General features: G+C 38.8%; 1 protein-coding gene across 1 annotated transcript; it reads right to left on the bottom strand.

The window, feature by feature from the left end:
* Positions 1-62,707: 62,707 nt before the first annotated feature.
* Positions 62,708-117,843, bottom strand: ALKAL1 (ALK and LTK ligand 1). Its single transcript, XM_064505504.1, has 6 exons — positions 117,649-117,843; positions 116,412-116,499; positions 73,302-73,355; positions 68,513-68,593; positions 66,431-66,507; positions 62,708-63,364 (listed from the first exon to the last, which is right to left on the bottom strand). The coding sequence occupies exons 1-5, from the start codon at positions 117,841-117,843 to the stop codon at positions 66,443-66,445; spliced, it is 483 nt and encodes a 160-aa protein (XP_064361574.1). The 3' UTR covers positions 62,708-63,364; positions 66,431-66,442.
* Positions 117,844-144,179: the final 26,336 nt, after the last annotated feature.

Below are 144,179 nucleotides of genomic sequence, written 5' to 3'. Positions count from 1 at the left end.
GAATATAAAACCAGAGTTCAATACAGAGACTTAAAGCCAATATAGAAATAGAATCACTTGCATTCTTCTGCTGAATTCAGTAAACAATTTTTTAAATCATTCGTAAGTAAACACACAGGAAAATCAGATAAGTATTTATACATAGGGCTTTTCTTTTTGACACACATTTTTAAAAAGGACATAGGAAGAAGCCAAAATATTTAATTGATGAGTTTTAATCTGCTGTCTCACTCCCACAGACAGTTGTCTCGAAACAAGTTCTCCCTTCTACAATCTGATGACTGACTGGCTTGGTGAATGAGGAGAGAACTGTTGATGTCATTTACCCTGACTTTAGAAAGGCTTTCAAGACTGTCTTCCCTCTAACATCCTCATACACAAACTGAGGAAGTATGGACTAGATAAACAGACTGTGAGGTGGACTAAAAACTGGCTGAACTGCCAGACTCAAAGGATTGTGATCACTAGAACTAAGTCCAGCAAGAGGACAGTCACTAGTGGTATGCCCTGGGGTTGATACTGGGTCCAATACTGTTAAACATCTTCATTAATGGCCTGGACAGAGTGCACCCTCAGTACATTTGCAGATGGTACAAAACTGAGAGGAGTGGTTGATACATCAGATGGTTGCACAGCCAGAGAAATGGTCCAACAGGAATCTCATGAATTTCAACAAAGGGAACTGCAAAGTCCCCCATGGGGAGGAAAAAGCCCAATGCACCAGTAGAGTCTGCGGGGCTGACAAGCTGGAAAACAGCCCTGCAGAAAGCAGCTTTGCAGAAAAAGAGCTGTAGGTCCTGCTGGGCAACAAGCTGAACATGAGCCAGCAATGCTTCCTTGCAGCAAAGAAGGACAACAACATCCTGGGCTGCATTAGGAAGAGCATCACCAGCAGTTCCACAGCATGGCCAGAACTGATTATTCCCCACTGCTCAGCACTGGTGAGACTGCATCTGAAGTACTGTGTCTGGTTCTGGGTTCCACTGTACAAGAGAGACACGGAAATACTGAAGCAAGTCCAGTGAAGAGCCATGAAGATTATTAAGGGACTGGAGCATCTGTCATATGACAAGAGACTTGAGACTGCTTGGACTGTTTAGTCTTAAGAGAAAGCTGAGGGATGTTTTATCAATGTGTATAAATATCTGATGGGAGGGTGTAAAGAAGATGGAACCAGACTCTTCTCAGTAGTGCCCAGTGAAAGGACAAAAGGCAATGGGAATAAATTGAAATACAGGAAATTCAATATAAGTGTAAGAAAATTTTTTTTTACTGTGACAGTGGTCAAGCACTGGAAAAGGCTGCCAACAGAGGTTGTGGAGTTTCCATTTTTGGAGATATTCAAAACCCAAGTGGACACAGTGCTGGGTAACCTTCTCTAGCTGTCCAGGCTCTGAGTAAGGAGCTGGACTACACAATCTCCAGAGGTCCCTACCAACCTCAACCATTCTATGATTCAGCATTCTGCCACAGGTTTCTGTGATACAGAACTGCTGATTTAACACACGGATCCTTATGTTTAGAGTCTGTCAGCAGGAGGAACTGCTCCAGCCACTGCAAAAGAGAAGAGTGTTTCAACCCACAGAGTGAGATGTTAATAGGGAACTTGATGGCACTTGGTCTGTTGCTTAGTGATCCTGCTGGACGCCTCAGGTAAGAATTATGTTTTCCGTAACTATAGCAAGGACCTAACACAGAAATACGTCAAACAGATACATTTCAGAGAGCTGTCTTCTGAAAGCTGAGACAAGAATACTGCCCCTACCTGGGGCCCATACATATACGGCTGCTAACAAGGGAGAAGTATTGCAGTTCTTTTGCTCTTCTATACAGATAATGTACATTTTATTTAGATGTAAACATACATATATATATATATATATATATATCTTTAAAACAAAACAAAAACAGACTTGTAAAAAAGGAGAATGGAACAAATACTACCTTAATTGAAAATAAGGTACTTCATACTGGCTTTTGTAAGTGTGTTTCTTAAGTTTTGTGTTTAGACTGTTAAATATGACTCAGTGTTAACCATAGCAAACTTAAAAACAAGATCATTAGATCAGCAAGTAGACAGCTAAAGAGAATCAGACCTCACATGTACCATGCAGTGAAACTACACGTAACAAAGCCCAGGCTAAGTTTTTTCTATTTGCCTGAACTGCAGCAAAAGCCTTCAGGAAAGATACCCTGTGATCCCCAGTCACCTGAGAACTAGCTGGCCAACTGACCTGTAAAATTGTTGATCAGCATTGATCAATGGAGGTGATATAAATCAATAAATATGTTTAAGTATATGTGCTTTTTGTTGCCCAGGTCTCTAGCATACTTGCTAAATAAACAAGGCAACTTGGTCCCTCTTGAAACAAAAACTCTTAACTGGGGGTAAAACTAGTGCGTATGACTATCACTCGCATCATCAAAAAAAAAACCCTGTGAATAAATCACAAAATGAAACTGTTTTGAAGTGAAAGCTTTTTTTGAAATCAACCTTATTGCCTAAAGTGTTCTGTTACAAACAACTTGGCTGTATCACTTGAAATGAAATGTTTTAATTAGTTGGCTTCATTTCTTCCGGAACTTTTTAAGAAGCGATGCTGTAGTTCATTTGAATACATGAAGATCAAATAATGAAGTTAATATCTGCAGACATTATCTTCTCTGCTAGCTTCTTAATAAAAAGAGGCTAAAGAACATTATAATTTTTAGACTGAAAATCTCCCTGCAAATGAATTAGTGAAGAAAGGCTTAGCTGGTTTATACTTTTTTCTATTTTTCTAGTTGTTTCTCAATATTGGTTACAATAAATTGGTCTACCACCAATAAAAAAATTATGGAGAAGATACAGACAAATAGACACAAAGGATCTACTAATGGGTACCGACACCATCTCTTGTCAGGATTTGGCTTAATATTTTGTGATGTGAGAGTCTGTTAACTAAGACTGTGGATTTTCCCCAAGAACACATTCTTAAAGTGATGATGAAGAGTGCAAGCCAACAGCAGGTTTCATCCCAAAATAAAGCATTTCTAAGGAAACACAGTAGTAATGAGCCATGTTTCAAGGGGGACAGATGAGCTAGATTTTAAAAAATGTTTGCCTTGCAACATGCTCATGGAAGCACTCATCTTAATTTGAAGACATGAAAAAGATCTGTATTGCACACAAGAAAATTTATTAAATAATACTAAACATACTAACAGATTTTTTTATTCTACTTCCAAGACTGATTTGTAATAGCAGTGTTGTATACAGACAGATTTATATACTATATGGACTGACATGGAGTCCCGAAAAGCTTTCAAACACGATTTAGGGTAATGAATAACCTTTTCATTTTATAACAGAAATAGAGCAATTGTCTGAGAATTTGACAGACATTAATTTTGTTGACAAAAATTAAGTAGTATTTCACCCAATAATGACATATTAATCAACAATCTTCTGCAAGGTTTGCAGAGCAAAACATGCATAGCAAACACAACCCTGCTCAGTAATATATTAGTTAACAAGATTTTTTTTATTTTTAGATATATATATATATATATATATATATATAAGCAACCACCATGTATAGATTCTTCTCTCAAAATGAAAACTTCAGAAATTTTTGAGGGTGGAGAGTACATAAAACAAGATGAAAATAACAGTATCAGAACACTTATTTTATCACTTGCACACCCACAGGCAACCATATCAGGTTGGTTTCTGATGCCATTCAATGGGCTCACACACAGAGCAGAACAGCTTCAACAAGAGATCCTCATCCTAGCCTAACTGGCTGAGACACTCAAGTTTGGGGAACCAGGTATTACAGTAAGGAAGAAAAAAAAAAAACCCACATACAACAACTCAACAAGCTATTAAGTATGGGAATCACTATGCTGTTATCTAGACTGTGAGAGATACCTGCTGGAGGTATTCTGCTACATTTTCCAAAGAACTCCTGATCAAGTCTCCAGGAGCAAATCTCTGTGACTTGAATTCATGTAGAGGTACACTTTGAACAGTGAAAAGGAGGAAACAAAGTCATTTTCAGACTGTTTACCCAATAATTCTATGTGGTATAAATAAGTTATGAGATATTAACAAGTCTGAACTACTTACATGATCTTTAGATCATGTAGAGAGTGATCAGTGTTGTCCCATCAGAGCAGACTTTTAAAGTTTTCAAAGGAAAAGAAAAAAAATAATTTTATAAGCTCTGCCATTTGAGGAGAGAGGTAGCTTTCTTTGCTTGCTCCATTAATGTGGCAGATTCAAAGAAACAAAGAGAATATTGGCACTGCCAACTGGAAAGTGTCTTAGTGATTTTTTTTAATATACATCCCTTTCTCCCTTGCAACTGTCTCTGTCTGAATGGCCATGAAATCTTCCCATGTATGACAGAAAGACTAGTAGGTGAGCCAACCACACTATTGCCACTTGAATGTTTAGCTTTAAATTGTACCTTGCCATGTTGTCACAAGAAGCAATGTTGTAGTTCCAAATTCTAGGCCAAAGCTGCCTGCTTGGCCTGTTCCTAAAACTGGTCCTGATCTTACATATCGCAAGATCTCTTTAGCATGCATCTCTGCTAGAGCAGCCATTTCACTTTCAGCCCTCAGTCTGACAAGAGTTCTATGGGGGAAACAAGGCTTACCATTTGCTCCTCAGCTCTAAACCATTCTCTCATTAACTGGAAGTAGCATAAGCTCACATGAAGGTAAAGACTTTGCATCTGATGACTTCAAGTTCTATGTCAGTGTACCGTTCTAACCAAGTACTTTCTAAGTAAGCCAAGAGATGGAGGAAGAAGTGAGGGTGCATATGAAAAGTTTGGTAGTAAGCTTGATCTTCAAGGATGGTTCACCTTTGTCTTAGCTTCATGATAGATAGCCTTCGTTCCCTAACTCCCAAACTAACTCATTCCACTGGAAATATTTAACTGGACTGAACTAGGTATTTTTAATGAGGTCTTCTTTGCATGCTTAACTGTTATTTAATCCTTCTCTTTTCTCCCAGTTAATTTCAAATACCAGAATTAACTTCTTCAGCAAACCAGAAAGCTCAGAATGATTCATCAGGACTCCCTCCCCTCTTATTATAATTATTTTATTTTTCTGGATATTGAGACATGAACAATATGAACAAAGAGAAGAGAAATCAGAGAAGAAAACAGAAGCAAAGGAAGGACAATATTTCAAGAGTAACTTCAAAAGGACAAAAAGTCAAGTGGTAGTGATGAAGGAGCCCTGGGTCTATCATTTAGTTAGAATGAAGGCACCAGTTAAGAGTGGGATCAGGAGACTGCAGAGAGTTTGGAAGATTTAGAATGCAATTTGTGGTGAGTACTCTACGCAACATTTTTTGATGTGCTTAGAAGAGAGAGATGAACGGGTAGATGGATCTGACCTAGGGCAGCTTCTTAATACAAGAACATCAAAGAGATTAAACATGCTTTTATTCTGAGGCAGAAGAAAGTGAGAAAGACTTAGAAAGAAGTAGGAGAAATAATGGCCATGGAAGAGATTGGAAGGAGGGATTAGATCAGTGGGGCATGAAAATGGATTAGGAGGATATCAGATTAGCATCTGCGATGAGGAGAGGGAGGGTAAACCAAAGGGAAGAGAAAAGTTACTTAACATTTGGTCAATTTTCTCTTGGAAGAAGTTGGTTAGGTCTTGTGCAAAGAGATTCAGTCTCCAAATATTCCTTTTCTCCTGCCTCTACGTCATGAAAGAGCAAAGTATTGATGAGAAATAGGAGTTCTGGCTTGGAATTTGGCATTACATGTAAGAACAGAAGGAAGGAGGCCAACCAACTGCAGTTTTCCGCAAAGTCATTCTGCAGTTTGAGAACAACAGGGAGAGAAAACAGTTACAAGGGGCAAATTTGTAATGATTTCGGCCAGTTGCGCTTGTAATGAAGAGAGACATTAAAAAAAATTCTGCAGATGTAGTGATTAACTGTAGAGGAAAACAACTATCCTATTAATGATGGAAGAAAATGAAAAGTAGGCTGGTAAAAAAAGTCAGAGCAAAAAAAGAAGTCACTAACAATAATGAGCTACTAGTGGCAGGAGCTCAAATAAAAGGATTTGAGAAGGCTTGATAGACACTATTGAAAGAGTTGGAAAGGAAAAATGAAGTTACTGAGAGGAGAGAAAAAAGTACTGGGTGAGGACAATTTTAGTAAAAGGTCCTTTCAGTAGGCAGAGCAAATTCTCAACTATAAGCAAAGAGATAAAAGAGGAAACAGGGCAGCTATAGGATGAAGGGTCATCACCCTGGAAGCTGGAAGCTGAAATTTCTAAACACTGAATCTGGGAAATGATGAAGGAAGAAAAAGATGACAAAAGCTAACCAGTAACAAAAATAAAAGAGGATTTCTACAGTTTGTGCTGCTGCTAGTGTCTAAAATAGTTTTGAAGTTGCTGATACATACTTTCACAAAACTAGAGAGCAAGAAGAGACTTAACAAGATCACTGTGACACATGGGTATGTCAACACAGATGACACAATGCCAGAAAAGAATGTAAAACAAACTAGAGAGAACACTTCAGATTAAAATTAATGTCACCAACCGAACAGTAAGACTTGACTGAAGGAGAATTTTGCAGCAGATGACAACTTAATCACTGCAGACAACTTGAAGTGCCACTGTATTATAAATGATGATTTTGCTTGCTTAGCATGAATTTTAGTAGTTTGTATCTATAAGGAGTGAATATTATTTTCTTTTCTATTGATATCTCTAAATTTCTACTATCTTTTCTAAAATCTACAACTGCTGCCTCTCAGAGAAGCTTGTATCTTCAATTTGCAGGATTTTTCAGAAACACAAGGGATCGCTCTCTGGCTGCCTTAGATTGTGAATGGAATATGAAGGATGGAGTAAATAATTTACACAAAATAATGACTTTTGCACTAAAAATGAACTGTGCAGTGACCAAACGAGGAAACTGACTGAAACTGATGAAAAAGTTCAAAAGTTGTTAAGTGGCAAGCAGACCAAACCCCTACAAACACTGTAATCACATGAACTTTTTTCCTTAAAAAATCAGCTCCCACCCCATGAATATCTGCCCTGTTCTTTAGAAACTGAAAAAATAAGTTGGTCATGTATATTTAAAGATTCTTTGCCAGATCACAGAAAAAATGATGTATAGTATTTATTTCTGAAACAAATACAGAACTATATTTAAATTCTAAAAAATACTAGCATTTACTTGTAGTAATACATTCCATATTACAGTATAGCCTTTCTTTTTACTTCTTTATCCCACCTTATAAACATGTGATGTCCCCATAACAAATATTGAAGAACATTTTTGGTCTTCTTAGAAATGTTTCCAAAGTACAAAACCTGTTACCTGAACATCCCACCTAATCACTTCTCTACAAAATGATCCAAAATGTTGCTCTTTTATGATCTATGTATCCCATCTCTACAGTGGTTTATTTAGACCATACTAACCATTGAAACTGCTGTTCCTGGATCACACTGCCATGTCTATACAGTTACAGATATTTACTGCGTAAGCTGGAAGCATAAGCTTCTGCAGATCCAGCCCTTGATGCTTAATGCCTTGGAAGCCTAAGCCTTGTACTCATTTAGGGAGGTGGTCACAAGGGCAAGCTGTGACTTAAATAGACTTTTTTTGTTGGGCTTCTCTCTGGTGAATGGAGAGAGGGATGCTCATTCAGAACCTTGTTCAAAAGACTGTACTGTAGAGTTCCTAATTGTTCTTTTACTAGCTGAGGTGCCAGCCAAATCTCTTCTGAAAAAAGGATGCAAGTTTTGCTCTTTCACTGCTTGTTTTCTACATTTCAGTGCTTTAAACTTCTGTGACAATTCACAAGGTTAGTTTGACCTACTGTTCCTAAGTGTCTGAAAAAAAAAAAAAATGACACAGTATCCTACCTGGCATGCTGATATTGAAAAGAGAAACTAAAGAACAAATGTAAAACCTGCTATAGGTTTTATTCAGTGTTCTGTCCCATATAAGTAGTTATATGTGGAGATGTGCAAGATTTTTTGTTGTGGTCAGTTTCTTGATTGCAAACTAATTGTGATTTCTGCAAATGTGCATGCTTTCTAATTACTCTAAATGATTTGTAGTTGCTTGGAGGTCATCTTATTTTTCAGCTCACACTTGTGATCTTCATGGACTCTGGCTGATTATGCATCACATCTTATCTGCTCTATCTTCCAATCTGGAAAGGAAGGAAATTCCTTAAGTATGGAAAGAAAGCACAGTGAGTAATCTTTTCTATCAAGAATTATCTTTGCTTGTGTGTAAGAAAAGCCATTCTTGAAAACCTGTACAAAATCCTGCGCACATCAGCTTTTGAAGATGGTCTGTAGTAAGAAAATATGAATGGAAGAGACAAGAATGCTGACCTACCCTCCCAGTCATCAGACATCCCAATAAACCAGACAGAAACGTCAGGCTAGCTTATAAAGAAATCCTGTGACAAGTCTGTTCTGATATTTCCAACAGCCCCAGATTCTGCCCTATGTGTTTGTCACCTAGGCTATAGAGCATACTTAATTCAGAACACAGAGCAGTACTAAAACTATGAGTCCTCCTGGTGAAGTAGATCATTTGATTGAACATTTGCTTCTGCGAAGAAACACCAAAAAAGTGATTAAAATTATGAAGGGCTTAATTCTTCTTTGGTATGATTCAAATATGAGACATCATATCATAGTTAAAGTCTCAATCCTGAATCTTGATTTGCATGGGCAAATAATTTCAGAATAGTAAGTTTTTGTTCAATTTCAGGAGCTTTATTAAGAAAATAGATATAAGAATCGAAACATAAATACATCCAAGAGTTACAAGGCAGTTTGTGTCTCAAAGTTATTGTGTGTGACAATTCTGAAAAGAGTAAATGGCTGAAAGAGGATAACATTAGGTCTCACTAATTCTTTTACAGTTTACTTCATCTAATAATCAGTAACAAAACAAAAGAAAAATCATGAATTCCTGAGACACAAATGTCCTCAGTCTGCTTTTAAACATTATATAAATCTGAAGATGACATGAACAAATGTTAAATTAAGCCAAGTAGTAAATTTTTCATACTGTATATGCTCTATGTATTCTAAAACAAGTATTTTTCTATAATTAGGAGAAAAATATGTCAGAATTGTGAGGAAATAGTCTGGTAAGTTTTTTGATAGATTTCCTACCAATGAAAGCTAGTACGACATTATTAACAAGCCATGCTTCACAATCAGATATGGTAGTTCAGTGGAATCCACTCTTCTCTAATATGGTATGTTCAGTTTGAGCTACTAAAACACCAGTGCATGGTTTTGCAAGTGGTATTTGTTTGCAGAGCATCTCACAATTTCCAATTAAAATATTAGCAGTGAATTTGCTGTTCATTTGCCCTATAAGCATCTTTACTCTTTCTTCCATTCTTTACTCACACTAGAACAAAATCATTTAAGAAAGCCATAAGACTATTTCATGTAAATTGTCTGTTATGCATTTGTGGGATTCAGCTTATTTTCCTGAGGTATTATGTCCACATTTGAAAAAAAACAGAAACAGGCAGAGAGGCTTGCCTTCTATCATGCCTTCCTCTAGCCAAAAGGGATTGGTGCCAGAGCAGCAGGCCCACGGTTGTGTTTACTGTGGAAAAATTACTGTGCTTTTATGTACATTTCCCCTGCCTTATTTTCTGTAAATAAAGGTACCATCATAAGAAGATCAGGACTTCAGACCTACAATTAGACCTATGTAAAAGCGAAAAATTTCTGTGAAAAATCCTGTGATTTTCTGGAAACTTAACTTTTCTGGAAAGTGAAGTCAGTGAATTTCCGGTTAAGAAACAAAGATCTATGATTATACGTACATACATTTCCTTCCATGTATTCACACACACACATGCAAATAATATCTGACTGTTCTGGAGATGCTAGTGGAAGACTGCTTGTATTCGCATATTGTTACCGGCAATTAAGAAGGGGACATACCAAAGGAATGGTTGTAAATTAGCCCAAGCACGTACCTGCAACTGAAGAAAGACTTGCAGGAATACAGTACAGATTCAATTCATTCCCAGAGATGGAGTACGGAGACTTTGCATGTGGAAGATCTGGAGAAGTATACAAGCCAAGGACACTGATAACATGAAGCCCTGGCATATACAATGTGTGCAGGCCTGTGGCCTAACAATAAAATTTAGCAAATGAATGGAACAAGTGAAGATAGAGAAAGTACAGTAATACTATGATTAAGGAGAAATAAAGTAATCATAAGTTGTTTTAGCTACATGAACTGTATACAAATCATGCTTAATTACTAGCTGTAGTCATAACTTGCCAACTGCACAAACATTTTGAGATGACAGCTTTTATGTATCAAGCTAGACATGAATTTCATTATGGGAACTAGGAGAAGAAAAAGGTTAATGTGACCTCATAAATGATTCTCACCCCTGTCCCCTTCCCCAACTACCCTGCAAAGGAGAGAATGGTGTTTATAGGTCACATGAAAGAAAAAATAGTATTCTACTCAGAGTCAATCAGTGCTTTTTTTTTAACGTGACAGCAAATACCTTTTAACTTGTGTCAATAGTGAAATTCACTTATGATAGGAAGATTACACACAGAAAAAATGAAAAGACAATGATGTCTTGAAGTGCACAGATTATCTCCTATTTTTATGGGCAATCATTTTGATTTAATTATGTGTCCTCAGAGGAATAGTTTAGCTTCAGTGAAACACGCTGCAGCTGCTATATTCTTATGTTGTGTAACCTGCTTTAGAAAGATAAACTTCCATGGTTAAATTTTTGATCTTGAGTAATTAATTTTCTTTAGCTAGGCTTAATTAAATTGAATATACTTTCTTTTCCTTATATTATATGTATCTGAATAACCTGTCCTCCTTTTGGTCATGACTCATTTTGCATATTACTGTCATTGCATGAAAAAAGAAAGAAGAGATCCCACAGCTGGAAAAAGAATGCCAAAACCAAATCAGTGTGCGTATCAGTGCCACCTTCTTAATGATACATAACATACAATGCTCGGACACTTGCAACATCATCATCTATCTCCTGCAGACCGAAAAACTTCATAGTCACAATAGGAAATAAATTTTATTTGCCAGGTTTACTGAGAAACTAAACAATATCCTAACTGTTAAATCAGGGTTGTGGGGGTTTTCCTCCCAAAATAAAACTCAAATAACAATACGGTATTTGGACGGCCAACTCTTTTTGCAATTACTCAAGACAATGTAAGCGTGGTGTGGTGGTCCCTCCTCCAGCAATGAAGGGATTTAGGGAGAAAAGATGGGTGGGATGGCCTCCTCCTGTGGTGCCTCCTGTCCACAAATTGAGGCTTGCCTACCTCACTTTTCTATTTATTTCACCTGCTGACCACGCTCCACGCTGTCCCTGTAAAACAGTAGTGATTTTTCTACATCATATCATATCAGTGATGTTACTACCTCATGATAACACATCCATGTTTCCCTACAGACTCATAGACAGAGACAAACTTAACATTGTTGACTTACTGCAGTGTTTTAGCTTTGCTGAAAGGGAAAGCAAGAGAACTGTTGGTAAAATTTACATTTTATTTGAATTACATAAAAAAGGAAATGCCTGTCCAGGAGTTGTACTGACCAGTACTAAATGCTTATACTTTATAGAGGTCTGCCATGGTGTTGCAGAAGCTTAATGATTACAAAGTTATCTTGTAATGCAATCACAAAATTCTATTGTTGTTTGTTCTCATTCTAATTAATAGTGATATTAGTTCAGGGTTTTAAAAGAATTTTTAGGCTGGATTCAAGAGACTATAACAGCAGATACAAGGATCAAAAGATGTATCTCCCCTAGATATTATCTAAGCAGTTATGATCAAAAGGCAGCTGGAGGACTTCTGTAGAGAACCCAGAAAGTGTTTTACTTTCTTCATGGGTTAGTATGCCTAGTAATATTTTTGCCAAATAATAATAATAAATCTGTAGATTTCAGGTTTTACAAATAATGCCCCAAAAGAGAAGAACGCTTATTGTGCAAAGGCTCTGTCTGCAACATACACACAACAGGGTTTGGAACCAAGATCCAGGTTAAGTGAAGTAACATAGGCACCATCACTGAACAATCTTTGTAAACTGGATAAAGACAGTTCCCTTTTTCTATGATTTGCCACATGGAGAGAAAAAACAGAGAATGCATTCTCTGCAGAATTTCTTACAGCATTTGGGTGAACAAAGATGAAATTTACAGTTAGATGTATATCTCCTAGATAAAAGAAAATCAAGTTGGGTAAAGTGGATTAGCTGCAAACAAAGAGAAATTCATAGTCTGATGGGCATGTATTAGAACATCTGAATGAAATTTTTAAAATTTCATGAATTATCTGTAAGGCTAAAGCAAAATGTAATTTACATACTGAAATAAACTATTAGGATATAGTGCTTATGGACTCAGATTTTAAATTTACATATACGATTAACAATATTAATGTATACAATACTTTTAATGCTTGCAAGTTTGAAAGCATGGCAATATATGCAAACGTGTAATTATTATTAGAATAACTTCTCTGTAAATTGTTACATAGTGATAACCAGGGTCCCTCCTATCTTATCAAGAAGACAATAAATTTACTCTTCATAGTAATTTTTCCTTGTGTTTGGCCTATGTACAGTTATATATGTTTTAAATAGCTGTCATTTATCTACTGTGGTTCATTCTGAAGACCATACTTGTAAGACATGTATTCAAATGCAATGTTTCCTTTGCTGCATATATGCAGTATGCGAAGAGAAACTTTTATGTATGTTATTTCTTGCATCTTAAAAAAAAAATCAGTTTGTGTCTGGATGTTCTGTGTTCAAGTGTCAACTATAAGCTGTGGTGTAAAAAACAATGACCAAAATAAACAAAATGAAGATATCCTGGATGATTGCCTATGGTATCAAATTTGAAATTGAACCAAAAGGACATACTAGCATGGAAGATAATCTGCATTACTATTGCCAGTGGTTAAGTACTGACACATTAAAGTGTCCCATTAATACTTTACATCTTTTAATTTTAAAATACCATATAATAGCTATACATTGTATTATTACATTTGTAATTTGGTTAAATAGTTTGAATGAAAAGCCTCAATATTACACAAGCATATACATTCATTAAAGGTGTATTTTTATTTCACCTTTGAAAACAATAGTTACCCAGAAAAGTGGATCAAAAACCATTTCTTACAAGACTGTGCCACAAAACTTTCAAATGTTTGTCAACCACTTTTGTGACAAAGCATTCACAATTTGAAATCTTGCAGGCCAGGCTTAGTGTTTCACTAGGTAGCTTCTGAAGACTGGTCCTGTGAGAATGGCTTATGTTCTCGCTGCAGGCCTCTGGAATGTGCTTCAGTAAGGTCCACTCCATACTGTGCACTTTCAGAAGTGGTATCTAGCCAACATAACTCACTACAGATGATCCCTGTATACCAGCACAAGCCACACTCATGTTACTCCTGTATTTTCTTCCTATAACAGACCCCTGGTGTTTTCCTCCTAAGACAAGTGGGTAATTTCTTCCTATTATCTCCACAAACATGATCCATGGCATGAGGAAGCTTGCACAGGTCAGCAGATCTTACCTACTGTTGTTATCATGTATGCCACCATATCCTGTTGTGCAGAGGGTCTATCAGCCACAACTTCAACATCTCCCATGTACCTGCCACGATAATTTGGGGCAAGTCAGTATCTGTTGGCATTGCCTATGGAATAAGCTCAGTGTTCACAGAACCACAAAATATTTGAGGTCAGAAGGGATCTTTAGAGATTGTCTAGTCCAACCCCCTCGCTCAAACAGGGTCAGCTAGAGCAGGCTGTCCAGAACTATGTCCAGACAGCTTTTGAATATCTCCAAAGATGAAGGCTCCTCAGCCTCTTGGACAACCTGTTCCAGTGCTCTGTCACCTTCACAGTAAAAAAGTTTTTCCTTAGATTCAGATAGAATATCCTGTCTTTTAGTTTGTGCCTATTGCCTCTTGCCCTTTCACTGGGCACCACTGAAGAGAGTCTGGCCTCATCCTCTTTACACTCTCCCTTCAGATGCTATACACATTGATAAGATCTGCACCCCAGTCTTCTCTTTCCAGGCTGAACAGTCTCAGCTCTCTCAGGCTTTCCTCATATGAGAGATGCTCTAGTCCCTTAATCATCTTTGTGGCCCTTTGCTGGACTTGCTCCAGTAGCTCCACCTCTCTCTTGTACTGGGAGCCCAGAACTGGACCCAGCACTCCACATGTGGCCTCACCAGTGGGGAATAATCACCCCCTTTGACCTGCTGGCAATGCCCTTCCTAATGCAGCCCACAATACCATTGGCCTTCTTTGCCATGATAGTGCAGTGCTGGCTCATGGCCAATTTGTCCACCGGGACCTCCAGGTCCTTCTCTGCAGAGCTGCTATCCAGCAGGTCAGCCCCCAGCGTGTACTGGTGCATCTTGGTTGAACATTAAACTGTCTGTTTAGTGAGAGGAAAAAGAACAGGGAATCTGACCTGTGAGGCTGGAAAAGGGCTGAATGTTTCAGAATCTGGTTGCCCAGACTAACTATGAGCATGAGCATATCCTCAGCAGGCCTGTCACTTGCATGGAAAATGCCTTTTTCAAAGCCACTTGCAACGTAATGCACACTCCACCCTTGTGGCTGGATGACCTACTCTAACTGCAAATAGAGAAATATCATATTGCCAAACACATGACACTTCGCTTTACCTTAATCAGGATTTCTTTGCATGAAGCGATTCTTCCACATCCCCACAATGCTTACACACTCTGTGTTACATTTTAGTACATGTCATATGGTAGCCTGGAATTTTGTTGTCTTTAGCTAGCAAACAGGCTAATGCAAAGCAGAAACCCACCACATCTCTCGGCTGGCTGGAGGATGCCTTTCTCACACACTTCCCATCCACTATTCATTCCCTCCTCACTCAACTCTTCTGCTCCTAGATCTAAAGCTCACTCCTTGATCATGTTCTCCCACCACTTTCCCATTTATGAGCATCTCACACTACCACTCTGCCTCAGGATGAGCAAAGAAGTCACTCCCAGCAGCAGAAATATCAGCATCTACACTCTATAGAAGCTGAAAGTAGGAAAGAACCTCAGAGTGCACCTTTAGGGCACTGAGTCAAGAGGAAAGTCATGCTAATGAATTTCAAACATATGTCACTGTTGTCAAGTGTAAAAATCTTCTTCTGTTCTAATGGTACAAGTGAATATTATTAGCCTCACATTGAGAAGTTGCAGGAAAAGAGTGAGTCTTGAAAGCCATGCTGCATTTGGTAACTAGCCAGGGACTGCCTGCAAACAAAGAAAAAAAATACGTACATATCAATCCAACCCTTCTCATTCCAGCTAACTGTTCTTAAAGTTAAGCAAAGGCCTGTCACATAACACAGCTAGGACAGCAAACAGAACTACAGGTGTACTTTTTTTGTAATCTGAAATGTATTTTTTCAGATCATTTTTTAGTGAATAGCATAGCAAAAATCAAAACCCAAGACTATTTCTATCAGGACAAGCAGAGTTTCTGTAACCGTATTGCTGCATATAACATGGATTAATATTTTAAAGTATTATGTAAAAATAAAGGCCTTAAATAACAACTACATTACTTATATGCTATATATAAATTATAACATATATTATAGCTACAATATAATAATTTTGCTAATTATAATTATCAAAACAGGTCACCTCTCCCATTCCATAATTTTTTAATTTTTTAATTTTCGAAAAAACAGCATCTTAAGAATCTAATACTTGCATGCCTAATAAGGGCTGGGAGAAGAACAGAATCTCATAAAAAGACACAGGTCAGAAAGAACACGAGGTTTAATCCTTTCTGCTCTAATAATACACTGTGAAGCTCCATACCCAAAAGGTCTTCAGAAGCCCTATTCTTAAACTCAAGTAGAAGCCAAACAAACACGCAGTCTGCGCCCCGCATTTCTGAAAACACTTCATTTTTCCTATCTAAACAAAGTAAAATTACAGATCTAATCAGCTGTATTGGTTACCAACGCCATTACGATCTAGCAACAATCCAGGGTGTCTTACAGTGACTGTTTCCAGATGGAGTCCTGACTACATTTCCTGCTTTTGGTACCGAGATTAAGAGGAATGAACGCATAGATATGTCACGGGGATCCCACCACTAGGCTCAAGAGAAACACTAAATACATTATGGGGAATGGAACCAAGAGTCTGAATTCTCAATTTTTTTTTTTTTTTTTTTTTTAAGTGCAAGGCTCCAGTGACTCAAGGCGGCTCCCCAGCACGACGCACTCTAAATGGCGGGGGGGGGGGCACCGTCCCGCAGGCAACGAGGCGCTTTGCCGTGCTCCTCGTCTCGCGAGATCGGGCTGGGAGGCGGGAGGGAAAAGTTGGGGGGAGGCCTCGCCCCGCCAGCGGCCGTTCCCGGGGCGGGTCAAACCGGGGCCGGCCGTTAGCAGGAGCTCGGCCGTGGGCGGGGCAGGGCGGCAGGCAGCTGCTGGCGGCCGACGCTGGCAGTGTGTGCGGCAGCTCCGGGGTCAGCTCCCGATTCTGAGCTGCTTCTGGCATCGTGGGATCCAGCTGCTGAACTGAGGGAGGTTCAGGCTCGCAGGGAGCAGCAGACAGGGGCAGCTCTCTGGCACTGGTGCTAGTGCCCTTGGCACAGCAGATGTGTCAGCCCAGATGGAGCTCCAGGGGGAGGATGCTGCTGCCCGGGCCTGGAAGTGAGAAGGAGGCCTGGGTTGTCTCCGCAGGTCCTGCATAGGTGATGTCGTAGGGCTCTGCTACAGACCTCCTGGTCAAGAAGAGGAGGCAGATGAAGTCTTTTTTAGGTAGCTAGAGCAAGCCTCACAGTCACAGGCCCTGATACTCATGACTGATTTCTATCTAGCCCTATATCTGTTGGAAGAGAATTGCAGGAGATTTCTGGAATGTACTGAAGACAATTTCTTGATGCAGGTGACTAATGAATTGACTAGTGGAGATGCTCTGTTGGACCTGCCATTCAAAAACAAGGAAGAGCTCAAGGCAGCCTTGGCTACAGTGACCATGAGACTGTGGTTTTAAGTTCCTGACAGCGGTAAGCAAGACAGCAGAATCAAAACCCTATACTTCAGAAGAACAGATTTTAGCCTCTTAAGGCACTTGGCAGGATCCCATGGTGGGCAAAGGAGTCCAGGAGAGCTGGCAAAACTTCAAGGACAGCCTCCTCAGAGCACAGTTACAGTCCATTCCAATGTGCACAGACTCGAGCAAGTGTGGCAGAAGGCCATCATGGATGAACATGGATCTCCACACTGAGCTCAAATGTGAAAAGGAAATACACAGCAGGTGGAAGCAGGGACAGGCTGCTTGGCCGGAATACAAGGATGTGGCCTGCACATATAGGAATGGAGTCAGGAAAGCTAAAGCTCAGCTGAAGTTGAAATTAGCAAGAGAGGTGAAGGGCATCAAGAACATTTTCTGTAAATACTTTGGTAGTAAAAGGAAGGCTAACAAGTATACAGTAGGCCCTTTGCTCAGTAGGGCAGGGGACCTGTTGACAAGCAATAGGGAAAAGGCTTCAGCCTTTACTGTTCCCAGTGCCTTCTTTACCTCAGATTTTGCTGGTAAGGCTTGTGCTGAGGCCTCCCAGGTCCCTGAGACTCCTAGCAGAGTGTGTGGGACTGAAGCAGTACCCACAGCAACAGAAGAAAGAGATCACTTAACCCATTTGGGCATACACAAGTGCATGGGACCAGATGTGATGCCTGTAGAAATGTTAAAGGAGTTGACAAAGTCATTGCTAGGCCGTTCTCTATCATCTTTGAGAGGTCATGGCAATCAGGAGAGGTTTCTGATGACTGGAAAAGGCAGACAGCACACCCATCCTCAAGAAGGGCAAGAAAGAGGATCTGAGGAACTACAGGCCTCGCGTGTGTTCAGCCTCACCTCAGTCCCTTGGGATGGTTACAGAGCATATATTCTTAGAAGCCATTTCTAAGTTTTGTGATATTCAATTACATTTAAAGATTCTAGAAAAATTCTGAAAAATTATGGAAACATATTTTGAATTTTAACCAGAATTTTAGAAAGTGAACATTACTTGTGTCTTTCAAAAGACAAACTACTATATTAAAACTGCAAAATGGAAATTAAAGAGTTAAAGAGTTAGGTTTGTTACAGCAAAGAAAAAGAAAGACAGTTTTCTGGAAGAATAATGGATAAGAGCTTAGGAGATAAAGTGAGATGGCAATTAAGGAGTACAGTAAGCAGTAATGAAAGAGTATCTCTTTTGGATTTTCCAATACAATACATTACCAAAGCTTTTTAAAATATTTTACTCCTTTCTACTAATACTGGTAAAGATAATTTATTGTGGAACTTAAAGAAAGAGAGATCATGAATAACATTATAACACATAAGCATGCACATTTCACAAATAAAGAAAAAATACTGTTATATACAGTAAATGTGTTATCTAGTTAGCATTATCATTCAGTTATTGCTGTTTTACTGTGGCTAAACTTCCAAATTGAAAAAAAATAAAGTTTCTCTAACATACCATTTTTAAATTGTCATATTTGCTTATCTAAACAGAAAAAGCAAAAATAATTTGCAGTTGAAATTGAGTTAATGTATGTTTTATCCATGTTGCACATGCATGTGCGTACACATATATTAGAGCTACCAAAATGCACTTGCTTTGAAAATTAAAATGAATGTAAAAAATGTGTTTTCTTGTAAGTTCTTATGCTAGCAACTAGCTGAATTTTCCATTCCTTAGCCAATGAATATCACTTACCTATTTCTTAGCAGGATGTGTTTCTTCTACACATAATCTGCCAAATCATCTGGCATACTTCCAGTCGCAAGGAGACCCAAAATCTGCTAGTTAACTTTTGTGGAGTTGGCACCTATGCATATTTGCCTGTAAAAATATGATTGCTTCCTTCCTTCATTTATTTATTTCCTGACTTTAATGGTTTTGGGTTAAAACATCAGTGCAAGAGCCAGAGAAGTTACTGCTTGAAAAGAAAACTCTGTGACCTGGAGATTCAATATATCAAAAGGACGTGTATTTTTATATAATTTGGAGAGAACTTTTCTTTAACTTTTAATTCATGTATTCCTATCATAAGAGCCTGCAATATAATTTGTATTTTTGGAAAACTCAATGCAATACACTTTTAGATTGTATAAGAGCCACCAGTACCAATCACAGTAAAGCCTTTGTCTCATAGAAGACATGAACAAAATTTACCTTCCTCTTTTAATATTCCGAATACATAATTATAGTTTGGCAGCGCATTGCCAAGTTGTTGAAGACTAACAGGACCAGATGTAGGCACAGGTGAAGCGGTCAGCTGCCTTGGCAGCAGAGCATCTACTTTTCCTGGTGATGCCAGGAGGATGATACCTGGGATGTAAGTAGGACAGTTCTGCCAGGCCCAGAGGAGGCTCCTCAGTCTGATACCTGCCAATGCAGAGGAAGAGGGGGAACGCTGTGTTTGCTTCAGGACCAGCAAGTGACTGGAGGATGCCCAGGAAGATCATAATCAGTTGTGGCAGCACGCATCGCCCTAACAGCCCCTTTCTGCCTTCACAGCTGCCTGGTGCTGCCACTTTCAAGAAAGCAGAAGATCCTTGTAGGAAGTAATGGCAGTCCTCAACACACCAGGTAGCAGCAGGAAGAGCAAGCACCTGCTAGATAGCTAAGAATAGCTTGGTTCTGCCTCCTTCCCACCAAGGGTAGGCCAAATATGCATCCTTTCCTTCTCTAGCTCTGTACCTAGGGCCTGGAAGAGTAGGTAGGGCCAGCTGAAGAAGGTGAGTAAAGGGAGATAAAGGTGAGTCAGAGGAGGGAAAAGGGAAGCCCACGGGAGAGGAGAAGGGAAGGCCTGTTGTGGGGGGGGGAGAAAGGGGTGAAAGTCGTGAACTCTACAGGGACAGAGTAATTGATGATAGGGAAGAGGAGAGACCCACCACACACTCAGATCCTCATAAACCCTTCCCTCAGTGAAGTCTACCAGGCCTCCTCCATCCCATGGAAACCAGCCTGCTACTGTTAATGAATAATGAACTCTCCTCCTAGACCAGCTCTCATCCAAAAACACACTGACCTTTTCCAGACCTTCCATCCTTACCACCATGATGGAATTCCAATCAGCCTGTTCACCACATCATTTCATCCATTTCAATACATGAGTGAGGTGGGATTTCCACAGAGGCACTGAAACAAGCATGAAATACATGAGTTTCCTTAATACTTAGGAGCTCTGCAGTCCATCAAGGAAAACAGAAATGCCCTCTGATCTCCACAGAAGTTAGCCCTCCACTTCCTGCCTCTCCCTGCCTCTGCTGAATCTTGGAATGTGGTGCTGCCAATTCTTCTACTGATTGATCGACAAAGTTATAGAATAGGAGTATTAGACTGACATGCTTAAAAGGGAAAAATGATTCAAAAGTGTTAACCTATTTTCTGCCTAAGAGTTTTGCTAGTTTATTTGAAATTCATGCATGATTTTACCTTCTCACTTTTATTTCCTTTTGTTCTGTGCTCATTGCAGCTTTTACACAGGTTTCCTTTTATAGTTGATGTTTGCAAGGAATTTAGATAAGCAGCAAAAGCATAATGGAATTCCTCAATGGAATGAGGCTAACAGACTCTCAGAATGCCGTCTGCCATGCAGAGGATATTTGATGAGGTTTATAAGCTTCTCAAGGCATTGAAACAAACCTTGATGTGGGGAACAAAAGCAGAGAGACTGGGGGAGAACACAAAAAATTTAAAATGGATGTGTAGTAAGGTTGGCAGCAGGCTGAATTGTGAAAGCCGTCTTATACCGCCCAGTTGAGGGAGAGAGCAGGAGAAGGAATGGCATAATTACAGACCTGAAAAATGGGAGGCAAATGGCAGATGAGCTGAACTTATAGGAAGGCCTGATCCACAAGAGTGAAATAAAGACCACTTATCTCCAGAAGTTGAGGGGAAGCTTTGGCAGTCTCAATCTCTTCTGCTCTAATAAGGATCCCCAAAGGAAGAAAGTAAAACTTTGAAAGAAACCTTGGTTTCTTAGGGCAAAAGTATCTGGATAGAAGAGACTAAGCCCCTGAGTCATCCATGGGCCACAGTAATATGATGATGCCTATGGGAGAAACTAGGGGTGAGTTAGTCTAGCCGCTTTATATAGTATCGTTCTTTCTTCCACAGATACTAGTGCTTCCCCCTGAGCTTCTCAGGCACACTTCAGCAGCAACAATTTCACTAGCTCCTTCATGGCTGGATTCGGAGGTCTAGTTGGTTTCCAACCTATAACAGATCCACAGGTACAGCATAAGCCACATTCAGCTCCTATTGTGCAGTGCTGCCCAAACCTCTGTAAAGCACAAAATCATCAGTAGTTAAGGCTAATACATTTTCTCTCCTGGTTTCCAAGACACAATAGACAAGGTTTCAGGCCTACCTCCTCTTTTTTCTTTAGGACCTCAGTATGAGCTCCTTCTTACAGAATGTGTGTTTCTTCAGATAGCCAGGAACATTTGGACCTGATCATTCAGATTGTTCAAGTGAGACTTGTGTAGTATTTCAAGGAGCTGCAACTCCTGTGTCAGTTTAGCCTTTGCAAGTGCTGTGACCTGGATGTCTTTGGCCAGGAGCACATCTTTTCTATAGGTCTCAGAGCAAAGTTCAAAAGAATCTCCGTCTCTGGATGTCCTCTGGCAAAATTTTCTCATGGCCTGTCAAGAAACAACCACACTGCTACAAAACCCTTGTTACAAAATCACACTGGATGACATTCTTGGATGGCATAAAACATGTATTTCATTCAATGAGATCTGTATAACCTGTAGCTCTTTACACTGTCTGTGGGAAGGGAGCTATCATTTTAAGCTTCACAAGGGTGAGAAGTACTGGTAGTTATACTCTAGAGAGCGCCTGCTGCCCTATCATTAAAAATTACTATAAACAATATTTAAAATATTTTTTTAAGTAGCATTAGGCCCTATTCCAGACAGACTCATGTCACTGCCAAAATAAAAGTGACTGATAGGGTCAGTCATGTTGACCTCGGGTTTCCCATGGCTATTTTGTGGAGGTTTGTAAATGACAAAGTAAGGTATATTGTTGGAAAGCAGCAGGCAGTGAGAACAAACTTTGGGGACCTGACCCCACAAAAATGCATGAACTGAATTCCTGTGGCTGTGAAGAGAGATTCTGTATCTTGTTTTATTCATTCAGAGCCTGGAGAACCTAAGAATAGTTGTAAGTGAATTGTTTGTAAATAATCAGTGCTATCTCGAAAACTGCCTGTTCAAGCATCGCTTCCTTCTCCAAGCTGGAAATGTCTATGGCACAAAAATTTTATCTAACTTCTCAAATCAAAAGGAGTATTGCTTATCTTAAAATCCCATTATTTGCAACATGCCAGAATCTTTAAAACATTGTTGTAAGTCTGCTATTCCTTTCCAAATTCCAGGGTGTTCTGATGTTAGCATGTTTTGAATAAGAGATTCAAATTAAATCTTTCCATCTCTTATGCTACTAATGGAACAGGTAAATTCTGCTGTCTGACATGGGTAATCTCATACAGGTGTGAGAAGGTTCCTTTTTTTTAATTTGGATTATGAGATCCAGGTGTCTCTTTGGTACAGAAATTCACATGTTTCCTATCTATGAAAATCTTATATGTATGTTTTCCATTATTTACCAAATGTCCTTTTTTGCAGGATCAAGGTTTTAGATCACACTCCTTGCAGTACTTGTTTTTTTTTCTTTTGCCTCACTTCCATAAGTGCTAACTCTTAAGGACTACATGCATGAAAAGAAACTGACTTCCTCATAGGCTGTGACCTTTCATGCATAATATAAATTCACATATTATGATTATAACATAGTTATAGTCATTCAAAAATACTGCAGAGAGCTATTTGACATTATTGTATATAGAGTGAGGGCAAAGGGAGTTGAGCTACAAAGAGAACCAACTGTTTTTATTAATGCACAATTTCATAACTAATCATTTTGTTGAAGCATAACATACATCTTGGGAACTAATGTATTTGTGTTAGACATTTGTAAATCTAACTAAGCATAAACGCTTGACTTCAAAGCATTCCTACTAGGGAATGATCATATTTTAACAAAATGCTCAAAAAGACTTGCCTTTTTGTTTGAAATAGTTATATCTGAGGTAAGAAGTGTATGATGAGGTATACTCCGGAATATTAGTATATGTGGAAAGATCTCACTTGGCTGGCTAAAAAGTATGAGATCGAGTAAACATAGTCTGTAGGCGAATTAGTACTTTAAGGAATTGATTTTTGTTATTAACTAGTGACAGAAAACTGTTGTTTTGCAAACAAAAAAAAACCTCCAAAGTTTAAGCCTTAGTGTTCTCACTAGATATTTTTAATTGATAACATCAGCTTCAAGACCAAGACACATAATCACGTTTCTGTGCATTGGCCAAGTCACAGGAAATTATGCATACACTCCTAGCCCATGGCCAAAAAAAAAAAATAAAATAAAATAAATAAAAAAAAAAGATAAAGCCATTAGCTTGGAAGCTTTATTGAGTTCATTTTACCTAAATGTTTGGTGAATTATGCACACAGGGTTAGTGAATATGGCTCAGGTGACAGGCAGAAATGTAGTAATCCTCAAACTTCATAGAGCTGCTAATTTGGGCTATTAAATACAGCCTGTATGATGATATTAGCATTCTTAGCTTGGAAGCAGGCCTGACAGTCCTACCAATTTCAGTGACCTTTTGCTAAAATCATTAATCATCTGCTTGGGAAGTCTGCTAGATATCTGGAAATCTGATCTGGAAAGAATAGCCACTGTGATCAGGGCTGCTCAACCACAGTTGTGCTCAGAAGTTTGACAAAAGCTGCATTGGTGCACCACACATTGTAATGACTTGCAAAAAGGAGAGATTGAATTTGTGCAATTGATTTGCACACTGAAATGTGCCTTCGGTTTGCTCTGGAATTTATACATGTTTCAGTGGGTCTGTGGGAGTGCAGGCAAATATGCTTTAGAGGAAGTGACTTACAAGCTTTCATTTCAAGGGGCTGAAAATGACTGTGTAGATGCATTTGAAAAAGGTGATAAAAAAGAGAAAGGGGAAGAAAGTAACATTACAAGCATTTGGTGGAGGCTGGTGAACAGGACGGGAAGGATGAAGCACTGCAGCAAGAATTAATGACTTTGGTGAGTAAAGATATGTCTACATTACTGGCTGGTGCAAATCAAGGAACAAAGAACTGGGGTATGAGCATATCACCATTTGGATATAGTCTGCAAGTGTAGGCGCAAGGCAAATTCACACCAAAAAGAATGCCTCCAGTGTGCTAACTGTTCTTGTTAACTCACTCTGTGCGAAGCTGACTGAGGGGAAAGTGCAGAAAGAAGTCATTAGGTGTTGAGTTTCCATAATCTCTGGTCCCTGATGTTGTCCTTCAGTTACTTTTCAAACTTGGGTTGTTGCTGGAGATATTTGGCTGCAGAATATTGACATTTATACAGGAAGGCTCTGATAGAATATAGGTAATCCACTGCTGTTCTACCTTAAGTCAAACCAAACCTATCCATACTTACTTTGTTAAATGTCTTGATGCAGTCAATCCGGATGGATTTGGATTCCTATGCTGTTATATTTAAGAACTTGTATGGCTCATATCACCATATCATGAGGAATCTTCATTAACAAGATACCAACCAAATAAGAAAACTTATATTTTAATTGTTCAGTAATTAAAATTCCAGCAGTGTATTTTTGTACGTTTCTGCTGATGGAAGCTTAGCATTTCTGTTTGCAAGACACAAGGAGCAAAGGGAATCTTAAAACATTCTTGCTGAAAGACTGAGAAAAATAGCAAAGGAACTGCCCTCTGACTTTATGTAGACATAAGTCTTTGTATTAATCTACATACAAAGATTTAACTATTCTGAGAGAGAAGGTTATGACCATAAAAAAGCAAAATTCTTCGCAGTCTGCCAAGCGTACTGTATGACTAAATTAAAACTGAGAGTATAAAGTTAGGACTAGCTTTATCTGGCTGTGTTATGTGGCTACTATGACTCCTACCTGAAGATCCCCAAAGGTAATAAATTGCAAATGCAGCTGTAACTTCCTTTCTATCCTGAGATGCTCTCTTCATTCCAGTACTTTTTCAGTCATCTGCTACCCACAGGATTTCTAATGTTGCTGTTTGAATATGTTGAACAGGATCTTGCTCTCCTGTTCCTAGTCCTTGACAAGTCATCATCCAAATGTGCAATATTATAAAACCCATAAAATTGATTAAAGTTTGTCTCTGGCTTTTGACATATAAAACTTAAATGTCAAACAGTAAATAGAAAAAAACCCTGTAAAATAGCTATAATGTTACTGTAATAAATCAAAACACAGTACTTATAAAACAGAGAGCAATTGGAGCCACAAGGTGACAGTAATCTCTGCTGGTGTTTCTTCAGATGTGCGTTCTGCTGCATTTACAGTGTTCTTGGCAAGGACATTGGCAGTGTAAAAGAACTGAAAATAAAGATCTGCTTATTCTTAATTCTAACCTATTCCCCTTTAGTCACTCTCGCTTGTTACCCTGGTTCTTGTTTTTCACTAGAGCAGGTCAAAACTTTAAACTGCTGTAAATTTTAACACAAAAACTAAATACACTTATACTGGCAGCTTCCATTTTATGAGTTTTTCTGATTTTGCCTCTCAATTACTTACAGATGGTTCTATACTGTAGGCCAGCTACTACCAAATATGCTTTCTCATCAGACTTTTAGTGGGAAGTGCTAAAATGTCTCCAAGGTTTACCGAAGAACTCCCAGTATAGCTTATCATGTTACTTTAGACTGACCCTCTTGCAAGGCCTGTTAGTGGAAGGATACATGGGTAAGTTTATTATTTTTTGTATGGCTGTTTCATGTAAACATCTTATAGGATCAGAACTGGCACTAACAAATAATCCAGGAACTTACATAGCTGTTTATTAATGATTTCACATTACAATGATTGCTTAGTTTGGAGAACCAGTACTTATTGATAGCTAGTGGTGGGTGTGAAGAGTCAGGCTTTTGATTGCTCCCAGTTCAGCTAGTGGTTAGATGCTAATTGCTTCTCTTATATATAGATTCTTGTGATTGGATGTTAGATTTAATTCAGTTAAGTTATGAAAGGAATGTGCTAAAAACAGGCCTGCCAAGCAACTATCATGTTTTTCCTTTTGACACATGGATTCTTTTTAGTCAGACAGTAAACTGCACATGTGACAATTTCTCATGATCTGATACATAATTTCCCAAGAGCCCCTGGATTCTGCTGCTTGAATCATTCAAAGAACACTCCTGGCTTGAGAAATTAAGTTAGAAACTACATGGTTCTGTTGAAAAAAGTAGAAAAGGCAATTCTTTCCGGGAGTTGGAGTATGTGTATGAGAATGTTTACATTTTTTGATCTAAAGAATTTAATTTATTGCTAACACAACGTAGAGAATACTGTGAAAACAAACTAGCAGCACCTTATGCTCCTAGTCATTAATCAACATATTAAACAACAGCATCCAACAAAAAAGAAATCTTGATCAGTATAGCTCAATTCCAGATTGTATTTTCTCCAGGCTCTGCCTGCTAACATTAAGTCAATACTATCTGCCACCTGAAGGACAACTTGTAACATAGGTTCTCTTACGTACATATTTTTTTCCATAAAAAATAATTTTCTTCACACTTTTTCGGGGAGAAGGGAAAGGGCCTATCTTCATTCAGACCTGCATTGAGAAAGGTCATGTGTTTTAGGTGGACAGTTCAGAAACTCTTTTTTCTCTGTTTGAACTGTTAAGAACTGTTATGTTAGATTTTAAGGGTTTCTTGACTTTTTTTGCAATTACTATACCAGTTGTAAATGGACAGAAAATGTTGCAAACAGAAGATCTCAAATGAAGGCATGGAAGCCAGTCATTCACTGGGACCACTCAGAAATGAGAAGGCTTCTTGTGCTTAAGTCGTCTGCCGCTCCGGGGAATAGTTACCTTGTCTAACTATAAACCAGATTTCAGTCCTAAACCCTATCCCACATCTAAAATCTTGCTTCAGGTACTTTTTCCTGCACTGTTAACTCTTCTCAGTACAGCCGATTGCACATTATAGTTAGATCATTTCCTCACAAAAAAATTCAATTTGGAACTATTTTCTTGTAGAAAAAGAGGTGAATGATGGCATTAAATGAAATTGAGTGTTTGTACAAAATGATCGTTTATGAACTAGACATAATACTCACTGCTAGATCTCAAAGCACTGAGAATCTATTAAGTACATATATTTTTAAAAAATCTTCTTTGTTGCAGCTGATGTTTTCAGCTTCAAATATGAAATCCTGGCCTCATCACAGTCAATGGGAAAATGGTCATATTTTTTCACACAGGTCAGGATTTCATCCATGTGCTTTCCTGTTAATCTCAGGAGGGGATTACTAGATGCAAAGGAAGTACTGAATGCAGACAAGAATTGAATTGCTATTTACCACACTCTCATCGTGGAATGGTTCTTCAGACTCTTATCTCCAGCACTTATAGAAGCTGCAAAACTACTCATGCAAACTAACTACTTGTATACATGCTGGTGTGTAAATCAGCCACTGGTAATCAGGGTTTGGGGTGGCCCATTTAGGCCATCTTTACCTGTCCGGCCTATTCATTATACAGTTGATTTTATAAAAATCTCTCTGGTCAGAAAGTAGAAGCAAGCAGCGGGAAGAGGTGGGAGTGGCACTCAGCCAGGGCATAGTTCTGTCTCCCTCCAAGAATGTATCACAATTAAATAAAATTCTGCAAAAATATTGTGCAGTTGAAGGGTCAATTGTTAGTGGATTAGCACTTAATTCCCTGGAATAGTGACATAGAAATGAGCTCATTAACAACAATATTTATTCCTGGAATAGGGCATAGATGCAGCTCCTTTCCTGCTGCTGAGTTTTGCTTCCCTCCTGCAGCAATTCCCCTACCCCATACACTCAACTTCCTTAGACCATAGTCTCATCTGGCAGTAGTTGTACCTTCAGCAGCTGCCACTGGATGAGCCACACAGACCCAGCCAGCTCGTTGTAGACTCGTATCCTTTCCAGGTCCAGTTGTGTTGCCTGGATACTGCACATTCCCCAGAAGCTCATTCCTGCTTTCTTCATTTCCCATCTCCCAGCCCTCCTCTGCTACCTACAATGTACTGCTTGAGGGCATTGTGTGAGACCTCCATAATCTCCTCAGGCAAAATTATCCAAGTTGATTTATGCATATTTTCCTCATCAGGTTGAGCTGATGTTGGTGATTTTGCCAACTTAATGCCTTAAAAGTTTGCTGCCCCCGAAGAAATAGGAGTATTATTTACTCCAGCTAGCACACTTGTTTGAAAAAAGAACATATTTAAGACTACAGTTTCTGTTCAAACAACTTTATCAATTATTTTTTCTGCTGTTTAAATAACTAACTGGAAATGAGCTAATAAATGAGATATATGGCCAAATGGTAAGTTGTGGACTGAGAAACATTTTTCTCTCAAAAATCTAAATAATTCCTCATCATTGGAGAAAGACTATTAATTTCCATTATTTACACCTTTTCTCTTAGATCTTTTTGTCTTTATTTCCTTGTAAGCTCAGTTATGAAAGAACTTATTTTCTGATGATGACAATGTGTAATTATTTGCCATTTTTTAATTTAAGAACCTCTATAATTCATTTCTTGCAAGTGAAAACCATATTTCAGCAGTTGAGCTACAGGAAGGACTTTTATTCTAGCAGCAATATTTGTGTTTTAGAAAACTGTTCTTAATTATTGACGAATGGGGTTTGGAAGGTGTATTCCCACCAGAAACTCGTAACGCTTATACAACTTACTAACAGCTATGACTAAGTTTCCTGAAGTGTCTATTTGAAGTCTCAGTGTATCTTTGTTTTCTGTCAACTTTTTTTTAACGAAATTCCTGCATCCTTTGTCCTGAAAAAAACAAACTGTGTTGATAACAGTTTCAGAAATGCAAAAAGAAATAAAAAGAGAAATCCTACAGTAACTTTTCCTGTATTCCTTTGCACAATCTGTTCTGCGTGTCTGAACAGGAAATACGGGTTCCCAGGCTCCTCCCTCTGTGCTGGCGCACACACACTCTGCCACCTAAGCAAGGGAGAAAAAGCCCCTGAGATTTACAGTTGCTTTGTATAGGGGCAGGAGGGATGAGGAAGTGACTTATTGAGAAGAGTAGTTTTAAGACTCTCAGAAGAGGCCACATGGAGGCAGTTGACACCAGTACCTTTCAGATGTGTGTGTTGAGCAACTCTCTTTGGGAAATTATTTGATGTACTAATGAAAGGGAAGAATGAGGCAAAAAAAACCCACAAGAGTTGAAGAACTCTGAAAAATGATGAAGACAACTGAATGGAATTCCAAGAGGTAGATATTCAGAAGGTAATTCCATTTTAAATAAGAAGTGGATCTAAAACACTTAAAATTAATAGTGTTCAGATAACTCAGAAAGAGGAGGAGAACTTGGAATTTATTCTACAGAAATTAGAGACACACATAGCCTACATAAAAATGAGAGAATCTCTCATATTTAAGAAATACATGTATTTTTAATAATAACTAATTACATTATCTAGAAAATACAGCAAGATATGAAACTTAAAAGCTTTTAAAACCTTGAACTAAAAAAATCATCCAATTGAGAATGCAACTTAAATTGAATTAAGAGTATTAATGACAGGGTTGGACATGATTTGAGAAACCAGAATGCTTGATAAGGAGATCTGAGAAGTGTAATTGTCTAAATCAAAGCCAAAGAACAGCCCAGGGAAATGCATTCACTAAGAGTCAACAGAAGACAGACATAGAGGTGATGTACCTAAAATATAGGAAATAGGAAATATAGGAAAACTCTAAACAAATGCTATGTATCTTAACACATTGGAAGAATCTTCATATACCAGCAGTGCTTGCATGATTTGAACAAAATTTGACTATCTCAGAGGTATTACTCACAGAAGCAAGGAAAGGCTGCAGCAGGGAATACAGTATCATGAATCTTAAAGCAGAGGGCTCATTGAGAGACAGAAGAAAGTTCGTAAAATTGGTGAGAATTATTTTTCTATTGAGACTGTTAGAAAATTCGGGTTAGCAAAAAAATAGGGTGTATAGAGTCACAGGTTTTGAAATAACATCCCTTTCTCTTTTTCTTCTAAGTAGTTCAGTGTGGGATAACTAAGCTTAAAAATATGCTCCTCTTCCTGAAAAGCAAATGACACACAGCATCTAACTCTGTAGAAAAAGTCTGGAAAGAGACCCCCTGTCCTCTTTGCTTTCTTGGAACTTGTCAGCAAGTCCCTTTGACTAAGGAAGTCTTCTTTCCACAAGCCTGGCACACTTGATTATAAGCCTAAAAGCAGACAATAACAGCTAATTGGAGAAGTGATCCATGGGTTGTTAGGGACTGCTGTATCTGAGTTATTTGACATTCGGTAGTAACCAATGTACCCTAACTATGTTTGCTCTACTACTCTGTGAATGACACTGCATGTTGTCAGGTTACTCCTATGATTTTTATAAAAGAGGATAAAACATTAATTTATTCCTGCTGAGGCTGTGATTTAAATATGTTTGCTGAAATGAAAGCAATTGTTTTCTTACAAAAAGAAAAGCACAAGGCAAAACATAATTTTAGATATGTATATTGATTCATGTCTATTTGAAGTGCTTCATCATCTTGACTAAAAGTGAGGTTGGCCATTTAACCTTTCCCCTCTTCCCCACTTCCTTCATGATATAGAAAGCTCTTAGAGCCACCTATTTACCATTCCTATTCTTAAAAGATGTATTTTCTCCTCTTTCCACAGCAGGTTTGAGGGATAGAGAGCTATGCTTTTCTGTCCTTCGCACTCTGCTTCCCATTTATTTATACCTTAGAGGAAATACAGTGATGATTACAAATTGGTACTTCAAGAGATTAAGTTAATTTCCCACTCCCAGACTTTCTTAATTAATATTTCTCTTGCATTTGCTTAAATTTAGACCATTTCTTCCTGCTTGTCTGTTGTCTCCATAACCAGTTTCTGAAGAATCATAGGTTGGACTAGATGACCTCCAGAGGTCCCTTCCAGCCTCAGCTATTCAACTATTCTGAAAACATTACTGAATTTCACACCTTGAAAAACAATCCCTTGTAATCATCTTATTAGACTCCAAAGTATGGGAAAATGTCGTAATTTAAAAGTCCATGTTACGTAAAACAGAAGTAGTTGAAACTAAAATTCTGAATAAAACAAGTCTGGCAGGCATCTTGTTTGAATGCTTACTGAACCTACCAAGATGTGGCTTACTTCACTTACTGGCATGCTGTTCTTCCTAAATTCACTTGTCCCCATGGACAGTTACATTTCCTCTCTGGTTTCTGTTTCCCTGAGGAAATAGAAAATCAAAGGAAGATTATGAGTGAATCAAACCTTACTGCTGATCTGTCCCTGGGGAAAAACAATTGCACGTTCCTTTATATATGAATTTTGTAGCCAAGTTACACTCGACCCTTTGACAAAAGTTTCAGTATGAAGCACTGTGCTCGTGTCCTCCTAGAGTTTTTGTAATCCTATCTTTCCTGTATAACAATTATGCAGCCAAACTGTATGCTCATAAAAAATTTGTCCAAAAAATACATACAGCTTCACACTTTGTATGAGTAAATAGTAAAAGAATATTTTTTCTGCAGTATGGTACATATTTCAGGGTTTTTTTCTACCAATAAAAATAAATATTAACTCTTTGTTTTAAATATTCTTTCTAAATCTAAATATCCAACTAAGGTTTTACTGTGTATAGATTTAAAATCTGAATGCACTGTTTGTGCAGCAAAGTTTGGGCAGTTATGAAAATGCAGACTACATCAGTTTTCCCTGAGTTACAGCCTTAGCCCTTAACAAAAGTTACCTTAAGTTGCAGCACTGAAACATGTTGTTGATTCATACGTTGCATCAAGAAGACATAGCTAAGGTCTAAGTAAAGAAATAGGTTTCTGTTTCTGCAGGTGAGTTGATTGCTGTTATTGGCGATCACATTTATTGAGGGCTACAGATCTGCAGCTGGAGCTAGGTAGTTTCTAGTTGTTCTCTGGCCACCATCTCTCCAGTTAGACCTGCCAGGCAGACCTCATCTCAACTCTTGTGTGTCTTGAAATGAGAAGTTTAGAGTGCAGTTTTGGGGCATTCCAGGTTTTTTGTTTTTTTCAAAAATCTGTTTTATTAGAACGTGCTGGCCAGATCTACTTGATCCTTCTAGAGCAGGCAACCACAGCACACTAGGAAAAAAAAGGCAAAACTCGAGCTCTTCTCACCAGGACTCATCAAGTTTTTTCTGCACATTTCCTGCTTTAACAGACGCTTAATTCACAATATGTTTTATAAACAATGTATGGTGGTCTCTCAGTGTCATGCCTGCTTAGCATAAATAGGTGACTGTCTTATGTCTAAAAGAAGTTATAAATGCATGTCATAGGAAAAAACAAAAGGACTACATGGATTCATGCCAGTGGAAAAAGAATTTTTAGTTGAGCTGTATAATGTGAACAAATACATGCATCAAAGCTATGCCATTTTTGTTTTAATAACAGTTCCTTGACATTGAGGTGCAAGTGTGCAACTTGGAACAGATAAATCTGTTTGACTGAGATACTTTTACATAACTTTGCAACAGTACCTTGGGTCTGTGACTAAATGGCACCTGACTTCACCTTCCTGTGAAGCTATAGTTCTTTTTTGTCTCCACCCGCCCAACACTAAAACAAAAGGAAATACTTTTTCCTTCAAGTACATTTGATGTTTACTGTTCTATTTAGGTCCAATCTGTTGTGTACTCAACAGTCCCCTTTCAAAGCTGCATTTGAAACTCATGGAATTAGCCACACTCCTGTGTTAAGGACACGGTGGGAAAGAGATTAAAAGAATGACAGCTCTCAAGGTTTAAGTGGTGCTGCAGGCTATTAAGTCTCATAGAAGAGTGTGAACATGTCAGAAGTGTCAGGTACTTTATATTCATCGACAATTTCACAAAGGAGTTGATAGTGCTGTCCGTAAGGTATGAAAGCCAATAGAAATGCTGTGGTTGCCAGTTTAAAGACTTTGCAGAATTGAACCTGTCATGTTGGTTGCTAGAAAGCTCTTTGTATTGGGATGCTTTAAGGCAGACATTCTTGTAGGTATTTGCTATTAAGTTGTTTAATAAAGACCACACTGAGGGCTTAGCCAAGCACTGTAATGTTCTCAAAACACTGAAAATCTGCATGAGAGCCTTGGAGCAAAATTCTAACTCTATTTAAGCTGATATAAGTTAAAACACCTATGGCAAGATTTCACCCTGGGTGTTTAACTAGAGTTGGCATAATGAAAAGAAACAGGTTTGCCACTCAGATATATAAATCTGTGGTAGGCAAATAACTGCTGGATGTTTTTTCTTCTTAATATTTTTCCTAAAATCATGCACACTATTTAGTTTCTCTAAACTAAAAATAAAACTAGGCATTCTGTATATTAACAGAGACAACTTACAGATAGGTTTCTAGCATCTTTTTAACTGCTGTCAGCAAGTCTTACACATGATGTGAAGAAATGTGCAGATTATAAAAAGCAATACTCATGTTAATTACCATTGCAAAATTGTGCTCAAAAAAACCATTTAAGTGACTGAGTAAACTAAGTAAACTCGAGTAATGCAGCTAAAAGTTATATGGATAACCATTTCAAGATTATTGCTACAGTTACAGTAGATAACAGATCCCAGTGCTGGCAAGATGCCATTAGCTGTACCTGCACTAGTGAGTCAAAGAGTACCAGTGAATATTTTCAGACCATGGAACTTGGTTACCTACTTCTCAGTTTTTAGAATGATTCCTGATGTAATTTTGGCCTGAGTTAGCACTTCCCAACCAATTCTGGCTCGAGTTAGCATGGGCCAGAGACCGTGCTCAATAGGCAGTCTGGAATGTGGTCACTCTGTTCTGGAGGACTGGAGTTTAGTAGGGATGTGGGCTGTTCTGTACCAGCTGGCCTCAGCACCAGCAGTTTTATATAGTTTGCTAATACAGACATAGCTATTTTTTAGCATTAAAATACATATTTTATGTACCTTATTTTTCTGCATCTCCATTGATAAGATTAATTAAATATCATTAGTTCAAACTAAATATCCTGCTGTCTGGTACTGAATGCTGGTCTCCCCTTTGGACACTCTGCTACAAATTCTGTCCAGTAACTGTTGTTTAGAAGAACAAAAGCCCTCATTGCCCATCAATGTGCCATATACACAGTGAAGCTATAGGATATTCCCAGTTGTGGCTTAGTTACTATCTCTAAGTGAAGCTGTGCCACTTTGCCTGAAATACCTAACATACCACATCGACAGCTCTTGATGTTACCTGATAGGATGAGTTTGGCTTTTCTCTGTGCAATTTGCCCACCCTAAGTGGGACAGTTTCAAGCAAAAGAACTGAGAGACCCTGTCCACATACTACTTTGCCCTCTAACCTGGCAGACAGGGGCATGAGTCATCCCAAGCAATTGAGGGATTTCAGCCTGGGCCTTAAGGTGATAAGAGCTGACTCTAAGAGGTTATATTTTTCTCCTCTGCTGTGTTTTATTTGGGGTTAAACGTGCTATATGCTCATCTAAAAGAATGTCTCTCTCCTCTGTAGGGTCTGGAAAACATACATAAATCTACCCCACACATTTGCCTAAGACATCTCAGAGTTCCTCTGCCAGCTCTCTGAGCTCACAGACACAAGCCAGCTGTGGTCTGGAAGCTATAGATCCATTTTAGCATGGCCCTGTGCCCAAACAAAAACATCTTGCCTCAGCAGAGCTGTGTTAATGACTAGATGGTTTCTGGACTGCAGCTGGTAAATATGACCAGTTGCAGTATGGGCAGCACAAGGTCACTTGCCTTCTCCCCTCCTTGAGACATATCTCTGCGTGTGAGTCCCACAGCTATTTAGGCCTGTTGAGTTTCTTAGTTCTGACAAGATTTCCACAGCTCTACACATGCTAAGTGATAGACGTGCAAGCACTCATGAGAATTCTCTGCTGAAAACTCTAGCACCTTGAGAAAGTTAGCTTTCTTCAGGCGAAGGAATAGTTTTGGATTCTACATAATTGCTTAGGACAAAAGCAACTTTCCCTCTGGACTTTTAGTCTTTCATCTTGTGAAGCAGCTGAATAACCTTAGGTAAAAGGCACATTAGTGCATTATAATCTTGGGTAGTATTTAGACTAAATATAAACCTGTGTATAAAATAGTGTATAAAACAGTGTATTTTAGTCAATTTAATCAGTGAATTAATGTTGCAAATTTAGAGAAAATATCAGATAGTTAGACAAAACAAAAAACGTTTCATTTCCACCCAGTCTGTGCACAACTACTGCATATACTGCAGAGACTACATATGGCAGAAGTGCACTTGGTTTTCAGAATCTTCCCAGACAAGGCAAGCTTGACATTTCCAAATGGATTCTGAATGCACAGTCAGTGTGTTATGGGGCGGAATTTATTTGCTTTCATTTAAAAAATAAAAAGATCACATGAAGCCAATGCACTATCCTAATCACATGACCAACAAGAACTGCACGTTTAATTGTTCTGGCCGGGACAATTACCCTGAGTATTCCGGGATTTTAATTGCAAAGTTCAGATTCCAGTCTGTCAGTGACCAGATTAGTTCATTTGTTCACAATTAGGCAGATTAATAAAAACAACGTCTACAAACACTTGAATGATAGACTAACTGCTTAGTAGATCATGAGCATTTCATATAGCTCTTAGATTACTGTTGAAACATTCATTTACCTATATGGAGATGCAGCCGCCGATACACCATGAATGTGATCAAAAGCAGTCACTTGCTACATTATATTAATCAGATACTGGCAAAATAAATTCCAGTAGTAGATTATTTAGTAGCCAGACTAAATTAATAAAAATTCACTGGGCATCAGAAAATCCCAGAGATCTGCAATAATAAAGCCAATAGCATTAGTAATGTAAGCAGAGCACACGTCATTCTTAGTGATGTGCCTGAGGGGAAAAACAGACTAATTAGTACTGTACAGTGTACTACACTACTACAAATATATTAGTTATTTTGATATTATCACTTCACTCTTTTGAAGAACCTCTGAAGATGACATTGCAAAGAATCCAGACACTTGTTTATATCTCGAGTACAATGAGGTACGCAGATGATGGGCCAGGATGGTAATCCTAAGCAGGTTAGAATGTCTGTGCACACTCACACGCCACTCAGGGAAAATCATACTTATTTAAAAATTCAATAATTAGATTACTCAGCAGAGTTCACTGATCTTTTTTCCATCATCTGCTATATTTCTGTGTCTGATGAACAGTCACGTGCATATAAGCATCGTATCTGTGCACACTGTCTGAAGTGGAAACAGCATAGGTTGTTAAACAGGTGTTATCTTTGCTTTAGTCTGTTCTCTAATCCAAGATAAATCTTTTTTTTCTAACCCTACTAAGTGAGAAGCAAATACTGCCCTCCACAATCATTTATTCATTCTCTCAGGACAAAATGATTAAAAATACATTTGTCAAATTAAATAAAGATTAATAGTCAGCTGACAACAGACAAACTTTTTACGCAAAATAATTTTGTTAAATTCTCAAAAATATGTTTTCAGTTTGTTGGTACTGAATATCAATTCTTTAATATTAGGCAGGATGATTTAGCTATAGCAGTACACATTGACACCCAAGATTCCAGTTCTAGAAACATGCAAAAACAGTAATAAAAACATAAAACTCATCATTACACTACTAGCAACCTGGTTAAATCTGAAATATCATTTGTGTTTATAAAATAATTTTGTATAACTGGAGAATAAATATAATTTTTTTGGGGTACGCAGCATAATATCTTTAGAACTTGATAAGCTGCAATAGCCATAGTGGCCGAATGCTGACCTTGGCTATGTGAAGATAAATTCAAGTAAAACCACTAAAATTAAATCTGTGTAAGTGAATCAGGTTCTATTCCAAATTTTTTATCACTAACAAGGAAGTGTTTTAACAAAAGAAGGAGTAGTACTATTTTAGACTCACAAGTATTTGATACGCGTTGAGCTAGCAAACATGAAAGAGGACCTATGGGGAAACTTTTTTCCCTGGATGGAGAAACAGGCAGGATAACGAAGGGTATCTAGAATGACATGAGATGCCTATGTCTCAGTCACCCCCTCAGTGATTTTCGTACAACAGAATGTGATCTGGAACAGGAATCATGTTTAAATACATCAGTATGGAAACCATTATATCTCAAAATTGAATAGATTGTTCCAAACAGTTCAATAATATTCATGAAATAAAAATTAAAGAACTAATTAAAATTGCTTAGTTATTTTTAAGTTACAATTGTAGATTTGGTAAAAATATCATTTGAAAAAAAATGCAAGAAATATGAGTGAAATCCATGGGAATCGTTTTTTACTTCAGTAGACTCAAATATTCACCCAATCCCTCCCAGAGTAATATTTAAGAGTTGCTACTTTCTTTGTTCATACATCCAAGTGCAGGGATATTTTTCCGTTCCCAATCATATGCGTGAAACAGTTTAACCGGGAGACTTTAGACCAGATTGTAATTAGCTTAACTTCACTTTGCCACTGCACATGCTTGACTGTCTGCCACAATCTCAATTCAGATATTAATTCTTCATCTTGATTTCAGTAACACTTAATTATGGATGAGCTGCAAGTAACGTAAACACATTATTCTTTAGTGACTTTATTTGTTGCCAGCTTTCTATCCAGCTGGTATACTTCCAGTAACATATACCCAAAGATAGTAATGTACCTGATCAGGTACTTTCCAGTGGCATTTTACCACTGCTGTCCTATTGCCATATTTCTACTATACTAGTGGTCAAGTTTCTGGAGTGTAGTTTTTTAATGCTAGTCAAATAAGCTTAATGCAACATCAACATTTGTGGATACAAATACAATATCAATATTTTTATTATGTTGGCCAAAAGCTACTCACACATTTGATCCCAGGGCTTGGCCTGTCAGCCTCTGAAATATTAAAATGATTAGGCCGATCAGCAGTTTAGGAAGATAAATATGATCGTTTTGTGTCAGTAATAATAAGATACAACTGAAAATAGTCTACTCCGTAGACTCAAGGATATAACCCCAAGTGAGGCAGTGTATAAAAAAGTTATTGAATTAGAGATAAGTACCTACCACACAGATTCCTACTGAACTACACAAAGCATTTTTCTCCTACTATTTCTCAGGTTCCCATGCTATCATGAGCTTAAAAGGATACATTTTAAAAGATACAGATATTGAGATATTTTAAGTATTTGTTCTGCCATTGAGCACAGTAGAGATCATGGTTTCAATAGCATTTTCATGAGGAACTAGGAGACCCTCTCCTAAGGTCATCTTCTGAAAAGAGAAGCAAAGCAAGAAAAATAAAGGGCTGAAGAGTGCCAGACATAGCAAATCCTCTTTACTTCTTTATACCTTCCTCTCAACACTTCTAGGGCCAGGTTTAGTATATATGACTCTTGCTAGAAAGTATACCTCTGATTTGGTAATATTTCCTGTACAGATACATTTGTACAGATACACATGTCTGCAAAAAGCAAGAGAAGCGAAGTAGATATCCTAAAGTAGAAAAAACACAGAACAAGCAGAGCAACTGTGAAACTTTTAAACTTGGTGATTCCCTGGGGGAATGCCCAGTTCCAAGTTTTTGCTTAATTCAAAGCAGTGATCACACTGAGCCCAAGTAGAGCAGAAATCTTTTGTTAATCATACGTGTAATCTCTTCAGTGACTGAAATCTGGTTTAAAAATTATTTCTGATGATGAAACTGTCCTGATGAGCCATTACTTTTATTCTTAACCTCATTTTGCCAAGCCTTTTTTTTTAAAAAAATTGAGGTCTGATGTCTGGTTACTTTCTCAGTTACCCAGGTCCCACCACCTGCCTGCACTCTTCCTGTCCCTTGGAATATCTTCTATGTTGCAAGAATTATTAAAAGTAGCACTGGTAGTCATATTAGGGAGTTAAATTCATTAGACCTTTTGTATAGATTATCAGATGTGTTAATTTTAAAACTCCTTAATATATGTTATCTAACATTCTTCTGTTTTAGCAATACTGAAATTATTTCATCCTTATATAATGCAAACAAGTTGTTCAGGTTTTGATCTGTATTTAGAAAGAAATATGACTTTCCTGAATAACTTCTTTGTACAATTTTACTACTTCTAGCTGTTAATGGTCTTCGGTTTTCAGAAGTTCTTTTATTCCTTAGCTTATTTTGTTTAAGGGACAACTGCAACATAGAAAATTTATGAGATCAGATTTAAAATCTCTGTTTGAAGTGCCAGAAGATGTTAAGAATATGTGTCTGAAGCCATTTTACCAGATTTTGCTGTCTTTTCTAGGCAGGGCACTTACTTGGAAAGGCGAAATTACCCAACATCTATTAGAAGATTCTCCTTTGATACTAAAAATTAAGGATTGTTAGATTGTAACATTTGAACTATTAATGTGAGTGAACAGGAGTTTCACTTTTCGTAGAAGGCACAACCAACTTGCTTCACCTAGGACCCAAATAAAAAAGCATTAGGCTTTGTGGTTATGCTTTATTAACTCTTACTATAGTGGCAGAAAACACATTTCCTCCCAGTTACAGAGTTTCCTAGTAAAGCAGGCAAGAAGTCTTGCTACATTGAGAAGTCATTGCTTTCACTGAGAATGAGGTTACAAGCATAGAAGTTGTGACCTTTGAATAGAAGGTAGCAATTAAACAGTGGGCAAAGCGCTGGCCTTAATAACAGAAACCAAACCAAATGTTCCTAGGACTGCAGCAAGATCCTGGAGGAGCCAGGAGCAGTTTGCCCTTCCTGCCATTACCCACAGAAATGCCTCCAGGGTCTGGGATAGGGAAGAAGGCATGTCCAGGAAATCCTTGCAGTCCTGTGATCCTGTTAGTGTGCCCTTAGGCAAGTGAATGCAAGTGGAAACTGCCTTTAGCTCTATCCTCTGCTGGGGGTTGGGAAGAGGCTGGACCAGGACTTGGGCCAGGGAGAAGGGCATCTCCAGACCTTTCTGTTGAGGAATGAGTCCAGTGTGTGTAAAAGCTTAACCTTATCATTCTTCTTGATTTCTTATGTAATCAAACTGAGCTCTGCAAAAGCATGTGCAATCTTGAAAGTCTTATTAAGCAAAATAGAGATATTGCTTGCCAACTGTGTTTTTCCAATTTCTCACAACTCAACTCTGCACCATCTGTTTTTAAATCATAAATATACTAATAACATTTATCCTTTCAAGTTCTATTTGCCTAGGCTTACTGATCCCTGTGTTATCTTTAATTATTTTTTGACATTTTATGTCACCCACTCATCAGCTGCTGTAGTATTTAAAGTTGGAACATCACACAAATAATAAAGAATTTTAAATAAGTCAAGTTGATGAACAGTTCATTGGCCCGCTTGTAAAATCACATACAGGCTTTTTCTATTTATAATATATTGTAACGATACCCCACAATTATGAACAACCTTCAGGTCATTGACTCAAGTCCAACTCAAGTCCACTGTACAGACGAGATACAGCAAACAGACAAGCTCTGAAGGATTTCATTGGTGATGAGAGCCTATGAGAGCAGAACCTAACTCAAAAGCAATAGTTGTTAGATCACCATTATTCAATAGCAAGAATGTTCTCTATAATATATTCTTCTAAATATTTTTCAATTAATATTTAAATATTCAAGTGCTAAGGCTAATGTAGTGACTGACATTCCTTGGGAGATCATTCCACAGAAGTCTCTACAAAATGCACATTTGAATTCCTTTCCTCATGTCTTAATTTGAAATGAAGGGTGCTCATACAAACGAGTAAAACGTTTCAGCAGCGGCGGTATCACCAAGTGGTTTTAACTTTGCACTGCTTTTAAAGCCCTCTTTTACTGTAGCTCCAAGTCAGCTTTTGAAGACAGAGGCAAAGTAGGAAAGGTAAGTGGATGGAGAGCAAATCCTCTCAACACATCTTGGGCCAGATTTAGTATGCTTGCTAGACTCTTACTAGAAAGTCTACCTCTGATTTGGTAATATTTCTTGCAAAGATACATTTGTAAAGATATACACATCTGCATAAAGCAGGAGAAATGAAGTAGATGTCCTAGAGTAGAAAAGGTAAAGAATAAGCAGAGAAGCTGTGAAGATGAAAAAAAGACTGAAATAAAAGCCTGGAGAAAAGCTGGCCTTAGCAAAATGAAAGTGAAACATTCATTTCATTTAGTAAGGGTGTCATTTCAGCTGTCTTCTCTAGTCCCTTAGCTTGCTTTTGGTGGCCAACCTAGCTTATTCTGCAAAGAAGAGCATTTCCAAAACTGTTGTAATTTTTGCCAGGAAATAAGATGTCTTTAAGATGAGATTCAGTCATTTCTCTCAGTTTCCCCTCTCCAAGAGTAGTGCACTTGTAAGACATATCAGGAGCCCCTTGGACTAGAAAAGTCCTTAACTGCTGTCTGAAGATAGCTCAAATGGGTACACAGTAGAGTTGGCATTGTATTCTTCTACTGTCCTTTATGGTTACTGTTTTCAAAATGTTTTAGAAATATCCATAAGCAAAATCATGCATCAACCTCATACAAGGGAGGCTCTTATTTAGAGCTCTGTTTATTAACTGATGACACTATGTTAAAGATAGCCAAATGAAGAAAAGCACTGATAGGTTTAGCTAGCACTAAACATCCATGATAGAGCTGGAAAATGAACGATACACTGTTGCCCCCTCTGTGTGATTGTGTGCTAAGATTTACTGTATTTGTTTTGGATGATGTTTTATGCATCTTGAAAGTTTTAAAAGGAGTACCTTTTTCCTTGAAAGAAAAATAAAAAGTATGGTTTTATTATATTTTAAAATATTACTGTTCTATTTTCCACTTACTAAATTATTCCATTGCCAGATGTTTATTGTGGTATAATTAATCCCCTGAAAAGTTAGTTAAACCTACAGTACATAGGCAAATTTAGATCATTGCCAAAATAATTATAACAATATTGTTTCAAAGCCTTTTTTTCAGTGCCTGAATTGGAGAAGACAACCCATGTTATATGCAGTATATTGTGCATCAAAGCCAATATTGTTTTCCTCTATGTAAAATTTAAATTGTGTATTCATGTATTATTTTCTTATACTTTACTTTTATTCTTCATGTTATGGAACTGGATTCCAGACCATTTAACGTTAAACTTGCACTTTAAAACAAACTTTTAAACATTCTTTCGGTATTGAAATCTTAAATCAACATGAAAAAAATACTCGTTTTCCAAAAATCAGAAATTTCATTGAACTTCTCTCTGATGCGGTCAAGCAGTTCTCATTTAGTAAGGGATTATTTGAGCCTTAAGTATCCATATACTGAGTGAGTACCTTAGCTATGCTAGTGTTTATGTGCAAAAAAAACGCGAGCCTGACCATTTCCTTTTCTGAGATCTGTGCCACGCCAAGGTGCCATATGGTCCCTTCAGGGAGAAGGCATGCTGCCAGTGGCACTCCCCTTGTGTGTGATTTCCTGTCTCCAAGAAATACATAAGTCCTCTGGCATAGTTTCTAAAGGGAAACCATCTCAAAATCTGTGGCTACTCAGTTTGAGAAAACAGTCATATTTGTTTATTCTCATTAAAGGCTTGGAGATCTTCAGTACGTTGTGTTATCTCACAAACCTAAACTACTTTTCAGTAAGGCTCTTATTCTCAACAGCTAATTAGATCCTGGCTGATCTAGGCGTCCTCACCCTGGCAGGAATGAAGACAGATATTGTTTTGAGGAAAGGTCTAATTTGACATAGTCCTACACAAGACCTGGCATGCACAGGCATGCACATAAAACTTCTTCCTTCACAAGAGACTGTTCGAGACTTAATATTTGAGATTCAAGTCTACACCACTGAAATCTGGCAAAGAACATGGTCCTTCCACCAAATAATAATCTTCTTAAAAAGCTTAATGGAAAATAAGGGGGCTTTACAAACAAAGCTGATATTACCAGCTCTGCAAATCTTTTTCCATTGCATGAAATGATTATGATAGTAGCACAGAAGTATTTTCCTTTTACATAATGTATGTTAAATTGTTGGCCTACACAGTATTCTCTTGATACTTACCATATTATTAACAATACTGAAAACAAATCATTTATCAATTCTAAAATATAATGTAAACTGAAGTTTGAAAAGTTATGTTATTTACTAGGCAGAAGAAGAAATCAGAGAAAGCTCAAAAATACCAGGAGTGGCAAACAAACCTTGTTAGATAGGAACAAGGGACTTCTAGTTCAGTCTAGAGGTAAGAAAATCACATCCAAGGAAAAAAGATGAGAAAAGTCAAAATAACAATGGGTTTTCCTCATGAATTAAAACGTATTACATGTCCAAAACAGAACCTGTCAAAACTCCAAGAAATGTTTTGTGAAGGGAAGTGTTTATCGAGAACAGCTAACTGTATGGTGGCCTCCCTCTTGCTTCCCTTCCCTTCCTTGCACAGTGTGACACAGTGGAGAGCTCACTCATGTGAGAGGAGCAATTGCAAGGCTCCACAGCCACCCATCCATACTACTGCACCCAAATCTGCTGGTAATGACAGTCTCCCTCCTGGGAGCTGGAGTTTCAGTGTTTCGTGTCTCTACCTGAGCTGGGTTCAATCTGTATTTCCTGCGGTACATCATGCTTTTCCTCCTCACTAACCCACTGAAATTCATCATAGAAAGCCATATGTGGGAATTCTAAATAAACAAGTGATTTTTATACCTGGACCATCTAATTTACTTATTTTTAAAAACACATATTTTTAAAATATAAGTTTGTAAACTATCCCCAGTGTATTTTTTTTATTTTAATATTACTATGAATAAAAGTTCAAATACTGTGAGTCATCACTGCTCTGTAGCTGATTTCCTGATACTTCTCAAGTAGGGTCACTGAGATTCACGAGGGATTTACTTACCAACTTTAGGCAGCTAATTTAATAAGCTGGTCTCCTCCTACTTTCTTTACAGTAAATGGGGAGAGACTGTGCTATGAATCAACATTTAGAGGAAACTTTGCCATTGACCACCAAGGTATCAAAGTTCGGAAGCAGGAAAACTCACCACAGATTTCCTGTGCAAAGTGGAGGTAGATCTAAGGGCTGCAGAACTGGAATTCTTTAAAAAAGCAAACAAAACCAAACAATAACCCCCCCCACCCCACCCCCCCACACACAGTTACAATAGCTGATAGAGGAGCGTGACTTTGGCAGTACCCTCCAATTGGAATGATGTCACTCCACTGTAACATGCATTGGTAAGATCCCCCTCAGCCTTCTCTTCACCAGGCAGAAGTGTCCCAGCTCTCTCAGCCTTTCCTCATAAGAGACATGCTCCAGTCCCTTCATCATCTTAGTGTTCCTTTGCTGGGCTCGCTCCAGTCTCTCTTATATTGGGGAGCCCAGAACTGGCTACAGTACTCCAGATGTGGCCTCACCAAGGCTGAGTAGAGGGGGAGGATCACCTCCCTTGACCTGCTGGCAATGTTCTTTCTAATGTAGCCCAGGATACCATTGGCCTTCTTGGCCATGAGGGCACATTGCCCTAGTTGGATTCTGAAGTTAGCCAAAGCAGCAATACACTATTATTTATTTCCATTTTACCAATTGACCTAGCACATATTGGTTGTCTTAGTGCCAACTCTAATCCAACAAAATGTTTTATTTTGGCAATATCTCTATGTGTCAGCAGTAAATTTTTCATTTAGCTGTGAGAGTTTTGCCTTGGCACAGCAAGTCACTGGTTTTCTGAGTTCTTCACCCGAAAGTATGTGTTGGGAGTGCTTCTTTACCATCAACAGAAATGAAATCAACAGTTAGAGACTATTGGTTCTATCTTACAGTCTGGCCTCCATGTGGGCTTATCAAGTCCCATGCCCATGATCTGCTGCTCCTCTTCCTTGCCACCCTGCTTGAACTATCCCCTAGTCTCAGTTCTGTCCAAAGTATTTTCTCCTTGCTCCATCTCCCACCCAATGGCAATATGCTCTCCAGATACATTCTTCACTTCCTGCCTTCTTTGAAAACTTATGTTCCACTCAGCCAAAAAAAAGTGAATAGCTAAACTGAACATGGCTTGCACATACATTAGCTGTATCAAAGGCATCATTAACATAACCTTCTCCTTACAAGTGGAAACAATTTGCTTCCCTTCTCTAAATTTTACAACTTCTGATATTGACCCCTACTTCCTTCACTCAGATAGGAACACTTTCATAGCAACCCATGAAGTCTTCTGTCCTCCTCCCCTCTCCTTTCTGATCTTCCTCATGATACTAGTAATTTCTCATCTCTTTTTACATATCAACCACCAGTCAGGAGTCATCTATCCAACTTTATCAATTTGAGTTAATAGTGTTTTCATTGTAAGCTTTCTATGTAATTAAAGGAAAGAATGAGCTTCTTCAGGGAAAGGTTTAGATTACAGATTTTGGTCCTATGTGGACTCGCTGAGTGTCACCATCTCTCTCCCTCCTTTGACAATGTAGGCATATCAGAAAAATTTATCCTTAATTTAGAAAGGATATCTTTAGTCCCAAACACATGATCAAACCCCAGGACTAAATTCTTAATATTATCTAGCAATGCTGTTACTTGGAGAATATTTATGAGCGTCTTGGTGTATAGAATTTAAAGCATTGCTTATTATGGGTAGAAACATGAACTAAAGAAACACTGTCCAAATTATTTTTCAACCTTGCTTTTGCTGACTGGGGTCAAAGCAGCCAATGACATAAAAATACTAACTGCTGTGCTGTCAGAATTTACAGTTTTCTCAAAACAGGCATCAAATTAGGAGAGGGACATTACTCATAATTATATATAAACCATCTAGGGACTTTGGAAAGAGTAATTTTTCTGTCTCATAAATCATCATCAATTATTCAGCAAGTTATACTTAAGAGAATAAGACAGATTACAGAAGCTTTTCATTTCTTTTGCCCAAAATGCAGAAGAACTGTAACTGAAGTGATTTCAAAGATTGTCTATAGCTAGAGAACTATCAAACAGATAAAATAAAGGATATAGAGTAATAGAAATACAAGAAATGGAAGCGTAGAAGCAGCCACATGTTCTGCACAAGAATACAAGGGATTTCCCAGAAATCGGTTTAAGAAGTTTTGGCTTCCTTTTGAGCACCCACTGAATATACTATACTAGCAATAATTTCTCAGTGCTTTGGAGAGTAAAGAGATTTTCAGACTGTTTTCTGGTACCACTTTTAATCCAGAACAGTAACTCTCCTACACAGATGTAGGACTCAGCTGCCTTATACTTATTTAAAAATAACTGGTGACAGTCTTAGGTTGTTGACTTGCCTAATGCAAAAGTTTATTTCTTACATGTCCTTACCATTTTTAGAAGTAGAATCTCAATTTTCCATCTCTGCTAAGATACAGCAGGAAAATACTTTGAGCTGCTTAAATAAATCCAGACTACTTTGACCAGCAAGTGATGCCTGATGATTTTATTCGGTTCTGAAAGCAGTAAATATGTTTTGCATTGCCTGGTCATGCCTGAACAGGAAGATCTTTCTCTTAAAAGTAAGGGAAAATAATTAAGCAAATACCAAAATGCAATGTATGTACTACGTGTACTTTCTAGCAGCTTACAATTATTTGATTGGTCTCTTCTAAGTAAGTTAACAGTTTGCCTCATGTGAGCTCTCGGTAGCAAAAGGCCACTGGTGGCCTTTACATGAAAGTATCACTGCACAGTGTGCTCAGATACTTTTGATCGACAACAGCACAGAACAAGACACAACTGCAGAAGAAAAATACAAATGCTATGCAGTTTACCATAAATGGTGTACGTGATTACCCACATATTACACACAAGATTGTTTCAGGATATTCTAAAATCCACACTATTGTCCAAGTTGTTTCAGACTACGTGACTGTTCTTGCAGTTTTCTGAGATGTCAGAGTATCCTTCATAAGGCATAGCAGTCTACCTTAGTGAACCAGAGCACTGTGGTAGCTTGTGTGTCTGGAGTAATTGGTTTTCAGATCACATCTGCGCTACAGAATAGAGCATTTTCTTAAGTGATGATCTATATAATCATCCTTAAGATCAAAAAGTGAAGATATATGTGTTACTACTATGGAACAGATTTGGCCCAGCGTACATGGTGGACAAGTGCTGTTGAATGCCAGATGGCATAAATGTAGAGTTAATGTGATATTCTTCTTCTCCTTCTTCTTTACGTAACCGTAACTTCACATTCTTTGAAGACACACACCACTGATGTGAATTAGTGCAAATCTGCCCCCTGCAGTCAGAAGCCTCTTAGGAACATGGCCTTTCTTTATGTCTTCCCTCATGTTTTCTATCAGCTGATCCTTGTCATGATTCAGATATACAAAGGATATATGGAGCAGATTGCTGGCATGCAGGAACTTAAATTTGGCCAAATGGAAACAGGCCATGCAGGACACAGAGAGAAGGTCACTTTCATCACAAGCCAAGGCTGTGGGAACTGTTCTAGACATTGGCAGATCTCTATGTAGAAGGGGTTCAGCATGGAAGAAGATGCATAGCCTATTCCATGACAGCCAAAGTAAACAGTGCAAGCAGGACTCCCTTATTTCTCTATTTGTGTACTAGACACCAGAAATATTTGCCCATGTGATGGTGTAATATATATTCAGGGCATATAATGCCACCTTGCTGTTCATTTGCAACAATTTAATGTTGTCAGTGATTCTTTCCTGTAGTGACCAGTTAGGCCAAAGTGCATTTCTTTTTTTTGGTATGATGTCATTTCAGGCATTGTAAGAATAGGGGGCAGGCAGGGGAAAAAAATCACAAAACCTTTTAAAAATAGTAGAAGTCCTTTCTTGTCTTATATAAAACTATTATGTTGGCATTTTTTCACCATAGCCTGGTTTTCATCCTCAGACAATTCAGTGTTATAGTACAGCAAGAATTCCTGGATGTTTTTGAAGCTTTCTTGGATAACTGCTGAGAGATGTTGTCCTTTCCATTTTTCTCTTTTTAGCAATTGAACAGGCCTCAAATAGCTGCTCACAGTCAGTCGCCAAACACACACATCATATAAAGCATTCAAATAATGTTGGGAAAGCATAGAAGAGTTTTAAATATTTTTAAATCAAAAAAAATCCAGTGTGTTCTGTCAACTTTAGAAAAAGGCAAGTTACATAGAACAGTTGTTCAATCAGTTTGATCTCCTGTCACATATGCAGCCAGTAAGAGATAAAGCCAAAACTGTATGATGTGTCATTACCTATTAAGTCAGTAACACAAAAGAGATATTTGGCTTGTTCTTGTCTACTCTGTGCCTAGAACAAAGTTGTCAAGAAATATTCTTAATTTTTACAGTTTGGGGAATAGGGAAGGAGAAGTGTCAACCAAAATAGCTTTTATTTTTTACCCTGGTATAGGGAAGTGGCTTCAGGTAGAAATGCCCTTCTTGCTTCTGGGATTTCAGATACATCAAGGCTATTTCAGAATACAGCACAGTATTGGTAAACCTACATTTTCTTGCAGAACAGAGCATGACTGCCATTTTTTACAATTATCAGTGATATCTTCAAGTAAGAGTGTACCTAATTACAGAGTGCAACTGTTGCCAATTTCTTTTCAAAGTCTTATTTAGAAAGAAACAGAAAGGCAGAGAGAAAAGCATAGGATGTAAGGCCGGAAAGGATCGCTAGATTATCCAACTTATTATATGTTGCAGGCCAAGACATCTTAATATGTTTAGCTACTTACTAAGACTAATAATGTATGGATTAACCTAGTATATTTTTTAGAAAAACCTTTGTCCTTAATTAGTTCCTGTTGTTTCCATAGAATACACCATATCTCTTGGTAGATTAACTTTTTGAACAGGTTCTTAGTGATTTTAGGCCATTCCAAGCTTGAATCTGCCTAACACCTGCTTCTAGCTTTTGGTCTTTATTATAGCTCTCCTTACGTATTTACAAAGTTCCTTTGTACCTCTCCCTTGGGGAAATAATTAAACATGGAAATCTATTCATTACTGGATAGCCTTTTAAAAATCAACTGAGCAGACTGAGTGCTTTAATTCTCTCATTCTAACATATACTCTCCAACTTCAAGACATTTGTATTCCTTCCATGCACTCTCTCTCCAATTATGCAGCAAATGTATATACCTTAGAGCTGTACTGAATGGATGAGATCAACGCTGCAATGCAATGCATTACAAAGGCAGCTCCACTTTTACCTCTCAGCAAAAAGCTTTTTAGCATGTATCATATGAATCTAAAACTTTTCCCAGAGTCTCTACTTTTCAGGATGTAATATTTCATTCTGTATATATGGTCTGTATTCCATATTACTAGATGTGTGGCCTTGCCTTTGTCAATATTAAAGCAGTATTAAAACAGGCCTATTTATAAACCAGTCTGGTGATCAAGTAATTTATATGACTACCATCTTTTCCTAATTTTTTACCAAGACTTTTACGAGAAGTAACTTTGTATTTCCAAATCATATATCAAAAGTATTTAATAATCTATAAAAGCATTAATTTCTGTGTAGCCCCCTTTCAACAACATTCCAAATTAGCAATGAGTCATGACTGACAATTCCTTTAAGATCAACCTGTTAGCTAGTTGTAATCTGTCTAAATGTACCTTTAGATGCTGCGTAGACAAAATGCAGAATATATAGAACATACCAGACAAAAATAATTGAGATCAAGGAACTGACAGAGTTTACTAAAATGAGAAAAGAGCACATACTGCCTTCTTCAAGCAAAGCTGATTGAATTCACCTGGTCTATCACACAAATCGTAACGGGATAAACATGCCTAGAATTTGGGGCAAAAAAACAGTAAGAATAGATGTGGCACTTCTAATAAAGTCATTGCCAGTTAAGATTTTATGGATCATGAGGCTAGGAGGTGAATAAACAGCATACCCTTCTCCCACTTTAAATCTTCTATTTGTTCAGACTGACTTATTAAAACATATTGCAACCCTCTCGTTGTTCACAAACCTGATTATGCCCCTAGAGGAAAACAGATTTAGCTGGTAGATGGTAGGGAACACATATTTTTCAGCAAAGACTACCACAAGAAAAACAAAGTGCAGGCTGATACCAGAAAACATTTTCAGAGATTCCCTGAAACATGGTGGAAGTGAGATAGATAAGCTTTGTGATGCTGGTTTGGCTGCACTTTGGCAAGACTTATCACAAGGAACCCTTTTTCTCCCCGTGCTTCAGGCCTCTTTCCTATGATTAGAAACCAAAAGGTCAAAATGAATTAATCCCATTCATATCAGAGAAAGAGTGGTAAAGCCTGTAGAGAATCAGCCAAGTCTCAAGGTTACATCCAAGTCTTTTTGTTAGGATTGCATTTTCTCTAGTTAACAAGTTACAGAAATTCTATTTAGGGATGATAGATTTAGAGTATATAGAGATTCTTCAAGTGAAAGTTTTGACTAGAAATCATCTTCCTTGAGATATTTTGTAAATACCATGTTGCAAACTATTATTAGGCCTTCGGTTGATTTAAAAACAAAAATTCTGCATGGCAAGAATATCATCGCACATGTGCTTTCTCTGGCACAAAGCCAGCAATCATCATGATGAAGTAGATATAAGTTATGAGATTTCCATGGAGGAAAGAATACTGGACCAGTGAGAGAATGTTATAGTCCAGCTGTAGCAATAATTCCTAGTAGCTTTCAGACGCTCAAGTCTTAATAAACTTAAACACTTGTGTAAGCCAGATTTATTGAGGCAGCTTCACATATTGTGGTTCTGGTTTAGGATTTTCTATTCTGGGCAGAGCACCAACTGGAAAGATGCCTTGGAATATGCACTCACTAGTCAACCAGACAGTCTACTGAAAACATCACACACCTTTTCCTCTTCTGCTCCCTGTCCCCCAACGCACAGTGTCAGCATTAAATAACAAGGTACTTCACTGTTTTATGCTGGACAAGTTAAAATTAAAACAAAGCATAAGGACTGTGTTTTATTGATTGAAATAGGATGCAAGCTGCAGAGCTTACATGCAAGACAGTAGGTTTCTGACAGCCCACATGTGGACTTGCTTGAATATCTGGAAAAGCTTTTACAGTCCTGTTAGTTCCCATTTTAATTAGGAAAAAAAAAGAGATAAGTACGCCCTAGCTTATGTATCCGCATAGTTCAGGCTGTATTTTTGGCACTCAGTCATACCATCTTGGGTTTCCCTCTTTTTGGATTAATATAACTCACCTGACATTTCTTGGTTCTCCTTCCAGAGTTCTAGGATGGGTTCCATTTGGATTTTATGTTTTATTCATCTCCAGATGCTTCTGTCATTTCTTTAATCACTTGTTATGTCAAGAATATAGGTTTCACTCCTCCTCCCTGACTTATTCAGAGAAATTTTTCCTTTGGCATCTGTATTTCATTTCTGTTCATGAATGTGAAGGCCTATAATTTAATTTTGGGAGTTCTAACCATCAATTCCCCCCTTTCAAATGCAAACCAGTCTGAAACTCATCTCTAATCTTTTGAGTAATAATTTACATGTACATATATAAAAAAACTTTCTTCTCTTTCAAAGACCATTAGTCTTTGCCATATTGTTAGGTGTCCAGGATCTCCTGAATCCAGCAAGACTCTACCTCAGTTCTAGTGTAATAAACCAGAAGTTATGCCTGAAATACACTGTTTTTTCTCATGCTAATATGAATCTAAGTTGCTTGTTTCTTCTTCAAAGATCAGTATAGTGATAGTAAAGTTGAAGAATATGACTCAGTCAGTGCTTCTTGCTACTATTCAATATACATGAGAATCAACGTCTAAAATAAAAGTCTCTATTATTATTAGGAAAGCTTAAGTGATGCCTTCAGGTCTTAATGGTAAATGACTAGAAAAATCTTTCCATCCAAAGCCTTTTCTGAGCAAACCAGTAACAGTGACTGCCAACACAGAAAATTCATACCCTTTTTCCATGGATTATTCCTTGTGTGCTCACAGACAAAGTCCGGAAGATACTGTCAGTTCATTGACTAAAGTTCTACCTAACAAAGAATTAAGGTTTTTCTTCTGTTAACCTTGCATTGGGCCTGAGGATACCAGATGGTGGAAAACAAACTAGTTCCCTCAGCAGTCTGGCACTCAATTTGATGTCACCCTTCAACGATGAGCCTATATATGGATTAACTGCAAGAATTCAAGCAGTACCACTGTTATATATATTTTGCTTGAGAAAACACAGTGTAACCCATAAACTGACAAAATCCATTCTCACCAAGAGGAGTTCAGCCTCAAGTAAAATTAAGAGCACATTTCTGTTATTCAGGTGGCAACTAAATCTAACATGGTAACTTGAGCACTGTGCCATTCTGCTCTCTACCCTGGGTCTGTGTGTGGTTAGGCCTGTCCAAAGCTATAGTGTTCAGAATCAGTGTTTTTTCAGCCAATGTCTGGTTATCGCCTTGATATATGCCATCAGCATGTTTGATGTGCTGTGGCTGCTGCACACTATTCAGTAAGAGCAGTACAGGTTAATCTCAGGATCTGAAAAGATGGAGGAACCCTTCAAGAACAGCTGACATTTAAGACCCCCTCTCTCCCCACCTTGGAAACCTCCATCTCTGATGTCAGTACTTCCATTCATTGCCCTCCTTTGTGGCGCAGGAATGTAAAAGGCCTTTTGAGACACAGAATTTAGCTATTACAGAAAGGCATCGTATAATCCCTTCGATCATAAACATACTAAGTCCCATCATTAAAGCCTTAATCACTGCCATTAGAAGGCTGTTTCAGAATCTGACAGCTTTCAGCCTGCTTTCTAAACATTATCCTAAAGTTTATTCATAGCCAACTCCTATACAGTACATCCACATGTAGTCTTTTGAGACAGTGAATTATGCTAAAGAGTTAGTGATTTACACCATATGGGAACTGCAATAAGGATCTCAAGATCATGTGTGATCTGATGACAACTGTGAGATGTGTTTTCAAAAATGGGAGTCTAATCTACTAAATTCATTGCCCTCTCTTTAAACTGTTTTCACCTGCTGTCGCAGATGAGTGGAGAAATGCACTTCACTCATAGGAGAGAAGCAGCACTATGTTTTATTATGGTAAGATAATGACTTAACAAAGTGCAATCATAAATAAAGCAGTGATTTAATGAGGTTTGATGGCAAGGTTCACTCAGTTATTTACTGCACGGATGACAGGGTCAACTGAAAGTGTCAGGGAGACCCTCCTGTTGAGTCACGAGATTCAGAAAGGATCTAAAAGATTATGTGCACCATCAATCAGAGATATAACTCAGTAGAGTTTCATGAAGTTTTGCGAAGTTTCAGCATGCTATTATTCACTTACTGAGGATCTGTCATGGGTAAGGAATCTCTCGGCCTCAAGGAGTAACCTTGAGAGGCATCCCTGCTCAAGAGGAGCTCCTGCAATGCAGCCTGCTGCTGTGTATGAGAGCTCCACAGGCTTTGGGCTGCCCCCTACTTGGGGGAGGGGGGAGATGATTGACTCATAATCATATTTGCATGCTAGATGGGCCTTTGTTGGCACGTACTCAATTAGTCCCTGTCTACATGCTGTTTATGGGGAGGTCAGGTTGAGGGGGAGAGAGCACATCAAGTGGGGTGGGGGAGAAGGAGCACACCATCACACCTGCTTAGTCCAGAAAATCTTAAGAGTTGATACTACCTGCTTGGACTTGCAGATTCAACCTTATGATAATATCAATAATTTAAATAAACCCTGAAATACTGTAGAATTAAGGTGCGTGGATTTGTTTAGTCATTTTTCATAGCAAATTTTAAAACATCAATTCTAAAATAAACTTCTGTTGTTAATAGAAGAAAAGGTGCTCAGAGGAAAAAGAACTTCTGTATAATAGAAAAAAAGAGGCTGCTTTATAGAACTGTAGCTAAGAAAGGAAAATAGTTTTGAAGTATTAAAGCTGTTTAAAAGCCTGATTACTGAAGAGTTTCCTCATTGTCATAGATCTGATTTAGCTGCTGTTCTACATCTTCCTAAGAAAACAGACAAGTTCAACTCAGAAATTTTCAATACTGTTAAATGGTGAGTACGAATTCAAGTGAAGATTAATTATGAGTGCTGTCCAAAGCATTCTACAGTGGATACATCCATTTTAGTAGAAAAGACTGCTTTTTCATCCCAGTTACATTGAATAGAAAAGGGCAGTTTGGTTCTGATTTTACTTAAAATAAATATAAAAACCTGAGCTTCCAATTAATTTGATGCAATTGATACAAGTTAAGAAGCTTTGTTTCAAATAGACTATTCACGAAGTATTTTGTTATACCTTTCTATGAAGTATCTGTTGGTAGTCACTCTTGATGAAAACGTCAGAAGGCACATTTTGGTTTCCCCTAGCTGTCTACTGTATTGGGCTCCAATTCCAATCTCACATTCCCAGAACCTGGTTAAAGAATAGTTGGGACATACTTGCATATCCTGGCATGTTCAAGCATTTTTTTATTTCACAGACTAGGATACAAAAAGCATGATGACTAGCAATGAGAAAGGACTTGATTGTCTTAATCCAGACTTTTTATCTGAAGAGAGGTGTCTGAACAGGTCACATCTCTCTATGCAGTTTAAAACTGGAGTCTCTGGCACGTTTGAAAATAAATGATGTACTTTATTATAAATAAAGAAAGAAAATAAATGATGTATACTTTACAATATATTTTCAAAATACTTCCTGTTACACACCTGTGTAAGGGGTGTTCAAACATCCCTGGCCACATTTGCAAAGTTTAGTAAACTCAGATGTCACTGTATATGCTCACTTCCACATGAACTCTTATATCAGCTATTTGGACATAAGAAATATCCGCTCCCTCTGCTCTTCTCTATGAGTTAATTTGTCTGGATGTATGACAAATTATCATCTGCATGTAAGGTGCTAAATAGCTCAAGTTCACAGAATTTTGGAGATATAAAAACATTAAGCAGCATTTTCATATAGCACATTAACTTACATCATCTACTAACTTAAGAAGAGACAAAAAAGTCTGCTTGAAGTGCTTTGATGACAGTACAATATCATAAGTTTATTGTGTCCAATGAAAACATAAAGAGACCATGAAAGACAAAGCAATAATGGCTGATGGTTGAAAAACAGTATCTAATAAAACCTTAGAATGAACTTACAAAGTAGAAACAATAATTATATCATCAGTATGACAATTAAGAAGTTAAATGTAAGTTATAGATTGTATAGATCAGCAGAGTAAGATATAAAGTATTCATATATATAAGCTTGTGCGTTGTTTAGTAATAGTTTATATATGTAGCAGATGGGAGGCAGGATGAAGACACTTTGATTTGAAAATTTTCCTAAGTATACATTACCCTCAAGACTGAGTCATCTCATATAACTGTTTGCTCAGTGGGAATTTTACTATGAAGTGAAGAGAAATTCTCTCTCTGTAAAAGCTCTCCTATGCACTTCCGAAAGTATTTCCTCTCAGTATTCGAAAACAACTTGTTCACCTATACTAAACAGAGCTACTTCAGAAAAGCAGACAGTTAACTGATTAAAAAAAAAATCCCAGAAACAATGTGTCTCATTTTTTAATTAAAGCATTATAAAGCAGATATTGCTGATTTTGCTGCTAAAGGACAGTTTAGATGAAAACAATAAGATATAGGAACAGGGACAGATTTTGTTCTATTGTGATTAGAAATATTCTTGACTGTGAAGTAATCCTGATATATCCAGATATCCAGATAGAGAGACAGATATCTGTGTCTATCTTTATATATCAGACATATAGAAGCTCTGAGAGAGGTTGAATCTCCAGAAAATTTTTGCAGCTTTAGGTTTGTGATGGTTGTAGATAACTGACCGAGTCACTAATGGCAGTCTGCCCAAGCTTGTGAGATTCAGTGAAAGTTTTACCCTTACATTTGTCTGCTTCAACTCTTTATTTCAATTTATATCAGAAGTCTTTAATAAAGCTTTTCAATCCTCCTATTAAAAAAAAAAAATCAAAGCCAATATAATCTTTACTGTTAGGCACAACCACAGCAGAAAGTTCCACTGGACATATATATCAGCTTGTTTATGAGTCTTCAGGGCCAGCTATTAAGAATTTGAAGCTTTAAATATTTGAACCTATAGGTGCACAAACTCGTATTGAAATCAGATCTAAACTGATCTAAACTGTAGCTTTTGCTAGTTTGCTGCAAGAGTGAGTTCAAAGGTTCAAGAGTTTAAGGGGCAGAAACAGCTTAAGCTGTGCTAAGTTTTCTATTTACTCAAGGCAGAGATCCCTTAGGTGGCCACAAGCCTGTTAAAGTTCTATCTAAAGGCCTCATCACCCTTAAGTACAGTTTAAATGCAGTAGATACCTCAGCCTGCATTAAAGCAAATGTTACCATAAACCTTTCAGTGGGAAAACAAGCAATCTAACCCAAAGGCTGTGTATTTTTCTTGTAAGATAGGCTCTGCTGTCTGGGAAAGAAAAAAGATCTTTGCAATCTTGGATTTACAAAATCCTTAATTTCGTTGTGCTTTTATTCCAGATGTTTATTCAGGAATGAGGCCTGACACCTCTCTGACAACCTCTTACTTGTGCAATTATCAGTTGATAATTTAAATAAAAAAGATGAGACAGGTGAATACAGGATCACATAATGAGCCCAATAAATCATAATGAATACATACTACCTGCCTGACTAACTATTCTCTTTACGTTATGTGATGCAATGGTAAAACATGAGAGGTTACTGTTAGAATGATATGGCAGAATTACTCATGAAGGATATTTCAAAAGTATCCTTATCACAGTATATTATTCTGATTAGTTCACATACTCTTAGATCCGTAAGGGCCAAGCTGACCTGCTCAGTGACATAAATAAATATATCTTCTTATAACAAAAAGAATATGACAGGCTTTGTCTCAAAAGAATTCACCTAATAACTTAAATAAATGAAAATAATCTAAATTATATATTCATCAGAAAAAGTACCTGTGCTATACTTTGTCTGAATTATTGCAACCCTCAGGCCAAAAATCCAGCATCCCAAAGTGACAAGCTGATTTGCTACCTTCTTTTTTAAGCCTTTTAATATGCTACAAGGATTAAGAAAAAAAAAAGGAAAAAAAAGAGACCTCCATCACTACCATCTGCCAAGATTCTCAATCTGAACCCTTCCCTCTCTAGACAAGAGCTGGCAGAACACCCACAGCTTTATGGGTGTTTTTATCTCCCCCAAAGGCAAAGTTAGTAGGAAAAAAGGCTGAAGAGCAGAACTGAATTGCATACTGCTCCCTGCAGGGTACAAAGGTTATCTCCTGGGTATTTCCCACCATAGTCGGGGGAAGACCCTCTGTGGCTCTGCTTCTGCCCTACACTAGTGTTTCCATATGAGCTAAACAGTTCCTGTCTCTTCCTGCAAAATTCCTCAGCACAGTATCACTGTGATGCTGTAGCTCTCAGGTACCCAGCTGCTCAGTGCCTCTGTCTCTTAAGTAGGTTCTCACCCTGTGCTCCACAGCTAGCCCCTCCCTCCCCCCATGCTATGCCTTAGTGTCATGCCGTTTTTGGTAGCAGCTTTGATTTTCCCATAGGAATACTGCATGAGAGTTGATTTCTCCACCTTCAAAACCAGTATTCATGTTAAACCATGCCGGTTTCTCATTTCCAAGGTTCCTAAAGGATCAGAGAGCCAGCTTCCATCACTGTCCCTTGTTACTTCTGTCCTTGTGCTGCCTCACTGCAGATAGTAGCACCATTACCAAAGAGTGTTGAGAGCCAGCTCTACAGTGTTCTTAGTAAATCAGAACTATAACAAGAAATACTGAGGCCCAGATCACCTGAATTAGAGGGAATACCATAGCACTGAGGCAGATGGCACAGAGGAGCACTAGCAGCAGTGTAAACACAGCTGCTGAATGCTCCATTGAGTTCCCCTTGCAGCCAACTGCAAGCAATTGTCACAGCTTATCTTCATATCCCAGTTTTAGGCACTGACACTGTCCTGTCCTTTTCATACTCACTAATACCACAGAGCACAAGAAGAGTATTCCACGTCTAAATTTTTCTATGTTGAAGCTCTCAGTGCTTGCATGCATGCAGAATGAAGGGGAATGGCAATTGTGGCTAGTTGAATGCTGGACTATTGGTTTGGGAAGCTTACTCTCATGGGGAAACATCAGCTTGTTTGATGTAACAAAACGCAGCCTTTGAAGAAATGAATACTTATGTCCCTATCCCTGTTCATTCTGCACAGGAACTGGGGAGAGTAGGTGCAGCACCCAAATTTAGACCTGAGCAGTCAAACCTCCCCGCAGCAGATGCATGACTTAAAAGCTCTTCATACCTTCCAGCTGGAGCAGAGACAATACTGTAAGGCAGAGCATATTTACTGGGACAAGTAGGTTGCAGAAGGGAGAAGAAAGGAAAGACTACAGTTTCTTCTCCCTCTTAGCACTCTCTTAGCTGAGGAGTATAATATGTTTTTGGTTGTATGAAGCAAGGTCAATAACTGATCAATCATAAGTAATTTTTGTTGCAGGAAAGAAGTCACTCTGGATAACAAAGAAAAAGGTTGACCTGTAAAAAGTTACCAACTGATATTATGATACTGAATGACAGGACAAAAACCAGAAAATGAAATTCAGTATGGATAAATGTAAAGCAATGCACATGAAAAAAGTCATATTACATATATACATGCATATGTATATACACATATAATGTGTATATAATTTTTATATATATAATGTATGTATGTATTTATGTATGTATTTAAAATTATGGGCTTTGAGCCAAAATTTACTACCAAAGGGTGAGATCTGGAGGTTAAATACTTCCATGAAAACATCAGTTCATTTCTCAGTGGTGGTCGAATAGCCAAACTGAATGTTACTAGGAAAGGAATATCATTTGTATAAATTGCAAATATTTAATAGACGTACTATTTAGACAATGTACTCTAAGGGAGGCAAATGGCAGAAATGGAGTTCATATTACAGGGAACAAAAGACTACAGCAAAATATACTTCATAAATAGAAATGGTGATATGACCACCAAAGAATATAGCATATAGAAGACACCAGTTTTGTTTGTAGCAACTGAGGCAGTGATGATTCCCTGAAGTTGTTGCTTCTTATACAAAATGCAAAACCAACCGCATTCTGCATAAAACTGGACAACAGTTTCAATGACAGAAGAGACAAATGGCACTCTGTAGAGATTTTTTTCAGATACTATAAGTAAGCAAATGAATCAGACACTGAAGTAAAGGGCAGAATTATAGCACTTCCACAGAATTATGGAAGTGATATAGACAGACAAACATCAAAGCTAAATTAATCTCATGCAGCCAGGGCAAAATCAGCCTACATGGATGGTAAAGACATGCTGTGTTGGTGTGGACTGCTGAATATAATGTAAGACCACACATCCTTGGGTCAAAGGGAAGCTATCAGGTTTTATAAACTTGTCTGTTGAAATCTAAGTATAATGTTCTTACAGTGAAGCTACATCAAAGCTTCGCAAAGTCTTCATATCCATTTTTCCTCTGGACTTTTCTATCTTTTCACTCTTCCTGTCTGTTTTCTGTCTCAAAAATCCTGACTTACGAGATTTGTAATAATGACAGCTCATATCTGCTTTTTTGAACATCTGACTGGGAGCAAGAGATAAGGCTTCTGTACTGACAGGGACATGAGGAGGTTATGTCTCAGGCTAGGTGGTAAACTCAGCTGTTAAGACTGTTAATGAAGGAAGGAAGAAATGATGTGTAGGGCAGCAGCAAATATTAGCATAGGGAGTTCATTCCCATACACCAATGCAGTAAGTGTTGTCTCCACTTATTCCTTTTATTTGCTCCTCTCCTTTATTTCTCCTCAGTTTAGCAATCTTTTCCAGCTCAGGCCTAGCGCAGGTAGCACCTGGCCATGGGATGACATACAGTAGATGGGTGTCCCTATCCACTTTCCCAGAGTGGCAGCCACTGAGCCTAGCTATTCTGCACTGATCAGATGTCTCAGCTGGCTCTCATGCTAAACCACCCTGTGCTGGGTTGTTCTGACATGTGGGAGCACCATCTTTATTTCTGTCCAGTACAAGCCTCTAATCCCAGTGAGTTAGGGAATCCCGTGAGGGGCAAGAGAATCAGCTGGCATCCACAGGGTTGTTTGAAATGATTAGAGTCTCTGTGCTTAGGGGTCACCTGCACCCCATGTACATCTGGTCACCAAGTCTCAATTTCACCTTTTTTTTTCCTCCTGAAAAAACTATAGCCATTTTTCTAACACATAATCTGAGCATATATTCATGTTGCTGTTTTACATGCCAGTTACTCCACCATCATTTTTACTGGCCTTTACAAAAAGTACCTCCCTGCCCATGTCCAAGATGATTTTGCAAATTTTCTTTTTGTGTATTTTCACTCGTCCTCATTTTCAAGGCCCTCTATGGTTGTTATTTTCTTTTCTTCTCGTTCCATGTTGAAAATTCAGTTCCTGACCCTTACCTTTCCAAGAATCTTCTTTCTGATCAGAGCCCTCATTGTAGGAAAAGTTCCTTACAAAAATCTGTTTATCCTTCTTACTGTCTGCTGTCAAATCTCACTTTGAGTGATGCCTGTAGACAGCTTACAACCAAGCCACCTCACTGATCATCACAAAGCCACAAAGTCACTGCTTCTGTGTATTCTTTTCTAACTGTGTTTCACTCTATGGCTTTAACTTCTTTGAGACGAGAATTTGGCCTTTGTCCTGCATTTGTGTAGCACCGAAAACAACAGCCTGGAATGCCTTCCCTGTGCTATGACTAAATAAATAAATAAATAAAACAGTCTCAGCGATAAAGAGAGAAAACTAAACTTTGTTTTACTGACTCCATTTACCCAGATCCAACTTGAAGAGAGGTGAATCCCTCTGCAGATGTTCCCTGTACAAAGAAAGGTAAAGGTCCTGATGCAGAACATCAGATTTTAGCTCAAAATTATATTAAATAATCAATATTGGGTTTTCTCAAACCAAAAATAAGAAAATTTGAATCATTCAGTAGGCTTGTTATTGTCTTAGATGGAAAGTTTACCCATCCAGCATATTCTGAGTGTTTTTGATGTTCTTTAGCTTTTTTCCTATGTGACTCCCTCTTGCCACCACCAGACTACAAAAACTCATTGCCAGAGAAACCATTTTTTCCGATTCTCCTTTCACTGTTTTCAATCCCTTGATGAGATGGACTTTTATTTAAACTGAGGAAAAAAAAAACCAGAATGGAAATACAAAACCTGGAGTCAAGACAGAGGCTTTTCTCAGAGCCTCTGATCTCACTCTATTCTGGGCCTGCCTGGCCTCATCCTTCTTCTCTGGCTGCAGCACTTCTGAGCCACTCACATATTTGTTTTAGCCAATATTCCTGCTATGAAACACATTACTCACAGAGAAACAGGGTTATCATCTCACTATTCAGCCACTGGGATTTCACATATGCTGCTGTATCTTCAGTAGGGATACTGCCTTCAACTTTGCTTTTATCAGAAGAAAATGATGGCAAAAGGCATGAGAAACAACTGCATGATGAATAAATGCAAACAGCACAGGACAATCTTCTAGCCAGGATTACCGAGGGACTAACTAATTCAACAGCTGTGACGAAAGAGCTGGTTAAAAACAGCTGCTGTAATATATTGTTGCCCAGACAGAATGTGATAGTATGCGGAGAAGCATGGGCTGGATGGAAGTATCAAAGGACACACCACATCTCTGGTGGGGAAAGACACTGAAAAATGTAGAAAGAAATGAATACCTTTGGAACTGTGAGCTAAAAAAGCAGGCGTTAGCTGTTTCACAAGGAATCCTATGGCTGAATTTCTCTGCTGTTCTGTAGATGGCAAAATGCTGGCCTTAGAGGGTAAGGGGCTCATGAAACCCACACAGAGGAAAAGGCTAGAGGCAACTTCTAATCTGAAGAGTTTAGTTTGAATGTTCAGTTAATCACGGAAATTGTGATTCGGGCACAGTTGTCAGTGATGTCCTTACTCTAGGCCTGTCCATAAAAACCTCATTTTATGTCAAGTTTTTTTGTAAAGCAGTCATATAACCTTGCAATAGAAGAGCTGAGAAAAATGGAAAGCAAATATCATCATCATTTGATTTTAAATAAGAAAGATCCAGCAATTGTGCTTTGGTTTCTTCCCAAATATTTAAGCTTGATGTGTTTTCAGCCAAATTTCAGCCAGATCACTCCTTGGTTTTATGACATTATAATTCAAACTATTTTCTCCTCTAGTGGGCTATATTATTATGCTCTCTTCACTCTCACAGACAGTGTCCTGTTGTGCACAGTAGGTGCACATGCATACGCATTCTCCTTTGTGCCCTAATCAGCTGAAGAATATCTGAAGAAAATTTACATTTTGAAAATAAAATGCTGTAAAAAAATACAATCATGAGTTTGAAGTTCTCAGTGGAAAATTATTTCAAGCTCACTAGATAAATTAAATGTGAAATATGAAATACATAATCCCTTAATAAGTTTAAATAACCCTCCCTGAAAAATAGTTTATTTTTATGTTCTTTATTCCATCAAAACTGCATTGCAGTTTTCCAGTCTTTATATTTACATTATTTGCAACTCTTTCCATAAGTGCCAGTACAAATGTAACTGATGATAATCCAGAATAGTCATACAAATGTTCCTGAAAGCAAGGTGCATTTCTGAGCATTTTTTTTGATGCGCAATAATATATATGTATATATTAACAAAGCTTCATAATATAAAATATCTTCCATGGCAAGTAAAACTTCCCCACTTACAGCTTATTCAGATTTCAGTTACATAGACTTCTGCATTTCAAGTTAGTGCAAATAATGAAAGTAAGAGCCTGAGCAAAATGATGTAAATACAATGGAACAAGAGAAACAGCAAAATTTTACCAACTCCCTGCATATGATTATAACATTTAATTAGTATATTATTAGTATTCTTTATATACAATGTATATAAATAATTGGCTTGTCTGAACTATAGGCAACAAATTTACAAATCAAAATAAAATAATGTTTCACACAAATATGGAATGTCCGAAATATATATGAAAATAAAATGCATCTAGTAACAAAATGTTGTAAATCAAAAAGGTACAAGATGTCTTCTCCGTCTTGGAAGATTTCAAGGCACTTTCTTGGCAAATCAGATTTCTCTCCTTAGTAGAAAGTCTGCAAGAAAAAGAGACATGCCATTATACAACTAGTTTCAAAACACAGAGGCAGACTGCTCAGTATAATTCTGTTTATATATCACAGTTTCCTGTGGATTGCATAAATCTTAAGATTAACTCCAGAATGCCAGTGGGTCTTGCTCTCCTGTGAACAGTAATGAATTTTGCATTGAAAAATACTCAGTGTTGATGCTAAGAGGTTTAACATATCATAGTCCATGCTGCACATGCTACAAGAAAATTTCCCATGCATATAGTCATGTGCATTTCTAGATTCGAGATTCCATCAAATGCTTTAGTGCCACTTGCAGATACCTCCTACCACCACACTGTGTGGAATAAAATCCCAAAATCTGAATTAGACAAAACCTACCAAGGCTGTAATGGCAAATAACTGGTACAAAAGTGTGTTAAAAAGCTTCCCACACTGTGGTGGTGGTAAGCAGCCTGTGAGCTCCCCCGCGGAGCCTCCACCCGGGGCGCCTCACCGCGGCCTTCTCCATGGTCCTGAAACTGAGCCCACCAGATGCCCATTCAACTCTTGGCAGACCTTTTGCTACCAATTTCTTTAGGAAGACTGGCTTTTCCACTATAAAACTTCATTTCTAAGATGAACACACGACACCTTTTTTTTGTTCCCAGGCACTGACAGGGGAGGGAAGAAAAAATGTGCATAACAGGACTGCAGTTATTTTTACAGAGAAAATGAGGGCTATTTTAACACATGCCGAAGAAATGTTAAAAAATGGTTGTAGGCCTTTCAAACAGGTAAGCCTCCTTCTTGGAGACAAGAGAGAATCTCCAAGACTCCCCAGATGTTAAAGCAAGGGCAGATTCCCTGGTGGAAAGCAGGACTCTGAGCATGCTCTCTATAAGCTACTGTGAGGATGGTAAGGAACAGATCCTCTGAGCCAAAAGGTGGAGTAGAACCAATTACATAAATCACCCTAGAAATGCAGCGTAATTGAGAGAAGGACTTCTGCACAACCCTGCACAACCCTGTCTATTCAAGTGGCGAGGAGAGGGTCTCCCGTTGCCCTTCATCCTTCTCAGATAAAAATTTCCATTCTAAGAAGAAAATAGGTAAGAGAAAACATGAAGAGAAAAGCTGAGCCTGCCTTAATTCTAATGGAAACTACACACTCAATATCTACCTGGTAGGGGAAGAGAGCAAGAGACCCCACACAGGCAACTGGGATACACTCAGATCATAGCTCTACTTTTTCCTATAATGCTTTGCCTATTTTTAACAGAGTAGAAAGTCAGCCTAGATACAGTTTTTAATGAATACAATGTACACAAGCTGCTAATGTTGCTCACCATTTAAACCTTCCCTTCCCCACACATCAGCTCATTGAATGTATTTTTGACAGGCAAATTAGAACAGCTGCATTTGCAAACCAGGAGCAACTTTTGATCCTTTTCATATTATAAAGCTGGAAATAGACCGGGATGGATGTTTTTGTACTTTGGATACAGAAGCAGATCTTTGACTCATCCTCTTGAAAAAACAGGGAAAAAAGTATTGGAACACTCAGAAATCTGTCTGGAATACCTGAGCCATGAATCTAGGGGATTAAAAGGGATATAGATGACGGGGGAAAAAAGAGACTAAATAGGTGATAGGAAGTGCAGAAAATGAGAGATTGGTGGGAACACTCTAAAGAGAGTTGAGATTTGAAAGAGAAAACTACCAGATAAACAAACAAAAATGTGGGGCACCCAAAGAAAATGAATTAGAGGAGGGCATTCAGAAAAGGCTTCCTGTCCTTAGCCACAAAAAGAAGCAATGGCAAAGCAATTTGCAAGAAGCAAATTGGCAAACCAATGAAATCCCTAGTCAGTCTCTGGTTCAGTGCTATCCAAATACATTCAGATATTCAGATATATTTGAATATATCCAGATATATTCAAAACCACCTGGAAGACCTGGGAGGTAAGATGCCAAGCAGACTGAAAACAGTTAGGAAAATAAAATGAGAAAGAAATTATAGCATTTCTTCACAGCACTGAAATGTTGACATATTCTTCTAAGTTTTTTCCTACAGTCACCAAAATGGATCCCACCTCCACTTGAGAATCAAATCAGCTAACGCTGACTCACACCCTACTCTTCTTATTTTGATTAGTATGAATTGAAGTCTTGATGCAGGAAGAAGTGACATGTGCAACTCCCCCAAGCTCCAGGCTTGCAGTACTTTTCAAGAGGAGGTGGGGAGAGGAAACCATGCTACTTTCCAATGACATCTTTGAAGATAAGTTAAATAGATCTATTTTCCCCAATTTTTATAGTTTATTGCCCAAAAGTAACTAGTGCAGTTTTTGAAATTAGTCTGAGAAGTGTGTACATATTATTGATATTCAAGGTACTGGAGAAAACAACTCTCTCAAAGACATTCCTTTTATCAGTGGCACTGCTGTTTAAGTAACATATTTAATACGCTATCCATAAACAAGAAAGGACTGGTACCTTCCACAGCCTGTTACTTAAAGTCTTTGATTTTGTCATATCTTTATGTTCAGTTTACTCCCATTACCATGAGGTGCCGTTACCTTTAGACTAGTTCTCAGGAGAAGCTTTGGGAAAGAAAAGTGACCTTGGAGCTGAATAAAATGACAGGGTACCTATGAAGACTGCATTGGCTGACCTGAGAACAAGAATTTCTTCTTCTTCCATGGAGTAACAACGCTCTCTTACTAACAAAAAAAAGCTGAAATTAATGTGCTGATGAGGTCCTCATGCATTTTTCCCCATCACCAGCCAGGATACTTCTCAAAAATTCTGTCAATAAGAGGTGACCAAGAGCATAATTACAGTCTACGGTGCTGCAAGTTACTGGTAGGACACTACAGTGGGGTCAAGTCCAGAGGTATGTGCTTCGGCATATTTCTATGAGAAACCAGTCAGTCCTTAAAAGAGCATGGCACTGCCAGAGCTGCATGTTGACATACTCTATTAATACCACATTTCTGTATGCACTCCGGCCAACAAGGTACAAGTATATAGGAAATCAACAGACCATGCGACAAATAAGAAAATAAGGGTGGGGAAGATTATACTTACATAGCAAACATCCTAGGACTGTGTACACAAAGGGCTCATTGCTAATCTTGTTAGCAATCTTGCACACCTTTTATAATCTATAAAACAAAATTATCCACACCAGTAATGAGTATCAGTTGCCAGATAACCTGGAAAAACTGCATAAAATTAAGTGTAAAGCTTGAACTAGAACTTCAGACACTCTACACAATGAAACCATTTTCTGATGAAAATTCATGAAATTATTTGTGCAAGATGCAAAACTATATTGTACCTCATCCCAGTTAAGGCTCTTGGGGAAATGTCAGTGAAGACAGCAGTTCATTTTTTACCAGTTAGCTTTCTCCTAAGAGGTAGAAGACCTAGCTGAATTCTCAACCTTATATGAAGGAACTCATTAACTGGGAAGCTGTTCTAACCAGCAGACTATAAGGTATTTTGAGGTGCAATTTTCTCCTCTTACTTGATAAGCATTTGTATTTAAACTTAATAGAAATTGTGCCAAACTGTAAGAGATTGAATGATAACCTGGGTTCAGGGCTTTAGGGAATGTTTATTTGTACAGAATATAAACGTGTAAGTAGGAGACAAAGTAACCCATCTATGGACATCCTATGGCAGTTAGAGTTTCCCTGAAAGAAAATTTCAAATACCTCTAAAGAGATAGCAAAAGATCCTGGCTATGGTCAGCATTAATCGCTATTCTAAAATTTGAGAGTTTAATGAGATGGAGACAGTTTTGAGGATTTAACCCTTCTTTTTGGATCAACAGAGTACTTCAAGTTGAATGAAACTCTGTCTGCTTTGGGTTTGGTTGAAGAAAAGGAGAAAAGAATCTGCTTTGGTTTTAATCGCAATTTTTATTTTACTTTTCTTTTTTGTTTTGATAGTTGAACTTAAAAGTCAGTTCTTCACACAGCGCTAATTACAATCTTGTTATTAATTTTAACAAAAGCTGTTTAAGTAGAAGAGAAATATTACGACTGTGTTTCTTCATATATAATGTGAAGCAACTAGACAAGAAAGGGGAGTCCAAATAATATCCATGTACCATGTATCCATGCACATAAGGTATGCAATATGCAACCGTAATGGTATTTTTGTTATGCAGTATGCAATAGATATATGTTTACCCTAGTCATTATGCTTGCTTACAAAGCTGTATGTTTATCCCTTGAGGATCAGTCTGCATTCCAAATTCTAGTCAGGGTAAGGGCTGATGGAGTCAAAGGCTGTTCTATTCCCTTCTAAAAGGCAGCAGTGTCATTATTTTTTCATGTTAAGCCCTGAAAAATTTCCAAGCCATACTGCTCCGTGGTGTGTGCTTACACATCACCAACAGATTTACCTGTTCTAATTAAATGGCATTGCTTATTTTCCACTCACTGTCTTTGAATTGTCCCTTCCACTACAGAATGCTGGAATAAATTCTCTTTAAGAAATTTCTGTTTTGTTTTTTTTTTGTTTTTGTTTTTTTTTCATTTAATAACATCTTAGGACAGTTTTCTTTTTCAGTAAAGCTCTCTGGCAAATTTGCATTTAATTCAATTCAATGTTACAGTAAAACTGTTGATCCCATAATGGAATTTTGTCTGTTAAGAATTGCATTTATTAGTATTAGAAATGATGACTTAATAGATTCTTGTTCTTTAACAGTGGGCATAAATTAGAAAATTTTCATCACAAATGGGCATGTACTGAAAAATAATATATAGCCATGTTGATGATGATTAAGAGAACGTTGGGAATTATTCAAATTTTATCTCATTGCATAAATTAAAGAGCTGAAAGGAGAGAGAAAGAGAATATGGCCTCATATCCCCCCTCTGCAAAGGCATGCCTTATTGTTTTACAGAGTCCAGTTTTAATTTCATTTATGCTAGTCACATTTAGAAGGAACTATTTTACATGTAATTGACTGTAATTGCAGTAATAAAAAATCTTTGTAGATTAGAAGACCTTGGGTATATTCTGTAGTGCAGTGCTGAAGTAAAGAACTAAAGTTACAAGAAAAACAGTCCACCAAACAATTAGCAGGAAAATCAAGTTGTTTTTTTTTAAAAAAATGTCACAGAATTAAAATGTACTTTAGTGGCTACTCACAAGCTGGTGTTGAACAATCCCTTGTGTTGTGATACAGTCGATGGAAGTGCTTGCTGCACTCTGATGAAAATGTGACTGGTCCTGTTTGACAGTAAGCAAGAATTAATCACAAGCCATCAGTGAAACTGTTTTGCAGCTTCAAAGACTGACTTCAACACAGGGAATTAACTTTAATATTTTTTGATAAAATTATGCTTAATTCCTTACTACAACTTAAAAAATTACGATGCAACACAAATATAACAATATATGTGACTGAAATAACAGAAAGGAATACTATTACTATGCTACTACGGTCATGATCTGGGTAATACAAATAAGGGCCTTGGAAATGATGAGCTACTTTTGCCTTGAAATCCCAGTAAATCAAAATTAACAGCATAACTTACAATATGGTAAAAAATAGAATGGTATGGCTACAACTGTTCACTTAGTAGTCAGTATTCTCACACAGAAGGAATAATGTAGAAGGAATGTGCATATTATTTCTGAAGTTTATAAAACCAACATTTTAAGCAAATAAAAGTTTCTAAGCCCTGGAAAGATAAAGTATCTTAGACTTACAATTGGCATGTAGATGATTCATGAGGTTCTTAATATACAATGTGGGTGTTAAGGAAAAAAATACAGCTGAATATTATCTAGGAACCTTGGGGGATGAGGGGAGAGCAGTGGCTGTTGTTTACCTTGACTTCAGTAAGACTTTTGCCACTGTCTCCTGTAACATAAATATAACAAGCTCATAACCAAGCTGATAAACTACAGGCCAGGTAAGTGGTCAGTAAATGTGGATTGAAAAGTGTATGAACTGCCAGGCTCAAAGGGCTGTGATCAGAGGTGTGAAGTCCAGCTGGAGACTAGTCACAAGTGGTGTCCCCCAGAGGTCAATGCTGGGGCAAATACTGTTTAGTATCTTCATTAATGATCTGGATGATGTAACCGAATGTACCTTCAGCAGATTTGCAGATGACGCAAAACTGGGAAGAGTGGCTGATACACAAGAGGGAACTGCCATTCAGAGGGACCTTGACAGGCTTGAGAAATGGGTTGACAGAAACCTCACAAAGTTCAAAAAAGGGAAGTGCAAGGTCTTGCACCTGGAGATGAATAACCCAATGCAGCAGTACATGCTGGGCAACAACCTGTTGGAGGGCAGCTGTGCAGGGAAGGACTTTGGAGTCCTGGTGGGCAACAAGCTGAACATGCGCCAGCAGTGTGCCCTCATGACAAAGGCAACCAACAACATCCCGGGCTGCCTCACAAAGAAAGTTGCCAGCAGGTCAAGGGAGGTGATCCTTCTCTGCTACTCAGCACTGGTGAGGCCACATCTGGATTACTGTGTCCAGTTCTGGGCTCCCTAGTACAAGGCAGGCATGGATGGACTGGACCAAGCCCAGCAAAGGGCTACAAAGATGACAGAAGAACTGGAGCATCTCTCACATGAGGAGAGGCTGAGAGAGGTGGGAGTGTTTAGCCTGGAGAAGAGAAGGCTTATGGGGTGATCTTATATGTATAAGTATCTGAAGGGATGGTGTAAAGAGGATGGGATGAGGCTCTCTTCAGTGGTGCCCAGCAACAGGACGAGAGGCAACAGGCACAAACTGAAACACAGGAAATTTCGCTTGAACATAAGAAAACACTTCTTCAGTGTGAAGGTGACAGAGCACTGGAACAGGTTGCCCAGAGAGGCTGTGGAGTCTCCATCCTTGGAGATATTCAAAACCTGACTGGACAGGGTCCTGGGCAACCTGCTCTAGGTGACCCTGTTTGAGCAGGGAGATTGGCCCAGATGGTCTCTTCCAACCCCAACTATTCTGTGATTGTGAACTTGATTTCCTGTTAAAGTAGTCCTAACGGCAGACCTGCAGGGGACAGCATGGCTTTTAACGTTTGGCTGAGGCAAATCCCCACGTGCCCAGGGTGTAGACTGCTGTGTCTCTGCTTTTTCAGGCTGTGCTTCCTTCTCTGGATATATGGTCAGTGTCATCTGTCTACATTAATATTTGATAAGAATGGATAGCTACACAACTCTGCAATTTTGATTCTCCTGTTCCCTCACACCATTGATATCCAAACCATGGCTTATATGTAACAAGTTGCCCAAGAGCCCTTCCATAATCGCTGGTGGTCCCAGGTAAATATTACTGATGGGATCCAAGTTGAAAAGGAGAGGAAAGTGCAATGTCCACATCATGTAACCTGCTTGATAATATTAGTTTTGAGAGCTGGGGACCAGTTTTCTGTGATTTAGACAGAAAACACTGACACTAACTGAGCAAGACTAAATTTACCTTGCATCCTCTAATTTCAGCACATTTAGCAAGCCCAAGTAGGACTTTATAACTTGTTTCAGGCTATACTACAAGATGATCCACACATGAAACATGACTGACATTACAGTCAGATAAATCTGCTAAGCATTTCTGAGCAACAATTATTTATTTCACCACTTGAGAGGTGGTTTACCAGCCTGGTAAAACATAAGCAGCCAGTTCTAGTTAGGCAGTGGATTCAGCCTACACCACAAGCTTGACAGAAGATTCTTTACTATTACAGTGAATGCATTTGAACATTGTTCAGTGTTAATAGTAAGATGTAGATTTTCTGGGATATTTCAGCCACAGATAAGCTTTTGAATAAACAGGTCAAAGCAGCCTTTGCAAGTATGAACTGGAAGACTGTCACTATTTTTTATCTGAGTGAATAACTAGGCTCTACAGAAAGTATATAACTTGAAAATACACACTTGAAAATGTGTATAATTTTCTTGGCATATTAGAAGTATAGAATAATTTTCTTAACTCTGAAACTGTAAAGATAATGGACTGCAAAGGTAATACTGATATCCCCTTCCTCCCCTCTTTTTCTACATCTCCATTAATTTAGGATGTCCTAACACTTGAACTGTAAGGAATATATCTAAACAGTTTATATAACTAAGGCTGATAGAGAAAGGATTATGATTTGAATGGAACCAAGAAAAATAAAGTCAGATTGTATTTTAAGAAAAAGCCTGCAGACTACAGGATCTAACAAAGCATGGAACTGGAAACAAGCAGAAAATCCCATCACCAAAGACCTAAAGGGCATAATTGGGAAAAAAAAAATTTTTTTTGGATGGAATCTGTTTTCCTTGTTCCTTCCTTAGTCTTTCCAGACAGTCTTTGCCAAATAACTTCAGAATTTTAATGGCAACTACTTATGCAGAACAAGACTATTCATTTAATCAATGGTTTCAGAAACAGGCCTTTAAGTATTTCTTGCCATTCCTCATTTCTGTGATTTATTTTGTGACTGTCTCACTATTGTTTTGAGTAATGAAACTTGTCCTGTGTGCATTTTTTAGCCTCAGTTCTTGTATTGTGCTTGTGATGATAGCTGAGCAGTTTCCAAAGTTAAAAATGAAATAAAAAAGGACTGATATCAGATAAGCAAAGCTTTCTTGTCTGTCCTCCTGAGGAAAGTGATTTTTAGTATTTCTGTGCTACATAGAAAAGCACAGTATCTAGGTTCTTTTGGTTTCTTTCTCCTTTGGATTGAAAATGGTGAGGCTTGTAACTATTCTTGTTTACTGTAACAGTGAAGGGCCAACCAGGTGCAGCACATCTCCTGTAGAGGCCGTTAGGCTGCAGTTAACAGTTGGCAGAAAGATCCTTATTTTGTCCTTTTGTAAAAGGTTTGAGGACACCTACCCTTTGCAAATGCTTTCCTTTCTTACTAAGGAATGTCATAATTATCTCCATTTCTCTTTTTCCTGCTCCAACAGCCATCTATTTTTCTAGTTTTTAGTTTCACTAATCCCAATAACATTTAAATACCCCAACAGATTTGCAGTGTCATACTCATCTGAGATCTTCATTTTTCTGAATTCTAGAACATTTGGAGTAGGAAAATAAAGACTCAAAACCTGTGTGCCAAGCAGCTGTTGGTAGTTTTTGTGCTTATAACCAGAAGGTACAATATTTTCCCCAGCAGTTACAAAATAGAGTCCCAAGGAAAGTATGTGACACAACTCCCTTTCAGTTTTCAAGTATTTGATTGTAATTACCTTAAACTTTCATATTTGTAATGGTGAATGATTTTTCTCATTGATTTTTTCTGATTGCTTTGAACTGATTTAACCTTTCTGTGTTTTCTTTATTTGCCTCGTTAAGCGTCCACAAGGATAAACCATGAGATAGAGACAGAAGACAAAAAGTGCTCCCCTACTACCATGAAAACTTACATGGGCACATAGATTTGCTTCTGAGTGATATCTACAGCCCAAAGAGAAGTTTTAAAATCAGTGGACTTAAATATGGTAGGACTGACAAAAATTATGGACAAAATACATATATATTTAAAGATAAAGATATACCGAGGTCTCTTGCTGAAATATTGCTGGCCAGAAATAGCAAGTAGCTGTTCATTATATCACATTTTTTAACATTATATTACAAATTGTTTGCAATTAGATATACAATGGGTATATACATCTATACATTCAGTGTAGCTGCAAATCAACAACCCAAAAATATGGTGATATAAAGGAAACAGTAGATTTGAAATCATGAATGTGTTAGCTTACCATATTTTTAAAGGTATTTTAGGCTAAGTTACACAAAGAGAGAATCAAATCTTCATGTGATTAGAGTTCTTTAAAAATTGCTAGCCCTAAGCAATAAAGATTTAACTTCAAAAATGTTAAATTCAGTGCAGAACCTCAGAAAAGCTAATAGTGTGACTATTTTCTTGTGGCTATTTAGAATATGCATATATAGGTAAATTAAGAGCACACAGCTTGCCTTACCTGTAAAATGCTTTATGAACTTGTCTTTTAGACTGGAATCTCTTGGAAAAATTTCTGAGGAGAGAAGAAAAAAAATTACTTATGTAGTACAGAGATTACAGTAAAAGCCCTGAAGGCATAATATGCTCAGAATTGTGCTGTGAAGACACACAGTAACTTCCCATATTAATCCAGGTACTTTCATACTCTATACTTTGTGTAAACAACATTACAAAATGTTTTAGGTAATTTGCAGATGAATGCCAAATGGTCATCCTTCAATAGGCTATCAAATTTTCTGTCAATCATTTCAGCACATCTTAGGGCTGAGCTGAGCTGTACTTTTAGAAAGACTCTAAATAATATAAACATGTTATCATGTATGACGAGTATTTGGGTATCTATGCAAATTATATAAAATACCTAGATAAATACAAACCAAATACCATACTTTGGGTCTTGAAAAGATAGGTGCCTGAAAAGGAAGGTCTCCCACAGATCATTTTTGATAAATATGAGCCATGTATATTTTCATTGTCACTATTAGCAAAAAATACTACTCCTCTCCTCTGAAAACTGTTGTGAACTTAAAAATGCTCCCTTTCCACAAGTGTGTTTGATATTTTTTTTTTCCCCCGCAAGATACAAAAGAGAATACGTCTCAGAAAACCCAAAGGAATCAGACAGAACAGAAATTTCAGCTCACACAAGTACTCTACACACTAGGGTTTTTGTCATGGGATGCTGCCTCTGGCTTACAACAGAAACTTCTGATGCAAATAAATATTCTCAGAACTAGTACATTTCCCCTAAGTTTCACAGCTTTTCCACTGAAAAACTGTTTTGTTAGAAAAATCTTGGGTAGCTGTAGTCATAACTGCAGACAGTTACCACTGTCTCCCTAAGTATGTAACAGCTGTGTCTTACGTGAAATTCTTTCTTACCACTAATACAAGGAACATGATAAGCTTAGCATTATGGACCCAGATAAATATATTTAGTCACTAAATGCATTTCCTTATTGCTTATGTTATTTTAAATCATTGTATTATCCTACTGTTTTGTACCTGGTTCCCGCAAACAGTAGAAATTTGCTTTACCTGTATTTTATTAGTAGTAATGAATTGAGGTCCAGTCTGAATTAAGATTTAGCTCAGAAATAAGCAAGTTGGTAATCTGCCAAAGTAAATATCACTGGCTTTAGGCAGTTTCTAAGGGGACATATGAGTGTATTTTTAGGCTGGGATTTTAAGCTAAAATGCCCAAGTCTTATTGAAACTCAGCAGGATTAGAGGACCTACTTTACTTAAGATTCATTGAAAATCACAGTCTTAACTGGCATAAATTTAATGTGTTTCCTCATTTCAAGCGCAATATTACCCCTTCCCAATTAAACTTAGAATTTTATGGACATGGAATTTCAGGTGATTTAAAATTATTTAGAGTGAAGCATAGGAAAAGTCCAAACAGTGAAACGGCTGGGTGAGTTGTGAATGGGATGCCTTGAGTGAACACTGGTTATAAGAATAACCAAAGTGGTGAAACTCCACTAAGAATAGGCCATTCTTGCTCTGAAAAAGAACATTTAGATCTGGGTCCATTCAAAGTCTGCAGAATTTGGTATGGAATGGTAACTGCCCTTTACCACATAAAATTGTGCAGGTATAGTCTGTAATATAATTCATATCATCAAAGAGGACAGGAGGCCAAAGCATTATCCTTAAATGCACAGAGGTAAAACAGGATGAAGAATCTGATGCCCACTTTGATGCTTGCTCAGGAAAGAAGCTAAGAATTTCAAGTATAAACTGCAGCTCTAGTTCTGTCCTTAAGCCTCAAAATTTATGCCGCAAGGTCTGCTTCCCACGAATAACCTACATCGTCCCGAGAGTTCACACCAGCCCAGCTATGTGTGTCCCAATAGGGAAAACTAGGTCAGTCATGAGTTGCAAAGTGGCTGAATGATACTGATTGCGTGCTGGTTTCTCCCCTGCTGTGGCTGCCATCCCTCCGGGCAGCAATCATCTTTTCAACATGTGCCCACATTTCAGCTTTTCTGAAGTGTCCATTTTGTCATAATGCAGTACTTTTGCTTGGTAAAATATGTCAGTGAGCTGCTAGCCCTCTACAAAGACAACCTAAGCTAATTTGTATAAAAAGCACGGGCAGGCACAGGTTACTGGAACACTTCTGTCCACTTACTCTAACAGCAGGGGCAACTCGGCCTGAACTATTAATTGCCCTACACAAGCACAGTAATTTTGTTCTGTCTCCCAGCAGCATGGCTGGGCTGTGGTACTATTAATGAGACCAGGCAAGCTGGGGAACCATTGATGCCATAGCTATTTTCTATTTTTTCCCCAAGGACAGGTTTTCAGAATTGTCCACTTTGAAAAGTAGTAAAGTCCTCCTCTCTGTACACGGATGCGAGGCTGAATTCTTAAGGGACTCAGTATTTAATCAAACTAATAAACACCCTTTTGAATAGAATATTTATCACTGGCTCCCAACCAGATCGCACCGCAGCCAGAAGCAGGATCTCAAGTTCATACAGGAAGCTTTTATAAGTCAGTGAAAAATCATCAAGACAAAACCTCTATGCTAGGTTATTCTGGCTTCTAACCAACCCTTAATTGCTCCAGTCATATTTCATGTCGCATCTATCACCTGTTAAGATGGATATCTTAATATTTACTCTCACAATGCAAGTTCCCATCCTCACAATGCAAGTTACATTCCTTTGATGGATATTAATTTCACAAAGAAAAAGCACCTATATATAATATAAATAAAGTGGATTGGCAAAGCATTACTAAAACTAAACCAATATGAAGTGGCACGGGGCAAACAGGAAAATGAAAGAATAAAAAAATATAAGTGCAAAATCTACATGAGCAAGAAGTATTGAGTGAAGACAGTGTTGATTTTTTCCCACAAGACCATGTTACATAGGCTGGTAATACACAGTCAGTACACTGCTTAAACATCGCAGCCCATCACATGGGATGATAACTGTTTTTCATCATGATAAAGAATATTCAGCCTGTTGGGTTCCTGTGCCCAGACAAAGCCTGCCCTGCTCATAAAAGAGATTATAGAGGAGTTAAAAGGGACTTGTGCCATTGATACATCAGATTCATCCTCAGTATAATCCCATTTTATAACTGTAAATAATCTTCTTAATTCAAGGATTTCTCTCCTGTTTACATTAGGACCTCTATATGTGGCTTTAGATAATTATTCTTCTGGGGCAAAATGCCATCCATCCTCTACACCCCTTCCACAAGTAGCAATGGCCATGGAAAACAATTAAAGGTGCTAGGACAGATCCACTACTGGGCTGTTGCCTAAAGAACCAAGAACATTCTAATGGCAAAAATCATGACAAATTTTGACAGTTTTCCAGCTCTGTTCCACAGATAGGATGGTTAAGTTTATACCACATATTTGGTTCTAAACCATCCATACTGTTAATTCTCTTACCCTGTGGTATGATGTATCAGGGAAGGTGTTGGGGATTCAGGTAAGAGGCCTCTGGATCTGCCAGAGTTTTATCCCATATATGGGATAAACAGGGTTATGGAGAGTTAGTCACATAGCCTGCTTGAGAGAGAGGCTGGTCTGAGCTCAGAGGCAGGGAATAACAGCTGCTCCAGCTCTCCCCCCTAACCACTCCTGTTTGCTTTGCTCTATCCAAAGTTGATTTAGGTGACTCTGGTTAAGCTTATCCCCTACAAAATTATTCTGTGCACTTCTCAGTCGTTACTAAACACTTCATAGCTGAGACAAATTTTTCATTTTTCACCAATCTGGACACACTCATAGGCAGTAAGAAGACTAAAGGAGCCCAAGCCCGGGGCTCAGGCACGTGCTTAACCTGCAGCATAGATATAGCTGCGTAACCTGGGATGGGGCATTTCACCTTTCTGTGCCTTTGGTCTCTCTACATTTTGCCTGTTCAGCACATGCTGATTTTTACCGTGTTTGCACTGTGTCCTGCACCATATTGCCACGATCATGCCTAGAAAATTCATGTCCTGATGCAGCACAAATAACAAGAGATGTGCTCGCAGCACTGAAACAGGGCCATGTCCACACAACATGGCTTGTTGGCTTGGGGTGCGAAAACTCCACATCCTCAGGTGATATCCTCTAGGCAGAAAAATCAAGATCTTAACTTCGGTTACTCCTACAACAAGCATCCCTTGCTTATTAGAGTTCACTGAGGGGAGCAGTTTAAATCAGCTAGCAAAAAACGCTCCTTCTGTTGGCACAGCCTGGGTCCACACCAAGAGGCTCTAGAACATCCCCAGAGGCACTGAACTAGTAGGCAAGTGTATAAAATGCGAAATATCAGAGCTCAGGCTCTGCTTCATTGGCTGAGCCCCTTTATCTTTTCACATAGGAAAAAAAATCATTAAGAATCTTAATCTTTTGTTTTTGTAAGAATATTCATGCATCTAAACAAGAAAAAAAATCCCCAAACCCAAAGTATTTTTCCTCAACTACTAAAAAAAAGTAAAAAATCAACTCTAAAGGTATGTAGTGGCATTCAGGGAAAACTCCATGGCAGATGAATGTTTCGGGAAAAGGTTAGGATATCCAACAGAAGATAAAAATGGAAATGACATTCACACTATGACTTTGTCTTCCACCTAAATAGTATTTGTCAAACTTACAAGCAGATGCTAAAGTGTCCCCCACAACACATTTCATTTTCAATTCCAATATTTAAAGTTTGGCAGCCTTAGCCAGGTTTACTAACTGTCATTTTTTCAGAATATCCACTGTTAATATTCAGGATATCCATGGTTATTTTGTGTAACATTCTTCAAAATGACAGGTCCCATAATGGAATAATAGACTTTTTTGCTTTTATGTTGTTCTACATAAGTATTTAAGCAGTTATTTAACAGAGTTAGGCAGTTAAAATGATAACCATTTTACAGAAATGTGTTTAAAAATATATTGCATATAGTCCAAGATATATTATCAGTGTCAATGATAATATATTTTATTACATCTTAAAGTGATCCTGTAAGTAAACTGTAAGTGTAAGTTACCTGTAAGTAATCCTGTAAGTGACCCTGACCTGTTTTTTATTTATTTTGGAACAGCCATTTTGGGTTAACATAATTGTCTGTTTTCAGATAGGGCAATGCTTTAGAATTATCCTTAATTCTTTCTTTTTTTGTTTTGTTCTTTCCCAGTCTTGTTGTCTCTTAGTTATAATCCTGTCCAACGCAAATTAATTTTATTACAAAGCAACACATTTCAATAGGTCTTGCATTACCAATCTTACAATCTGTTTTTCTGAGTCTCATTTAGATTTATCTAGATTTTGCGCAGCTGCTACACGTATGATCTGAAGAAAATCTTAGGTTTCTACATATTTTGCTTAAAATTATTTTAGAACTGCAGCATTTAGAAAACATAAATGTTTTATTGTGAGCAAGAGGGCAGAAGAAAACTGTCAGAATGAGATGCTGCTGACTCTTCCATTTTAAACTGAGATGCTCAGGCTTCTAAAAAGGTCATTTTGGCATGAAAATAGCATGTGATTCTTTTTTTTTTTTCTTCCCCAGAGGACCACTTCATGTCATGAAATGGCTTACAACACAGTATGTGTTAGTAAAGTTTTAATTAAAAGTGACAGTTTGAAGGACAAGACTCTGCAAAGCTTCCACTTAAACACAGTCTATATTTGTTTGTGGTATAGGAATGAACCTTGCAGTGATAGAAATATCACGCTTCTATAAATATTGGAACATTGTCAGTAAAACTGCCAGGAGTACTTTTTAAAACAGAAATAGTCCATTTACTTGAATGAGTCTTTTCTTTACTAGAACGTCCCCACAGTGCCTAAAGATGGCAACCCTTGCCTACTGTGACATTATTACAAGGTAAAACACTAGTAATAAGTTTGCATTCATGAAGTAATGCCAACATGGAATTTGTTTATGTAAAAATAAAATGTGTGGGGATAAATGTGATAATAAAATCTTTCAAATGCAAATTCATAAAGAAACTAGTAAGGTGTCAAAAGGACTTAAGCAGTAGAGATGAAAATTGACAGAAACCAGAGAAAAATATCCAGTGAAGTCATATACTCCAAAGACAAGTGAATGGAATGACATCATGATGCCAGGATAAAAGCATCATCAGCATGATTGTACTTTTTCTTAAAAATAAATGAAATTTTTAAGAAAACAAGGCTTTTAAAGAAACCACAAAAGACATTCAAAAACCATAATGACTGGAATCATCCCTTCATTGCCTGATTTTAAATATAGGATAATTTCTACAAATGTTAGGAAGGGATGAAAAGCTTCTATAGCAATGTTTCACTCAAAATCAACGAGTGAAATAGAAAACAGTACAAAGATAAGGCATCCTAGTGGAAAAAAATTAACATCCATTTTGATAAGAGTAAGGTGTGATGTTGAGTAAACCACAGGCATTTAACTACTGTCAGTGTCACACATTTCCTTAGAATGGGGTTTGGTGAAAAGCCCAGTCCTGCTTTGTACCTCTTCAGACCACAGAGGGGGAATAGACCTAAGCCCCAAATGGTCAGGAATAGAGGCATGTCATTCTGGTACACTAATTCCTTCCCAACACTCTTGACTTCTTCACAGATATTTGCTAGCTGGGGTGGCATAGGCTGGTGGTTTATTTCTAAGAGATTAAGTGTATGTAGCAAGTGCATTGTGTTCTCCTAGCATGATATCTGATTTGTTTACTGGTCGTGCCTGGATCTAGGCTACTCTGAGGAATCATGTGGCAAAAGATCCTTTGCATAAATGGAGAAAGAAGGATGGACGTAGAGATCCGATCCAGGTAGTTCTGCTAGATGGAGATGGTAATATGTGGTCACCACTGTGGATAGCTATTACAGGGGGTCGATCCCATTCCTTGGCAAAGGAATTTGCCACCCCACTGGTTCCTGGTGCTCTGGAGAATGGTTGCTAGAGCAGCCTTCAACAGCAGCTGATATTAAGTAGAGCTGGATTAATGAATGGCATATATTTCTGTCTTCAGTACTATGATGAATTTAAATAACTTAATTTCCTACTTTCATCATCATACTTTGGCTGGGATCACATTTCTTAAAATTATTACTCCTGGACCCACAGCTGGACAAAGGTCTTGTCTGCAAATCTGAGGATTTCCAGCAGCTTTGGTGGTATTTCACGTTTCACACTTCTAGTTGCTTCTATCTCATTGCAACCAAAATGGTATTATTTTTTCTTCTGTAAACAATAGCCATATTAATATAGATTTAAATGTTTCTCTGGATCCTCATGTGATGTCTAATACAGCAGAGAAACAGAGTACACAGCTCTTTGTTCAAAATGTGTGACATTGGTATTCTCTACTCAGGGTCCAACAATTGATTCTGGGATCTATCCAAGCGTGCTCCGTATCCTCAGGACAAATTTGTGGTTGTGTTACAACTCAGTTCACAGTCTGACATATTTAATGTATTTTCTATTGCAGTTTTCCATAGGGAGGCAAGAAAACCACCGCTTTGCGCAACAGAGAGCAATTCCTTTCATCATTAAAAATGATAAATCATTAAACGTTTTCTATTATTTTTGTTAGAAATAGCTGCCACGTGAGAAAATGCCTGCTTAAATGATGTAATTTAATTCTTGTCAGTCTCCTCATTTGTGGTTTCTACCACATACACTATTTCTGCTTTTGTTTTGTTCTTTTTCTTCCAGTTTTCCGCAATTAAAAGCTTTATAATAATTTAATTGCCTCAGTAATTTGTTTACACACAAACACACACACACACACCCTTTTCCCCCAGCAGACTTGCAATTGATTCCTTTAGAAAAGATAAACTATCTATTTCTGTGCACTGCATTCTGAGAATTCATTGTATCACTGCTTCTGTTAAGTAACACACACCATTCCCACTTACTGAATACATTTAGTTTGAGACTTTGATGAGTACATATTAATTTCAATTGGACAGGGATAGAAAATGATTTAATGCTCCAGACAGATGTATTCCTTTCTCTGTGTAATAGTATTGTCTGAAATTCAAAGTTTACCAGCTGCTTACAAGTGGTGTGTAATGAAGATTTCAATAAATTAACAAAGATTTTTAGCATTTCCTATCACTGTCTGTTCCAATATGTGAAAAATTATCTGGTGTCTTAGTATTTTTTCAAAAAAACCCATGAACAAACCCCAAAACAACATTGCTTGGTTTCAGAGAGATCACACTGTCTGCTCAAGAGAAAATCCTAAATTAATCTACAACTGCATACCACTGCCATCTACTGAATGTAGAATATGCTGAATGTACTCACGCCTATCTTTTCTGCTCTGAGAGCTGCATTTACTAGGCTTCCCATTTACTCCACCCAACAAGAGCCATTCTTTTACTTCTCACAATACAAAGTGTAGTCTAGAGCTTAACGGTTACAAATAGAGTGCAATTAAGAATTTACAATAAATGATTTGGTCAGTTTATCTTCTATTTCCCTAAGAGTAGATATAAATAGTTTTTTAAACTCTTTGGATTTGTTTGCTGTCCATAAAATCTTTATTCAGTATTTTGACTTTATTTATGAAGCATATTTGGAATGCAAACTATGATATTTGATTGTACTTCATTCGTCAGTCCTAAAATGCTGCTTCTGCTAATCCACATCAAAGATATGCTTCCACGCTTATTTACTTGTCCAAGTTTGAAACCATGTTTCTAAGGATACTTAAATTAGTGACTGACTTACTTTCCCTGATATCCATTCCAATAATACTTTTCTCATGTGAGCAATTGCAAATAGTATCCCATTTAAAAAAGTTGAGTAATTGGTATCTTTTAAAATTCTCACAACTTTAGTTATGAATAGAGTATCTGGTGTTACAAATACAAAATTAGGAATTTATTTCTGTAAAATTTATTCTGTAACAAACGGGTATTAGGAGCTTGAACAATAAAGTGGGATCTGACATCGGTTATGGCATGACCTCAAAGAGAAAACCTAACAGTGCCTGCTTTCACTATGGTTGATACAAGTTTACCATTTCAGTCACCACTGGCATTACATTTAGAAAAAACAGTGTAGTTCTTAAATGTGCTAAAGATGGGCATAAAATGAAGCACCAGCTTTGTAAAACCCAGTCTTGCCTGTAGTCACCATTTCTACTTTTCTCCTCTCTTCCCTCTGCCAGCCCACCACGTGTAGTGCCAACCATTCACTCTTATCCCAGTCTTTACTGGGCTACACTCCTCAGCTCTCACTTGTCGTGCTAAGGCTCATCTACACCAGTCGCTCCCTCAAAGCCGGGGGATTAATATTCAGGGGGAATTCTTGGGGGGGAACTGCACTCTATCTGATTCTACCAAAATTACAATATTGCAAATACTAAACATTTTACAAAATACAAAAAGTACTGTAAGAAGGGATTCCTAAAACAGATCACAAAAACAGATAAGGACACCTTCTACAGGCAGTAGCAAAATGAGAAAAGAAACACATTAAAAATATATATAAACAGCAAAGGCATGCTGCTTTCCTAAATCAGCCTGCCTTGTTTTTGTCTAGAACTGTTTACACATCCTGGAAACATTTGTTTCAGGGATTGACATTTGTGCACTACAATTTGGCATAGATTTGAAATACCCCATTTCTAGTGCATCCCCCTTTGTTTGGAATGCATTCTTTTTAAGATTTCTAAAAATAGTCTTGAAACAGTTTGAAGAGTTACATTTTTATAGTGACTGGGGTCACATTCCACTCTCACTCGCAGTTGCATAGTCCCCCTCACTCATCAACACCCCATGAATGGAATTGCCAGGGTATTAAGGAAGGTTTTCTGGACCCAAATATTTTTCAATTGACTATCTGTATTATTACTACAGAGTCCTTGAGATGGGTACCAAGACAAGGCACTAGATGACTAACTTTAGAAATTTGATTTCACTTGGTTGGATGTATAACCTTTATTTTAGCAAGGGGACAATAAGTCTTAGCAACACTCTTATAAATAGTATGGAAGACTGTACATACTAGAATACAATATAAATAGTAACACAAAAAAGCAAGGCTAACGTGACTTGGAACTTTCTTCAAGAAGAAAGGGATATTTATTTATCTCTGCTAAGTGATAAACAGGCAAGACAAGTCTTACATTAGCTAGGAACATTCCAGTTCTTAGAAAAGTTTATGAACAAGCTTCTAGGACACGTTGCCTGAAATAGCAGATGGCTGGAGTTAATAAACCCAGTAGGTTCCAGTCATATGATTCTAAGTGTCAGATACTAGGTTTAATTCAATGAATAACTTTCTCATATACATCCTGTGTACTATTATCCTCATTAGGTCACAGCCTACAGGCGCCTAAGAGAGAGGAATTTCTCCTGGAATCCTCACTACTCTCACCCCCCGGTGTCCTTTTGATTAAATGCTATGTACTACATAAAGACTATGTAAGGTTGTAAAGATACCGCATGAGGATACACTCTTTTATTCTGAGCAGGAGATACATTTGTTTGTTACAGTGTGTTATTACCAACTCCTTCATTCTTTGTTTATGTCAGTTTATTAAACGGTGTTAGTTTCTTAATTAATTGTATTTATTTATTACTACAATACAAAGGAATACATGGAATTAGAAATGAAATGTCTCAAGCTCCTTGTCACATTTCAAGCACAGGAAAAAGCCGTAACTACCATCCTACAAATTCATCTGTTTTTCTATGAAACGAATACCCATTTTTTAGCTTCTTTTCAGATGTTCCAGGTCTTAAAACACTGCTATTTTCATGAAAAATCATTAATTAACCTGAGGTGTATGTCATGAAGTAGTTTAAAAAACCACTTTAAGTTTCTCTTTCCAAAATGTCAGGAGCACAGTTGTGATGCTTTCTCAGAAGGCACATGTGCTCATTCACATGAGAAACTGAGCTTCTTGTTCCACTCTACACAAGAAAACAAAAATTCCAAACTTTCTTCACTGGTGAAGTTTCCTCTCTGTTCATCTGTGGTAGAAAGTGAACGGAAGTGAAGTTTGTCCTCTTCCTTAGAAAGCTAGTATTTCAGCCCCATAATCCATGTAACTCCTTACTGGATCTCACAGGACACAATGAAAGCAAGTGCTCAGGTCAAAGCTCCTGTGCTATTACCACTAGCTTCCTGTCACTCTTGCTAATACAGACCCTCCCAAGCCCAAGCTGTGTTAAAGCTGCCTTGTTTCCTGCAAGGAAAGCGAAGGTGAAGGTGATACAAAGTCCTCAGAAGCAAAGTTTTATCTCAAGTTTTTTACATTTCAGATGAAATTAGTCCTTCAACAGAACCTTTCACAAGATCTAAACAGTAAGAGCAAACAAAGCAAACACATAATAACTTTGCCTGAGTTTGCTCTTTTTCATGCTATTATGCTGCTGGTGGTTTGGAGGGATAGAAGTTTTTTTCTTTTATAATCCAACTTTTAGCTGTCTATGAGGGAACTTATGAGACCACCCTTGAGACAAAACAAGCACTAGTGTTGTCTCAGTTTCTCATTCTCTGTTATCTACATTAGTGTACCATACTATAATGAAAGCACCCGTGGCAGTACAAGGGTAGAGGCTGGAACACATCCAAAAGGAAGAGAAAAAAAAAATAAGAGAAATAGCCACGGTAACATTTGGCATTCATCTTCTACCCTTGACAGCACCCAGGCAGGATAGAAAGCACAGGAGATGGACAACTACTTATTGTTCCTGTCCTCAGTCATAATCTAGGTCGATTCTTCCAAACTTATGGGGGAAAACTATTTTTAAATAAGTCCCTCCAGTAATCTGAGTAGTAGAGAAGGCTGACAGGCTCAAAAGCCAGTGGCTTGAGTGATTTAGAAAGAAAAAAAAAAGGAAGCTACAAGGATGTAGAACTAGCAAACTCAGTCTGGGGGTAAAAAAATGCTACCTTCTAGAACAACATGAGAGGGAGGAGGGATGCTTTTCATCCTTCTCACAATACTAGTGACAAAAACTGAAAAAATAAGATTGTTAAAATTCAGTGATAAGGCATTTTTTAAATCCAAGTATGCAGCTTGTGTCCATTGGGAGAAAAACAGTAATCAGAGGTAACCGAGCCTGCTGATACTGCTAGTAAGTTGTGCTGTGTAAGGGCAAACAGGACTTTAGCAACAAAGGTCCCTTCCATATCTTCCACACTCTTGATGGGACATGAGGGAGCAGAGCTGAGTCTTAGGACTACAATCTTGGTTAATCATCTTGGTTAAATAGCAGCAATCCCATATCCTCAGGCTGGACCTCTGTAAGTATATGAGACATGAAAGCAGAGGACAGCAAACATCCAGGAAATCTCTTATAAGAAAGTATGGATTTGAACTGCCTTCTCCAGAGAATTTGCTCCACTCCCTCCTTCAGATGCCGTTATTTGTTCAGGCTGTTGTGGACATCTAAGTGGGCACAAGGACTCAGCTGCCTCTTTGCTCCAGTGAGTGAAAAGCTCCCTGATCTGTGCAGGGTGTCCCCAGGTGAAGAAGAAGAGGGATTTCATGGGCACCAAGAGACTGTCATGGGAAGGTGATAAAGACTATTCACACTCAATGGCAGGATCCTCCTAGCTGTTGGGAGAGCAGTGAGCAGGAGTGCTCCTCCCTGCCCCTTCCCTGCTCTTCCTCAGCCGTTGCTCTTTGCCTGCTTCCTGGCCCGAGCTTCCTTTAGCCTCCTCACCTTGGCTGGACTCTGCCAAATTGTGAATAGGATGAGGGAGTGACAGGAATAGTTAGCAGCAATCCTTGCTGTGAAGACAACCAACGGCATGAACAATAATTCCAGGGAGGCCTTCCCACCTCAGCAGAGCAGTGACTATTTACAGCTTGAAAGAGGTTGCCAGCATCCAGTTCAACACCTTCTTAAGGGCAACAGATTATCCCTAGAGATAGTTCCTCTGAGCCTGGGCACTGAACTGTGGGAAAGAAATAACCCAAGGATGAAGGAAGTTAACTTACTCAAGCTATAGATGAAGCATTTAATCAGATCCAAAGTGCTAGGGAGAGGGGACAGAGAGGATAGCTTTGCCTGCTGTCAACTATTCAGGTTTTTAATACTGATAATATTATGTTCCTCCTCCCACCTCTCCAACCTCTTGATTTTTCTTTGCTTAACTCATTTTTGAATGGAGAATAATTGCTAAGTGCTCAGACACACTTGTGAGGAAGGGAAATCATACACTGTTGCTGGTTGAAAGACTGCAGTAATGGTATCATTAATATTATGATCATCATCATGAGTTTGGAGAGGCCAAATCCCTGGAGTCAGGGGACAGAGGTGCTTGCAGCAGTGGGGCAGCCTGTTAGTGCCTCTGTAACACTTCTCCTGGCCTGTTGTGGGCACTCAGCTGAAACAGTGAAATAGCTCTTTGGTATCCCCCCCCCCCCCCCTTTTCTCCTTCACATCCCCTGATGCCCTCTGTGGTCTGAATGCAGAGACCAGCACCTAAAAATTGCCCTGTTTAATCAGAATATTTCCCACAGTATCTTCCATCCAAAAAATATGTTATGTTACTAAGAGATTTCTTTATATTCCATTCATTTACAATGCCATCAGCAACATGCTATACCAACAGTCATTCATTATCCAGCAGAATTTACAGAAATATATGTCGGTCTGTACTGACATACTAACTGGCTGTGTATCTTTTCAAATGCTTTTCTTCCTGTCACCTGTCTACCAGTATTTCTTTCTGTCACTAGAGCTACGTGCAGGCTCTTAGCCAGGTAATGGAAATATATTTTAAATTCCACACATGGAGCCTTCTTCCAACATCCTTCACTTCCCCCTGAATGTAAGACTAACAGTCAGCTCTAAGTAATTTTAATTTTGATTATATCTAAACAATTCTTTAAAGTTTTCAGCTGAGACTATCTCTCTTCTGATTGTTTACCCCCTTCTGCAGAGCCTTCATGATTAGATATATATATATTTTAATCTAATGGGGAATTTTAAACTGCCAAAATAAACATCTATAAAAGAAAAAAATATTTTATTTGTTTTTATTCACAGAGGTAACAAACACCTCTGACACATTTGTTAGGGAAGAAAAAATTAAAATTTTCACAATAAAGCTATCAGGCTATCAGATTAGTACAGTTACGCAGGGGGATATTTTTAAGCTAACACCTTTGAGTTGGGGCATAAGCATAATTTTGAGGCTATCAGAGATTCCATCTGAGAATGCATTAAAAAGAGTAAAATAAGTATATGTCTCAAAGTATCTCTAATATTGGCTGCTGTGAAAAACTGACATCCAAAACTGGAGTTCCGATTTCAATGCTTATCTTAGGTGTCATCGTTTGAAATTTAATATCAAATTTCAAAACAAAAAACAAGAGCAACTAAGGAAATACATTTTGTTTAGAGCCTTAGCTTATGTCTACAGTAATAAAACACAAAGTATTACTAGCAGCTCTCTGGGATTCCTGACTAGTACAAGAAATGACCCCAGGAGCTGTCATATTCACAAGTACAGAATTTTGAGGGCTGAGAGACACTAGAAGAAGAGTATGGCCTCATTCTGTTCTCCTTGATTTCAATAGAAGCAAAAACAGATCCTCAATCTGTGTGTAATTCACATGATCTACTTAGCTAAACAATTAAGTCACAGCTCTGACATCTGATATTTATTTTAAGTTCTTTGAGCTAGATTCTCTTCTCTGAGCCAAACCTTTTTTCTATTCTAGTGGCACAAAGGCTTTAACAACCATAGATTTTCCCAGCTGGAGATTCTCCCAATGTGAATAGATCTTTACCTATCTGGCAAAATCAGCTTTCACATTATTTCCTTCTCCTTTGCACTCTCTGAACCTTAGCCATCTTATATGAAGAAGAGTAAGAGACCTGGTTACAGCCTGGTTACCATGCTCCACATATTCTTAGCCTGCATACTTGCCTCTTCAAATTAAAGCTGTTTGGTTAATTTCAATAATCCAGAGGCTATCTGAACTAAAATGAAAGCATAGTCTGCTATGATGCTCTTTTGCAATATTTCATAAGATGTGCAATTGCAGATTCATCCAAAGTGCATTATCAAGACATCTCTGAAGCTCATAACCATAATTAAAATATAGGTTACTCTTATCTGTGGAGGCCATGCAAAAACTATTAAGCATATTGCAAGATCATCCCAACACAAAAGACCCCTACTCCAAACAATGAAATAAATCAGGATGTGGTCTATTGCTTCTTATTTGAGTTTACTTGAGGCAATGCTTCAGTGCGGAGTTGATTTGCTGGGAAATGTGAATCCTCACAGAGAGACTGACCCATAAATATGCTGTGGGAAGCAGAGGAACAACACTAAGCCACTGTGAATACAGCACCAATTACTCAAAAGTTCATTTATCTCTTTGAATATATTTACACTGTCAAAGAATGAATCTGAGTCCAGTATGAAGATGAGGAACACCCATCATCAACACCCTAATCCCTTTGCCTGTGCTCGTGTCACTCTTTACCTAAACCCTGGAGCTCTCTGGAAGACAGAGTTCAAGAATATGCTGATACTTAGTGTAGGCTCAAGCTATGTTCCAAGCATACAGTGACAGGAGTACCACAAACAGACCTAAGTACAGCTTCTACTAGGCACCACCGAGGCTTCAGCCAAGTCACAGATATTAATGGGGATAGAAAACATGTGAAACACTGGTCCCAGGATGCTTAAAGTCACATCTGAGGCCATTTTTCACATTACAGTGTAGACTCTGCCTCAGACAGCTGAAAAGACATTGAGTTCAGAAGTAACTGGAAGTAAGCAGATCTCAACCAAATTGCAGACAAGTAGAAGAGCACATAAGGAAAGTATGTCTACTCTCTTCTCTAAAAAGAAACTAAACATCTACTTGAGCACCCCCCTTCTTTTGCTGTATCCCTTTTACCTACAACACAATACCGTTGTGCCCTCTTTCCGGACAGAATCCTATCCTAAAGTGTGAGCTTCAATCAACACTTACACCATTCATTATTTGTAACTACCACACAGAATCACAGAATCACACAATGGTTGAGGTTGGAAGGCACCTCTGGAAATCATCTAGTCCAACCCACCCTGCTCAAGCAGGGTCACCTACAGCACGTTGCACAGGATCGCGTCCAGGTGGGTTTTGAATATCTCCACAGAAAGAGACTCCACAACCTCTCTGGGCAACCTGTTCCAGGGCTGTCACCCTCACAGTAAAGAAGTTTCTCCTCGTGTTCAGATAGAACTTCCTGTGTTTCAGTTTGTGCCTGTTGCCTCTCGTCCTGTTGCTGGGCATCACTGAAGATAGTCTGGCCCCATCCTCTTTACACCCTCCCTTAAGATATTCGTATACATTGATAAGATCCCCCCTCAGTCTTCTCTTCTCCAGGCTGAACGGGCCCAGCTCTCTCAGCCTTTCCTCACAGGAGAGATGCTCCAGGCCCCTAATCATCTTTGTAACCCTACACCAGGCTCTCTCCAGCAGTTACATGTCTCTCTTGTACTGGGGAGCCCAGAATTGGACACAGTACTCCAGATGTGGCCTCACCAGGACTGAGTAGAGACCTCCCTCAACCTGCTGGCAAGGCTCTTCTTAATGCACCCCAGGACACCACTAGCCTTCTTGGCCACAAGAGCACATTGCTGGCTCATGGTTAACCTGCTGTCCACCAGGACCCCCCAGTACTTCTCTGCAGAGCTGCTTTCCAGCAGGTCAGCCCCCAACCTGTACTTGTGCATGGCGTTATTCCTCCCTAGGTGAAGGACTTTGCACTTTGCATTATTGAACTGCATGAGGTTCCCCTCTGCCCATCTCTTCAGCCTGTTCAGGCCTCTCTGAATGGCAGCACAGCCCTCTGGTGTATCAGCCACTCCTCTCAGTTTTGGATCATCAGCAAACTTGCTGAGGAGGCATTCTGTCCCTTCATCCAGGTCCTTGATGCTTAAGTTGAACAAGACTAGACCCAGTATTGACCCCTGGGGGACACCGCTAGCTGCAGGCCTCCAACTAGACTCTGCACCACTGATCACAGCCCTCTGAGCTCTGCCCTACAGCCAGTTCTCAATCCGCCTCACTGTCCACCCACCTAGCCCGCACTTTCTGAGCTTGTCTACGAGGATGTTACGGGAGACGGTGTCCAAAGCCTTCCTGAAGTCAAGGTAGACAACATCCACTGATATCCCCTCATTTACCAACCACATTTGACTTCCCAACATGCACTGGCATATAGTGGCCCAGTTAAGAGGTCTCACAGCTTCATTACTAAGACTTCTGGCCAAGGAAAGGAGTCAACTTGGGAGGTAAACAACATCAAAGAATAACACTCAGAGTGTAGCGGTCCCTTCTGATTCAGTGCATTCTAATCAGCTAGTTTCCAATAATTCATTAAGACTTGAATAAAGAGATTGAAATGCTGGCTTCTCCTAGGGCTTCAGCCAACCATAATGAAATTATAACAGGATATATTTACAAGGCTGAATATCTTGAACTCAGCTATAACGATGTTTATTAGTAAATCTTCAATAGCTGCTCAGAAAGCATATTTGTATTAGCTAATCCTTGCCTGTGGAGACCTTTATATTTGTTTGGCAAAAGAACATTAAGAAGCATGGATTTCCTTTTTTTCTTCTCTGTAAATCCCCATTTCCATCAGAAAATGCTATAGGATCAAGAAATAAGCCAAATGTAGTGCATATTTTTACTCTTTTGCTATTGCTATTAGTGATCACCCAAGAAAACTGTTGGAACTGAAATGAAAATGGATCGAGATTAACATTTTCTGACAGGTTTTACATTTATCAAGTGTTTTAAAAAGAATTTAGCAACTATACTTTGCATTCCAAGCCCCTTGAATAACAACACAGATACAAATACACACAATGTGCATAATTTGAAAGCACCCTTTTTCTTCTTTTCTCTTCTTTCAGGAGGATCAGAAATGTGACCTTGAGAAACCCTGAAATACACACCTATTTTGAAAAGCAAAAGAAAAGCCACAAAACAATTACAGATCCAATGTATGAGTTTACCTGAAAGAGCTATGTTTTCTTCCAAGAGATTCTAATAAATAGACAGGTTAAGATATCCCTCAAGCAACTTAAATTAAAATGTATAAGGCATTATGAAACCTAGGCTATTTTGAATACTAAGTTGTGAATATATACTTCACTCTTTCAAAGAGGAAAGATGTATTACAATACTAATTGTTCATTACACTATAAAAGGAAAAGCTACTGAAAATAACGAGAAACATGTAGATAAGAATAGCTAAAATATTTGAGCTATTAATTTACTGAAGTTATCTTTTCCTAGTCATATGTTTTCCATAACAAATAACATCTTCCATTCATTTATCAGCTATTTGAAATCACTCAACTATCAAGGCAAGTATTTCAGCTGAATCCACAGACTCCAAATTATGCCTGGAAAGTTATTGGAAAGCTCTTGATTGAAGGCAGAACAACTCTTAGGATAAGATGTAGAGACTAGCTATTGCTAAATATGAAGTGCAAATGCACTTTTTTAAATTCTGCAACACTCTATACATGCATTCTGTTTTAGCTATCATGGCTGCTAATAATGTAGATTCTAGAATATTTGCATAAATTAAACATAAGAACAGCTGCAATACATCAAAAGGAATATATGAACTAGTTAAATAATCTGAATGAAAGCTGCTGACGTGCTTAACTTCATACAAGCCAAACTCAGCACTGACAAACATAGGCAAACTCTACTGGAGTGAAAGGAAATCAAACGGAGCTTGCCAGAGCTGAATTAGGCCCTAATCTTTTGGAAATACGAATAGGCTTCACGTTGCTTGCTGTGCAAATGATAACGTTGAACTGTACTTTACATTTCCTATGCTTATTTTAGTAATGTTTCTATTTCTTTCTGAATCAGAACAGATTCCTAAATACCAGAATAGATTAATAATCCACAGATTCTCATTTACAACACAAGTACTTTATTCTATGCTGCTAGCTTAAAGGTGTTCCCAGTGAACGCATACATGATTATATCCAGATTAAGGTCATCTTACTCTGATCCAGTTAGATAAAGAGATATCATCTTGAAAAGGATAACTGGGATCAACATGTTTTATTTGAGTATGAAGTATAAATGCACCAGAGTAAGCCATTTAGACACTGATAATGGAGGTCTTATTCCTAAGAAAGATAAGCAGACGGACAGTACGTGCAAACCACACAGGATTTGCTGGGCAAAAAGTGTTGGCCCTAAACAAAAAGAAAAAACACTTTACATACAAAAGTTCTATGTTTCTTTGGTTTTTAATACTTCCTGCCATTATAATATTCTGGTACTCTGAGATGGGGAATGTAAGTGCAGAGAAAAGGAACTGGGTGAGCAGAAGCCCCATTACTCTCAATGTAATGTTGTACTCTATATTAAGATAAGTATTATCTCGTCAGTATTATATCTCCAGACTTACTCTTTGCTTCACTTCTTACTTAGACAGGAGAGGAACAGCCTTATATAAAAAGTAAAGCAAGGCTCCTCTGAAAATGCGGCTAACCCTAGGTCCGTGAATTTCAGTATCAGTACAGTTTAGATCTGTTTTTAAAGATTTTGAAAACCCTGATCACAGTTGAGATAAGGGATCTTCTACTGTCTTGTGCAGTTAAATCACATATAGACTGAGTGACTCTCCCATGCATGTGATGTAGAGTAACCTTGTTCATGAGTAGAAGGTCTGGGTGTTGAATTTGCTGCACCTGTGCAGATCTTTTCCACACAAATTATTTATTTTTGTAGTAATCACTTTTCTGGAAGATCATCAATCTGTCAACTAAACGGCCTGACATCTGGAAAAGCAGCTTGTTACTGAAAAAAGGCAGGAAACCTGGATATTTAGCTATTCATGCAAGACGCAGGATTTGATTATGTAATAGGGGGAAACACATATTGTACGGGATATCTCACTAAATTATCACTGTCCAATAGGTCCATTCAAAGTGGAGGCCCATGATATAAAATGACAGATGGTCTTACAACCTGCAACATTTCTCAGGAGATCACAAGAAACCCTCATATTGGTACATTTCCGCAAGGAGCGGAAGTTGTACAAGTTGCAAGTTGTAAGAGACGAGTTCTGAAAATATTTTTCCTAAATTTCCTTTGCAGAATATCCCAGTTTCCCTGTGGACTTGACTAAGGAGAATAAGGGTGCAGTCATGAAAACGCTGTTGTTTCATCTCAAAAAGATCTTAATGCTGAATTTGGAAAAGAGACTTTCTCATAGTATCTAAAAATATTCATACTTTCATTCCAAGTGTGAAGGAAGAAATTTAACAGAACTCTGCAATGACTGATACCTCTCTGCAACTGGGAAGATTAAGATCGTAAGATACACTGGATTTGTAATGACTTAACTTGCTTGACTGTGGGACAAGCAGTTGGAAGCTTGTGAAAATAACTACAGTTCCCAGATGCCAAGTAATCTGTAGGTGGGGGCTGTGGAACAGTCGCAGATGATACAAGCCTAGGTTGGAAGGCACCAGAAACTGATGTCAACAGCAGTCTGAGTGAAGTTTTGTGAGTGATGAGCTCTGGGGTAATCAAGTGACTGGCTCCACCAAGTAGGCAGGTGCAAAGCTGTTGTGGTTGAGCCTTTGTTGAGAGAGAACTGTTACACCTTTCCTAGTCCTGCATGGGGGCAGAATTAAAAACAGTTCTTAAAGTATTATTCCAAAATCTTTTCCAATCACAGCATACAAGAAAAAAGTTTATTTGCTGGTACAGTTAGAAGACTATGGTGATACTGATATGACTTTAAATAATATAGGAGTGTAGGTAGATGTAAATAGCCTTGCATATGATATAAAACAGAGTAAATTATTAAAAATTCAATGACAAATGAGAAGCCTCTTATATATTAGGCATACTATGCCATTAACAGACAAGGAAGAAGTAATTGCTCTATCACAGTTACACTAATAACCTCACAGCTATCTCCTCAACTATAATCCAACGGGATTTAAAAGTTTTAGTAATCTAGTGCTGCCACATATACTGATGAGGATGTATGTCCCAGCAGTTCATTTCAAAGTTTCTTTCTACTGAGACACATATAGCTTGATATCCTAAACAGCATGGGTTAATGAGAAAAAAAAAGTGTCTAACTGCTTTCACTAGGGTTTGGAGAAATTTTGATGAGTCTTTTGCTTTTCATCTTTATTTTACAGGGACATATAAAAAGGAGAACATAATTTAAGTACAAAAATCTTACATTTGTGCCTTATCAGTGCTAAAGTTGTACCAAATCTGGAAGGTGGCAATGATTGCTTTAGTTGTGCACCTTTAAGTATGCTTATCTTCACCCCAAAGACTTAAATTCCAAATCACATAGTAACAGAAAACATACTAAAATGAAATCTAACCAATTTATTTGAACTGACAGAGAGAGAAGTAACAGATTTAAAAAAATTCTTACAAAAAATTGTTGAAATATTCCTAGTATACAAAGTCGTGCCCTTCCCATAAGTCTTGTTTTGCTGGATTATTTAAGTTAACCCTTTTAATTGTATTTTTAAACAACAAAATGTTAAGATTAATAAGTATGCACAATGTCTAACTCCAAGTAAATTCAATTCAGGTCTCTCCACCACCCTTTTATAAAAAAGGAGAGAATAACCTTGTATTTTCCATTGGTGCTAAGGTCTGTATTAAACAAACACGTTTTAGTAAAATCAGTGGAGCAATTGCACATCAATAATTTTTGCCCAGCAGACCTAATAGAAACAGGATAAAACAAAAATGGCCACTAACCAATCAAATGCTTGGATCCTTCCTGTGTTAAATCTTGTTTATATCCTAGAGATAAAGAATTGCGCCCTCAGTACGTAATCAATTTTCAATCAATTTTCTCACTAGAATAACTGTGTTCCAACTGACTGACATTTAAAAATGCCCAAAACACAAATGAATAGCCTATGGGATTGCCATTAAAGTAGTAACCTCTAATTTAAAAGTGACAAAATGAAGTAAGCATCCTAATATAAAACAGGAAAGCCTAACCATCAACTGAGGCTAGCAGAGGAGATCAGCTTCACTTTTGCTAGCAAAGTACTTTCCATCAGGTATCTTCTCCTGATGTCTAATTCTTTTGCAAGTTCCATTTTGACATACTTTCCTCTCCAGAGTAAGTTTCACTCATGGTCCCATGGACAGGGAATCTTTTTAAGAGTCAAAGAAAAACAAAACAAAACAAAAGCATCTGCCACAGAAGATTTTCTTCCAATAAAAACATACCATCTTGTTCTGTGTAACACAGTTCATGCATGCATTTTACATGCCACATTCACGCACAAACCATTATACTGTTTTGTAACAGTCTGCTTGAATATTCTCCCTCATCATCTAAAGCACATGTGAGCAGCATACAAATTAGCCAAGAAATGCTGCTTTTCAATACAACATAAACTGAATGCTTTTACTGAAAAGGAAGACATTTAATACAGCTATAAGAGCGCAATTCTTTGTTATGATTTAAAACAAGTCTTACAAAATACAATCCAGCAAAAACATAGGATTTGATCACTTTTTTAGTAACCTTTTGAGTGAAAAGTACTAAGTAAAAAACACTGAAAACTTTAATTCTCTAGAAAACAGTTGTAGCACAAATAATAAGAGGGATATTTGCCACCCTACTTTGCCTTCTGGTGGTTATTTTCCTAAACGGTGCATCTTCCTGAGGTTCTCTGTGGCTTTTGAGGTTTTGCTCATAGCTTTGCACAGTGACTATTAAAATTCAATGATTTTTATACTGTTCTAAGTGCTTTGGAAAGTCTGGTCAACATTGATAAGTCACCTTTGTGACTCTCAAATCATGTGTAGTACTGAACACCATATTGCTCTACCTCAAATTCGCCACAAAACTCATTAACAAAAATGTGTGTGTGTGTATATATATATACACTTCGCATCTTTTAAAATATTTCTTCAAGTATACGTGCTTACTTAAAACTAAAAATATCTCCAGAAATGAAGCAGTGTATTTTCAAGACTAAAGGCTACACACCAAACAATAAACATATTGCAAAGCCTTACACCTGTAAGGTATCATTCTTCCACGTCTCAGAGCCAATCCCTAGTGAAGTAGCACCTGAAATAATAATGCAGTAAAACACAGGGATCTGCCATTCTTTTTTGCTTGATAATCAAATCTTCATGCCTACAGTAAAGAAAAAAATACATAAAAAAAATCAATCAATCACAGGCACGGCACTAAGCTAGACACATTCAAACTGCCAACCTTGAGAAATGCCTGCAACAGCTCCTGGATTACAGATAGTTACGCGCTTGTAGCTACTCTGAAGAGAAACTTCTGTTTTATTTATTATCTACTTTCCTGCAAATTGGAGGATTCCTGGTGTACTTCAAGTGCAGTCCTGCTGTAATTTTTCTGAGACTAGACCCGTACACATTAGTAATGGTGTCTCTTACCATGCTAAATACGGGCATTCATTTTAAGACTTGAAATAGGACTCAAAGAAAAAACAGATCTCCCCCTATTGAACAACAAATAAATCACTGACTTTTAGTATATGCAGCTCAAGAAAAAAGCTTTTTTATTTGATGAACTCATATCCTGCTCCTAGTATGGCTTAGCTACCATGTGAAATGCTTACTTCCCTGTGTACTGCAACTCCATAAGGGCTGGTCCCTCATGCGCCAGCGCGGCACTCAGCATCATGTCCCCCGCTACCAAGTTACCGAGCTATCTCATCAGCATTGCTATATTTTCTGTATGATCCCAATCAAGTATTGCATCTGATACTTTAAATCTCTACTTTAAACTAGTTACATAAGCTGTCCTCATTTGTCTTGCTGATAATTTACTATTGTACTAGCAGCCACTTGAGTTCACAGCCTAAAATACATGACCAATATTAATATGTGGGTTCTGTAATGTACCAGGCACCTCAGTTTGCACTGTAATTAATGGAGATTTAGAGCAAAGCCCCTTGGCGAATCAGTATAATCATTGCATTTGAAGGACTACTCTAACTACACTGTATTTTAAAACTCAGTGGAGATGAAAAACTTTTTGTATTTGCCCACTCAGCTGTCACAGTTCATCCACTGACTTGACATTCTCCAGCATGATACTGAAGACCTCTAGCTTAGCCTAGATTTCAGATTCATTCGTCCAGCGGTCTAGCCCTATGCCCTTGCAGTCACGTTTGGCAAACACACAATGTTGCTGTTACCAGCCATACTGCACAATACCCCCAGGAACCAAGCAGTCAAGGAAAGAAAGGTATCAGCAGAGTAACTGGTTGTAAAGACATATTCATGAAGCAGTTAAACACAAGGATAGATCCAAGCATTTGAACTGAACTGAAGGTTGAGGGCATACACATTCTCTGCAGCTTTTGGGGCTTATTTAAATCAGAAACTAAGAAACCTGGCATACAAACTAGATGCAGTAAAATCAAGGTCATATGTTACAGTTGTGGGCAATTACATAGAGAGGTAACACTTTACACACAGAAATGTCTGGTAAGAAATAACAGCTGACCTGGACAAAAGGCAGTAAAGTCACATCAAGGCCCATTCCATAAAAAAACAGCAAAAATGTTGTTGGAAAAAGCATATACAAATACACACATTGTCAGAAATAAAACTACTGATGCGTGGAACTACATATTTACTACAGAACACAAAAAATAATGCATCATGAAAAAAATAGCCAATATCAACTTGTACAGGAGAATTTATCAAGGAAAATTTGAGGATGACTTTCTGAGAGCAAAACAGTATTGACTACAGTAGGACTAATGAAAAGCAGTTCCTTCTCCTCACCCAAATGAAACACTATGGAACACAAATCTATCCTGCATGCCTTGTGTTTTTCATCTAGAACTGACACCTAATCTCAATACCAACAGAGATAACGATGATCTCCACTGAACTCACAGGGATTGTTCATATTTGTTCGTCATGGTGTGGGGAAATACCCATATACTCTCCCACCCCGCCTCAGCAACCGTTAGCCTGGGCTGCACGCTGCACTGTGCTATCTCTACTGCCTCCAATAATGTGCACTATTCTTAAAGCTGCTGCACTGTGAGCTTGCAAAAACCTCAAAGTAAGTGAAATAAATGAAAGGTGAGAAAAATGTCTGAAATGGTAATCCAGACACTTCATTTCTACTTTGAAACATTTTTCTCACCTGTCGTTTCCTCCAGAATACTTCACTAGTCCAGCCAAAAAGGTTTCTCCACAAAACAGAAAAAAATCAGAACAGGCAACTAAGCCACAAAATACTTGGCATGACCAGGTCTTAAAGAAAGTTCTTATTTCAGAAACAAAGGACACAGAAAAGTTCATCCACAGTCATTATACAACAAATACGTGAACTGACTGAAGTGTGATGACTCTGCAAATGCCATATGGATGTTCTGCTTCGAGGAATAACATCCATTGATTCACTAGAAGACACTAAATTATGGTTTGGCTGTGGTTTGTTGATTCCATGAGAATCTATTTGTTTTCTTCTAAATACTAGATCTTTTATAATCTTACTTGCCTATCATGTCCTTCCCACTAAAAATAAATAAAGTCCCTTAAGCTGTTTGGAATATCTATTACATTAAGGCACAGAAAGCAGAATAAATCTGCCTAGTTTTGTTCCAGAAAAGCCTACCCACCAACTTCACAGTAAAAATGATTTATTCAAAAGCTTCAGATATGGAATCAACATTAATTACTGCAATCAAACAAAAATTACTTTGATTTTTAAGGTAACAGAGATAATCTCCTTTTAAAATGACTCCATCCACTACTTGGCGAATTTCTGAGGTAACGTCCCATTTGGCAAACACGTGATTTTGCAGAATGTCATTGTGATTAACTCTCATTTTCTTTTGTCCCTTCTGAATACCCAGCAATTCCTAATTATACAATATAATAAAAAAGGCTATTTTATTATGAGGAATAATAACTGGACGAGACATAAGTATTACAAAGTATGTGTGTGCTATGCTTTAACATACATTTCAATTTCCTAGAGACAAGGTTTACATTCCTCACTGGTCTCTCTCTCTTTTTTTTTTTTTTTTTATTTCAGGTCTGTAATTACATTCACTGAAGTAGCTTAATATTAAGCACAACAGGTCTTAGAGAATTAGGGACTTGCAACTGTAACTACTACTACACTTACAAGAGAGTTTTTAAGTGAGTAAAAAGAACAATTTTTCATATGCCTTACATAAGCTTACATGTTTTTGATTCAGCCACAAACTAAAATAACCCTCAAACAAATCTTTCAAATGTAACTCATTATGAATAATGGTTACATTAGTGCTGTGTCATGGGACAACCTACAGTTTTCTTCTGCAGATGTGTATGAAATTTTGGCATAAAATTCAACTTTATGTTTAAATGTTTAACCTGAAAGTTAATATTTTAAGGGTCAAATTCTCTTCTCAGATACGTTATTCTAAATCTGAAGTAGATATGCTCAGGAGGCTAATTAGAACATATTGGTTAACTGAGAGCAATATTTATCTTCATTCCTTTATGCTTGAAAATATAATTAATCAAAATGTTTTAAAATGCCTTGCTGGTCTCCCAGCACAAAGACAAATTTCAGCTCCTTTCCTCTTGTCAATTTAGATAACTCACTTCTCTACTGTTGTGGTGAAGGCATGTGTAAGAAAAGAATAGTTAATATATATTATTCACTTGCCAAGATTTCTTTAAATCTAATTACGTGGAAGATTATGGTTCTTCAGAATGTGTTTGGTTAAAGGTAACAAGAAAATCTCAGAAGAATAACAAACTACTCTTGTTCCCCCAACATGATATTCAAAAATAACCTGATGCTGAATCCTACCTTGTGAAAATACATTTGGGCACTTCATGAAAAACTGACTTTGTCTGGACATAATGTCATTTCTTAATGATCGAAGAAACCACAGTCACACATTGGGGCGTAGCTATGAAAAGGAGGACTCATGAGGAGTTTTCAATACTAGGCTTAAAAACTTTATGAGACACTTAATGCAAAAAAAACCCTCAAGCATATAGACTTCATGGAAATCAGACAAAGCAAAGGATGTTGTGACAGAAAATTTAATCCCACTAGAAATAATTCAAAGGAACAACTTATATTTTTACTGACATCCTAACAGAAATCCTAGCAAAAGATGAAGATTGCCTTTTGGTTAGTTGGAAGATATTGTTTCTTCTGAGTATAGTCTTCAGAAGAAGTGCTCACTCATTAATAAGGTCACAAAGAAAAACACAGAAGGATTGGCATGAGAGAAGACTTCTGAACATGTAGGGATAAAAGGGAGAGGCACTTCGGCAGAAAGCCGAAGTGATGGTGAAACCAGTATCTTTATTTCATAGGTGGGCGTAATTCTTGGTCCTGAGAGATATCTGGTACAAATCTTCACAAGGCCAAGAAGCACATGACGCGCCACATATCCCTGATAAGAAGCACACAACATGCTACATATCCTTGATGCCTAGGGGAGGAAAGGCCTTCAGTGTAGCTTACAGGCAGCTGTAAACTACTTTTACAATCACAGCAGCTCCACCGTCCCAGCAGGGCAGGGAAGGGATGAGCATCCTTCTATTTCAGCACTGTCAGCAGTGGCTGTCCATGCTGTCCTGCATCCTTTCTCCCCAAAAACCCCGTGAGAGTGCTGTTATTCCCATGACATAGCTCCAGCCTGGGACCTGCCATTCAGTGCCCTGTGAGCCACATTCAGACAGGGGTCACAGATCAACCACTTTGGCTTTATATAACTTTACATCTTATTTACGTATCTATACAGAAAGGGTACATGGAGGATGTCTGACATCTCATCACACATCTCTGCCCAGACTCACTGAAGACACCCTGTGATGCTGTGCTTTTAGGTTAAGGCCTGAGCTAAATGAACATGTCACCATGCAGTAAGGAGGAGGTACCATTTCCGCTGAACTCCTCGCTCCCAGTCATGTGCTCCAGGCACTTCCCTTGTGCCGCTCCTAGAATTCACCTAATCGTATGCTGGGCCAGCTCACCTCACTAAGCAAACACCAAACTCACTCAGAAAAATGAAAAATTCAGAAATAAATTGGGGGGGAGGGGGGACAGATAAGAGAGTTGAACTAGGTCACTGCATGGTTAGACTAGAACTAGAAGCAGTCCTGAGAGTGAAGGTGGAGAGCAAGAGGAGAAGAGGAAGGGAAGCAAATTTCAACCTTTCTGCTATAGCAAGTTGCTATTCAGTTCATTAGTAATATGGAGTAGTGCTCTGAGAAAAGGAAGAAAAAAAACCCCATAAAAAATAGTGCTACTTCCATTCTCTGTCCTGGACATGTTAGTTCCCTGGATGCTTTGTGTTCCAAACAGAAGAAGAAATAGGACTGCCAAGCTCTCTCTTAAAGCAAAACATTGGGTTTGATTTTCTGCAACAAAAGAGACAACCCAAACTCTGGTTTTAAATACTTGGCTGAGCAGTCAGATGAATGAAACAACTTTCTTACCGATGTAAAGATAAGTCATTCTCTTCAGCTGACATTCAGGTGCTGCCAGCTGGAGTAAAAGGTTGTTAATGTGCTGGTGACAGGACTTACAAGAAAAAGGTTGAGGACTTGTAATAAAAGCGTACTACGCAGTTATCTGCCCCAAAACAAACATCATCGCAAGCGGTATCAACTTATATCCTCACTATTTGTTACCAAAAAATGAAATGAATGTGAAAAGTAGACTATTTCTTAAACTGTTGATCTGTCCTTCGTAGGTCAGAGAGGAAGCTAAGTTTGTGGCTGCCCGTATGACATTGAACCTGCTCCAGTGACAACTGAAGAACTCCCCCACTTAAGGATGTTTAGCAATTTCACCCTGTTTGTGAGCACTATATTTATTAAGCTAACAATTAATAGAAAGCAAAGCCTTACTATATATAATATCGACAAATTCAAGAAAATTTCCCCTTCAAAGTTACATAAAGCATTAATATTTCATAATACTTATCTTTTATAGTCCAATACAATTATTTACAGAGTTAGCAATAAACATCTCTACTGTTGTCGATAATAGACTTTTTCCTTAAACCACCTGATACTGATAACAATTGCTTTCAAGTTTATACTTTTCTTTCCTTAGTCCTCTTGAAAAAAAAGACATTTTGTACTCTTCCTCAAAAAAACCTTTTTGTATTTTTTTCTTTAAAAGCATACATTGGGGGTTTGCTCCAGCACAGCACATAAAGAATTCAGGTCACTGTAAGTAATTGCTCATGACCGTTCATATTGATATCCAGCAGTATCCTTTTTTTAATCAGCATGCGAATCTGTCACAATCTGGTTTGAGCTGGCTTTTCCTTAACTGCAACCTAAGACTTACTGCTGTGAAGAAGCAAGAAAATATGCCAGTCCACTGGGATACTACAGCCACTTATCGATGGACAGCTCAGTGCTTGGGGGAGATCACATTCTGCAGAAACATCCACGGCCAAAACTTTAATTACTTTTTACTTGATTTGAGTCCTTTTAGCCCAGTTTCCTCAGACTGTATAGCAATCATACCGCCTGCCTTACCAATCAGTTCTATCCTACTAACTCCTAAACTTGTCACACAACTTTAGGTTTTTCAGAAATGGCAAAAATTTTCCTTAAAAATCGAACATGGGACAGAGAAGGGCAATTCTAGCAGGGCAGCTTGGGAAAGGCTGCAACTCAGCTTTGCCCATTGCCAGACATCAGAGAATCCACAACGGTGCTCTCATGGGAGACAAATCCCTCAGAAACTAAACTCCACTGGTTTCTCTGATCTTGGTTTCTCTCCTGTAGGGTCTCTGACAGGCAGTGAGAGAAAATGTTAGAGGGCTACAGCCAAGAGACAGTCACTATTTGATCTCCTTTCTGCTGAAGTCCTAACCGACGCAAACTCCTTACGTAGCTTTACTGTGTAGCAGAAAATGCTCTGTGTGGCTCTGCATCAAAGCTAGTTGCTCCAGAGGTGACCTGCCTCCTGGCTGGGCATGGTGTGTGACCATCACCAGGCGGCTGCCCTGGCCTTGAACTGCCCCCGCTTGTCACAGCCAGACCTGAGCTGTGCCGGCACCCGGGATGGCTCCTGCCCCAGCATCTATCTCCCCAGGAGACACGAGAAACCCCACAGGCCCACTAGCAACCACATCCCCGTGCCCACCCCAGCAAACCTGTAAAGCACAAGAACCGGTCGAGCTGCAGAGGAAGTTTCAAGCAGTAAGCCCAGGCATCTCTACTGGTCATTTTTCTCTTTGTTCAAGCCAGAAGAACAGACCTACCAGTTTTAAGGTTTGGGCTGCCTGGGAACCGGCTGTGTTGCAGCACAGCAAAGTTCACAACTGCACCCAGAGGAACCGTACAGCAGCTTTTGCCGCAACCAACCTCCAGGCGAAAGGCAGGGAAGCCCGAGTGACCCGACCCTCTCTTCTCCCCTCGGGTCCCCCCAGGGGCCGAGCTCCCGCCGGGAGCAGAGCCAAGGCCGGAGCAGGGAGAACCGCGCTGCCGCCGGGGTCCCGCACGGCAGCGGGGCCGGGGGCGCCCGCGGCGCCCGGGCTGGGCTGAGCGGGGATGGCCCCCCCAGGGCACCGCTGCCCCCGGGGCTGCCGCGACGGCGGGGGAGCCGCCCCCTCGCCCAGAGGCGCTCGGCTGCTCCGTGCCCCCTTCCCGCCGCCCGGGGCCGCCAGTGCGGGGGCGCCGTCGGGTCTGGCCGCCGCGGGGACGGCGGGAGCGGCGGGGGGAGCGCCGGGGCGCGGGCAGGGCTGCGCGCCCGCGGAGCGAGCTGCCCCAGCGGGCGCGGGGGCAGCGCGGCGGCCCTTACCTCCGTGCCGGGCGGCGGCGAAGAGCCTGGGGGGCGGCGGCGCGGCGGCGGCGGCGGCGGCGGGGGGGTCCCGGGGGGCGGCGAGAGCGCGGGGGTCGGGCGGCGGGGCGCCGCCGCCGCTGAGCCGCCGCGAGATCACCCGGTCCCGCCGCGGCGGGCGGGGCGGCGGCAGCGGGCGGCCGCCGTCGGCGTCGCCCAGCGCCTGGAGGAGCAGGTCGAGGAGCGGCCCCCGCTCCCCTCCCGCCGCCGGCAGGTCCCGGCCCTCGGCGCCCGGCGGCGGCGGGGCCGCGGCCAGCAGCAGGAGGACGATGGCGGGCAGCGCCTGGCGGTTCTTCGCCCCTCGCATCTCCGCGGCTCTGGGAGGAGGCAGAGAGCAAGAGGCGGTTAGCTCCGGGCCGCGCCCGCGCCCAGCCCGCTCCGCATGCCGCCGCCGGGGGCTCCCCCGCGGGCGCGGAGGCGGTGCGCGCCCGCCCTCCGCGCCCGCATGCGAGCGCCGGGCGCGGCGGGCGCAGCCCCGCCGGTGCCGGGGGAGGCCGGGCTCCGCCGCCCCGACGGCCGGGCCGGGCCGGGCCCCGCTCGCCTCCCCGCCCCCGGGCCCCGGCTTCCCGGAGGGCGCATTTATAGACACGGATTAGAGGGAGGCTTTAGCCCAGCCGCACATGTTGCAGGCTTTGCAGGGGATTTGCTCGGCTTTCTGTGCCCCAGCGCGGCGGCGCCGGGGGTGGCCGCCTTAGTCCGCCCGCGGGCGCGGAGCAGCGCAGCGGCGGGGGCGCCGTGGCGCGCGCCCGCTCCGCGGCTCCTCCGCGCCCCCCCGCGCAGCGGCGCCGCAAGAGCTCCGTGGCCGGCGGCGGCCGCACGTGGAAGCGGGGCGCGGTGGTCTCACGGGAGGGCAGCCCGACGGTATTGGCGAGTTACATCGGACACTGCCGCAAATCGGAGTTTAAAGGGCAAAAACAGTGATGACGGGCTGAGGCTTCGAAGGCAGTGCCGAATACCCCCAAGCAAAGCTATTCTAATTGTAGCAAACAATTAGGATTAAGGGAGGGGGGAGGAAAAATCAGTTATTGACCAAGTGCCTTACACTCCGTCTCCCTCGCAACTCCTTCGGCGGAAGAGTTAATAGGGGCGGCTGCGGCGCGGCTCTGCCCGACGGCCTCGGGCTCCCTCCCTGCCTCCCTCCCTCGGAGCCGGCGGCCGGCGCTTACCGTGGAGCAGCGGCCGAGCGGGCGCGGGGCTCGCGGGCTGGGGCGCGGCTCCCTCCGCCGTGGCTCGCGGTGCCCGCGGAGGCTCCGCCGGCGCGGAGCGGGGCGGTCGGTGCTGCGCCCGGAGCGGGGGTATGCGCCCTCCACGGCCATGCGCTTCGCTTATATAGCCCGCATCGGCGTCCTCGCCCGAGTGCTATCGACCTGAGGTGGGTGGCAGTCGGTGGAGACACCTCTGGTAATCACTCTTGGGCTCAGAGATGGTCTTTTCTGACAAACTTCCTCCTCCCAGTCTGTCCCCCGGTGGATGGCAACCGAAAGCCGCGTTTGAAGTGGCTCTGATCTATTTGCGAAATTAGATTTCCCTGCAGATTGGGAAACGCTTACTAATAAAGCTGCCGGCTCAAGAGATTAAAATGCGCTTTAACTTAGTGGGATTCCCTTGGGAACACAGCAAGAGAACAGCAAGAGAACTGTTTTTTTTTCTTTCTTTCCCTCTCCCTGCTGTTATGGAATAAAGGAGCAAAGTCTGAGGTGTATACAAACTGAACAAATCCTGGTGTGCCGTGGTCTGAACTGGACCTATGTTGATGGCTAGGAGAGTAGTAGGCTGTCTGGTGTGTGAAACCATAAACTAAAGAGCTTGTAAAAGTTTATGTTTCTTCAAAACAGCTTTGTTTTTTTTCTTTACTTTTTGACAATAAAATCTAATGAAAGCTAACGAAAGAGATAATGGTCTAATGAAATCATTAATCCCACAGGTTAACTTGCCTCCTAGAGCCATCAAAATGTAAGGACATAGCTGGGGAACAAGTTCTCTACTTTCAGAGAGCACTGAACACAAGTGGCCTTGGAGTAGACAGAAAGCCAGTACAAATTAAAAAAATATATATGCCAGACATTATGCCAGAATTGGTACTTCACATTGTGACAGAATTTGCAAGTATAACTCTTTGAGATGATCACTTAATGAGTGGGGGGGGGGGGAAGGACTTGAAATATCCTTAAACATATGAAAATGAGGATTTCAGGGCTGGAGGAGGTTTAAACTAATCTGCATAGTTTAAATCTGTCTGACAGACGACATTTGACATTTTCCTACAAACTTTTTCTCGTTCCCCCAAACCTCTGTTATTCAAGCCTGTCTCTGGTCATCTCTGGCACAGCAGGGCCGTACCTCACCGGGCTGCATCTCTCTGCCGAGGGGAAGCCAGCTTCTTCCCCACATCCTCCTGCTCTTGTGCTGCCTTCCGGGTGGTGGGGAGGAGATACCACAGACTTTGCGAATCAACCCAAATTTAGCTAATGGAGGGTTACAGCGGTTGTGAAGTTACCATAAAACTTTCTGCAGCAGTCAGTGGACTGCACAATAAACTGGTTTGGCCTGGGAATTCCCCAAGTGCCAGCAGGGAGGTGGCACTTTTTTTCTTACCATGCTGTTTCCAGCGCCGACCTGTTTACTGAGAGGCTTATAAGAAGCTTTGGTCAAGCTGACAGTCACATCAAGTGAACAGAAGTAGGGAGAGCTTGCATAAGCTGAGAACGAAGCATTTTTACCAGCTCCAAAACAAATCCCAAAGCTCATCTCTGTTTTTTCTTAAATATTTATTTCATCCTTATATTGCCACCACAGAAGGGGACTGAATTGGTCTCTAGAAATGACTGAAGTATTACTACCCTGATTTGAGCATCTCTGCCCACCTTTGTAACTTGTCATAGATAAACTTTACATCTACTTTTAGCCTTGGAAGCAGGTCACACAGAAAGGAAGTCTACATGGCACTGTTACGACAGAAGAAGAATTTTTGTGCTCATAACACACATATCCTTTAACTTACATGATGAAGATTTAGGGATTTAAAGCTCTGTATTACAACTCAACTGGGTGTCTTTACCATTTTGGGCCACCCAGTTTTGCCCTTCTCCTTTACCTCTGCTTGCTTCCACCTTTGAGAAGAATTACATCCTTTTTTTCTTGGTTTGACGTTATACCCACCCAGAGGGCAATAAAGTGTTTTTTAATTATTGTTTTAAATTAAACCAAAGTGACGCAGTAACTGCCTCATTTGTCACCTTTTGCACCTAGACTTTCCTTTCTCTATTTTCCAGAGAATAAACAAGAAGTCAAGGAAACAAGAGAGTGGGTGTACCTACAGAGTAGTTTAAGAGGCAGATCTATCAGGCATTAACATTACTGCAGTGATTCCCGTTCAATGCTGTGGGAGCTGGATCAAGCCTTTAAAATAATGAAAAGAACCAATTAAAGCCACCGCACATCTAAATCACAACTTTTAAGCAGCTTTTCAGATTTTTTTTTTGCCCAAGAGCCTTAAAGACTTATTTAAAAATATATATTTTCTACTATTGTGCAAAGCCTTGTCTCTTTTAAATTGTTTAGATATTTGCATTCTTCAGAGAGTATTTCAAAGAGTGACAGCCAGAGAGCAAGCATAAGAAGACAGCAGCTTTACTAATCCCAGGCAATTCTGGCATTCTCAGGTCGCGATTACCTTTGGCCCTTTCAGCAGTGGCTATAATGTGCTTCCTCATCATTATATGAAGAAAGAATCCCAGCATGAGATTTACATCAAAGAGACTAAACGCTAATCTTAAGACTAAACTCAGTATCCTATTTAGGAACTAAAAACACGTGCACAGTCGACCCATGTGAGCATGGTTATTTGCCTCCTGTAGCCCATGTATTTAAACTAGTGCATCAATTTTTTTTCCTGTGGCATGTTCTTTTTATTTTCTGACCTGCCTTAGCCACAAGCCTATGTTTGAGTGAAATTAAAAGCAAGCTGGTTAAGTCAAAAAATCATAGGGCTGACAGGGACTTTGAGAGATGATTTAATGCTTTCTGTTGCCCAAAGCAGAATCAACTGTACCTTTGTCACTAGTAAGAAACCTAACTACAACTGAATTACAATTACTACAACTGAAATACAGTAAATGAACTATCTGCAAGTTGGTTTAGTAGCGACATTATACCTTAGGATTTACACTGAAATATAAAAATTATCTAAATTTATTCCCAAAGCATGCAGTCACATAAATAAAAGACAGGCTAAAGCAAAGATGTAAAATGTAGGTGTCTCACTGTTTCAAAATAAATCTGTCAGCCAGAGATTTCCATGGCCACTCAACTAAATCAAGAAGAAAAACAGAACAAAAACCTGGTTCTGTTAAAGTCTATGGGAATTTTCCTGTTGACTTTGATGAGCTGGGATTTAATGCAGGGTGTTGCTGAGAGAGGACGAAGTGAAAAAATACCTAAAAAATATGAAGGTATTAGCTAAGACAGTAATTTATAGATGCCTGGAATAATTTCTGATAACTAATAGAAGATTCCATCTGTTCTTTAGATCTCATAGAATTTCTTAAAATCAGAGTTTTTAAACAGCCATAGATATGCCAGCTGAGGCTGATATAAATAAACTTGGTCCTACCTCAGTGCAAGCGACTGGATCAGATGATCTCTTGAGTATCTTTTGCAGTCCTTTATTTCTGTGACTCTACAATTTTTTTAGCATTTCTGCAAGCAGCTTTTAAGCTATAGGACGTGCTAATGAACTGTTTAACAATGGAATGCCATTCAACTGAAGAAGTGAAACAATATTACACAGGTAGATGTGAAAATCAATGTGTTATACATATATCATAACTGAAAACTTTATTAATTTCTTGATGCCATTTATTCAGCATTTTATTGTAGAAATAGCATAGCGGAGAGTTGCAGTATATTCTTAACTGAATTTTAGATATTGCATCAGCTGTATTGCAATAAAAGTGAAGTTACAACTATAAATGTTTATTCCATAAAATAAAGATGGAGATCGTAGTCTTTCCAACTAAAATATAGCAAATAAGTTTTATTTTTGTAAACATATCTAAATAGTTTTGACTACAAAGCTATAATGATATTTACTGGCTTTATCATTAAGAAATTCTATCCTGAAGTCATCCCTGTTTGGGTTTTTGGGTGATTTTAGCCCTGGTGACTAACACATAACAAAAGTCATTTTTGAAGGACCTTTGACTCCACCTTGCTTTGGAAGACTCAGCTGGAAACATGAAGCAGCTTCTGACTGAGATTTTCAAGAAAAAAGCTAAAACTAACCTACAAATTGTTCAGCGGAAAGTAAAGAGGGGGATAGGGGACAAAGCTGGGCGGAGTAGATACTGTGGTAGAACTGTGAAATAAATCTTTCTTCCTCCTTTTAGTTTTGCTGAAACAGTTTCAGTAGTGAAGTTCTTTCACCATCTGACTAACTGTCTGTAGCTGGGACAATTCAGCTGAAGGAGAGATGTGGGAGAAACCAACTCATTCAAAAGTATAATCTGACTACATACAGTCTCAGAGTCTGTACGTTATTCCACAAGAATCTAATCTGAATAGTTTTCTTCTTCAGGCCAATTGGTAGTGAGAACTTAAGAGCCAGAAGTGAACATTGTATGACTTGTAAACTGTCCTGGACAAGATTTGCATACCTTCTGAAGAAGGAAAATGAAAAGATTTTAAAACACTGAAGTAGTTCTCAGGACCTGCGGCATACTGAAGACAGCTGGACTCTTGGCCGAGCAATACCCAGTCTGACCAGAGGACCCTTTTGAATTGCTTGCAGTCCTTGGCTATTGTTGACATGGATGACTTGAAAACAATCATTTGGATTACCATGACTCTGAAGATTGACAGTTTATCTTAGAAAACTTCCAATAGTTGCTTGGCTTATTATAAGCTGCTGGATTGGCCAGAATTACTTTTAGGAAAGGTGCACCAGACTGTGCAAGAGTCTGGCAGCAGGCACCTGCTTTTACCTTACTCCATCACCAAATCGAAAAGCGGTACAAAGTATCCCTACAAATTCCAGTCCTTCTCTTTTGAACCCAATCCTGGATTCTCGGTTGTATCAGAGGTACCACAGAGGATAAAGGTCTGTTATAAAGGATGTGACAGCTTGTTACAGCTGTCCTTACAGCTAGCCAAAGCAATGCTATTGGTGTCCACAAAGAGGAATCTCAGCTAAAACTATTTCTCATAGGTGAGACTATTCACATCTTGTACAATCCTTTCCTCAGGCAAATGAGACATCTAAGGGACAAAAAATTGGTCCTTATTTTCATCAGGTGACTCATGAAAACATGGAGTTAATGCAATAGAAATTAAGTAGGCAAGTAGTGATCCAGTGACTTCCAAGTCCACTTGGACATATCCACCAATTACTTCTAACAGACTGGTTATTAGGTATGGCACTGTTCTATTAACAGAGGGAGTGGAACCAATAGATTTCTTCTTTTTTCCAAATTTCTTAATAATTTTCCATCACTAAAATAACAGAGATTAGAGGGATGTTTGATAGTAGGATTTACCTATTTTTTAAGATGTCCATCCAAGCAAATAAAAATTAATTTGTGAAAGTCCTATTACAGAGAAAAATCATCCTATAACAAATCATATCAATGCCTTTGGGCCTCATAAGCCAAAGAAATGAGCTCTTTAAATTGTTTGCATCATGTTTTAAATCCGTTTAAAGATGTTACCATGTCCTTGCTCCCAATTGCAGCATTTGATGATGAGCTGCACAAGTAAATTATGCCTTGTGTATAAACTGTATTTTTTCTGGTAAGTTTGAAATGAACAAGCATTTCAATTTGTTTTCCTTTCTCTTGTATTGCAAAACTGGACTGTTGAGGAACCCAGCTCCAAAATCATACCAGAAAAGAATGAAGTCTTCCTAACTCTTTTACTTGTGTCTTCACTTTTTCTCGTGTTTTCTTATTGCCTTTATGCCATGATACTCCCAAATATGAAATAGTCACCTTACCAATTCCTTTAGCTGCATCTATTTCTCCCTTGTATGCACTGGTTGATCCTGCCTTCCTCTTTTCTCCCATCTATCCTCCACCTTGTTCTCTTTCTTTCCATTTAAAATGACATATGATACTACAGCTGAAATATCAAACATTATTACACTACAAATTGATATCACTCATGCAGATTTTACTCATCCGTTATACCTTTAAGAAATAGACTAAGTTTTTCATTCAATGAAGAAAACAAGAAGAAACCATGCTAAACACACACAAAATATCTGCTGGAGATTTGTTTCTTGGTACCTGAACTACAGCAATTTAATAAACAAGGTAAGTAAAACTTTTTAGTTTTTGTGTTTTAATCTTAATAATGGTGGTTTTTTTGTTAGTGGTGGTGTATTTTCTTTTTCTGTGGTTCTTCAAACCAACTTGGACACTTTTAAGGGAATAAAGACTAACTAAATAAGCAAATCAGGAAGTGAGTGGTCAAGCTGTGTTAATTACAGGCTGTATTGTTCTTGGGGATTTATTTTCGGTTTAGTTGAAACCGATATTAAAACTGTAAGTTGTGCTGAGGTTGTACATTCCTTGTTCTACCACACTTGCCATACTTAACATGCAATGTGAACCTATAGGAGCTGGACAGTGCCTGTCTAAAAAGTTCCACTTTTATCCCTTTTTATGCACAACTGAAGTTTAGGTAACCCACTTTTATGTCAGCATCATCTCTCTGTTGAAACTGTGGATCCTGCAATGGAAAAGAAACCCTGCTGGTGTAGAAATGCAAAATGGAGCAGAAAAAAAAAAGATATATCAGCCCCTCTCAGTCCCTGGCAGGATTAATACAACGTACACCATGATGCTGCATTAGAGATTTTTGAGTGAGTTCTAAATGAGCTAGCTCAGCTGCTTGGAAGCAACCTTACTTGTAGCAGTATGCATGACCCCTTTCCAGGCTCAGGAAAGCAGCTGACCTTGCTCTGATGGATAACAAAATGTGGGCACTGGCAAGCGGCCAAGGGATCTGATTCCCAGACGATGAATCAAAGATGCAGGGAGAGGGGAATCTTGCCCTGTCTAAGGGAACATCCCAAGGCACTGGTGAATGGTATTTATTGGTTTTGGTTGATGACTGTTTTTTGGCTGATAAATGCCATGTAAAGCCTATTTGGAGAGGCTTTTTACCAAAATGGCCATGGCAGTTATGTGCCTGAACTGAAGGACAGAGAGGACAGCCTAATCCACTTCCAGTGATTTACCTACTGCTCAGTTTTACCTCTCAGCACTAGTCTGTTCTTCATAACCAGAAAGTAACATGAACATTTTTTTTATACTTTGTTAGAATCTTTCTTTCTTTGGCCTGTTTTCCTGAGGCAGAGAATTCTCACTTGATTACATTATTTGTCTGTAGCTTCATGCACAATTTAAACCAATATAATTTGGAATGGCTGCCAAAAAGATCAGTGCCATACTCTGCATGCCTCCGGCCACTGAATTTCTGCCCTCGAGCCGCCCTCTCTGTTATGCTGGCACAAGAGTTTCAGTGGTTTCTTGCTGAACTGGATCAGGAAACTCATCCAGGCTAAAATTAGTCCCCAAAAGGCTAGTGCCCCCATGCAGCCTACCATATAGCACACAACTACTTTCATAGATGTGAAGAAGAAGAAGATAGCAGGGAGACATCAGGGAGGAGCTGTTCGCAAGGGGGAGGCAGAACCACTTATTTCAGTAGCAATGCTGACTTACAGCATTCAGAAATACATGGTTGCGCACAAGACTGTGATGCTCTCTGCCCATCATGACAGTGTTTGAGGCCACCAATGTGAAGGGAACGCTTCATTAGCGTTCCTGCTATGGGAAAGACATCCATGTAAGATTACTTTTTCTTACTAGACATAACAATCATACACTGATTCACTTGGAGCTTGAAGCCTCACAGGTATGTAAGACTCCAACCATATCATGCATGACCATAGGAAGCCTGGCTCCATTGGCTCCTCTGCTCTCTGAACTGTCGTTTGAGGGAGCTCAGTGGGCAGTGAAGGAGCTACACTATGCAGATATGGATACCCACTAAGCCAAAACAGAGGCATGATGATTTTCATGTAGGTTGTCCAAGGCAATTTGATTTCCCAAATCTTAACATCTACAATTTAAGAGGGGTCTCAGCAAAGCTTTCTTTCCTTATAGTTGCTCCTGAGCAGTCTTTCTCTGGAGGAGACATGGCAAGATGTGCTAAGTACTTTGACCATACATGGTTGTACGTGAAAGACCACAGAGCAGAGTTTTAGCTGTGATGGCAGCAGTCTGTAAGGATCTGAACTCAGCCCCACTTGCACCACAAAGTGCAGGCCTGAGGTGCACCTCTGAGGCAGTATTTTATATGAACCTGCATAAATGTTTCCAGATGTTACAGGGCCTCTTGGCTGCCCCGACTTCTGCCTTGTTCTTCAAATTCCCTCTCCAAGTAAAGCTGCTGGACAATGGAAAGGACTAAAAATCTTTAAAAGAGATGCCTTGCCCTCCTCCCTCCAATGAGGTCAAGAGAAAATCTACTCACCAGGATGTTGCACCCAGTACTGCATTCATTATTGCTACATCTCTCCTGCCTTATGTCCTGTTTTCCCTCCTCACAGCTGTGATTTCATTATAAGTGCAGGGGACTGGGACATGTTGCTGAGCAAACTGCACAAACCTCCTGCAGCAGGTGTGCAGCTCACCTGCTAGGCAGTATCAAGAGCACAGTAACGCAAAACTGAACTTAAAGCTAGACAAAGGCTATTATTTCCCAAGTCGCCTCTTTCCATCACTTCTAAATAACAGAATATAAAATGCATTTCAGCAGCCAGACATGATGCTTTAGAGGGTCTTTAAAATGCTGTGAAAACTCTGTTACTAAACTAGCCGATCTAATATAAGCAGATCTTCTTGGCCCAGACAAAGACCCTTAGCTGTTTGAGGAGGAAGACTGAGGGTAGGGTTAGTCTCTCATGCTGCTTGCAACATATGGACCTTTACTAAATCTGATTTGAGCAGGTTTAACTTATTTGGATGTAAGCCTACTAAATATTTGGAAAGTAATTCAGCTTAAAAAAAAACCCTACAACCCCCTTTTTCATCTGTGTCAGTGTCAGCTCCATAGGGCAAAAAAATAAATACTGCAGACAACATTGGCAAAGAAAGAAGAATATAGACATCTTTGCCAAATGGCTCCAGTGACACAGTCAAAACACTCCCACTCCCTTGTCCTAGGCAGCTATTTATTTCGAGTGTACTTCACCGGTGCTTTAATTCCTAACTCAGTTTTCCCCTAGTAGAAGACTACTAAAACAACCAAAAAAAAAGATGCAGAACTGTGCAAAAAGGACTTCATTGTTCCTTTAGGTGCCATTGCCTTTTTCACTCCTACTCACCTCAGCTTTGTCTCTGTAATCTCTGTTGTCAAGTCTTTTGCTCATTGTAAAAAGCTCCTTTTCTACTACTATTCTTAAGAACAATAACACAAAGTCACGCAAAGGAGAAAATTTAGGTAGGAAAGATAATGAGCTGAGTGGAGGAGGTAGAAAAATTGATGGAAGGACTGTTGAGTGAATGCAGAAGCAGTGATACAGGGAAGAGGAATGATGAAAAGCAAGGAAGGGTTAAGAGAGGAGGTAAAAGTCTGAGTCAACGCAGAGTAGGAGGAGATGATTGATTAAGAAGGAATCAAAAAGTTGAATGTTAAACAGAAGGAAGAATTTTGTTATGGTGAAATCAGAAGGGCAAGGAAAAAGAAATGGAAAGACAGAGAAAATCTTGAAGAGGGTGAAGGAAGGAAATTGTACTCCACACCTTTTCTATAATGTGAAGAAACTGAAGAAGAAATGAAGGAATTAGAATAGATTAGGTAGAAGAGATGAAAATAATGTTAGGCTGGGAGAAGAGACGAAATCAGAAAAAGTAAAAAAAGAGTATTAATATATGGAAGGGAAAGAGCTGAGGTATATTGGTGTGGGTCTGAAATACTGTATTCAGCTTATTTTCTTGAAAAATGATGGTGTCTTTCTACAGGAAGAGTTAAGTTTGATTTGGATGAACAGAAAAAAAGGAAGGAAAAAACATTGAAAACATTTATGAGCTGGGAATAGGGGTGCTTACAAGAGAAATACTACTTTAAAACACAGGAATTTACAGAGAAAGACTGTGGTCAAAATGTCATTAAATACAAACCTGTAACACGTATAGGTGAGTCAGATAGATTTCATACACTCTTCTAAAATATGCATGATCTTAAATAGATTTATTTGATATGTTTGATTTCATGCTCTTCCAGTTGGGGGAAAAAAAAAAAAAAAACAAAGCAAAACATTTTTCCTGGAATAGGGAATTAGGTTGGCTTTTGGCCTGCTACTCATGCATGTGAAAGACCGTGAACTTGGCTTTACTGTTGCATAACCACAGATGATGTTCCTTAACTATTATCTACTCATACAACAATCCTGAGCTTTTATAAAGCAACTTTGAGCACTGCCAAAGCATGACACATTCATAGCTTTCTAATATCTAAAAGATAAAGACCTTAGCTTTTCAGGAAGGATTTCCAAAAAATTATCCCCATTCTCTTAGATCATTCATATCCTTAGGATATGCCCTACTTGCTCCTTTTTTGTAGTGCCTGTGTGTCTTTGGGTGTCATCAGCTTCCAATACATCCATGGTTTTCCTTTTATTTTTCTCGAGTCCTATTTGAAACCTGTTCTGATACCTCTGTACATCTCAAAAGTATACTGAGCATGCATTATTACAGCCTAGCTAAAAGACATGTGTAAGAACAGCACTTCATTCTTCTACACACCACAGAAACACTGAACCTAGTTAATTTTTGTCTCTGATGGAAAATGGTTCCATCAGAGCATATTGATTAAACAGGACATATGGATTCTGCAGGAATCCATCAAAAAAATCCAGCAGAAATAATACAAGTTTCTGGGCAGCTTGCCTTGACAATGCACTAGCCAGTTGGCTGGCAGCAAGGTGGGCAGGTTGCCTGACTCCCTGGGATCCTCAGCTTCCCTGTCCGAGCAGCTGGCTCTTCAGCCAGCCAGCAAGCTGGCTCGGCAGCTGGGGGACTCAGCGTCCAGGAGAGCAATCAAAGAGAGGGGAAGCAAAGGAGTTTGGCAGCTGGAAAAACAACAGACACATTAGAGGAATCTCATTCCCATGAAAAATGTCAAGTTTCTGACTTTTAGACCTGATTCAGGAGTAAATAGACACACACACACACACATATATTCACATAAATATATATACATACCTGTTTTAAAATGGTATTTCTTGTAAGAAAGGAAATCCGTTATTCCAACTAGCTGAAATGAATTCTTGCTGTCCTCCACTATGAAAGTCTAAGTAGACAAATATAGGCCAAAATTAGAAAAGTTAATTTCAGTGAGCCCAGCTAATTAAGGGAAATGTCATGACATTGTCACTGTACATTATTACAATTAAATATGATCCAGAGGATGGGGTTAAAATGAGTTTAGCCTTTTTTAGTCCTGCATCAAACAATGATCACTAAATGTCTTTTAAAGCTCTTTCAGACATGAGGAAAATAGGAAGAGGAGAGGCAAAAAGTAATATAAATTATGAAGCAGAGTTTCTGTGTCAGCAATACTTGTTCTTACCTTTATCCTGCACTTATTCTTTATAGGAAAAAAATACTCAGTTTCGCAATCTTCAAGAAAAAGAGAAAACATCAGCTGAAAGGATCTAGAGTTCTTTCTGAGGCTTTTCTGATCATGATTCTTGAAGTCAAAGGGCAAATTAAGGAAAAGAATAAAGCAAAGAATAATAAAGGCAGGAAATGCTGCTGCCTTCTGTTTCTAGCATGGACTCCTGGTTCGTCACTGCTTCCGACAGGTCGGCAAGCCACTCCGTCTTAGCCGTTCATAGGGGTGGCAAATGGGAGCCACAGGAGTCTGTTGAGGAGGTTGCTTTCAGCTGGCCAAAGGCTCAAGTAGTGTATTGAGAGAAGCAGTCTTGGATGGCTGAACTAATTTTCTTAATTTTGTCTGGCCAACGTACAGAATAGGGAAGAGAAGGAAGACTGAAGTTGAGACAGACTGTGACTTGCTGGAAAGACAGGTCTCCTTACTACTCCTGCAGACCTTTACCCACATGGCCACATCTGCTCTGCTTGTTATGTTCCAGAGGTTTTTTTTTTTCTTTAATTTCAAAATATCTTAAAGTCAGAAGTGACTGACCAGAAGAACAAACAACAGAAATCCTCACCACAGTTAAGACTTTTTTTTTTGTTTATCCTCGTACGTATGACAAGAGAGAATTCTAACGGTAAAGAAGTATAAAAGAAGCGGAAAAATCTCCTCATTTCAAGATTTGGTTATCTTGGGTGTGGAAACCACTACTTCCCCTAAGCCTTCCTCCTAATTTCTCTCCCTGGAACTTTTCACTACAGCCTATGTGCAAGGCGTAGTGCTAGACAGCTGTGCCACTGAGAGCTCTTGCAATGGTCCCAGCTGATTTTTTTTTTTTACTTCTCTAAAAGAATTTCCACAGAAGCTGCTAACAATCATCCCCTGGCTAATGCTGGCTATCAACCCCCTCTCTCCTTTTCTTCCTGTCTCACTGAGAAGTGATGACCCTCTTTCCCTGGGTTTCCAGACGTGACTATCCTTGCTGTGTTGCCAGGTTTCTGCCTGTGTCAGCATCACAGCTCCGAGAGCCGGCATAGCCAGTTCCCTCTGCCTGGGTCTGTGCAACACCTCATCTGTACATCCATAGGAGCTCCCAAATCAGTAGTTAAGTATATCTGACTGCCTTGATGCCTTAAGTCCCATAAGAAGATTCCCTACCAAATAGCCAATGAAATGGGAGGTCTCATGAAGGTATATTTCATGTTAACAATGTTTCATCTGATTGTTTTATGAACTAAGGTCAATAATGAAAGCGAGAAACACATTTTTAAACCTGTTTTAAATGTAAACAAGTAAAGAAAAAACAAAAAAAACTGTGAAATTTTCTTTACTTTTAATTTTACTTTTAAATTTTTCAAATATTATTCATTATATAGTGCTAAATTAAAGAGACTGTCCTGAAGGAAACAAGTCTAAACTAAAGTTCGCAATATAATATTTCTTCTTTTATTGACAGGGAAATGTTTATTCTCTTCTAAAGGACCTAAATAATTTTATACAGTAAACCTGCAACATAAATTATAGCTATTGATGCCAACGTGCTTTGATCTTCTTAATACTGGCAGGCCTCTGTTGCCACCTACTCTTGATTTTGCTAACAGTAATTTAAACAACAATCCTTTTGAGATAAAAGGATTACACCTTTGTTAAAATATTCTCTTACAAAATTCAAACAAACGTTCATAAAGCTTGTCAGACAGCTTTGCTGGTGCTTCCACAGGGCAGGCCTCTGAAATCCTCATTCTGTGCCGAGCAGTTTCCTCATGCAGCTAGCAGTCCTCAGGGACAGTAAAGGCCTGTTGTGAGACGATACCAAAATCTCTTGCTCTGCTAAACTGCCAGCGTGACATTGCCTCCTGTGCTCATTTCACACAGACACACACAGAGGAGCTGCTGTTTCCTCAAGCGACATCTCAGCACCGTTGGGGATGTGCAAGCCCTGCTCAGCCAGGTAGCTCTAACAACCCCAGAGTCGTGGCGCGTCCGCAGGGATGTTCCCTTCCCCTGGGTCGGCAGCGCTCCCTGACCCCGAGCAGCTCAGCCCACATTTCACTCTTGGTCTTTTCGATGATGGCAGAAACAAGCAGCTCACATCATCGCATCAGATATCTTGTTAGCACATCATCTCTTTTTCCACTAAATATCAAATAAGCTAGGTATAAAAAAGAGACAAACATGCCCAAATACATGGAAATGGTCAGTCAGTTTCTAGAAGAGATTTGCTTGTATAAAAGGAAATACATAAATACTCTTCAATGATTTTCTGTGTGGTTTTATGACCGAGCTCCTTAATACTGCCAGAAACATTTTTTTTCCCATCCATTTAATTCCGTGAACTGTAAATCAATAGATTTTATTTCTTGTGATCAGTCCTAACTTTTGGTTCAAGATTCCAAAGTTTTCTTCACTACTCCAAGGATCTGGGAAACATAGTTTCAATGATTGAAAAATGAAATTTTAAGATATTTATTTGACCCAATATTCCACTTTTACAGAAATTACCTGTTATTGTCTTCTGTAATGAATATAGATTATATAGTGATTATTTATAGAAAAAGATGTCCATTGAAGTAATTCAAGTCTCACTGTCTAATCAGCAACACAAATATCATGGATGAAATTTGAGGTACATGAAAAATATGCCAGTTAATTTGTAAGAGACCTTCCTTTACAAAGAGAATTTTTAATTTGTAAGAGAACTTCTTTCATAACGTGTTTAGAAAAGGGACAGTTTCTATAAATCATTTACAAAAAATGGAATAAAAATAATTTCTCCCTTCAAAATTTATTTTATGCCCAATTCCCTAATTTAGAGTCCAAATTATATTACTGAAGTATAAAGCAGTATAAAGTAAAAAGCTTTACTTTTGTGTTAATTATAACACAGCTGCAATTATGGCATTACTCATGGTGCATTTGTGCTATCATCTTTCTACCTTAAATAGCTGTAACTTTTAATGAGGTTAGTAATGTTGGGCTATTAAAGACCTGTTTAAAATTAGTTTTGATTAATTTATTTCTAAACATAAAGATCTTCTGAACTCAGAACAATCAAAATAAAAATGTTAAACAAGAAAATTTCTTAGATCATTATTACATTTGCTAGTTCTATGCACTTTTAGCATCCTCATTAAAGAGTATTTAGACATGGAGATAAATGTTTTAAATATTAAGAAGAGGTTAATCACTTATTTTGCTTTATCTTTGATTAATTTCATAGGTGATGCTAGGGGCAATTCTACTGCACACATTCTAAATACATAGAAAACTCAAATAACAAGTGTTTCCCTGATTTTTTTCTATTATGATAATGATAAACAAAAATTCAACAATCTGTACCTTTCATCTAAAAGGTCTCACCGTACTTCTTCTCACCAGTTTTATGCCATGAGTGAGAAATATCTCCCTCAGGCAACCAGGTTATCTCAGACTTGGGAATTCCAATTTGTTAATCCCCTGGAGCTCTCCAAGCCACGTTTTTTCTTTTGAAAGCCTGAGCATAGTCTTACATATATCATATGAATGGAGAGCTGTGTTGCAACAGACAAAAACAGGCAAGCAATATGAAGAAAAGATAGGATAAATGGTGTACATTTTATGTGCTATAATACTTTCATTTAAAAATATAATCATGAGACTCAGTAGGCTGAGAAAATACAGAATCATCTTTAACAGCATAGCATGTTCAATTTCAGGTAAATTATGTAATTTCTAGCACTTTATCATACTGGGACAGTAATGTTAGCTTATTTCTTTTACCAATAGATGGCAGTGATCACTCAGTTTCCTGCAAGAGTAAAAAATGTTGAACAAAAGTCAGGAGTCAGGAAGTGGGTAAGTATTCAAGCAGATCCGCCTGTAAAACCTGAGTTATTGCTATTATTATTTTGCTTCTAACTAGAACATTATCATACTTTCATAAGTACTCCTTAGATGAAGGAAACTTACTTTGAAACCTACTCTGTGACCTGGTATCAACCTCTTGGATTAAAGCCTTCACTGTGAGTTATTCATCTCTTCACAGGAGGCAGGTGACAGGTATAATTCGTTTGCTACCATATATTAAATAGTTTATAGGCATCTCTTCTTTACCTCCTTCCCTTTCTGCTTTCTCATGTACAATGGGCAGCTACCAAGGGGTCTTTCAGGAGACAGTCACTACTGCCTTTGGAAAGGCACACTCAAAAGCAGAGTTGGTGGACAAATAAACATTGGGGGACAAGAATGTGAAATCATCTGGATAAACAGTTTTGTATCATTGGCAGCCTCAAGAACCCCTCGGCTGTGGTGTGAAATGAGCTCAAAATTTCTCCTTTCACTTCCTATGAACAAACCAGAAATCATCTAGGCTTGCTATTCTGTCAGCAAGCAACAGAAGACCAAAAGCAAATCTTGAGTTCCAGTTAGTCTCTTTCTGATCCATAAGATGGTTCTTACTGGGCTTGAATCTGCCATAGCTCTCTGCAGTGTGAATGGGGTTTTTGAGTGACTAAGAACATGCGAACGCAGATTATTCAATTTCAGTCCTCACAGACATCAGCCAACTCCTGGAAGGATCTGAGTGTGCAAATGATTAAATATCCTCTATTCCAGCTCCAAATCCTCTCTTCCAGCATTTGCATGTTGCAGGACTTCCTCTTCTATCTACTGTTGGATTTGCTGTTTTGGAAAAGCTTGCAGAGACACATTGGTGACTCTGCAGCTCAAAACCTATGTCTGATGACTGTGCCTTCTCCAACATATTTCAGTTCAGATTTAACCATCTCAGAGCTCTGAAAAAGGAGTTACTTACTTTCCTTGTCTTGATTACCTTGTTGCCATGCTCAGGTATTTACTTTCCTGATTCTACAGCAAACTCAGAACAATATTTGCACCCTCACACCTCCCCAAGAGAAGTAGCAGTGGCAGTATATTTTTATTCATTAGCACAATGGTTATGAATTTATCTGCAGTGGAGAAGACCACAGTTAATTCCCTTTTCTACTTGAGGATCTTTCAGACCACACCTCTGAGGAGGATGCCTTAACTGTAGGGCTATAAAACAGTTTGAATTTTTCCAGCTGCTTCAATCTGTATAGCTGAAAATTCATAGGAAGAGAGGCTCCAATCCTTACCTTCCCTAAAGACTTCCCAAGCCATTAAGTCATTTTCTACTTCTGTCCCCACCTCCTGTCTTTCCCATTCCCATTTAGATGAAGGTATTTCTAAATACAGGGTAAGCATCATGGACATTCCAAAAGGAAGAAATTCCCTTTTTCTAGCCTCAAAGTATGTTCCTAACTTCCTAGGAGGAACTAGCCATTGCTGCAGATCCATGTCAGAGCCTTACAGAAAGACAGAAGGGCTCCCTACACTGCTGCAAGTACCAACTAAATTTCTGCTCCATTCCCTGGTGAAACCAACTAAGTATTGTATCCAGGACATTTTCCTTAGAAGTAAAACTCTCCCTACTCAAACAGTTAAAGTCTCCAGATCCCAGCTGCAGTACACTAATTAACACGGACTAGTGAACATGTGAGGACAATTCTTTACAAATTTTGGTTACAGTACCTTAGGATGCAAACATACTGGATTTTTAAGATAGTCACTGTAGGGATGAAAGTGCAGTCCTCACCTGCTGAGCTTCTACTGTATTATTACAAACAAATAGATGGTAATTTTCTGTAAGCGGCTCAGTAATGAGTCAGTTGGTAGAGTGGGTTTTTCATTCAGATCAGTAATATCATTAAAACACTTGGTCATGCTATTTCAGTGTTCACACTCTTGCTCTCATCTGGAAGCCAAGGGTGTTACAGAAAGCAAAATATGCCTACTCCATTTTCATTGAAGATTTTGAATCTTTCCACTTTCCCTAAATCGGTGCATGTATTCATATATAAGGAAACTGTGTTTTCCTGTAAAGATTATTATTTTTTAGTAGCATTAATAAGTCTGTATGTAAGGCTCTTTTGTACTAGACATTCTTTTAGGTAATGAAACCTTGCCTGAAAGGATTCTCTATATAAATAGACATGACAGATTAAAAGGGTGGAAGCATTGCTATCTCTGTTTTACAGATGTAACATTGAGATATAGAGCGATTAAATGACTTGTTCACTTATGCCCCTAGCAGCAACAGAAACCGAGGTCTCTGAGGTCCCAAATCATCTCCTCAAAAACAACATGATTCTTCCTCTTACATGATGAAGACAACACCACAGGAGATGCCCACTTACCATAAGATATTTCTGTGTGAGGTCATAGTCCTCAGGCAGCCTGCAAACGTGGCTGCTGTGAATATGCAGAACATAACTAGCAGTGGTCAAATGGCATATGTGTTGTATAGGAAACTTCAACAACATCGCCCCTGCCCCCATTGCCATCACATACACATCTCTTGGAAAGAGAAGCAACAGTATTTTTCCTGCTATAGGGGACCTGGGTATCAGGGTGAATTTTTACCATGTTTTTCAAGACAGTAAAGATAAGAACCAGCTGTGAAAAAAATGCAGAGGGACTTTACAAGACTGAGTGACTCGGCCACAAATTGACTGATGAAGTTTGATGTAAATAAAGGGAAAGTAATACACATGGGAAAAAAGAATAATTCTAACTTCACATATAAAATTAAGCTCTGAGCTGACTATTAGTGCTCAGGAGTAAGACAATGGATCTGTGACAAATAGTTCCATGAAACATTGGCTCAGAGTGCAGGAGCAGTCAACCCACCCTCCCTAAACCCCCCAACCAAACGTCAGGCATTACTAGGAAAGGAACAGAGGGCAAAACAAAAGAGGACAAAGCACAAAGCATCATTTTGCTACTTACAGATCTATGGTTTAGATCTGTACCATGTATGTGTTCTCAGAAAGGCTGAAGTAAAAGTCAAAAAATATTCAGAGATGGACAACCAGGCTGGTCAAGAGTAACCTCTATCCTGAGGACCAAAGAAGGACTGTTTAATCTGGAAAAGGCAAAACTGTGGGACATTATGACAGAACTCTACAAATTCATGAGTGTCACAGACAAAGAGAGTGGACTGTTCACTTTGTCTTCTCCTACAAGAAACTAGAGAGCATCAGATATTTTCAGTAGGAGTCATGTTCAAAGCAAACAAAAGGCAATGGTACTCCATGCATCAGATATTTTAACTATGCTCTTCCTTGCCACAGGGTTCTGTGGATGCTAACAATTAACACGAGCTTAAGGGAAGACTGGGCAAGTGCACAGAAGAGGCATTTATTGGAAGTCACTAATTACACAAAAAAATGCATCTTTAGTTCCTCAGCATAACATGGTTAGAATCTGGGAAATTATTAAGGAGAAGTTTCCTATAAGCTTGCCTAGTCCCATATTCTTCCCTTAGGCATCTGCTTTTGGCAGAAGCTAGAAATGGGATATGGAACCTTTGGTGCTTTCTTATGTGACGTATGATAAAAGACGATTTGAAAGACTGTATCACGAGATTCCTAAAGGTTCTAAAATTCTCCTACATCAGCCTGAAATTATTTCACTACAAGAGCTACTTAAAAACTCCAGGGTTTTAATTGATGTTGTTTAGAACTGTGCAACATTAAATAATCCTGAATAAATTTGGAAGATAGAGAAACATCTTATTTTTTTCTTTATTTGTACAGCATATTCAGAGAAAAATCAGACTACCTTTACACTGAAGGTTTGAGGCCACCCTTGTCAAACAAATGTAACTGCAGTTTGCTGCACAGCTATTTTTAAAAGTGAAAATTTGATATTATTTCCCTGTAAAAAATGTACATGTATATTTCATATACTACATCTGGTAGGATGAGCCAGCACAGCTCACAACCAGTCCAAGGTGAGACCACCCCATTATGAGCTATTTTTTTTGCAGACTGAGTGAAGAGAGACACAGACAATGGTCCTCCAGAAGGAGATTAATGTGACTTTTTTGCAAAGGCAAATCATTTGGGATCTGTTTGTCTTTCATTCTTGTATTGAAGGAGTTGGACTGGTCATGAGGTGGGACTGGAATCTCTTTCCCAGTAATTAGCCAATTACAGATCCCTAGAACATTACTTGGGTAGGCTTAGGTAGCGACGAATTGTTGTACTCTTTGGTTTCACACTGCTGTAGGAAGCATATGAAGAAACTGAAATGCTGCTGCTGCAGAAAGGATGCAAAAAACTGCTGGAGAGCTGGTGGAGGCAGGCAGAGGGTAAGGGGGAGGTCACACAACTCAGAGCCAATGAACCAGGAGAGACTTAAAATCAGGGAGACAAACATCATATTTCATGTTTCCTGTGTGTTTATCAGCTTCTGCAGAGCTCCCAATAATAGCATAAGCAATATATATACAAGAACTTGAGGCTATCCTCGGTTTCGATGTGACCTTCATGGCCTTCTAAGTATGGATGGTTTTTTAGTCATTGGTATGGAAAAAAGCTTTTGTATTTTTGTACTGTGACAAACAAATATTTGCTCTTTACAGGACAGGGAGAGTACAGAGCCATCACTGTCTGAAGAACTGTATTTTCCTGTTTTCCACAGAGTCTAGCCTGGATGTACTCAGCAGAAATATTATCATGGTGCAAAAAAGCTCATGTAAGACAAGATGAAAAGGGCAGATAATCAATTGCATCTTTCTCCTTAGAATTTCTCCAACGTGACACACACAGTTGAATTGGCCTAAACCTGAACCCAAAATGCATAACTCACAGCCAGTGTGCTTTGTTATACCTCGTTTCTCTATTGCACCTCTTAAGTAGTTGGTACCAATAACATCCCATCCAGTATTATTCCCATTTTAATATTATCCAACAGAAGAAAAGAATGGGAAGAAAGAAACAGAATGTGAAATAGAAGAGACAAAGAAAACAAGTTGAATTTTCTATGCCCTCCTGCCTTATCTTACACAATTAATGAGACAGGCAGCTTTTAATAATGAATGTACATATGTTGCTTTGTTTCTCTTCACATATAAATCTGTGTTTAATATGGCATTAGATTTGTTTTCTGCTTTGAATCTAGAGAATCAGCCTGGACCCTAGAAGAATAGATCATATATTTTGGCATATATTTCACTAGATAGTATCCCAATGTAAAATTTTAATTTGGACTTGGTCCACATTTCCACAGCTGACTCAGTGCATGACATTCATAAATAATGTAATTTATTGCACAGAACTTAATACCACTAAGATAAGAAGGCAGGAATTTTTCCCAGATCAGAATGCTTTTTTTTTTAATGCAAGCCTCCATAGGTGTTAACAACTTCTTTTTGACCTTTTTAGAAAGAAGCTCAGACTTCCCACTCCTGAATTGTAGCTACTGTGGAGCATAATGCCTTGACCACATCTGGATTTCTTGAGTTCCTCCAATCAGTGCCAAAAGTGAGCTTACTAAACAAACTGTCTGCTGTTTATTTATAACTTTCATTTCTCATTCACTTCTGAATAAATACAGTCTTTAATGCTTACCTTAAAACTGAGTGAGTTTTGCATCTCAGAAACCTGGGAAACTACATGTTTTTCCATTTGTTACAGTAGCTCTGGGATGTTTAAATCCTCTATGTAATTGGCTTTAGAGGAATATTTTAAGCTTGTATTAACTTCTAGGTCACAGCACAAGACTCATTGCTGTCCTTAAGCGTAAGTCTGAGAGGAGTAGAAGTCATTAAGTGGCTAAAAGTATGCTTTTTTTTGATTTATTGGAAAAGCAAGAAAATATTATTAGATTTTTAATTCCATACTGAGATCTAACTAACAACCATATTTCATAATGTAAATAATTAGTATATTAGAATCAATCCATGCATAATAAATAATAGTAAACACAGATCATCTGTTAAGCTTAGGCAATCTTCTGCCCTAACAATACCATTCTTAGATCCAGTGAGAGATCCACAGAGAGAACACAAGAGCAGTTCAATAATAAAAAACCTGTATATGGATGAGTAGCAGTCTCCTAATCAACTAGGTCCCATATATAATATACAAAGTTTTAGAAGAGAAGATCAATCCAGAATAATCCTTACCAGGAATGTATTTCAATACTTGGTTGGTATCTCCCGTTAGAAAGTCAAATAATACGATAGGTTTCAAAGATTAGAGCTCTTCTGTCCACTGATTTTCCTTTTTACAAGACTAGAGCTGATAGAATATTTAATTTAAGCATTCATCTAGTTAATATGTGAAAGTTGTATTTTGTTACCAAACGCACTGGAAAGGGAGAGAGGGAGAGGTGGTACAAACTGAGACCTATACTAACACCACCTAACAGGTCACCACTCAAGATCGTTTCCAAGTCACATAGAGAAGTTGCAGTAGATTATGACCCTGACCACTGTATGTTTTTTTGCTCCCTTGGTAGCTTTAATAAGATTCCTTTTCTCTGGTATGTCCCACTTACCAACACAACTAGAAGTTAGTTTGCAATGAAGACTTTGGGGCAGGGTGTAAATCTATTCTTTTCAAAGCAAGAAGACTACATTAAAGTCAAACATCAAAGCTGACATCCACAAAATGACAAGGCTTAGAACAATAAATTCATTTTAATATTGCACCCATAATTTGCAACTGTTGTATAGGTTCCATCTTGAAATAGTTATCTTAGTAATGACATGTATTTGTTTAATCATGACACATCTATATAATACCTTCCTCTCCTGCTATTAGTTTCTGGCTAGCTTTCTATGATGCTAATTAGAAAAGTCTCATTTATAAAACCCAAGTATTTCATATTAACATGTAAGTGTTAAAATACAACGTGATCTCTCATTAAACAGATGCAAATAAACATGTTCTCAGGCATATAAATATGGGGAACAAATACAAAATACTTTCTATTAAAACACCATGCAGAGTTCTAAACTATGAAGTTTGGAAGAAGTAAATGTAGTAACATGCAAACTACCAAGGCAAGATTTTCAGTTGAGAAAAATAATTAATTACCAAGCTCTAACTTTTGAACAGACTATAGCTAGATTTAACCAAGTTATTAAGAATATGAGCCACTGCAAAGAGATAAAGGTGGTCAAAACAGTTATGCTACAGGCACAAACCTTGGAGATATACAACTTGATGGCAGAAAAAAAAAGTTTACATGGCTCACATACCAACATCTACTTGGGAATCCAAATGCCTTAAATAGGATGTTGGGAGAAATAGTAGTTCCCTAGTAGGTAATATGTGTATTCCCTTCGAGACACAACATCCCTGATTCACTTCCTTTTGAAGTCTGTCTCAGTCTGACCAACAGGACAGTCAACCCAGATGATCTTTGTTTCAGGAAGCAGATTCTGGGAAAATAATCTTCATAACCCTCTCTGATTGCCTCTGAGTCACTTCTTTTTCCAGTTTCTTTTCCTTCAGAAAGGATCTTTGGCTAGTCTTTTCAGCAGTTATCTATCACAGTCGGTAGAGACGTGAAAATCAAGTGCAGGAAAGGCTTTACACCCATTTTACTAACTTGCACTGACTGCCTGGCGCAGAGAGAGCACAAGCAGCTGGTAGCTAATGAAACAACAGCTCCATCCTTCTAGCAGAGAGAGACGTCCGGAGTAATGACCAACGGAAAAGTGGGATTTGCGCCAATTGAAACTTTAACTTCAGGCTGCATTCACACACAGTGAACTTTTCTGTCAACCTCTCAGTTTTCAATTTCTTTGAAAGCTTTTAATGCAACTCTAGCTTAAAGATGACATTAATACTAATTTACACATTTTTCACTGGCTGAAGTCCACTGCAGTTAATGGAAATTACTCCAGTGGATATGGAAAAAGGTAGTGAGGGATCAGTGAATTATACAAATAAAAGGGAGAAGCCCAGTTGTGAACTGTTTACAAACAAATTTAAATTCTCAAAGTTATAGCAACATCATTCCATTATACTCAGCACTTACCAGAAAAAGAAAAGCACCCGTTTTCTCTATTTCTGCTGTAGTTGCATTGCTAGTTTAAACATGCCTTGAAAGAATCTTATTACATCAGCATTTTGTTTAGTAATATGATTAAGTTTGGACAAAGTGTCTTTCTGGATTTACCCCTATAACATTTCAACCAAGAACAGGGTCCTTGACATGACATATCAGCTGAACGTATTTGCCTGGAGTGGGGAAACAGGTCTGTACAGCTCTGGTAATTAGGATGACAGCAAAGATGTCCACTTGATTGAAAGGAGATGGAAATGATTTGAACAGCTAAGGATCCAAAAATCTTTTTAAATGCTTGTCTAAGGAGACAAAACTTATATTTTTCTGTGAAGAGAGTTCTGTTTCAGTATTATTGAATCATTAATGGAATCAAAACCAGAATAGAATTCATGGACATTTTTCTACCTGGCATCATAAAAACAATGGTTTGAAGGGACCAAATTCTATTTCTCTTCTCATTACATCTGTATAACTCCACTGGGTTCAATTACTTTATACCACTGCTGAACTCAGCCCCCTGAAGATACCAATTTAATTTGTTAAGTTGTTGGTTCTTCCTTCGGTAAACATAGAGCTCACATATATGTACTGCTATTATTGCCTGTAGTCATCCTAATTTCTAGGCCAGGGACACCTTGGTCAGAGATGAGAAACACAACAGGTGTGTTGAAGAAAAGATATCTGCCATGGACCAAAGCCAGTAGAGATCAAGAAAAATAAGCACTCATACTGGCTGAGAAGAAATAGGAAGATGACATCTGTCTGTCAGAAAGACTGGAAATCGTTGATATGTGTAGTGTAACGAAGATAGATAATAGAAAAGAAAGAGCAAATTCAGTCTCATAGCTCAACAGATGTTTTACACCCTCTGTGACTGAATGGGGTTTCAGAAACGACGTATTTACTACTAACTTGGGACTATAACTAGAAATACTGTTACTGCTATAATTCTACTTTAAAGAATGTATAAAGAAATTTCTTTTGCCCACTACTCTAATATCTCACACCTACGTGATTAAGTGAAGCAACACATATTTGATGATGACAATTGGTTACTATATACTTTTTTATTGTGTTTCTACTGACAGAATATTTTTATTTATCAACTATCAACTATCAGCTCAGTGCTATACCCTATGATACTAATGATCCTCATGTAGTAAATACTCTGAAGCCTAATAAAAGTCTTTTCAAGGACATTTGTGCAATTTAGAGAAGCTTTGCCATGTAAGCTTGGACTATTACCTATGCAGTTATAACTGAACCTTCTGTGACTTACTGATGATTTGCTGATTTTGACATACTTACCTGAGTAAGTCTTTGAAGTGCTCACTGTTTGTGTTGGCTACTACACTCTGGGTAGAGTACTCAATCTTTCACCTTGTCATATTCTTCCTTGATCATGCGGTTGTGAAAGATTCACTGTTACTTACTTCTGGTGGCAAAAAACTGAAAATGTTTTGACTACAGTGTTTCTTTCCAGCCTTTCTGGTTTCCTTTGGTGTCATCCTAGCTTGTCACTGGCAGAGTGAGGTGCAGAGTGTGGAATAAGCAGGTGAAGTCAGTGGGTTTTAGGAAGCAGAAGCAAGAAATCACTGGAGTTTTTCTGAGCCTGTTAGTTTCAGGGTAAAAATAAAGATGGCAAATTCAAGGCACTTTAACCATATGCTCTAACATGACCGTGGTCCAGACAGAGCATCCCTCTTTCTAAGGGTTACCAGGGCTATTTTCAGTGCTCCAAGTTTGTCAGAATTTTAAATAATTGATCCATCTGCCATCTGAGGAATGTTAAAACTTCAAGAAGTCTCAAAATTTTTCTTTGAGGATTTCCTGGGAATACAGTTCCTGTACATTTGGCAGTAGGGACTGCATGCCTCATTGAAATAAGAGCAGAGCAAATATGTTTTATCTAAGGCTGGCAGGGAACTCTAAGTAGTTGATTGCTATTGTGTGATCTTGAACTGCAGCTCTGCCACTCTGTGACCCATTTTCTTCATCAGTGAAATGGGGTAGAATTATTTGAATATCATGCTGAGATCCCTTCTCAGCTGAGAGACATTATATAATTGCAGATGGTGTATACTCAAGCTAACCTGTAACCACTGACAGCTTAGAGCGACAGCTGAGCTTTCAGAGTCTGCAGCCTGCAGGATTTGCATTGAGAGTGAAGGATTCACTGCAGCGTCAACTCTCAAGGTAGCCTGCAGCTATCAAATGCTTTCCCTTCCATTAGCAAAGGTGAAAGCAGAGTGAGCAAACCCCTTTCTGGCACAGCAGAGAAATAGTACTGCCTTCCTCATCAGCCTTCCGTTAGTAGCTATACTTCTCTTCTCCTACTTATCTTATGTGTGGGTTGATGGTCCAGTACTGGCACCATGGGAAGCACATTCTTTAGTATCTGCTTTTAGGGAAAATGAATGTTACTCTTTCTGTAGACAGTTTTCAAGCTCCTTCTACTCACAGGAATCATCAAAAGTAGACTGGAAGTGATTATCAGATATCATCTAGCCTATCACCTCACTCCAAAACACACCATGGGCATTTCTGACAGATGCTGGTCTGGTCTATTCTGAAGAGCCCGTAGTGGTGGGAGACTCTCCCACCTCTATAAGCAAAGACTTCTGGCACTTCAGTGCTATTATTTCTCCTTATTATAATTTAAACCTATTACTCCTAGCACTACTTACAACAGGGTGGTATTTTTATCTCTTAATGTCTATCTTTCACATATTTGAAGGTGTTATCATATCTCCCTCAGACCTTCACTTCTCTCAGGTAACATCCACCCTTCAATACGACTAGTGATTGGACTGCTTGTTTGTTGTCTAGGAGCCAGTGGCATAACACTGGCCCAGGAGAAGCTGCCTGCCTTCTTACTACTCTTGCTGCAAGAGAATCCTCTGGCCATTGCTCTGGGCTTCATTCTGGGAGTGGCTGCTAAAATAACACGGCATACCCCATCTCCTCAGATATATCTTTATTTTTGATTTTAAAGGCAAAAGCTATTGCCTGGAAATATTAAAACATATCACCAGGAATTACCTAACCCTTGAACAAAGTTTTAAACTGTGATTCACTGAAGACATCAATCAATGATAGAAACAAGCATTTTTCCAGGAAGGTAGAACTCCTTAATAGAAGACTAAAGCCAACAGAAAGAACTGTCTCTTAAATCACAGTCCACCTTACAGAAAAGCCAAGAATATATAACAGTGCTGCAATACTGAAATTGCCTATTAGAGTCCTTAGAGAATTTCCCTTAAGACTTTTGAAACAATCTGATCCAGAAAGGAACAGGAAGAAAACTACTCTTGATTTTCATCTTGTGTTATTTAACCTGAAAGCAAAGATAAAGAAAAATGGTGAATTCAGCTGGAGGCATTATTTTATAGAGGATGTATTTGTTTGAAATATTCTGACATCAGTGGTTAGATAAAGAGGGAATTTTACTGTAAAACTATCAGTGTTTTCACAGGCCTGGGGCTCCTGTTGGTGTTGCTTTGCCTTACTTCAGCAAATCTTATTCTAACTTCAGGTGCACTGAAAAGACTCATTTGAAAGCTGGGTGTCTCAAAATCCAGTTCTTTCTCCTTCCCTCTTCCACCTGAAGTGCATCAGCAGTCACTCACAAACATGACTCCTTCAGTATGGGCCTATGTACAAACAATACACTTCAGTAGCTCACAGAAAAGGAGGAAAAAAAATTATTATTTAGAGACCTGAACCCCCTTCTGGTGTATGTTGAAAAAACAGACTGAAAGCACAGTGCTTTCTCTAGAGTGCTCAAAATAAGATATCTATCACTTTAAGAGGAAAGAGATTGAGATTTTTCCCATGAAAATGGTATCTCCCAGCTCACACAAGCCAAAGTGAAATGAATTTTAATGAAAGATTGTCATCACTGTGAAGATGATGTACTACCCAACCCATAGAAGAAGGATTTTTCTCTCTTTTACTTACTAAATACTCAGAAGTCCGCAGAGAAAGATTATATGATCACGCAATAAATTTTACAGGTCTTTGACTCAGATTTTATATCTGGGAATTGTAATTCACTTTTAAAATAGAAGCTTATCACACAAGAAAAGGCAGCTCCCCATTGGTAAGTATCCTGTGAACTGACAGATTGTGAAATGGACTCATGGAACAAATTTGTGTAATCTCTGCAGAAATGGCATTTTGTTGCATGGCATAAATTTCTACTGGATAAACTGTAAGAAAGGCTAAAACCCCCTTCACTCTTCGGTGAACTTCTTAAGCCTGCTCAAGAAAAAGCAGGGGCAGACAGGAGATAGGTGTAACTTTCCTTCTCCATCATGTTACGCTGCTTACGAAATAACTCAAATCCTTTAACAAGAATATATCGATCCACCAAGCTTCTTTGCCTTTTTCCTGAGACCTGGCACTGGGTAACTGGGTTCCTGGGTATCTTCCTAAGCTCTGCTGGGAGCCAGAAACAGCTTTTCAGTCCTGGTGCTCTTGGAGGGTTTGAAACAGTTTGCATAGTGCTCACCTGCAGCCGAGTGCACAGCCTGACAGCAGGAGACAGTGGGTGCAGGGGCTGCTTCGCTTCCTGCCAGAGCTGCACCAGCAAGCACAAGACAGCAGGGCTTGTAGTCCTGCAGGAAGTTAGAGGTGAAATGAGCCCAGCTCTCACTTAACGGTGGCCATTTGTCTGGGAATACAGGTTGTGGTTCCAGGATAATGTTTGTTTGCATTTGATGATTATTCCATGTAAAATGCACAAACAATTCAGTGAGGAGGACTCAGGACTCCTCCTTTCCATCAAGAGCTGAAATTATCATAGAAAAGACCATCAGGAATCTCCACTACATCTTTCAAATAAAACATTCAGAGGTTGATTCCAAGCAGATGGTTATTGAACCTTAGTCTGAGTGAGGATGCCTCTGTCTAACTCTCATTCAGGTCCCAGAGAGGGCTGGGTGCAGGCACCGCTGTACTCAGCATGACCTGCTGGCTAGCTTGGAGAAGCTCCCTGTTGACTGTGAGTATTTTTAAATTGTCCTAATAATTTTATGCACTGTTCAGGAAACATCGGTGCCTGACTCATGCTTTACATCCTGCTATTCAGAGCAACCCTGACAGGCTAGAGCAGAGAGGAACCTCATAAAGTTCATTGAATGGAGTGCAGGGTCTTGCACCTAGGGAATAATAACTCCATGCACTAGTAGACGCTGGGGGCTGACCTGCTGGAAAGCAGCTCTGCAGAGAAAGACTTGGGAGTCCTGTGGGACACCAAGTTGAACGTGGGCCAGCAATGTGCCCCTGTGGCAAGGCGGCCAATAGTATCCTGGGCTGCATTAGGAAGAGCATTGCCAGCAGGTCGAGAGATGGTAAGCAGGTCCTTACCATCTACTCAGCATGGGTGAGGCTACACTGGGAGTACTGGGTCCAGTGTTGGGGTCCCCAGTACAAGAGAGACATATAGGTACTGGAGTGAGTCCAGTGAAGAGCCACAATGGTGTTGTAGGGACTGGAGCACCTGTCATAAGAGGAAAGGTTGAGAGAGCTGGGACTGTTCAGCTTGGAGAAGAGAAGGCTAAGGGGGGATCTTAACAATGCGCATAAATATCTGAAGGGGAGGTCTGAAAAGGATGAGGCCAGACTCTTCTCAGTGGCGGAACACAAACAAACACTTTACTGTGAGGGTGACTGAGCACTGGAACAGGTTGTCCACAGAGGCTGTGGAGTCTCCATCCTTGGAGATACTCAAATGCCGTCTGGGCACAGTCCTCAGCAACCTGCTCTGCATGACCCTGCTTGAGTGTGTGTGTGTTGGGGAGGTTGGACTGGATGATCTCTGAAGCCCCATCCGATGTTCTGTGATTCTGTGATCCCCAATCCCGGTCCAAGTGCCTAAAAAGCCTGTGTATTACAGTACCCATTTTGTAAGTACCTAAGCTATTGATGTACCCTGGCCCTTTGATACCACCTGTACAAATGGAATACTTGTTATGACAGACTTATCTTCAACATGTTGTTTATTTGCCTTATCAAACTTAAATGTCAGTCCAGAAATGATAGGGTAAAAATATATATGATAAAAAATGGAATAAAGTATGATGACATGCCAGTGACATAGTTACATTCTTATAAGATAAGTTTATTCTGAAATATTATGTCTCAGCTGATTTATGTTAAGTTATTAATCTGATATTGAAAAGAGAAAGAGAAATGAAAGTCTGTTTTTTAGTACCAAAATTTGCAAATTCCAGCTTTCAATATTGAATCTTACAGTCTGTAAAAATAATAATAACCTCGCTAAATTTCTTCTGGAAATGGGTAAAGTATCTTCAGTCACTGGAAGCTCTGAAACATATTCTGATCTTCATTATATTACAAATAAAATCCAATACATAATGAAAAAATTATAATTCTTGTATTTTTTCTTTGAATCATGAAGGTACCAACTATGACAGAGAGATACAGTTATGCCAGACATTATACAGATATCCTCAATATATAGTGCCCCTCCATAAAAAGTTTAAAAGTGCTTCATTTACACAGTAGAATATTATTTCCTCTCAAAAAAATCAAACCATTTTAATTGACATAAGTGAAAAATTTACTAGTCAAGAAGTGAAATAAAATAAACTCAAATCTGGAATACAGATTAGATCCCCATAATATTTACTGGTTTTGAAGACTAACTCTGATATTACTATAATTTCTGCCCAAGGATATGCTTACAAAAACTTTTTCAAAAGGACACTTATTTTCAAGCAACTGTATTCCCTTTTGGTGTGGCAGATTTTGTTCTCTGTGACTCAGAGACTCATTCAGCATTATTGGATAATACAACCAAGTGTGCAGCACAAGGTGTTAGGAAATATTTAAACCTGACAGCCAGAAGTTTTAACCCCATCATCAAAAACCCAGTTGTGTAATATAGGGAGAGGAGCTGGTTGCATGTGTAACCCTCTCTATCACTTGATGACTCATTTCATTGACTCATTTTAATTATTTTAATGACTCATTTTGGTGATGATTCCAGCAACATAAACTGAGTTTGTTTTGTCAGCAACATATACATATCAGCTAAAAGTTCCAGATGGAATCGAATAAAATAACCAAATAAAGTTAAAGGAAAAAATATTGTTTCAGAGTATTAGCATTGATATCAAATGCATAGAAACATGATGTTGTTTATACTACTGCTCATTTCCTTGTGATGTTCCTTCTAAAAGAGAGTGGCTGTTTGCTTGTTTGCATAGGGTTTCACAGAGCATACTTTTGCCTTTCTAATGACCTTGACCGCTGAAGACAAAGTTCTGAAAAGTCCACTTCACCACTATTTAGGCACTGCGTCTCAGCATGTAATTCTGAAGCATTAGTTACAGGTGATGTGTTCATGGCAGTGTATTTGTCCTTCAGCTGAATATAGTAATAATCACCCTGTCTCTTCAGGAGGGAGGGACAGGCCAGAGCAGGCGAAGCAATCGTCACCCATCTAGGCATCGCCCTCTCCCTTTCTGCAGGTTCTTCATTGAAGCTGTAAGACGTGTACTCGCTTTTCTTGGACTGTGTGAACCTACAGTGTTCCTAAGGGGTTGATAAAACTCCAAGCCAGTCTGTATCATTTCCTGATGGAGAGGTCATGAGACCTGCCAAGACATGGAATACTTCAGTCACGTACCATTTCACCGACGTGCTATCAACTGGAGGACACAACCCTGGTCCCACAGTCGTCGGTGCTCACAGAGATCCCCTGTAATGCCAGCACCAGAGAAGAGACTTGGATTCCATACCTAAGGCATGGAGTATTATTTCCTAAATCACATGTGGCCTACCTGGAAACTTGCATAACTGTATATAGATTCAACCATAACTACAGATGAGCAAAAACTTATAAACAAAGTCATGAACCAGGTTAGAGCCATGGATCATTTAGCTCAGCAGCAAACTGTAAGTGTGTGTAAAATGCCCTTAACTAAGCCAGAAATCTGTCCTCTTTTAGAATTTCAATACCTGAAATGCCAATTTGTTCCACCTTCAGATTAAAATATATTATGTGTTTTCACAGCTGAAACATCGCTTTGATGTGAAATTAATTCCTAGTCTGATGAGGGGAAATTACAGTAAATAAAAAGTAACAAAACAAACATGGCTCTGAAAGTTGCTGGGAGAGGCAGTTTTTTCTAGTATTAAGTACACTGTGGCCTGGCTCTGCTAAAATCTTTGCAGCCCAGATTACCTTAACATAAACTATAGTAGACTCATCTGATATTAATTTGATTACGTGATTTATTAATTTTGGTTCAAGTGTTCCACCCCCAATGCCTGACTCCAACTGTCCAGCATACCACGATACATCTTCTCAGAAAACAGGTACTAGAACTGAATTTTACTTTGTTTCAGGAGAATAGGTGAGGGGGTGGAGAGGGGAAATTTATCATCATTTTAATTTTGGAAGAATTCACCAATGAAAGACGGATCTGGGCTTTTTGTAGTGCCAGCACTATGATTAGAACATCTGTGGCTGAAGTAGCTACATCAGGATGAACTGCTAGTACTTGTAAAGACTGTAATATTAATATCAACTGCAACATGAGGAAAAGAGAAAACAAATAAAAAAACAAACTTAGGAATCCTAAGTTTTTACTGCTTCATTGGTCAGATGGAACTGTAAAATTTTTAAAGTTAGACACATCAATCTGCATTAGTGACAGCAAAATGCTTAGGCCTTCAATAGCACACAAATAGAGCACACTATAGCACACTATACTGGGAAGTCCTACTGCCTATATGAAGTACTCATGACCTCTAGCAATCACTAAGCTCTTCAGATGAACCAAGACCTTCAAGAACAGGGCGCTAGTTTAACTTTTAAAAATTCTTTGAGATTAAATTTAAACTTCAACCAAAAAAAAATTTAAGGGGTGTCAAACACAATGAGAGTTATGTACAAAATCCACAAGACTTTTGGAAAAGGCATCATCAAGCATAAACTAATATATAAGGAATATGTCCTAAAAAACATTGTCTAACTCCAACTTAAGCTAGCAATGGCCAAAAAACATAAGGGTCTGGGAAATCTTGATGTTCAGATCATTTCTCAAGTGACATAGCAGAGAAACACTGCCATCGTTGGCACAGATTATGGTCTGCCAAAGAGGAAATGAAGGCTTCACAGTACTCTGAGGCCAAGAGCTTATAGCCTTTTTTCTAGGCCTGAGCTGTATTTCTGAGATAAAGTGGATGAGGCTTGTAAATCTCTGCCCATGATATACCTGTTTGTCAGGTAGATAGCAGCTCCAGATTTAAGGGTTTCCTTTTTGTGGCTTTTTCCAGCAGGGAGTTGTAGAGCTGTTGTGCAACCCTTTTGGAAGAAACTGGGTTGATTTGCAAATACTGGAGAAGTTCAGGCATTTTCCTACATCCTGACCTATTTACAATAGCTAAGAAAAGGTCATTAGCCTGTAAACAGTTTCTTAGGCATCTTACAGCAGTCAGATCAAGTAATGACTATTTTCCCAAACTACCATCTGGGAAATTAAGGCAAAAGGCTCTCATTTATGTATTATATACCCCAACTTGGAAATTCTGTAATCTCTTCGTAATCTAAACCGATCTCATTATCCAACATGCCTTTTAGGAAAGACAACAAAAAATTAATTTAAAAAGGGTAAAATAAAAAAAAAAATTCTTGACAAGGGGACCTGTACAGAAGCTTCACTGAAAAAATCTTTGCTTGTCAAACAACATTTGAATAGTAGTCTTAAAACAAGAGGACACATATATTCAGTAAACAGACTTCTGCAGTACCAAGCCAAATAGCATTAGAGAAAGCAATTAAAAACCACTCTGTTTTCTGTTCATTTTTAATTTATGGAATAGGAAAATTTTCCTATTGCAAAAAATGCAATTTTTTGCTTATTTCTATTCTCTTACTACTTTACTTATTCTAACACTTAAGATACAGCAGATCTTTGAAGAAGTATAAATTTAAGGATACTCTTGTGCTAAACAAAGTAATGTCTCCTGTATGGAAATATATACTTACTTTTTACATCAATATAGTCAATTCAGCAAGACTATGGCATGAAAATATAGTTTGCTATGATTTTGAAGGCAGATAAAGGTATTTAGTTTTTCTTTAATATAGGATTTTTTTACTAAAGATTTTACTGAAGTATTTTACTGAATTTTACTGAGGAATTGCCTGGGAAAGGCTGTCTTTTCAATCAAGTGGATGGAGAAGTGCAGATGCACAGAGTTCACCTGGAAACACTCATACTAAACTTCTTTTATTCATTCACACTTCATTATCTTTTTTTATGTAAATCATAAGTTATTGTTTGATTTTTTTTGAGCTTCTAAATAAAAACAGCAGCTATTTCTGAAGACCCCTCCCAGTTTAACTGTACAATGTGTGAGACTTTAAACAAACACAGATTACCAAGATCCCAGACACCAGAGTCCCTCAGTGGAAAGATGGAATCTCATTTTATGGTTAAACAATTCTGGTTCTCAATGTCAATCAATATTCAAATCTCTCTTCAAAAATAGTTTAAGACTGTTTGGGTTAGAGGGTTGTTTTCAATACCGACAAAAAAAAAGAAACAATAATCAAAGTGATTATTATTGAACTAATATTCCATGAAGAATATATGCCTAAATTTTAGCCTGATCTGTCTGCTACTACTAAAGCTGAAAACCATTTCAATCAGAACTAAAAGAGTTTTAATTCTAATCTTTATATAAATATAGGGGAGAATTAAATCACTGTCTATTTAAAGGTGAATGATAAATGCACAAGTTTCTGAAACACCATTTGCATTGCCCAGACGGTAATAAGTAGAGGTTGCCTACTTGCTCTTTTGCCAGGCCGTTCGTAAGTCATAAGGATCAAGTGTCAGATATGCACTGCATTTATAGAACAGCTTGAACAGTCCCACAGAAAATGCGGTATTACAGCAAGTAAATAGGCAACCAGTTAGGGAAGGAAATTAAACGCTTTATCAAACAGGTGTATTAGACGTATCTTGAGTCTCAAACAATCACACAATTACTTTTAACTGTGTTGGTTTTTCTAAAAAGTTGAGCTCAGAGAGAGGGGTTTGCTCTGTTTTAAAGGGTGCAGGCAACTTAAAAGACAAGATTATTTTAAACTTACTTTTTTCTGGTGACTGCAAAGTTCAGGTCTCTAGTACTGAGATCATAGTATAAAAATTTGAGTATTCCTAGTGATATCTCTAAGTACTTTATACTTTGATGGTTTCTGATCGGCAAATCAATTCTCTGGCAAATATTGATTTCTCTGTTGATTTTGTTTGTATGAGCTGGTCCATAGCCTAGATAGAATTACCTCTATTGGGAAAAGACAGAAAAGTCCATTCAAATGCCTTTCCCTAATGTGGCCCTTGTGGTCCAAAAGACACTTCACAGAACCCACAGAGAAACCAGAGCATTACTAACACAGACCCCTGTTTTAACAGAGCTCCTGGTATCTCAGCAATAGCTTATGAGAAGATCAGAAGCCACAGACCACAGCCTGATTATTTAAATAATCAAGAAAAAAACCTCTTGATTTTGCCATCTTACATAACTGTTAAAAGAGATCAACATTTTAAGATTAAAATTAGCTGCATGGATTAGGTTACTCTCTCTTTAACAGTAAACAGACAAGTCTGCTCCTGCTTGTTCCAGCCTCTTTGCTCGCTGTCCCATACAGATCCAAGTTAAAAACAAAGCAGGTAGATTTTAACCAAGTCAAAGATCAATTCCACTCAAAAAAGTGAAAAAGAAAGTATTTCAAGTGCTGTTGCAACTGCAGCTTTTAATTCTCCACCCCCACCCCCCCACCCCCCCCCGCAAAAAAACCCCTTCTTGATACAGGACAACAGGCATGTAGCTGATGGAATACTTCATTGCAAAAATTTGGAAAAACCAACAATGATCCTTGAAATACTTCATGCCAAGTAACTAAACTTTCCCAAGCTTCCACCTTCTCAAGCTAAGAAGGTAGGAATGGCCGTATGGGCCAGTCTGCCCTTAACTAATTCTAGCAACGGCCACTAACAAAAGTTGAGGGAAGGAGCTTTAGTGTGAACAGTGTCTGTGCCCAGTTTCCAGCAATCCAAGGTTTAAAGACTTCTGGAACCAGCAGTTTTATCTATACCCTCATGTTATTGGCTAATCACTTCCCGAACTGCTTATGCTTTTGGTCCCCAGAATATCTTATTGCAGAGAGTAACACAATTTGTGTGAAAAGGCTACGATTTTTTGCCTTGTACCTGCTTCCTTATAGTTTAAATTGATGCCCCTATTTTTGCACCATGAAAAACAGTGAATAATCATTCCGTACATATAGTTGCACTATATCCTTTGAGACAGGCTGATCACACCTGCGAACAATACGCAAAGACGCGAGGACACTGTGGAGTCACACAACTGGGCACTGAAGTATCAGCCATCTGGCTGGCTAGCAAAGGTTTGCAAGGCAGGCAGCACTGCAAAGCAGTTACCTTCGTTTGGCAGGCACAGCTAATGTTTCAGACACAAAAAGTGGCTTTCTGAAAATAACTTTCTCTTACTGCGAAAGAAAAGCAAAGAAACTATTTAAAACAACCTGACATATTCTAAAAACACGTCTCAGGTATCCTAGGTACCCACATGAAAACATTTGAAAGAGGAGGGAAACACTGACAGGCATATACCTAGCCCCTTATCTGCAACTATCAAACAAAAATAAGCAGTGAAGTCTTTATTGAGGTTGGAAATGGATATCAGAAGGGACACTTGCACACCATGGTCCAGGACTGCGTGTGGATGTATTGCGGCAGAGCACCAGGATACTCTGCCTGCTGCAGCTCAGACCTCCCTAAACCTCTGCGTCAGCCACAGTGGCATAGGAAGGTGGAGGACGCGCAGGAAGCATGGCCTGGGGGGTATCGTGCTGACTTCACACGGCTCGTTTTGCTGCACCCAACCCTGTTCTCCCACCCTGCATTTCCTTGAGGAAATACAAAGCCTCACCCACCCCAGATTATTTCAGTCCTCCATTTCTCATGTCTGCTTTCTTCTCTAATCCAAATCTGTGTCTGGTACCATGAACCTTTCCCCTTCTCTCCCCTGGCTCTGGGCCCTCCCACAGTCCTGGCCATCATCATGAGTGTCTGAACTTTAGTAAAAACTCACTGGGGCAAAAATATAGTGAAATCATGAATTAATGATTGATATGGTCTCAGCAGGGCTGTGGGTTAGACCAGGAGTCTGTAATCACTGTTGATTTCAACATCGTACTGAAAAATATGTTTTTTGATGTACTCAAATTAATCTCTTAACCAAATAGCAACACAGTAAGTCTGTGGTTGTTCAGTAACACAGAGATGGCGCTGGCTGCATGGGATGAAGGTTTAAGCACTGAGCAGTAATGCATTAGCCACTGAGTAGCTTCTAGTTCATAGATGATCATAGACATAGATGGACGCGAGGAAGGAGGAGGGCAGGAATTGCAGGAATTGTCAACTGGCATGAGAGCTCTCTGTAATCCCAAACTCCAGGACACATAAATTGTCTCCTCACAAAAGAACAGGCAGACTGGGCCGTGCTGAGATGGACTCCTGCCAACTCACTTCTCTGTCTTATACAGATATTCAGGCTATCATAGTTTCAAAGTAAATAAAAAGCACAAGTCTCTGTATACCTATGGCATCAGCTGATACAACAGTAAAAGCATTGCCAAACTGACAATTCAGATATACTGTAGGATATCCAGAACCAGAGATACATCCTCACACTTATAAGGCCTGTTCCTCTAGCTAGCAATTCAGAATCCCACAGCAGCTGTAGCAGTCCAAGACCTTTCCAGTTTATGAGGCCTCCCATAACACCAGATTGCTCCATTTAGTCTCCCAGGTACTTATGATCTCTATGTTTTTGGTTAACTGCTGCTTACATTATAAAGCACATAATATAGCTTTTTCATACAACTTAGTCAACACAGATAAACTTTGACATAGAACAACATTTAAGTTCTCATTGAAACACAGCTGTTCTTTGTAAAGACCCCATTTACCATTTCCTAACTTGGATGCTTCCACGCTAGTGAAAGGTGATCATATCCTCTCAAAACTATCCTTAAAAACTAAGTTCATGCAGTACTTTTAAAATAGGTTTTCCTATAACTGCAGTGGTCTGTAGTCATCTAACACTCAACAGTTTATAATGTTATACTATTTAGAGTATTTATTTGCTTTTCAGACACTAAGGAGTACATTTTTCAGTATAAAATTGGAAACAGGTACAGGAAGAGGAAAGTAAAGTATAAAGAAAATGTATTTTTGCATCATACTTTATAACAGTTTCTTCTCGGACTTTTCAGCGTATCATCTAGAATGGGGCAAACTCTTTTGCTGGCTCTGTCCCTCCCAGCACCCTCCCTTTCTCTGAGCACTTCTCCTTGATTTCGTTGATGAAGAAATTGCCTCATCCTCTCTCTTCTCTCTCTTCAAAGCTTTCTTTTCTGCTCATAATCCTAATCAGTGAAAAAGCTATTACTCTGCCTTGGAAGTTTCACTGAATTTACAGATCTGCAGCGTTCCTCACTTAACACGTTCCTCCTGTCCTAAGCAGTCCTGAACATCAGTGCAAAAGAGACACTGCCAAACATAAGCAGTCAAAGACAAGGGCTGAGAATGATCAAATATGAAAATAAGTCTTGATCCTATGAAGCAAGATTGCAAAAAGTGGCATGAAAAGGAGGCGAAAACTTGGTAGTGTGATGAAAAGCATACAAAATAACCATTACAGAAATAACCAGGCTCCAGAGAGTGCATGGAAGAAACTTCTCTGCTCCTGTCCTGTTAGCACAGGAGCAAAGGGGCACTCCAATATTTTCACCCAACAGGCAATTAAACTGGGGATGGCAAACTGCCACAAAAGGCAGAAATCTGCAAAGCTTGAGAAGATAGTGAACATTTCAGTGGATGCCAAGAACATCCACAGCATCATAATTCATTATAACTGATTCAGTGTAAAAGACATTAAACCACAGGCTTCAGGATTTAAGCCAATTTCAAATGATTACAACTCAAAATAAGCTTGTGAATGTCTGTGGAGGAGCAAAAGCCAGATAATCCCATTTTGTCTGAAGTATTTGACACTAACCAATGCTGGAGACAGGGTATGGGATTAGATGGTTTTGGGGCCTACTCTAGGATGGTATTTTCTATATGCCTGCTCAGTTCTACTTTTATTTTTTCTGTTAATCCCCTTGAAGGTGCCTAGAACTGAAGCAGATGCACACTACCTGCATCTCTCTTAGCTTGCAAGCTTAAAAGCAAGATACTTCTTTACGGTAGTAGGAACAACAAGGAATGTTGCATCATGTGAGGGTCAGGAAATGAATCCTTCTTCCTGAAGAAGACATTATCAAAATATCTCCTGATTTTCATAATTTTGAAGAGTGCAAAGGGAGAAGCAAACACATTCAGGAAAAAACATGGAACTGAGCCAAATGC

This window comes from Dromaius novaehollandiae, chromosome 2 (assembly GCF_036370855.1).
Source record: "Dromaius novaehollandiae isolate bDroNov1 chromosome 2, bDroNov1.hap1, whole genome shotgun sequence".
NCBI classification, from domain to species: domain Eukaryota; kingdom Metazoa; phylum Chordata; class Aves; order Casuariiformes; family Dromaiidae; genus Dromaius; species Dromaius novaehollandiae.
The sequence above is the reverse complement of the archived record's forward strand: the minus strand, read 5'-3'. Positions and strand labels throughout refer to the sequence as shown.

What these genes read in the sequence shown, in the direction of transcription:
- ALKAL1 (XM_064505504.1), bottom strand. Translation starts at nt 117,843, where the DNA reads ATGCCGGCTCTCGGAGCTGTGATGCTGACACAGGCAGAAACCTGGCAA. An exon ending in GAAATACCATTTTAAAACAG is followed by an intron (nt 73,356 to 116,411) that starts GTATGTATATAT and finishes TTCTCTCCTCAG; the next exon opens with AAATTTTTCCAAGAGATTCC. An exon ending in GTTCATAAAGCATTTTACAG is followed by an intron (nt 68,594 to 73,301) that starts GTAAGGCAAGCT and finishes ACTGTCAAACAG; the next exon opens with GACCAGTCACATTTTCATCA.